Source organism: Lutra lutra, chromosome 15 (assembly GCF_902655055.1).
Source record: "Lutra lutra chromosome 15, mLutLut1.2, whole genome shotgun sequence".
Classification (NCBI taxonomy): Eukaryota; Metazoa; Chordata; class Mammalia; order Carnivora; family Mustelidae; genus Lutra; species Lutra lutra.
In genome coordinates, this window is record NC_062292.1 from 66,831,804 (window position 1) to 66,971,909 (window position 140,106).

General features: G+C 58.2%; 2 protein-coding genes across 3 annotated transcripts; one reads left to right on the plus strand and one right to left on the minus strand.

Moving 5' to 3' along the window:
• Nucleotides 1-7,085: 7,085 nt before the first annotated feature.
• SMIM42 (small integral membrane protein 42) lies at nucleotides 7,086-8,939 on the plus strand. Its single transcript, XM_047705097.1, has one exon. It carries the CDS (start codon nucleotides 8,094-8,096, stop codon nucleotides 8,304-8,306), a length of 213 nt encoding a protein of 70 aa, XP_047561053.1. The 5' UTR covers nucleotides 7,086-8,093; the 3' UTR covers nucleotides 8,307-8,939.
• A 22,176-nt stretch (nucleotides 8,940-31,115) lies between these two features.
• KIRREL1 (kirre like nephrin family adhesion molecule 1) lies at nucleotides 31,116-114,722 on the minus strand. 2 transcript variants are annotated; one of them, XM_047704582.1, is made up of 15 exons: nucleotides 114,431-114,722; nucleotides 47,014-47,163; nucleotides 45,187-45,336; nucleotides 40,680-40,837; nucleotides 38,830-38,980; nucleotides 37,815-37,920; nucleotides 37,543-37,691; nucleotides 37,241-37,368; nucleotides 36,493-36,619; nucleotides 36,311-36,411; nucleotides 34,796-34,994; nucleotides 33,564-33,671; nucleotides 33,295-33,434; nucleotides 32,647-32,724; nucleotides 31,116-32,522 (listed from the first exon to the last, which is right to left on the minus strand). In XM_047704582.1, the coding sequence occupies exons 1-15, from the start codon at nucleotides 114,480-114,482 to the stop codon at nucleotides 32,046-32,048; spliced, it is 2,274 nt and encodes a 757-aa protein (XP_047560538.1). In that variant the 5' UTR covers nucleotides 114,483-114,722; the 3' UTR covers nucleotides 31,116-32,045. The 2 variants fall into 2 exon arrangements, with proteins under 2 accessions (XP_047560538.1, XP_047560537.1); XM_047704581.1 differs by having other exon boundaries at nucleotides 36,493-36,667.
• Nucleotides 114,723-140,106: the final 25,384 nt, after the last annotated feature.

Sequence of the window (140,106 nt, forward strand, 5' to 3'; positions counted from 1 at the left end):
ACCAGAGGACCTCCTTCCCACTATGTGACTGCAGTGGAAGGGAAGCTCCAGTACTCCTGTCCTCCACAACAGCCTCTGGATGTGACATCCTTCCTTCCTTTGTCCAACAAGCCACTGTTAACTGACCTGGAAGGAGGGAGGGAGCTGTGATGCGGGTCTGGCTGGGGCCCTTCATGCCCATGAGGACAGCTGTCCTCATGATGGGTGGACAGCTTCCTGGAGCACGTATGCCTATGCTGAGACATCAGAGTTCTCAGGAGCTACAGCCTCCTTCCTCTGTCCTCTCCCTCTCTACACCCCCGATAGAGCAGAAAAGACAGGTTTGTCCCACAGGCCCACAGAAAAGTGATGCTTGGCTTTCAGAGCCTTAGGATAAAGTTGAATATTGTTCCCAGGAGGCAGTTCCAGACAAAAGACCCTCCATGTCTCTGGCCCTGAATTGTCTGTTCTCTCCTTTACAACGGGTGCAGCAGTTTTGTCTGAAGAGCCAAGTTCCTGGTTAACTAAAACTTGAGCTTACCCAGAGCATCACATTCTACTGTTCACTCAACAAATATATATGAGCATTATTTACATGCTAGTTTTCAGGGAAACTATGGCAAAGACAGTTCCTGCTCTCAAGTCACTGAGCACCAAGTACTTTGATGGGGCTATGCATGTATGGCTTGCAGGTGCAGGTCCGGGTCCCAGGGACAACAACTGTAGCCTTAAAGCAGGAGCTGAGTGCACAGAGAAGTCGAGGGAGAGACGCAGAGCGGCAGGCAGAAGTGCAGAGGCCAGGCGGTGGCAGAAGCAGATCGCCTTGCTGAGCGCCGAGCCTGCTGGAGGCCTCCCTGGGAACGGGGCAAGTATGGCTTTGTTTGATTGTTACAGCTCTTTGGGATCAGCACTGTGATGAACCCCATTTTACGGAGGCAGAAACAGAGGCAGGGAAGTCAAGAAAACACTTGAACATGATCACAGTTTGCACAGTAAGTGCTGAAGCCAGGACTCAAACCAGGAGTGTGAGTGCTGGCAGCAGCCATTCGCCCCTTGGCCACCTGGCTCTGGAGGCTGGTGAAAATGCTCTTTGGAGAAAGAGGATGAGATGCACTGGGAAGGGGGACAGGAGAGGAAACTAGGCAGGTAGGCTCGGCAGGATGTGAATGCAGTTTATACACCACGTGGGGCACTTGGATTTTATCTTAAGGTAACAGGGATGCAAATGACAGATTTTGAGGAGGAAAGTGGTCTGCGTTGTATGGCTAATACTCTGTTCACTCGAGGAGGGTGGGTGATCCCGGAATAAGGCTGCTGGAGAGGGGTATGAGGGCCAACCGGCCAACAGTGCAGGAGGAGCAAAGGACCGGGAGATGAACGTTTGAACAGAGGCAAAAGCAGAGGGGTAAGGAGGAGGGGTGGGTGTGGAGGGCACTTCAGAAGTGGGGTTGAGGGGGTATCGAAACTGAGTGAGGACAGGAGTCAGGGAGGACGCGCAGACCGGCTAGACTGCTGGGCTTCTTAGTTTGGAGTGAGGACAAGGGAGAGGCAGACGGGAAAGGGAGGACCTAGGATGGGGTGGAGGGGACGGCTTGTGGTGCTCATGGTGCCCTGCAGGGGTGAGCAGGACAGGACCATGCAGTTGGACCTGGAGCCTGGGGTAGGGGCTGCCATCTGGACGCAGGCACAGGACCACGGACTTGCAGGCTGACACCAAAACCAGGAGAATGGATGGGACAAGCAGAGGAGACTCCAGAAGACAAAGTCTGGAGCTGGGCCAGAGGGACCATGCAGCATGCAAAAGGGCAGTGGATGAGGGGGGAAGGAGGGGCACTGAGGGAGGAGCACAGTGTGCAGGGGTGCTGCTTCCAGAGCTACTGGGCACAGAGCAGCTCTGCAAAGGGGCTGGGCAGTCCTGACATGCCCAGATAAATGCGGAGGCTCATATACTTGGGAGGACGAGACGGTTGTTGGCTCTGGAGAACACGGGCTGTGGGTGGGCTTGGGCACCGGGTCAGAGTGGGTTTAGGAGCAGGGGTGCAGGGCAACAGATAAAGACAGCTCTTGTTACTAAACTGACTCTGATGGAAAGGAGAGAGAATACAGCATCCGGGAGGGTTTTCTGGTGGTTGTTTTGGTTTTTTTAAGGTAAGAGAGACTTGGCTTGATGTATTTGTTTCCCATGACTACGACACATTGCCACAAACCTGGGGACTTAAAATTAAACGAATTTCTTCTCTTGCGGCTCTGGAGATCATAGGTCTTAAACCGGGCTGGCAGGACTGCATCCTTTGGGAAGGTTCTAGGCGAGAATCTGTTTGTCTGTCTTTTCTAGCTTCCAGATGCAGCCTGGACTCTCCAGCCCATGGCCCCTTCCTCTGTCTCCAAAGCCAGCAACACAGTACCTTCCACTCCTTCCACTCTCTCTCTCCTCCATCCCTCTCCCTCTCTCTGTCTCTCTGCTTCTGTTGTCACATCACCTCTCTGTCTAACTCTTAAAAGGATTTTTGTAATTATATCCAGTCCACTCAAATAATCTGGGACAATTCCCTCGTTTCAAAACCTTCAACTTGGGGCGCCTGGGTGGCTCAGTGGGTTAAGCCTCTGCCTTTGGCTCAGGTCATGATCCCAGGTCCTGGGATCAAGCCCCGCATCGGGCTCTCTGCTCAACAGGGAACCTGCTCTCCCCCTCCTCTGCCTGCCTCTCTGCCTACTTGTGATCTCTGTCTGTCAAATAAATAAATAAAATCTTAAAAAAAAAAAAACCTTCAACTCAATCGTATCTGTAAAGTCCTTTTACTGTAGAAAGTAACACAGCCACATGTTCTGAGGATCAGGATGGGACATAAATTTGGGTAACCATCACACAGCCAACTACATACAGTATCTGCCTGGCACATAGTAGGTGCCCAGCAATATTACCACTGATGGTAATACGAATATTTCTGTGCTGTGACAAGAAAGAGCCATCGGAGAGACATTATGAATGAGCGTGAGAGACTCAGAGGGAGAAAGCAAGAACCTTCAGGCCAGAAGGGTGTGCCCACACTGGAGAAGGACCGTGGATGGCATCATCATGGCTTCAGCCTGGCAAGATGGTCGTGTGCGACATGCCAGCTTCCCCAGATCTCCCTTCTGATTTATTACGGTTTTCCCCAGCCCCAGCCCAGAGCTCCTGGCTCGGCCTCTTCTGCAGATCCGCATTTGATACGTCTTTGGGATGAATAAGTAAATGAATTGGTGGAAAGACAAATGTGCAAACTTAGCAGGCCGGGGGGCAAGGGGGGCTGTGGGTTTAGATGATGAGGAGCTTCTAGCCATGAAGGCTTCCTGCGGGAAGGCCCGTGTCCACTGGGTCAAGGGCAGAGAGCTGGAGGAGCAGGAAGGGACTGCTGCAGGTGGAGACAAGAGATGACACGTGGGAGTCAAGTGAGTGCTGGCCGGACCAAGGGAGCCGGGGGCGAGCAGAGGCCATCACCAGCCCCGTGAGTGAGCGTGCACTGATACCAGGTACATTAAGGACCACTCTGGGCTTCCAAGAGATGTAAGAACAGAACCACAGTACAAAGAGCATTGGAGTAAGAAAAGCCCCAGGTTGCATTTTTGTTTCTCTAAAGTTAAATGTCTGGTTCTGAGCTGATTCCTGTGTGACTCACTCCACGCTCTTGAGCCTCAGTGGCCCGAGAGGACTGAGCAGGTGCAGCCCTTTGCCCCGCAGCCGGGGTAAGGAAAGACAGAGGCGCAAAGGGATTGCTGCTGCCGTCTCTGAGTTATCGCTTTAAATAAAACGATGTCAAAACACTAAGGATGTGTCTTCATGGAGGCTCAGTGAATGTTCTTTGCTCTCTTCCCTTTCAGAAATTTAAAGGCTCTACACACCCAACAACAACAACAATGACAAAAACTTGGATGCTCTCGGTCAGCAGGGCATGGGGCAGGCCAGAAGCTGGGAGGTGAGAAGGCTCAGGGTGTTGTCAGGCTTTGCCGGAGAAGGAGAACGTGTAGGGGTGTGTGTGTGTTTGTGCATGGATTGTGGGAATTGCCTCCCGTGATCAAGGAGGCAGCAACGTCTCCTGATCTGCCCTCTGCAGCGGGAGACCCAGGAGAGCTGCTGCTGTCATTCAGTCCAAGTTCACAGGCCTGAGAACCGGCGTCGCGAATGCCCAAGGGCAGGAGATGATGGATGTCCCAGCTCCTGCAGACACCACAGAGATGTGAGGCAGGTGGAAGGAGTCACCTCTGTAGCAGATAAAGCTCCATGTGCAGCCACAATGGGCTTCCTAATGGGAAGAGCGGGATCAGACTGATTCACCAACCCATCCTGATGGTCGGTGGAGAACCACGGGCCTTGCCTTCACGGGGTGAGCTTCCATCAAAGTCACGAGAAGGAGCAGACCCAGTGGGTGCTCTCTGTACCGGGGAGAGGGAGTGAAAGCCGGGATGCCAAGAGCCTACGAGTATTGGGAACAGGGTTTCTGCTCCAAGAGAGAAGACCCCAGGAGTATGGAAAAAGTGTCCTCAGTACCATGTTCTAGGTCTTGTTTTCTCCTCCGGCATCCCAGGCCATCCAGAGATGCTGACTCAGCCAGTGGGAAACCCCATGTGTGCTGCATGTCAGCGACATTTCCCCTGGGAATGCTGGGGGGCCTTCACCACAACTCAGGGACTGAAGGACCATTTGGTCTGCACATCTCTGATGGTCGGCTTAGGGAGTGGTGAGTGGCTTGGCCATTTCCTGCAGGTCAGCTCCCAGCCAGGGAGGTGAGGGAAACCGGCAGGCCCAGCTCCATCAAAGCCTCTCAGTACCCGTCTAACCTGAGTTCGGGGCAGCCGGTTAAACCACAGTCCTGAGTGAAGCCACGGAATGGGAAATGAGAGAACAGTAAGAGAAGAAATAGACGGCGAAGCCTAGTCTGGCTGGGGAGCTGAGATGAGCCCAATGTGTCTGAAACAAGGAGGCAGAAAAGACAGATGAGAGTGCTGACAAGCATGGGCCTTCTTTGCGGGGGGGATGAAGATATCCTCATATTGGACTGTGATGACATTTGGACAATCCTGTGAATGTACATACAAACATTGAGCTGTGCACTAAATGGGTGACTTGTAGTGTGTCACACCTCGATGAGGATGTCTAAAAAAAAAAACAACACAACAGAGATGGTGTGCTTTAGTGGGTGGACAAGCGGAGGAGAGGCGGGGTCCCAGGCCTTCCCTTGTTGGCCCAGTGGGTGTGTGCCCTTGGTCACTCTCCTTTCTCGTGCCTCGGTTAGCTCCTCCGGTAGGTGAAGGACGTGCACAGATGGTCTGCAAGGTTCCTGTATCCGTTTCCAGAGTCACGAATGTGGTGACTGAAAACAACAAATTTATTTTGTCCCCGTCCTGGAGGTCAGACGCCTGAAATCAGGGGCTGTGGTCCCTCCAGACACTCAGGGGGCAAATCCCTTCCTGGTCTTTCCACACTCAGTGGCTGTGGTTGTTCCTTGGCCTGTGGCTGCCTCTTTCGCTCTGTCTTCCCATCTCCTTCTCATCTGTGTGTCTGTCTCTCCCACAACTCCCTCCTCCTCTCTCTTACAAGAGCACATGTGGTGTTTGGGACCCACTCGGATGACCTCAGCGGAGTGCCTCCTCTCGAGACACTCAGCACAGTCACAGCTTCTGTGCATAAGGTAACATCCGCACGTTCCAGGGAGCTGGCACAGATCTCCCGGGGCTGGGGATCCATTCACAGTGGCTGGGCAGAACCAACCTGCCCTGCGTTGTCCCTCTTCCCTTCCCTCCCATTCACCCTAGCTCTTATTTAAAAGAACCTTTTAACTGTAACATTGTGACATTTGTATACCGTTCCACAGCTTGGAAGGTTATTAGGCATTTATAAGCTCATTTCAGTCCCATGGAAACCTATAATCTTGCCTTATCACTATCATCGCATCTGTGAAGAGTAGATGGAGGCTCAGAGACATGACCTGACCGAGGTCACAAGCCCTGGAGAGCGAGGGCTGGGCTCCACCCTGAGTCCTCAAGCCAGGACTCATGTGGCTCCCACTGCCCTCACCTGTCTGAATCCTGATGGGGCGACAAGATGTTCTGAGGCCTAGAGGGAGGAGATGCGTCAGGAGCACGTTCAGCTCTTCCAGTTCTTCCCGTGAAGCACAAACCCTGGATGTTTTATATAAAAACAATGCAAGAAGTCTCCGGGAGGTGGGAAGGAGAAGGCAGACTGACTGGGGACCTTGGAACCCAAGGATGGATGCATGCAGTGAGTTCCCTGAGTTTGCTTTTTGACTCCTACGTGCTAGATTGGGTGTTGGAGGAACGACCCAGAAATGCCCATGGGCATAGACAAAATAAAGTCTTGGGAAAAGCCTGCTTATTTTTCTGTAGCCAAAAAACTAGGGGGAAGGCAATCCAACAAGACATAAAACTTTTAGACAATAGTTGCCAATATTTACTCTAGCCAAACACCATGGAAAAACTTGTGGCCTCACCCCTACTTCTAAGCAAAGCCCAAGAGGGATCCCAGGGTCCCACCCTGGCCCAGCTGGAATGAAATACCCTTCCCCATGCTCCACCCCAGGCTAGGGTAGTATCAGAGAAGACAGAGTGGGGATCCAGGACTTCCATTCCTGCCCAGAGACAATGAGCTCCCCGTCCAGAGATAGCAAAGTGTCCTTCCCTGTCTTTGCCAAAGTGTCAGAGGAGGCCACCTTGGGGGTCTGAGATACCATATCCACCCAGCAGTGAGGCTTTACCTCTCTAACCCTGGGTTCATAAAGGAGGCTAAGCAGAAAACCCAGACCTTCACCACTGCCTGGCCTTAGTGAGGTGACCCCTCCCCACAACGGGCATGATGTCAGAGGAATCCTGCTAAAATAGAAGATATAAATAAGATCCAGAGTCCCATAACACCTAAATGCCCAGCATACAATCAGTATCATCCATCACACCAAGAACCAGGGGAAAAAAAAAAAAAAAGATGCTAACACCAAGATGAGCAGATGTTAGAATTACCTGACAAGGATATTAAAGAATCATAAAAATGCTTCAACAAGCAATTATGAATACACTTGAAACAAATAAAAAGTAGAAAATCTCAGTGAGGAAATTGATGATATAGAGGAGAACCAAATGGAAATTTTAGAATTGCAAAATAGAATTACCAAAGTAAAACACTGGGGACAGAAGAAAAGAATCTGTGAACTCAAAGACATAATAAGTTGAACAACAGTAAGTGGGGTCAACGCAACAGACCTTCCTTCTCCTCTTGTGTTCTGTAAATCATGTCTCTTGAAGCAAAGAGCATAACACGGCTGGAGGTAAATTTCAACATATATAGAGGAAATATTTAATAAAATTGTACCGCAAGTGGAGAAGGGTGGAAGGAGCTTGATGAAGGTAGGTTTTCTGCAGCTGTCTCCAACTGGTAGGATGTGGACACCATTAGTCTTTGTAGTGACAGAGTAATTCTGTATCATGATTTCAGTGGTGGTTACAGGCAGCTGTGTGGACGATGAAAGACCACAGAACTACACGCACACGTTTGTTCCAATGTCTGTTCACTACTTTTAATTTTGTGCTATAGGTACACACGATTAGCCACTGGGATACAGGGGTTTTCTGTTATCTCTGCAACTTCCCATATGTCCACAATTATTTCAGAATGAATAGGTCATGATAAAAAGGGATTGAAGGGGCATCTTCACAAGCAACTGGGGAGCCCTTTCCAATCTAGAGGTCAGACACGAAGGGAAGTGGGGCTCAGAGGATGGAGGTCTCTGGACTAGAACCTTCAGTCCAGACCCTAGCCTCACCTTCAAGTGACATCACAAAGCCTCAGACGCCCCACCCCGCACTTGGAAGTCTTATCAATCAAGCCATCATCTGAGGACTGTATTTGTACTGGAAGCAGTTGTTCAACATCGCTGAGCAAACTTCGTTGCCCACTCAGTTGACATCCAAGGAAAATGGTGCCATGTGAGCAACAGGGTTGAATAGATGTACGACCATAGCTCCACACCCAGTTCGAGGATATAACAGAGAGCTGCCTGGTTCTCTTGGTGTGTAGCCATTGGGGCAGTCTGCGTAGACCACGTAACCCAGCTGTCTTCAAGAAACCTATGTCTTCCTCACAGCTCCCAACCTTCCTATGGGACAAGGGCACGCTCACCACCACCATATCTGATCCTGCTTACCTGGTAAAGGTTCTCTTCTTCTTTGCACTCCTGATGACGCTTGTCACTCTACTCATCCTGGTCTGGAAAGTAACCAAGGACAAAGGCAACACGTTCAGAGGGCCAGACCCAAGAAAGGAGGAAACTCTGCTGGCATGAACATGGACAGCCCCTGGTGAGGACTCCATTGAGGGGAAGACCTGGAGGCTCAGGAGGCAGGGCCATCCGGGAGCCTTCTCAGAACCGGAGCCTGAGGAAGAAGAGCTGCTCTGTCCCCCCAGGTCCCCCCACCCCATGCCAGAGCTTCCCCCCACCTTCCTCCTTCCTCCTCCACTTCAGCTGTAATTCATGCTCATCTTGCTGTTCTCTGGCTGGTCCCCGAGGCCAGGTTTGCACGTCTTCTCTCTGTGGATCTTCTCGACTGAAATTATAAATGGCTGTTGATTTCTGCATTAACAGAGGAAAGAAACAAACACGTGGAGGATGAAAAATTGATTACAAAGCCCAAGTTTTCGTTTCTGAATCGGGCATGTGTTGACTCTGGGATATAGAAATCACTGGGAGCTCACAGCATCTCCGACACAAAACGATGCTATACCAGCAGCTCAGTTCCAGAAGATCCTTGACATAGGACAGCTCACCTACCCCCAAGTTCTAGGTAAAATACTCCCTCCTTTTCACCTAATTCTGCAAATAAAAAAAGTATTGCCTCTCAAAAAGTGATCTGAAGCATCAAATACTTTTCTCTCCTATCTCCCATCCTCCAATTTTGTGAGTTGGCAAACTTTAAAAATATCATATTCTAAAATAATGATTTCATTTTAAATATCTTTTCTGAGATTGGAATGAATTAACTCCCTTTTCAAGTCAAATCCAAATTAAAGAGGCAGTATTTTGAGAATCCGTAGGCTCACTCAGGCTTGGGTTACCCTAAGGAGCATTTGACGGTTTGCTGGGAAAGAGTTAGGAATTTTTTGGAGAAACACATCTACGTCCAACCCCACTGTTAACCCTTCCTCCTAGAAGCACCCCGTCATGTGTCCCCTTGTCTCCCTCCACAGACGCTTGACTCCAGGCAGTCACAAGCCAAGAGCTCCTTCCTCAAAAGCTTTGTGCATTGCTTAGAATCATGGGACTGTGTTAGTTGGGACCGTGTTCAGTCTCCCGGGAATCTGGGCTGTGTATTCTGCATCTCAACCTCGGGCACCCATAGACTTCCACTGCAGCCGCAGAAGTTGAGGAGTTTGGTCATTTGGTGCTGAGGAGAGGCCAGAATTGCTGCGAGACCCATGGGGAGCCCCTCCCGGTCAGGGAGTGTTCCCACCTGCCTCCTCCGGTGTCTGATGGGGTGTGGTGTTTGTCTCGTGCTTGATCAACTCCAGCAGAGACCGATCACAGCTGGCCAGCAATGGGACTGAAAGCTTCATGGCCAAGGAAGATGTACCCCTCTCTCCTTGGCAGCGTGGGCCCCTTTCTCCAAGGCCAGCTGGCACGCCCCTCCATCTGGCGACACACCCCTTCTCCATCCGGCATGCCAGCTTGGGAGGGAGAGGACGGGGTGGGGGGTTGCCTCGAGTGTGCATGTTTTCCACACATTGCTCGCGGAGAAGGAGCTCAGAGTCGGCAGCGGGGTCCTCTGCACCCCAGCACCAGCAGATCTTCCTCTCCTATCCTGCAGACGCCTGAGTTCATCCATCAGATGTTTACTGAGCTCTTGCCACGAATCAGGCTCTGTCCTGGGTGCCGGGGTTACAAGAGGACGGGGCCCTGTCTTCTCTCTTCTGGACACTGTACAGCACAGTGAGAGAATGATGCCCATGAAGGGGTCACGTAGGTTAAGTGTAAACTGAGAGAGTGCTCTGGAAAAGAACTGGGCTTTATGGGGGCAGGTATGGAGGCAGGTTTGGAAGGAGCCTGGCCCGAGCTGCAGAAAGCACGCAGGGAGAACGTGGGCTGGCTGAGGCTGCAGGACAGGTGGATGGTCCGCATGGGACAGGTACAGGCAGGTGGCCCTGCATTCCAGAGGAAGACCAGCATGGGTAAAGACCTATAATGGGAGGAGTTTGTTGTGTCCATGAGATGGGAAGATAGAGAGACAGCAAGCACGAGAATATTGAAGAAAGAGAGCTGCAGACAGGTGGGAGTGGAATTCACAAAACCCTGGAGGGCTCTGAGCCCTCTGAGGTTCCTTTGGTCAAAACCCATGTGCGTGTGTTACAGGCCACTTCCTGGGGCCCTAAGTCACCGTCCTCCCCACTCTTCATGTTCCCCAAATCTGTTTTACTGACAAACCAGCTGGGCTGCATTGCAAGCTTACGGCCACCTGATGGCAGCAAAGGGCCAGCAAACCCAGTCCTCGGGCCCCACTGGGCCCAGGGACCCTCCCTACCCCACTCAGAGCAGCATAGACCCTAAGTGACTGTGACCATGTTCACCACCACGACGGGAATCTCTTTTCCTCAAGATCTCCTGGCTGGCGATTTCATCCTTTTTAAAACATGCTATATAGCAAGCATCACTTAGATGCTGGCTCTTAGCATACGGTGTATCTGTTCTGCCTAAATTCGCTGAGGTCAGGACTCTGCCCCGCATACAGACCAGAGGGTAAGGCGCTGAGCTCAGAGAGGCTGCTCCTGCCCAAAGTCTCACAGCAGGGCCGGATTACCGCCCGTCCCGTGCACTCATCAGGGAGTAAGACACTCCTGCCTGGAGGCAGCCCTTCTTCCTCTATCAGACGCTCCTGCTCTGAAATGTCACCAGCATGACAATGTGTGGTCCCTCGTGATGGGGGCAACTGTGTCTTCCTCGGCCTCTTCCACCTGCAGAGTGGTCTGTCTGCTGCCCCAGGCCCTCTGCCTGTAGGGACCAAACCTACAGATACCGCAAACCCCATAAAGCATTCAGAGGGTAATGGGGACCAGAGGGAGGCAGCCATGAACGGGTCTAGGATGCTGCTTCCTCCTCCAGGGAGCTGCCAGTCCCCATGTGGCTGAGGACCGCCCTCGGGACAGTAACGGTCTGGGCTGATTTCTGAGAAAGGCCAAGGATGGGTGCTAATGGGTTGCTCTTGGCATTCTGAAGCCTGAGGGACCCCTGTGGGCTGGATCAATCAGGGAGGGCTTCCTGAAGCAGGTGACATGTTAGGGTACCAGACAGGACTTAGAATCAGAAGGAAGCACGTGACATGCATGACAAGGGACAAGTAGGAGCCAGCTGCATGATACATGTAGGGACTCTGGGCAGTCAGGTCGAGAAGAAAGCTCCAGCGGTGTTAAAGGCCTTGAAGGCCAGACGAGGGTTTCCACGTTGGACCCCGAGGAGCCAGGGAAGATGGTCTACAAGGGGATGACAGCGCAGTTGCGGTGCAGTGACAGGAGCAGGAAGAGGCTGAGGAGAGGGTCCTTGAAATGCCCACTGAACACTGACTCTTCCGTTCCCGGCCTTCCCTCTTCCGTGACGTCGTGAATCCCACTCCTTCCACCTGAAATGCCCTTCTGGAGAGCACTCTGCTCAGCAGTGTGTGAGCGGGGAGGGAGGGGATCCCCAGCTTCACAGGGTCTGGGACCTCCGACCACAGCCTGGTCCCCAGCACCCCCACTCCCCTGTCCTGGCGGCCAGAGGCTGAGTCCACGGCTGAACCCAGTGACAGCACTGGTGGGGGTGGGCAGAGGTTCCTCTTTTCTAGAAAAAGTATAGAACCCAGAGCTCTCTTCCCAAGAGAAGGAGGGTCGCCATTCCAGCCTCGTGACAGCAGATACCGCGCACTCCCCGTGTGGCCAGCCCAGGAGCTGCCCCAAGCTGGGTGAGGGAGGGTCAGAGCCACAGGGCTCTGTGCCATGGAAAAGTCCACCCTCATCTTACAGAGGAGCCCCTGATGCCCGGAGGGGTGAGTGGGGGGCCGGGATGTGGGGCGGGGGCCACTGAGGCAAGCCCGGGTGCCTCCTAGCTCCACCACCTCAAACGGGCTGGGCAGCCACATGCACATGAGTTAAGCCAGTGACTCTCAGAGCTCCATCCGGGGTGCCTGGGGGGGTCCCCCAAGACCCTTTCAGGACATCCACAAGGTTGAAAATTACTTCCATACAAACATTACGATGTTATTTGCCTCTATATTTTTATATTTTTGTTTTTTTAAGTAAGCACTACGCCTGACGCAAGGCTAGAACCCACGACCCTGAGATGGAGAGTCTCGTGCTCATCCAACGGAGCCAGCCCGGTGCCCCGGGTCTCCTTTCTTACTCCCCTTCTTTCCTGGGCGCAGTGGTTTGTCCAACACGCCAAGTGTTACAGAGATTTACAAAAGCGATACTGTTCTTCTCTCAAAACGTTTCTCATGTTAACATGTAATAAGTTTAGTAATGTTATTTTTAAATGAATTAAGTCTTTTTGAAGTTTGTTGTTACTTTCTAATATGGCAGATATGGATACATACAACCCGGGAAACAAAATCCCCTCCCGGGTGTTTCATAATTTTTAAGAGTGTACGGGGATAACGACCACGAAGTCTAAGAACCGCAGATTTAAACTCTGTTTCCTTATCTGCAAAATGGACATCGCGCTTACCTCGTGGGATGGCGTGACCCCTCAGGTCAAGGGTAGAGGGCCTGCTCCCGCCCCCCCAGTTACAAACTAACCGGTGAGGACAGGTGTCGGGTTTCTTGAGCCAGCACTCCGCCCAGCGTCCCCTCAGGGCTGCCCGAGGCTGGCTGAGGTCGGGATGTAGCGTCCTGGGCTGGGAAGGTGCTGAGTGGCTAGAAGCTGAGGCCACAGGCACAACATCCCATCTGTGCCTGGGGCGGGTCCCTCAGGCAAGGTCACGTGCAATGAATGACGATCCTACAGACTGCCTGCTGGGACCGGTGAGAACCCAGACGGGTGTGCGCACCTGTCAGTCACCACGCTCACCACCTGAGGGCAGCATCCCCTCGAGGAGGACAGCGGAGAGGGCCCAGGACACAGAACGAGTTCTTGGGACTTCCCCCAAAGTCTGCTTTAGGAGCTGTGACATTTCCCAACCTAAGTAAGTAAAGGCGGCCGACTCAGCAGCAGGATGATAAACCAAGGATAAGGAAAACACCACCAAGGAGTTCCAGCGACCAGTTTTCCTTCACTTAAGAAGGATTTCGATGTTGCCTTACCTCCCCAGGCCCTTTGCATCACTGCACCCTTCGTGAGCCTGTCTTCATTGTAACGGAAGTGAGTTCCAGGAAGAGTCAGAAGGGGCACTCCTGGGCCCACGGGATCACTAATGTTCTGGGTGAACGAGCCTTAGTTTCCTTATCTGTGGCCATTTCAGAGCATTCTGAGACTTCAAGTAGGGAGATACGAAGGATATTTGTAAAGTCCAAGGTGCTGTGGGCCCTTTAAGAATTAAACATCTTTGTGAGGAAACACCAATTAGGTCCACCCCTTCATACGGGAGAGAGCTTCTCCAGGGTCTGCAGAACACTGCGTCTGCTGGTTTGGGTCTGAGAGGTGAGCGACGGAGGAGGGGCAGGTTCCGTGGACTCTGCGGGTCTCGTGGACTGAGAGCTCCGTCCAAATAAGTCGGCTGCTCAGGACAGCCACACACACGTGACCCAGGAAAACCTGTATTTTCCTGTTAAAAAGAACTAACAGCTGTATCCCACCTTAGTGCTTACAGAGGACCCCTGAGAACAGAGAGGAAGGAGCTCATTCTCAGGGCAGGAAAGAGGCTCGATGCAAGGAAGGAGCGCTCCAGGCCCCACAGCGAGTCAGGGGTGCAGGCAGACCCTGGGGTCCCTCTGTAGGGCCCTGAAGACGAGGGTGAGGGAGCCCCTCCACCTCAGCTCCCATTAGCCAGCCTGCGCATGGAGAGCCAACGGCTTCTGGCCCTCACTCCCTCCCCTCTTGTAAGTGCAGTGGCTTTTCCACATCCTGCTTGAAAGCAAGCCACCCTCTCTCTCTAACTTGAAGGAGCCGCCACCACTCCTCTGAGCCCAGTGCCCGCCTGCCATCAAGCCCAAGCCCTCGCGAGCAGAGCCGTGTGCATCCATGAGCCACGTGGAGCCACACAGAACCATGCAGGCAATGCAGACACGCGCACGTGCAGTGTGGAGGGATGGGGAGAGCTAGCCAGACAGAGGGGGCCGTGTTCTCCTCAAAGGAAGAGGGCGGAGGGCAGCATGGGGGGCACAATGAGGTGGAGATCGCCTGGAAGCAGGGCCAGAGGCACCCAGGAGCCGGAACACTGCTTCTGTTGCCCTTTCCTTCCGGTGCTCAGGCGGCTTGTTCAACCACCATAGTTCTTGGCTGCCGTCCTCATAAAGACACCCGCATGTTCCAGAAGGCCCTCGTGGGCAGACCCTCTCTGTCTCCATCTCTCCCTTAATTGCTCTTCTTAATGCACACGGATGTGGTTTTCAGCCAATTGCATCTCCTCTTAACCCGAGATGCCTGGGTAGGTTTTTGGGGGCGGTGGTCTGGGGACTTGGGTGATGGGACGTATTTTCACCAGCTCTGAATGAATCCAGGATTTCTCCACTGCAAGCCCTGTACTGCTAACAATACCTGGGGTTCTGTCACTAATAGACACCCAGGTACATTCATATTCTGCCTGTGGCTGCAGCCTCTACAAACGTCCTTCACCTCATCCCGTCTCGCAAATTACAGCAGTTATGAGATCTGCTGCTAGATCTGGTTATTGAATGGGTCGTCGAAGAGGGTGGTTGATTACTATGTCGTAAATTTGTTTGTTTTGATTCTTTCAGTAGTGGTTTTTCAGTAGAATTGGGTTCCTTTGCAATCCCACATACCTCAGTTCACGCATTTAGCAACATTATGATGTGGGAGTCGAGGGCAGGCTGCCCCAAGATGGCCGCTTTGGCATATGGACTGTTCTGAGCTGCAGGCAACTGGGACCCTGTGGGGTCAAGAGAAAGTTTCACCCCTCCCTTAACTACTCAGAAGAATCTAAACTGGGGGGTCTTTCCCAGAATAAGGGTTACCAGCAGAGATGAATTTTATCTGAGTGACCCTTCTGCACGGCAGGGCAAACCTCTAATTACTGTACATCTGCTCTTCTCCACACTGCCCTGTGAACTACCTTCCTTCCCTCTGAGGTCTCAGACCCCTGCCCCCTTTTCCTTAGTCTGGGATGACGTAGATACCTCATTTTGCCCCATGGTTTTTGGAATTTCCATGTCTGTGTGGATTCCCCATATACATGCTATTAAATTTGATTTTCTCCCATTAATCTGTCTCATGTCAGTTGGACTCTGAGTCTGGCTAGAAGGTCCTTGAAGGGGATGGGACAGTCTTGCTTCCCAACAGTGTGAAGGAGTCCGTAGACTTTAGCGGACTGCCAAAAGGGTCCTGGGCACAGAGAGGCTTGGCATCTGAGTCCAGCCAGAATCTGGCTCTGAGCCCCCTGTGCACAGAGGGACACGGCGAGGAGGCTAAAGGGGGAGGTGCTTCTCTTCTTGAGCTCCGACATGTCCCAAGACTTGCTTTCTCATTACACCCCCATGAGGATTTGGAGAGGAACGGACCATGCACACTTTAAAGAAGGAGGCACCAAAGCTCACCCAAGAAGTGACCACCCCCTGCCCCTCTGGGTCCTCTCGGCCTCCCCACAGAGCCCCGTCCCAGGACGTACAGAGCTGGGCTCTGGTGGGACACAACCAGCTGTGCCCTCCTCTCCACGGTGAGCAGAAACACCGATTCCACGGGCTGTCTCATGGGGACCGGGAAAGCACACATGTGCAGGGCCTCCCAGGGTCCTAGACCTGCTGGCTAGATCCTGGAAAGTGGCCCTCCTCGCTGTGGCAGACATGCACCCAGCGCCCAACATCTGGAGTTACATTTCCATCCATGTAGGGAGGCAAGTCCTAAGGCGTCCCCCCACCAGCAACCAGGAGCTCAGGCTGGAAGGAGGCAGTAGATGTCCGGCGGGGACGTCTGGCGGATGCAGGCAGGTGGGCCGTCCAGTGCTGGCCTGGCTGAGCACCTGGGGCGGAGGGTGAGATCGCAGCCCCGTGTCTGTGCGTGCAGGATTCATTTTCCTGCGTGGTGGGGGGTGGCTGAGGTCTCCCCGCTGTACCTGACAGATAATTACGCCAAGATAAATGTGTCTGCCTTACCCTCTCCCACTGTGTGTGCTGGGAGGGGTGCAGGCAGGGAGTTCAGGAGGGGGAGGCTGCCCTCCTCCAGGGTGACAGACAGGGACAGCCACTCCCACGCAGGCCCCAACCTGGTGGCTCTGTGGGAGGCCAGAAGCCAGCAACCCCCCCCCCAGGCTGTGGTGGCCAGACTCGAGGTTCTCTGCTGCACCCCTGAGCCTGGAGGAGCCCAGTGGTGCGTGGCCCAGCTCCAGGAGCTGGTGGGAATCCCAGTCCCTCCTGGGGCTTCTCCCAGGCTCTGCCCCATGCCCCCGCCTTGTACCTCTTTGCCTCTTTCCTACTCTTTCCGATTAAAACCTTTTCTATTGCGTGACAGGATTTTTTTAATGTTCCCAGGAGAAATATGGGAGGCAGTATATATAGGCTATGAACCTCCTACACTGTTTTTTTAAATTAAAATGGTAGTGGTTTTCACTGTAATCTTGAATTTATAATTATTTTATGTTGACCAGCATGGAAGCTAATAACAAGAAATCAAACCAATAAACATATTAAGCTGGTTTTTTTTTTCTTTTTTCTTTTTTTTTTTAAGAGAGAAACAGACTGTTCCGGCTGAGGGATGGTCCAGCCTCAGTTTTACATCCTCCTGGAGCTGGAGGAGAGCTCGATGCCCTCATCAGTACAGTGGGAAAGGACCACGCTCCCCAGAGGGTCTTCCCGGAGCCGGACATGCTGCTACCTCCAGGGGTTTGTCTGTGGGGCGTCCACAGGGCCCATGGCATGTCTGGCCCCAGACATGACCTGGTCTGGCCCGTATCGTCAGAGAGCCCAACAGGAAGGTGCTGCGGGCCCACCAAGGCAGGGGGCATCCCCGCCTCCACCGAGGGGCCTGGGGAGCTGTGGTGAGGGGCTTCTGGGGTCTGCAGCTCTGTCCTGGGCCAAGCTCTTCCTGGCCCCCCTCACAGCTTCTGTGTGGTGCACCTCAGCCTCCAGCGGGTTCTTCCCTCAGCGTCCTCTGACCCAGAGAGAGGAGCGGCTCCCCTCAGAGCCACCGTGAAAATACCTGCGGTGGGTGGTGTCCGCTCCCCTCCCTGGGCCGGCCTCACAGGGGCACCAAGCAGGTCCCCACCTACACTCAGGCCACTGGCCTCTGCTTTTCAGAGCCATCTCCGTGGGCTCCGTCATTCTCCAACCTGCCCTCCCCTTCCGCTCTCCTTCCCCATGGCTGGCTTCTGCTCACCCTCCTCTCTGCCTCTGCCTTTGGCCTTCTCCTTTGTTCTCTTTCCTGAGATCTGGAGCTGAGGAAAGGTTCCTCCTCCCTGTCAGGCCCATTCATCCTCCTGCCGCCTCCCGCCTGGCTGGCTCTATGGGTATCACTCACCTCCCCCGGGTTCCCTGCCTTCCCTTGGCTCCTACCTCTTTTCCGGAGCAGTGGCTGGGCCCTGACAGGTGCACCTAAGACCCCCTGGGCCTCAGCACCAACCCCAGTGCCCACCTTCGTAGCCTGGCCCCTGCGTGTCCCCACCATGATACAGACCTCTCGGGGCACACACACCCCACAAAGACTGCAGGGGCTCCAGCCTGTCCGCAAGGAGCTCCCTTCCCGTCCCGAGAAGAAGCAGGGCTGCCTTGACCATGGGCTCATGCGTTCTTGGGAGGAGGTGGCCCTATGTCACTGGGAATTTCCGCAAACCTCAGGAGACAGGGCTCTCCAATGTCGGAGGCTCAGAGGAGATGCAGGCAGGTCCAGGTCCCCACAACACACTGCCAGCTCATGTCCTTGGGGTCCCAGGCCACGGCCCCAGGTCAGGTCCTGGCCCAGGCACTTCTCTGGCTGTCCTCCCCCCCGCACTGGGCCCTTCTGGCTCCTCCCCTGCATCCCTCGCTCCCCAAGGACATTGCCTGAGGATTTCAGGACCCCCAACCCTTAACCATCCCACCCCACACTCTTGCGGCAGCTGCATTTGTCCCAGCCCCCGTCCGCCCTGCTGCTGTTGCGCACAGGACCCGAATCCCTCCCACTGCCTCCCGCTCTCCCTGGCTGCTCCTTGCTCCGTTCTGCTACTCACCGGCCACCCTGGATGGGGAGCCTTCCCGGATCCATGAGCACAGAGGACACGCCCCTGCCGGGGGCATTCTGGGATAGTGCCTACCCTCACATGGTAACGGGTGTAGGACCTCTGAGTCCACCCAGAGGAACCCCGTTACTTGACAGCGGGGAGAAGGAAGGCTCCAGTGGGGAGGACAGGCAATCCGAGCACACAGCTCACTTCCCGGAACAGAAGCAGCCTCAGCCCGCACTGCTACCCTCACACTGGGCTGTGCTGTGCGGACAGACACCTGGACGCAAGTGCCACAGCCTGGCCTGACGGTGCCGTTGGCACAGGGCAGGGCAGAGGGGACCCCTGGGGATGCATGTGCATGGGGACCGCAGGGACAAACGCTTGCCTATCAGTTTCCTCCTGACTGTGTGCAGAAACTCCCCCGCCCAGCCCCAGTCGTCACCCCAAGGCGCTCACCCCAGGAGACCCCCGCCTGGCAGGGTCTGGACTTCACCAGGGATGTGCCTCTGGTGAATGCAAAGGCTGTGGGCAAGCCCTCTGCTGAGGCAGGTGCCCACCTGGAAATGATGGCAGGATCCTGGGGGCATCTTCCCATGGGCATAGGGATGAAGTTTAGGGTCAGCGAAGAAACGGATCACGAGGGAGAAGGAGGGACAGAGATGGCCTAGGATGGGAAGGAGTGAGCCAGAGTCCCCAGAGGCTGAGCCCCTGCAGTGAGGGGATGGTTGCTGTCATCCCTACACCCCTCCCAGCCCACCCCGTCCCAGCACTAAAATGAGGGTGGTGGGAGAAGGCACCACTAGGCTCAGGAACAAGGGGCAGGAGGACAGAGCGCAGTGGGGGAAAGGAAGCCGCAAGAGAGGAAGGGTAAAGGCCACAGAGGCCCCGGCCCCCGCCGTGCAGCCCCAGCCCTCACGCCCGCCCTGCCTGCCGCCTCGCCACACTCCAGCACAAGCCATTACAGAGAACAAACTACCTTCTTGTCTCCGAGATGGGTCCCCGGGGCGGGAGGCAAATTGCCTGCCTCGTGCATAATAAACCAGGCGTGGAGAGGAGGCCGCAGCCCTGTGCCTAGAGTCCCTGCTGGAGCCTGGGTGCCCACGGGGGTGGGGGCAGGGAACACCTCTGCTAGCCCAGGACACCGGGCGGCCGGTCCCCGTCCCCACACCCAGTCCCCCCACCATAAGCTGGGGGACTGCAGTTTATTCCAGGGAAACCCCAGCAAGCGCTGGGAACCTGCCTGGAAAGCCTTCCTTCCCCAGGAAGAAGTGGGCAGAGCCTTACTCATCCTCCACGTCCCTGCTCAGAGGTTACCTTGTCCTCGCTTTGAACCCTCAACAGTTACGAGTAGCGGCTTTCTCTCCCTGCTAAAGCAGCACTGTGTTCAGAGTCCTAGGGTCTAGAGACCACCCCGCAGGTCCAAGAGTTTGCAGACGGGTACGTCTCTGCTCTTGGACGGCACATCCCCGAAGGACAGAAACCGTCATGTACCTGTCTCCACACCTCCAGAGACCTGGCACAGAGTCCCAGGCTGAAGGGCTGAGTGTTTAAACGACGAAACCGGATGCCTGGGTCGCTAGTCCGTCACACATCCTTCCCCGCCACTCACAGCCGACTTCCTCCTCTCCTGCTCTCCTGGAGCCGAGCAGCTACCTGGGGGGAGGGGCTACGCACAGGTGCTCTCCCTGGGGAGGGAGGTGGGCCACCCTCAGACACTATGCAGGAAGAGGACCTTGATGGGGAGAAGGAGGGTGTACCGAGCCCAATCCCTGCCCGCAATGGGCTTCCAGTCTCCTGACAGAGAGAGAAAGAGAAAGACAGACAGCAGCCAGCACGCCAAGTGCACAGAAAGAGAAAAGCAGGGAGCCCCAAGCTTTTCCTGCAATAAGGCAATGGCCACGAGAGTGCCTGGGACCCTGAGTGCGGAGACGGGAGCACAGGGAAGGATCACCTGGGCAGAGCCCATAATTGGAGCCGGTGGGGAGAACCTCTTCAGGGAGGAGGCAAAACCCAGTACGGGATTTTTACAATGAGGAGGAGTCAGCTAGGGAGAGATAAAGGGGGAGGGACACTGTTCTGAGGAGAGGACCACCTGTTCCAAGGAGGCAGGAAATGGTGCGTGCCTCATCCCAGGAGCAGAAAGCAGGCTCCCAGGTGATATCCTGAAACCCCAGAAAGGGACTCAGGAAGCCGTGAGACTGGACAGAGAGGGGTCAGGTCACGGAGGCCCTTTACCAAGTTGTTAAAGGGCTTAATGTTGTCCCGACCTCGACAGGGAGCTGTGGAATGACTTCAGGGACGAACGTATCACATCAGATTTGCATCTTGGAGGGATTATTCCCACAGAATGGTCAAGTATGGTTTAGACGGGGACAGGCTGCAGACGGGAAGATCGCGTCGGAGGCTGTCACGCTAATACAGGCAGGAGTGGAGAAAGCCAAAAACCCACGCAGAGTCAAGGAAGGGAGAGGGGAAGGTGGCTGGAGCGTGAGCAGGGAGGGCAGAGTCAACAGGTCCGGGTGGCGGATCCGGGAGGGTGAGGAAGGTCAGGGAGCCCGACACGGGGCTCGATCCCAGGACCCTGAGATCACAACCTGAGCCAAAGGCAGACGCTTCACCGACTGGGGCTCCCAGGAGCCCCGATATTCATTTCTCACAGATGAAAGAGGTGAAGGTATCCTTGGGGCACGTCAGCACTGCTGGCAGACCTCAGGTCCCGGACTCAGACCCCTGCAAGCAGCCCCTGGGCCTGAGCTCAAGCACGAGACTTTTCTCCTCTGTCGTCCAGAATGCCAGTGTTTCTACACACGCCTTCAGGTTCTTTCACGGGCAAGATTTTAAATCCGGGAGGCACCTGGGCCCCGGGGCCGGGGTCCGTGTCCTCCCGTGAGAACAGAGCCGTGCCTGAGCAATGAGGTCTCAGCCTCTTTCTCTAGCCTGGGGAAGGGCCGCCCTCTCAAAGGGGCATCTGGGATGCCAGCTACTTTTCGTGGCATGGAGCCAGGACCAAAGGGACAGGCATCAAAAAATGGTTTTAATAACTGAAGAGACTGTTAATAGCCTTTAGGTTATTAGAAGGAGAGCTGGAGCCCCAGGGGCTCTGAGGCCGGAGCTTCCGGGGCTCGTGTGCGAGGCTCATCGCTGGGCGTCCGCCGGGTGTTGCGTGGAGGTCGGGGTGTCCCCTTAAAGGTGTGGCTCCAGGGGCCCATTCCTCTGAACGCTGCACGCCATCACACGTATGAGATGCCTGGCATTTTACTCAATATACAGTAACTTCTTCCCCTCCTGAAGCATCCCCAGACCCTCGGAGGTGTCTCTGAAGGAAGGGGTCCAGCATTTCACTCGGAGACAGGACATGACTGAGAGCAAGGAGGTCAGTCGTGGGAAGTGACAAAGGCTGGCAAGAGGTAGATGGGCGGCCAAGGTGGGGCCCGGGGGACCCGAGGAGTGTGGACTGTATCCTGCACGTCGTGAAGCTGTGAGGTCCAAAGCAAGGGAGTGACGGGGGGTCATTTACACTTCGAGAGGCTTCCTTCAGTTGTGCAATTTTGGTGGGAGTCCAGTTTTCTGGCCTTGGTGGTAGAATGAAGATCAGGGGCTTTTTCAAGCGGTAACAACTCCTCAGAGAATGGGTGCTGTGGAGGACAGTTTCTGGGGCACAAAGTAGGGAAGCAGGGAAACCGCTTAGCCACTGCGGGGGTTGGGCAGCCCTGAGGAGCCGCTGGGCGAGGAAGGGCAGTGGAGACGGTGGTGGGATTTGGGACACATGCTCATTTAATACCCATCTGTGCTAGCTCTTCCTTCAGCTAAGGAAGGAGGTCGTTATCCCCCTTTCAGGGATAAGAACACTGAGTTTCAGGGCACCCGGGTGGCTCAGTTGGTGAAGCATCTGCCTTTGTCTCAGGTCATGATCTCAGGGTCCTGAGATGGAACCCCACATCTGGACTCTCTGCTCGGCAGGGAGCCTGCTTCCTCCTCGCTCTCTGCCTCTTCTCTCTGCTCTTTCTTTCTCTCAAATAAATAAATAAAATCTTGGAAGGAAGGAAGGAAGGAAGGTAGGAAGGAAGGAAGGGAGGGAGGGTGGGGGGGGAGGAAAAGAAAACTGAGACTCGAGAAGTTCAGTAACTTGTCCAAGATCACATGACTAGTCGGTGGAGGTTGCTCTAGAATCCTTGTTTCCTGAAGCTCAGAGCAGGGAGTACAGATGGGATCCTGGCAGCCAGGTCTGGGACCGTGTGATGCCAGCCACCCCATTAAAACGTTCCAAGGAGACCCACGGCCCAGAGCACTCCCGGTCTCGGGACAGCCCGGAGAACCGAGGCTGTGGTGCTGGGCTCAGCTGTAAACGCCCTCTTACTCCGCGTCCCAGGGGTTTCTGTCTGAGAATCTGGAACGTCCTCCCACTGCAGTGGACAGAGGCTCTCAGGGTGCTGGGGAGGGGAAGCGGCCCCCTTCCCTCCTGGGGAAGAGCTGGAAGACAGCGTATTCACTGAATGAGCAAGTGAAGGAACCAGAGAACCTTGGCGGGGTTGGGGGGCCTTCCTTGATTAGTGGGGTGCAACGGGAAACACTGCCTTCCTACGATTGTTCAGAACTCACTCTGCGGGCAGGGCGTGGGAGAGGAGGGGAGTCGGGGAACCCTGTCGCAAGAGAGAGGTTTGCAGAATCAGAAATATTGAACTCCGGGAAGAGGTGTCTCGGGAAGAGACATGACGTCATGGCAACAGCTACAGCTCCATATCAAACGGGCCGGTGGGGAAGGGGGCTGGGCCCCCAGACAGCAGTGCCCTGAAGGCTGGGCTGTAGCCACGGGTGCAAAGTGCAAGGAGGCGCATTCATGCTCCACAGAAAGAAGAAATGTCTTCCAATTAATTCTGCCAAAATAATAGAAAAGCCTGTTTTTTATAGTGGTGATAATAAATTAGCAATAGTTCACGTTTACATCTATTAGGCTGAACCGTATAAAATGCTGATGTTCAACCATTCCTGACCTAGAAAAACAGTAGTTTCATATGGCTTGACTTACTACATTTTCCCATCTCGGAATAATTCCCCAAGTCCTTTTTAATGGCCTGGAGGTCCTCCCAAGATGTGTTCCAGCTGCCTTTCCAACAGGATTTGCTACCACTCTCAGGACGACCACAGCAGGCTCCTGGCTGGGTCTTGAGCCCCCAAATCTCCTTTCTGCCCCCACAGCCTTTGCAAACGCTGTTCCCTCTGCGTAGCCTACTCTTCCCCCAAGCTTACCCTTCCTCTTCTCTCATTGGCCACCTCCCTCCTCCCAGCATCCCTGCCACCTACCCACGTACCTTTCTCTGCCTCCCTCTCCATCTGCCGCTGTCCATCACTGTCCTGTGAAGGCAGGCACCCTGTGCCCCACAGCACCCCCAGGGTCTGGAGTAATACCAGACATGTGGTAAATGTCCAATAAATATTTTTGGCATGAATGACGGAATGACTTCTTAACCAATGAACAAACCGAGGCCTGGAAGGGTCAAATGATCTTTCCCAAAGGCTCAGAGCCTGTGTCTGGAGAAGCCAGAGGGAAGTCTCAGCGTTTGGATCCCCAAGTCCAGACTCTGTAAAAAGTCAACCCGTTTTCCAGGCTCAATGGTCTTGATGCAGAGCCCTTCTCTGAGACCAAGTAGGGGCTCCTGCTTCAGGTCCCTAGTGGGACCAGGTGCCCCAGAGGTACCCTTGACTCCTGAGTGTGTGACCCCATGGGGCACATGCTTCAGAGAAGGCTCTGAGAAGGACAAAGTGTTGGTCATCTCCCGGAGTCGCACGGATGGGTTGCCGGACCAGGAGTGTGGGCACGATGCTGCCTGAAAAGAAGAAGTCCCGACCAGGGTCTCTTTCGGGAAGCTGGAGCATTTTTCTGAGCCTCCAAATATGAAATATTCCTCAGTTTGCAAATGAATGCAGGATGTGTTTACATAGCGACCACCAGGAGAGCAGTATTATGTGGAGAGGAACAAAAAGACAAAGCTGCCCGTTCAATTCTGGGAGCTGATGGCTCTGCTCTCCCCGGGAGGCCGCCTCTGTGCAGCTAATTACAGTGAGTGAGGAAATGGAAAAGTGAGGAAGTGATCTTTCTCTTCCCCCAGGTTCCGGCTTTGCAAAGAGCTGGTCTTTTGGTTTCAGAACCCTGGGGGGCCGGCCAGACAAGCTCTGTCCGGCACGTTCCCTGCCATCGGGACACTGCGAGAGATGTCAGTATCCAACACGCGTGTGGGGGCTGGGGGTCGTTGGTGGCGGCTAGGTGTGTAGCCGGATGTTCCTGAGCGGGGGTGGGGTGGGGGTGGGACCCCGCTGTGTCAAGACCAAGGTAATCGAGGTGAATAGTGGTCCACTGTATGCAGAGGGTGTTGTGTATCTCATTGCACTGACTGCTCACAACATTTTGCAAAGCAAAGGAGCTCAGAGAGTGTGCTGACCTGCAGGGGGACGGGGGCGGCACTGATGGGGGGAGTTGGGCAACTGGTGACTGCTCACGATGTCTCTAAGGAAAGGGGCACAGACAGCTACTGGGGCAGATGCCCACTGCTCCCCTTGCTCCAGGCTAACAAAAGCTACCGTTTGCTGAATAGTCACGTGCTAGGAACGCTGCTAGGCACTTTGTGGTGGATGGGAGCCGTTGTCTGTTCGTTTCACAGAGCAGAAGAGCGGGATGTAGGGACCTGAGGTCAGACAGGAGGAAGCAGAAAAGGTCTGCATTAATCAGGATGGGCCATGTCGTGTCTCGCTAACAAGCAGCTCCACACTTTCCTGATCTTAACACAATAAACATAACATACATTTCCCCTGCAAACTCCGCGTTCATCATGGCCTCGTGGAGTCACCCAGGGACCCAGGCGGAGAGGGACCCACTGTCACGAAGCTGCACCATCTGGAATAAATGAGCTCTTGTTGCCAGACAGGCAGAGGAAGAGCCGGAGGGTCTCACACTAGCAATTAAGTGCTTTGGTCTGGAAGTGACATGTCACTTCTGTTTGTAGTGCACTGGCCCGAACGAGTCAGGCTGGCCTTGTCCAGCAGCCGGGGGCTCGGAGAGACTCAAAGTCCGTAGGTGTTGGCAACGTACAGCCTTGGGCAAACTCACGTGAGAGCCCCTGCGTGGGGTCCCCATGCTCTCCTGCTTCATGAGACACTGCGTCCTCGAGGTACGGTCCCCACTCAGTGCCTGCATGCACGGGGCTGCTGGCTTTCCCTTCCTGCTCCCCATCCACGTCCCTCCAGCCAACAGGGAGCCACGGGGTGCCGGGCCCTCTGTCGGCCGCTGAGGGTACTGAAATAGAGCATACATGGTCCCTGTGTTCGAGCAGCTTTACTTGAAGAGGACAGTGCTAACGTGTCCCACACGTAACCCTGCCATCCGAGCAGACAGCTGCGAGTGAGTCAGCCCCATACAGCCCACCTGTCCCAGGACCTCCCAGACGGAGCGAAGGGGAATCAGTAATGAGTCAGGCAAGGCTTCCAGGAGGAGAGGGCCTTTGGGCTGGGTCCCCAAGATGAGTACGATCTGGAAGTGAGGAGGATAAAGGACAGGCTGGCGCATTCCAGGCAGGCAAGGAGACCAGGGGTCTCAGCGCAGAGGCGGGGGGAGCAGGGCACGTCCCCAGGGCAGCACTCTATCTAACGGCTAGAACACTGGGGGAGTCACAGGGAGAGCTGAGTGAGCCCATCCTCTGGGAAGATGTCTTGTAGATCGGTGGGGACCCTGAACTTGACACTTGGGTGAGGAGAGCAGACAGGAAGCTGTTTGTACCTCGGGCCAGAGCTCGCCAAGGCAGAGGACTTCCCAAGGAGGGGGCAGCTTTCCAAACTCAGCAGAGCTTGGCGATTACCACTTGTGCTCAAGCTAGGGGTGACTTCAGGGAGTGGTTGGGGTCCCCTGTCACAGGCAGAGGCCTCACACGTGAGACAAGCTCCTGTGGCCTTTCTGTGTCAGGAGCAGAGTGGTGCCCTCTACAGCTCACAGGCTAGTCCCCAGGAGCCTGTTGGCCCCGTGCTGGGCTCTGAGGATGCACAGAGGAAGCGGGTGTATGGACCCAGCCCACAGCAAGCAGCCACCGCACACGGCTCTACCCGGCAGACTCGCCTGCGTCTCCGTTTGCACACTTGCTGCTTCTCCTCTGCTTTTCTGCTTACTCTGCTCCGTTTGCTTCCGCCCTCACCCATCATGCCAGGTTTTACCTGCCACAGTTCAGCTTACCTGGCTCCAGCCGCCTGCCCCACCCGAACCTGAGTCTCCCATTCCCGCCCAGGAGGGACTCACCTCCAGTCACAGACGGGCTCAGGTCCTGGACACGGCGTCTCCCCATGGCTCCCTGGGCACCAGCCTCTCTGGCGGTGGGGCCTCTGACTGGGACCTCCCACCTTCTCGGAAACGGGTAGCATTACCTCTCAAGTATTTTCAGCTCCCCCATCCCTACCTGTCTCTGGCTGTGTCCTGTGTCCCTTGCACACAGAATGGCTCCCGTGGACCAGCTTCTGTTTGCTCGGTGGTCACATAGGTGATGCAAACAAGAAAACCTTGTATCTCTCTGATGATTTATAGCTTTCAAAAAAAACAGGACCTGAAAACAGCCATCCCCCCACTCCCCATCGCCGGTGATCCTCAAACGCTCCTGGGACATGACCAAAGAGAAATCCTTGAGGAGGCCACTACACTCCAGGACTCCCAGTTTCTCAGCGGGATGGCCCGTGCGGGCCTCCGCGGCACAGGCTCCCACCTCCTCCCTCAGAGCCAGAAGGCCATGGGCTTGGGAAATCTGCTGTTGACCCAAACCTCTACCTCTTAATAAATGGAACCCATCTGGCTCCCACCCTCTCCCAGTTCCTTCAGGATCTGGACCCGGGTTCAGTCGCCCCCTGACCTGCCCCATCATCGGTTTGGCCCCAGAGTTCCAGGAGCGCGTTCCCGTGGTGGGACCTCGCTCTGTTTGTCTGTCCTCTCCCAGGTGCCAGCTTCCCTGGCCTCAGGGTCCGGGACAGCCACAGATATAAGTAACTGCCCGAAGGACCACATAGATCCTCTCTGTAATCTCCACCCAAAAGCCCAGTTTTCTTCCCCAAATGTGACCATTTCACCATTTCACCCCAATCAGGCAATCTTTTAAGCAAGGAGAACTACTCATGCCTTCAATAACACAAAACATGGTACTTTTTAAAACATTTATATTTATATATATAAAAAAATTAAATATATATAATATATAGTGTGTTTGAGACTAAAAATATAGTACATAATATTTAAAAAAAAGGAAAATGAAAACAGGAAGAATAGGAAAAGGCGTGAGGACACACAGACACACATTGCTAAAAACCTACGATGGTCTGTTCTAACAAAAATAATATTTTTTTCTCTTAATTGTCATCATGGATCCATTTATTATTGGGGTTTGGGAGCAGAAAACTCAACCGCAGCCCAGAGTGGAGGCTGTGACCCCAAGGGTGGTCGGGGTGGAGAGCGTGACCACCGGGCCAGGAGCTGAGGGGTGTTCCCGGGGCAGCATCTGGTCTCCAGAAACAGGTAGAAGGCCCCGCGGACCCTCGAAAAGGCCCATGGTTGTGGCCCGAGAACAGCCAGGGGCAGGACAGGAGGCTGGCAGGAGCGGGACGGTTCTACGATTATTATTATTATTATTCCTGTTATTATTTGTAAGGGCAGGCTCGTACCAGAGCTGCCCGTATGGCCTGTGACTTCTGCGCAGCCTTCTCCAGGGACGGGAACTGGAGCTCCCTCACAGTGACGCAAGGAAACGGGAACCTCCCCCAGAGCCCCCGTTCCGGACTCTCCCCGGCCGCCCAGAGGCAGGAGGAGGCCAGGCGGATGGAGGCTGGCTGGCCTCCAGGAGAGGCAGATACTGGGGGACGGGGAAGGCAGGGACAAAGGAGGGGAGAATTTAAATGCTTGTTTCATAGCCTCTTCACAAAAACAGATGCCTTTCCAAATCACATCCCTCGGTCTGTGGAGGGTCTGGCGACCACCTCTTCACTGGTCCCTCCAGAGCCAGGGGCTTCACGAACGCCTTCCAGGTAACTCCCTAACACAAGGCACAGGGCAGCGACCCGCCAGGGACGCCCAGCACTGGAGTGGTAGGGAAGCCTGGGTTTCCAAGGTCGTGGCGGCCCAGGAGAGCAGCCATATGGACGGAAGGGCCCACACAGCCAAGTGAGGCCACGACTGAGCCGTTTTAGTCCAAGTGGGGTCTTGACTTTGATGTGCTTTTCCTCCGATCTGAATGGCCCAACACTGCTGCCCGCACGGGTCAGGTGCACTGAGGGACCATTCGGTTCCATTCTAAGGAGCCCAGGGCCTGTGGTGCTCCACAGAGCGTGGGAGGAAAAGGGGCTCCGGGGCAGGGCCCTCCCTCAGAGTGATGGGCTTGCAGGTGGGGGGTCACACTGACCCTGTCCACCCCGGGGCATGGCGTTCTGGGCAGCACCGCCGTCCCTGGTGGCCCCCCTTCCTGACCCCACAAGGACTCTGGGGCTGGGCTTCGAGGGATCCAGGAATCAGGACTCAGTCTGAGCCCCCATGAGCTCACACACAATCACCAGAGTCAATGTCAAACTGCTCTCCCCTCTTCCCTCGACCAGCTGCCTCACTTGCTTGCTCACGTCAGCCTTGCTCACGCCTCACTACCTGGCTCGAGACACCCTGGCCGGCAGGTTTGCCTCCTCAGCGAGAGGACAGGGCGGAAGGTGGCTGCCGCGACTCCCCCCCAACCCCCGCTCGAAGCTGCCCGGAACCAGGGCACCCTGGAGGACTCTCCCCGCCCCGCCTGGGCCACAGACGCCTTTGCCAAACCCGCAGAATTCTGAGAGGGCTCCAATCGAGAGCGACTACTCCCAATGGTCAGAGGACAAGCCCACACCAATCTCACGGAGGCCGAGGATGTGCTCTGTCGCCGTTCCGCATGCAGCAGACCCTACAGGAAACCCACTTGCAACACTTGTGACAAGAGGCCCACAGCGAAAGCTTTTCTCAAGAGAGGAGAACCTTCCACCACTCCACCCCTTCCCTGCTCACGTTCCACTCCCAGCTCCTCCCCAGGGGTGGCTGGGCCCCCGCCTCACCGAATGAATACAGCAAGAGCAGAATAATTCTAGGGCTGTGCAACCCTCCCCCTGTTTTAAGGCCAGAAAATCGGGGGTGGCAAACATGAAGAGGTTAGGCCAAGGTCACTCAGCCAATGGCAGCTTCGGGATGGGGCCCCTGATCTCCTGACCCCCTCATGCCTCGCTCTTCCCACTAAGATGAGTGTATCAAAGGTGCTCGGGGTCACCAAGACGACCACACCACACACTCGGGCACCATGCTGGAGGGGCCCAGCCTCCAACAGCAAAGCTCTCCTACGTTCAACGGTGCCTTCCCCTCCCCGGAAAAGCAATTCCATCTGGCCCAACCGGCAGGCCCCAGGTCTGGGTGTGATCAGACAAGCATTGTGCAAACTGCAGAGCGCAGAGAGGGCCTGGGGCGCTGGTATCTCTCTGTGCCTTGCCCTGCGCACGCTCCGTACTCAGGAGTGGCCGGTTACGGCGTCCGAGAGCAGAAAAGTAGCTCTGTTCACAGGCTTCTGAAAACTAACGGTCCCCGTAGTGTCAGCTGAGCTGGCTAGTGACCTCGGGCCCTCCTCTTCATCATCTCAACAGAATGGGCCCTGCACTAAAACAAAACAAAACAAAAGGAAACAGAATGTGGCCAAACCCCAAATACAAATGAATAATTTTTGGAATACTCTTGTTTAAAAAGCCATTGCCATCTTTAGACTTTAACTGTTCGAGTACCCATGGCTTCTGTTTCTGAGAAGAGAATCAAAATATGCATGAATTCATCTGCATGGGAACCTGCATCCTTATCAGACCTTCTCCCGGGGCTCACATAAAGGACTCGGTACGGAGGGTCAGCTCCCAGGGGCAGGGTAGAACGTAGCTGGAACCTGGATGATGTCCCCTCACCCCCAAGAGACACCCAGGATTTGCCCCTGATGCCGCAGAAGGGGATGTAGAGGCAGCCTGCCTGGCTGCAACGGAGCTGCCTGCTTCCTGGGCACTAGCTGGACCTTACCAGCGAAGATGGGGAGGAATGTCACCCCACAGAGCCATCTGCAGGGGTGGTGATGGCCCGTGGCTGATGAGCATGTAACTCATTAAAGCAAACACGACTAATGAGTGGTGACCAGGAGAGAGGGCAAAGCGCGTTCCGGGGACCACCCCAGAGACCCTGCCTGCCGGGAGAAGGGGGGCCGGGGCGGGGGCACAGTTCTCTTTGGTCAGAGGTGGCGGCTGAGAATGGCCATGTGGAATGTGTTGTGGGGACAGCATGGGCATGAGTGCCTGCAGTGTCCTCCCGTGCCACCTTCCTTCCTCTCCAGGCCCCTCACCCGCCGTCCCCAAAACTCTGCAACACCTAGCGGCGTGTCTGGGGCTCACGATACCAGTCCCCCGGGACCCCCCCCACAGAACCGGTCAACCAAAGCTGGACACTCAAGGCACTGAAAGTGGAAGGAATCTGATTGGTCCAAGAAAAAAAAGACACTTAACAAACCAAAACCTGTCTGCAGAGACTATCTCCCATGCCCCCGGAAGGGGGACCCCCGACCAGCTGGGGGGCAGGACAAGCAGTCTGAGAGCGAGGCTCCCTCCCTAAGCCTGTCAGAGCCCGTGGGGACAGGTCTTCCCACCTGAATGTTTAAAAATGGATTCAAAGTGCTTGGAAATTCAGAGTAATGGACGGTGCTAGGAATCTGGTGAACAGGTGTCCCGTTCCCTTCCCATTGGGACTTTGGGTGGGGGGTTCCCTACAGCTTTTTTTCCCTCCCCAAGTGAGGTGTTCATTGTTTTTTGTTGTCTTTGAAAAATAGCCTGAGGCATCCCACCCTCTCACCACCACTCCCCAGACAGGCTCAAGAGTTAAAGCCAGGATGCGGGACAGGCTGGGGAAGGAAGGGGCTCCTCTAGACGGGGTTCTGGAAACTGCTCTGTAGCGCACAGCCTTCCTGCTGGTGTGTCAGGGCAGGGTTCCCCCACCTTCTTTTTTCCATGGGGACCCTGATCTAACCTGCGGGCTCTGCACAGAGGACAGAGAATCTGGGTCCTCTGCCCACAGGTGTCCACAATGAGCAGCCAGGACAGCTGGCCCTCTGATCCCAGCTGAATGAGGGCTGGATCTGAACTCAGTGCCAGGGCTGTTCGGTGGACAGCTAAAATCAATCCGAGGTCCCTTCCGCAGTCCCGGAAGGAGAGATGCTGCGGGGGTAGGAATGCAAAGGACGGAGAGAGGCCCCGGGGAAAGGCGTCTCCGCATATCTGCGCCTGAGCCCCCCTCCCATCCCTGCCCGCACTGCGTGTCCCCCTAGGCCAACGCCTGCTCATTGTCACACACCCCTGTCCACTTAGGGGAGACCAGAGGGGTGGGGCAGAATGGGAATGCTAAAAAGTGTCCCCTCCGCTCTCCACAACCTTCGCTTCCCTGTCCGCGTGCTGGGGCCAGGAGAGAGCCCAGGTCGGAAGAGACACGTCCTCCCGAAGAAGAGGGAAGGGCAGGCCCAGGAGGCTGGGGCATGCACAGAGCACCATCCTCGGGACGGGGTGTTTCCGGGAGACCTGCTCCCCACCTGCCGCGCCGGCGGCGGAGGACGAAGGCTGGGCCGGGCCGGGAGCGACGCGCAACGCCCCTGAATATCAGGGAACGGCTGTGACAGCCTCGTCCTCTGCCCCGCAGAGGCGCCCGGCCGGCCCCGGGCCTACACGTGAGTCTGCATGCGCTGCTGGAACCGCTGCCCGTAGTCCGAGTGCTGCGAGGTGTAGGAGAAGCGGGTGGCCGTGGCGTACTTGCCGATCGGGTCGTACGCCTCGAACGGGGTCCGCTCCAGGCCCGACGGCGGCGCCTGCGGGTAGCCCAGCCGGTAGGTGGGGTAGCCCGCCGCCGCGGGGAAGGGGTGCGGGTTGAACTTGTCGTAGTTCTCGTAGGACAGCGTGCTGGCCGAGTCGGCGCCGGCCGGGGCGGCGGGCCCGGGGGCGGCGGGATCCGGGCCGAAGTCGGACGCGGGGGCGCGGCTGTAGGAGCTGAGCTGCGCGTAGCCGCTCGAGTGCGAGAGGCGGGAGGCCGGGCGCCCGTCGAAGCGCGCGGGCCCGGGGGCGCGGTAGTCGGCGTAGAGCACGGCCCGCGACGCCGGCCGGTCCTCGTGGGCGCGCACGTTGTAGTAGCCGTTGGTGGGGTCCTGGGGACGAGGGGCGAGGGGCGCGGTGGGGGCGCGGCCGGGTGCACCGGCCGGGTGCACCTGTCGGGGCCCGCGGGGAGCTCGCGCCCCTCCTCCCCAGCCCGCCCGCGCCCACCCCGCGCACCTTCATCTCGTACTCCTCCCGCGTGTCCATGGCCTCGCAGCGCAGGTCCTGCTTCAGGTCCACGTCGTCCTTGAAGGACTGCGGAGCCGCAGGGTGGGCGTCAGGGCCCGGCCGTTATCCCACGCCGGCCCCGCCCCAAGCCCAGGGCCGCCCAAGGGGTCTGGGGCCCCCCCGGGCACACTCAGGCTCTGAGTGTGAGCCCAGCCCAGGAGAGGCTCTGGGGCGCAGGGCACGGGAAGAGGTCGGAGATCCGACCTGGCAGCGGTTTTATGGCTGACACACAATGTGACCTTGGGTGTGTCACAGCCCCTCCCTGGGACTGTCTCCTCCTCCTCTGAGCTATGCGGCAGTTGGATCAGAAAACTTCTAGGGGTTTCCAAGTCTGACTCTGTGTGGGAAGGACCGAGCCAAGCCCCGGCCTACAGAATGTCCCACTTGCCTGTCCTTTGTGGCACGGAAATTAGCCTGGGGAGGACGTGTGCGTGCACACGTGTGTGTATGTGCACGAGCATGTGTGCGCCTGTGTGTGCACATGTGAGCACGTGGGAGTGTGTGTGTGGGTGTGGCAGGATCAGAGCCCATCATCAGAGGGAAGACAGAAGGTGGTTAGTAGAGCTGGGGGCAGGCCAGGAGGAGGGGGACCCTCACCGAGTAGATGGCCTTCATGACCCGAGTTGCAGTGGACACGCTGGCGGTGTCATCCTCCCGGTCTGAATGCATCGTGAGTGGCTCACGGTTCACAGTCTCCACCTTGATGTCCAGCTTCCTAAGGGTCACGTCCTTGCGACCTGCACAGGAAAGGGCAGCGTGGATGCTACCCTCTGCAGGCCAACCCTGGGGGCTGGGGGCGCCACCGGGCTTGTCTGCTCGGGCAGGGGAGGGTGAGAGCTGCATGCGGGTGGGAGGCCCGGACTCACTGCCTTTGCGGCGTCGATAGAGGAAGAACACCAAAGCGATGAAGAAGAAGGTGAGCAGAACGCCCGCGCCGATGGTGGCCCCGGCGATGATGCCCACGGGCAGCACCTCTTCAGAGAGAAGGGAAGGCTGGGGTGAGGCCGGTGGCTCACGGGGACCTGAAGACCAGGCATCAGAGCCCCACCAGCATCCATGGATGGGAACGGCATTTGCCTCAAGTCAGGGGGAGTTGGAGAGGAAGGTCTGCATTGGGTCTGGGGTTAGGCCTGAGCTTTAGCTTAATCCAAGTTGGGAGCATGGCCATGTCCCCTCCCTGCAGCTGTGACACAGCATGACCCTGGCCCTGGGTGTCCATCTACCCCTCTGCAGCCCACCTGCCTGCGAGGCTTGGCCTTGGCTTCTTGGGCTGGGATGCTCTGAGCTCAGCCGTCTCTACAAACTCAGACCTGCCACCCGTGTGCCCCCCATCTCTCCACCTCCCCACCTCCTCACCCTGGCCAGGGTGGTACCGGCACCTGCCCTCCCAGGGCTCAAACAGTTCTCCTTGGCTCCCCTGCTCCCCAGAGCTAAGCAGGACCCAGGGAACCTCCTCCAGCGAACTCTCCCTTCCTGGCAGTCCTGGATGGATCAGATCCATGGGACGTCCTTACCCTCCTCGCTGGGTCCTGCCATACTCCCTCCACTTCGTTCTTCCCCACCAACCCCTCACTGGCGCTCTCAGCTAAGACACACAGGACGGGAGCCCCCACTTTTCTCTCCCTCCTCAGAGCGTCCAACAAAGTCAAAGGCAATGCCTCCTTCCACATGCACTGTCTTAAGGGAGGAAGCGCGTGCCTCCTAGCAGATGAAGGGTTCTCAAAGAGGCGGGAACCACTAGCTGCAGGGCGCCCGCCATGTGCCTCCTCTCTCTGCACCCTCATGCCAACCCAGGGAGGTCACCCATCCACGAAGCATCTGATTTTTCCCCACCTGAAGTCCTTCGCTTCCCCACTCTGTTCTGACCCAACAGCCCCTCAAGGGCTGGGACGGCGTCTTGTGCACAGCTGTGCCCAGCGTGGCACAGACGCAGAGGGGCAGCTAGTGCACTTTGGGAAAAGGGGGTGGGTTTCCCCAGCTGAGCACAAGCGCAGGCTCTGGAGGGCAGGCCCCTGAGAGAGTCATCTCCCCATGAGGACTGCCAGGGAGAGAGGAGGGAGCAGAACTCCCAGCGGCCCCGCACCCCAGCCACAGTCACCTCGCTCCTCCAGCTGGATGATGGCCGTGCCGGGCCCGAAGCTGTTCCAGGCCGTGCAGTTGTAGTGTGTCTGAAAGTCTGCTTCCATGACGTTGTTGATGGTGAGCGTGGACAGCACACCGCTGCCCGAGTTGGTCCTCTCCACCGTGTAGCGCTCCAGGGTGCCCGCCTCCAAGAAGTTCTCCTTCCAGGCCCAGGCCTGGGTGGAGAGAGTGGGGGAGGGGGGAGGCACGGGGGCGTAAGGAAGGGGCTGGTGGCCGACACTCCAGGCGTTCTTGTCCCATGTGTCCTGTGCATCCCTCAGCCCAGCCCAGCACTCACCCTGCAAGAAACCCAAGTCACCCTCTTGCCTCAAACCTTGGCATGGGACCTCCAGTCTAAGGGAAACAGTGGCTCCCAGCGTGATGGAGATATGTGCCAGGAACGGGCCGATATGCCGAGGGACATTTTTTAAAACGCAGATTCTTGGAGCTTAAGTCTTAAATGTGCATCTCCAGGGGAGAGCTCCAAGATTCTCTATTTTTATAAGAATTCCACCGATGTAGATGTGGCTGGGCTGGTGAACCAGGGTTTGGTAGCCCCTGATGTCCCAGATGGGGAGTCAACACTGGGCCCTTAGCCTGGCTGTCCCTCGAGCCCCTGTGTGGCCTCCCTCCCCATCTCTGGGCCTCCAGGTCCTCATCTGTGAAAGTGGAGGACCAGGCTGGAGTTGGACGCCCACGGTTTGTCCCACTCATGACTCAGACTTCAGCCTCACCTTTAGCCAACCCGCAGGCAGCCCCACCTGAACCCACCTGGGGGGTTCTGGAGACCCATCCCCAGACTCTTAAAACAGGGAAGATCTCTCACAGAAAAGGGGTATCCCCATCCTTCTCCATCCCTGACCTCCCAGTCGGGACACCCCCTTCATGTCCCCTCCCTGAGTGGAGCCCGAGGGAGGGGAGTGGCTGAGCACTGGCTCCTTTCCAGGGATCAATCCTCCTAGCTCTGCATGGGAAGCCCCCTGGGAGCCAAGCCGCCTGCTGCCCAGGCGGCCGTGGTAATGAAGTGTCCCTGGGCAGCCCTGGAGTTAGCCAAATGGTCATTAAATGTGATGAGGGGTTTGACGGTTAATGGTCATGGGAGGAATTAATGGCGCATGGTGTGGGGAAGAGGAGAAAGGAGGGGGAAGGGGGAGCGGGTCGGAGGAGGGAGACAGAAGGGAGCAGAGGGCCAGGGAGCCCAGGGGCAGGGTGGAGGCCAGGGAGGGGTGGAGGGAGGCTGGGAGAGGGAAGGAGATGAGGCAGACAGAGCAGCCCCGGCCTCTCGCACCTGTCACGATGGCCGCCCCACAGCCACCCGACCAGGCAGGGACACTGACCCCATTTTGTGGATGACAAAACGGAGGTTTGAAACACTAAGTAATTGGTTCAGGGCCATGTGACAGGTGAGAGAGGAGGGGCTGTCCTGTGAGCAGGGATGGGGGCAGAGGGACGCAGCCCCCGGGGCCCGGGCCGGGGCGCAGGCAGCACTCACGATGCGGTCCGGGGGTGGTGTGCTCCCGATGAAACACTCCACCTTGCCCCCGTCGCCCCTGACAGCATACTGCACCGCTTCGCTGGAGATAATGGGGGGCCCTGTGAGCAAGAAGACGCAGTCAGGGCCGGCGGGGCGTGGCAGCACCTGCCCGCCCAGGCCCAGCCTCGCAGGCCGCTCACCGTTCACGTAAAGGGGAACCTCCCTCTCGGCCACGCCGATCCGAGGCACGATGGCCCGGCAAGTGTACGTGCCCGCGTCGGCCTGGGTCACCGACTTCAGCAGCAGCTGGTTGCTGTTACTCAGGACCTGGGCAGAGAGAGCAGCCTCGGGTGGGGAGCCAGGAGGCCTGGGCCCCTGGATCCAAGCGGGGCCCCACATCAGAGGCATTGGGAAGAAAGCAGGAAGGGCCACAAGTGAATTCCCGGAAGGGCAAAGGCCGCATCCCCTGACTCTAAAAAGGGTCTCACTGGGGCCCGCGGTCTCCACTAGGGTAGGCTGCGAAGGGCAGAGGCCAGCGAGGGCAGCGGGAGCTGCGGTGACTTCAAAGAACGCAGCCTCGTGGAGGGTCTGTTCTAGAACTTTCCCTGCCAAGCAAGACAGGGAGTCTCACCCTGACATCCCTCTTCCTGCAATTCCAGCCCAAACGATCTAATGCAGGGGTCTATAGAGCTGCAGAAACCCCTCCCTCCCTCCACACACACCTACGTCCCCGTGTCCCTCCCACGGCCACTGAGTCGGCCCGCTGTTCCACGGCAAGACGGGGGTTTGATCCCAAGCACTGGCCTCCTCCTTCAAATCCCAAGACCCTAGACACACTGTGGCTCTGACTGGAAAAGTCACGGTGCACCTGCCCCGCCCCACCCCCACTCTCCCACCTGGGACCGACTCCTTCCTCCCGGCACTGGAGACGGGCCGCAAGCGTCTTACCATGTTTGAGTCCTTTTTGGTCCAGGTGAGGGTGAGGGGGGGATTCCCCACCCAGACGCAGGTGAGGGTCACGTCAGAGCCAATGTCTGTGGTCGTGGGCTTGGGGTCAACTACGATCCGGGGGGCAACTGCATGGAAGAGAGCACTGGCTAGGGCCTCGGTCTCGCCGGGGCTCTGCGCCGGCCGACCTTCTCTTCCTTCCGCTGCCCTGCCACTTCCCCGGCCTGTCGCCTATCCTGAGCTTCACGGAGCCCCCGCCCCTACCCCGACCCTTCAGGGGTCCCTGCCCGGGCGGCACTCACAGTGGACGTTCACTAAGGTGCTGACGTTGGTGCTCCCCACTTTGTTGTGGACCTCACAGGACACAGGCTCCGTGAAGAAGGAATAGTCAACGTTCGTCTCATAGCGACTCTCATGGGCGTCTTCAATCAAGAAGCCGCCCTTGGCCCACCTGGGGTAAAGGCGGCGTGGGGGTGATCAGGCCCTGGACGACTCTCACCCACGGCCAGGGGCACGATGCCCCCGGCAGCCCCCACTCCAGGCCCAGGCTGTCCCCAGCCCCCACGCCTTGCACCTGTAGCCCAGAATCTCAGGGTTGGCTGTGGCCTGGCAGGTGAAGATGACGCGCTCCCCCTCCTGTACCGTCTGCGGCTCAATAGACAGGGTCACCGTGGGAGGGTCTGCAAGGCAGGGGACAGGAAGGGTCTTTTCTGTCCCTCAAGTGTCTTTCTCTTCCTAACCCACACACCCAGCCTTCTCCCTGTGCAGAGATCTGCGAATTGGAGTGAAGAGAGAACCAGGGCCAGTAAGAAGGCATCTTCCTCACTTTACCCAAAGGAGCCTCCAGCGGGCCGGGCTAGAGGGCCGTCTAGGGGGCTGGGACCCAGGCTGCTGCCTAAGGGACACTTAGGGGATGTAAAGTGCACAGTGGCTGCGAGGAGTCAGGGCAGCCTGGCGGGGCCCACTGAAAGGGGTGCAGGTGGGGCATCTCCAGCCCCTGCCCATTCCCTCCCTTTTCTGGGTGGAGGGGCTATACGGAGCACCCCCCAAACAGCAGTAGGCTCCATGCTGGCTGCTCTGACACTGTCTCGTCCAAGTGCTCCCCCAGCCCCGACAGACGGCAACGGGTCACCAGTCCCTTCTCTGAGCCCCAGGGGATTAGATGTATTTCAGAATTTGGAGTTTTCCCAATTTTAGAAAGGTGCTGGTGTGCACAGACCATTTGCTACGTAAGACCCCCAGCGGGGTCTGGGCAACACCTCATAGTGAGATACGGGTTAAGTAAGAGACCGTGGAGAACCTTAGTTCACGTTTTACCAGCAAATCGGATTTAGTTTGGAATTTCAGAGAAGACACCGTAGGCCCGTGTTTTATTTTCCTCACGTACACAGAGTTGGGAGCTGAGGCTCAGAGAGGTGAAATCACAGCCCAAGTCTCCTGCTGGGTCCGACCCAGGAGCTGCCTGACTCACAGCCCGTGCCTCCCCCAAGCCCCCGGAGGACCGGCATTCGGGGCTTCTCTGAGGTCGCCCCACACTCTCTCCCTTAGCCCAGTCCTCCCCCCAGCGCCGTGGCAGGACCCCTGCTCACGGTGCACGTCGAGCTCGATGGAAGTCTCCTTGCCGGTGGGGGTGGCCTCGTTCACGCTGCGGCAGGTGAAGACGCGCCCAATGTCCAGGTCTGTGGGGTTAATGAGCAGCCGGCTGATGGTGGTCTCCCTCTTCCCATCCTTCAGCAGTTCCTGGGGTGGGACAAGTGGGAGACCGGGTCAGGCTACAGCCCCCCACACTGCGATCAGGATGACCCCGCAGAGATGGGCTTGCGCTGGAGGGGCAGGAGGCCTTTAACCGGAACTGCAGCCCTCCCCACCCCTGCCCCAGCCCCAGCCTCTTAAAATAAATAGACTCTAAAATAAATAGACTTTATTTTTTAGAGAAGTTTTAAGTGTACGGAAAAACTGCACAGAAAATGCAGTGAGTTCCCATCTGCCCTCCAGGACCCACAGTTCCCGCTAGTGTGCACGACACACGAGGGCCGAGCACACGACTGATGGACCCGTGTCAGGCCACAGCTGCTAAGTGTCGTGCCGTTTCTGCCGGAGCCCACTCTGCATGGCCTGCCGTTCCCCGTGGTTCTGAGCCTCATTCCAGGGACTCAGTGCAGCACAAGTCCCTCCTCTTCTGCACCATCTCTGCGACCCTCCCGCCCCCAAGACCCTCCAGCTCAGTCTGTCCTGCTCTGGGCACAGCAGCTTTGCCCCAGGGGCCCTGTGCGTGAGCTGGGTGCTGGGGTTCTCCTGCCAGACTGCAAGCCCCTGGAGAGCGGGAAGGCTCACAGGCTGTCTCACCGGCTCAGTGGGGGCCGACCTGAGGCCCCCAAACGTGGTCACCCGAACCTGTGAGCTGTTTTGTGCAAGGCAAACCACAGTGCTGCTCTCCGGCAGCAACACGCAGGCCTCTGCTGGGCAGAGCAGGCCCGGCGCCGTGCAGGGCACAGGCTCCCCCCTCCCCCGGCTGCTCACCGGGGATCTGTGTCTTTAGAAAACTGGAGAAGGGACATGAACGACAAATGGCTGTTAACAAATCAGATCGTTTGGTTGCCAAAACATTTCAAAATATGTAGCCCTAAAGGAGAAAAATTACAGATATCTTGTGCTAAAAAGTTAAGCACCACTGAGGCCAGAGTGTCCTGACTCAAATGGGGAAACCAAGGCCAGAGAGCAGGGAGCTGTCCAAGGTCACCCAGCCTGTCAAGGGCAGAGCTAACCCCGTTCTGCCTGGCGCTGCTCTTGGGGGCACACAGGTGAGCAGGTCTCCCACGGCACCCAGCAAAGGGCTGGGCACACCCGTGTGTTTGCCCGCAGCCGGCAGAAGCACCACCTCAGACTGGAGATGTGGATGCTCATTCCAGCGCCGCCCAGAACATCACCTGGTGACTGCCACAGCCTACTCACTCAGTCGTGCCGACCAGAGGCTGAAGGAAGAAGGCCGAGGGGTCGGTGGAGTGCAGCCTGAGCCACGCACAGACCCCAGCTCCGCTGCACACCAGCCCTGTGACCTCGGGCAAGGCATCAACCTCTCTGACCATCAGTGTCCCTCTTTGGTGAGTTGGAGAGAACACCAGCCTTATGAAACTCCCTTGAGGATCCAGAGGGACTGTCCATTAGGAGCTTAGCATGCACTGTGCCCAGGACACAGTAGGTGTTTAATCAGTGTATCTGGCATTAGCATTATTCTTCATCTCTGCTAGCCACTGAATGCACCAGTGCACCATGAACTTAGGCGGGAGGGAACACCCCTCCTTTCCTCTGGATCCCAGCTACACAATGAGGGTTTTACCAGATGACGTACGAGCTCTCCCGTCACATCTGTGCCCCCCGAATCTGGGTCAGGCCCACCTGGGATGGGGCTGAGGAGTCTGGGGGAGCAGCAGGGTCTCACCGTGCTGGCCACAGCGCCCTCTTGCTGTGTCCCATCCCGGAACCAGATGATGGTGGCGGCCGGCTTGGCATTGAAGGCTCGGCACGTGAGGTTGTGGGGGGTACCGGCTTGCAGCAGTATCACAGGGCCGCCATCGATCCTGGTGTCCTCTGGGGGGACTGCGGGGTGATTAGAGCCATCAGTCAGGGTGCGACTAAGCCCCTGACCCTGCCCGGCGTCCCTCCCGCTGCACGTCCGCTCCGTGGACGGCCGCTGCCGCCTAAACTTGCAATCCCTACACCTGTTGCCACCAGCGCAGCCCCCCAGCCCCAGTAGGTTCTTTCCCAGCCCATCTGGTGGATGAGGGGTACTCATCCGCAAACTGGGGAAGAGCTAGGCTCGGGGTGCAGCTCACACCCCGGGGGCCTCACAGGGGCACCTCACCCTGGGCCAGCCCGGTGAGCCAGTCTATCACAACTACCTCCCGAACGGACTCCCTGCCTCCAGTGCCCCCGGCAGACACATCCATCACCACTGGCAGGTTATTTTCTCCAGCGCAGCTAAGACGGTGCCCCCTCCTTGCCCAGACACTTCGGAGGGCTATGAAGTGCCGTGGGCGTGCTCACTAGCGTGTCAGCCTGCCGCTCAGGGTTCCCCCAGCCAGCCCTGCACTTTCTCGCCTCTGCTGTCCCTTCCACAGCCTGCTGCACGGGCCCTCCCGCCACAGCCGGCCCAGCGGTGGCACCAGGCAGGGGCTCTGAGCTCCTAACCGACCTCATATTGGTGTCACTTAGGATGACTGTTCGGGCCCCCTTCCCAACCAAAGCTCTTGTCCCCTGCTCCCTGGTTTTCTACCAACTCCAGGCCTAGAGGTGGCCACCGTCAGATCCTGCTAACCGCTTGAGGGATTGAATGGGTCTGATTTCTGATGCCAAGAAATAGGCCTCTTCTTGTCCTATCCCCACAGGCTCCAAAAAGCTCAGACGGTGAGAGGACACGTTCCCTGAAGGCAGGGCTGCTTCTTTCTCTGAAAGCCTGAGGTTTAGCCGACCTTGGCTGACAGCAGGTCCACCGGGAGCGCAGCTGAACGAGTAAATAAGGGACTAAAGTGGCAAAGGCGGGATTTTGGGATTTCGGTGACCGTCCTTCTGGTGCCCCCGTTGTCGTCAGGCCAGCAGTGGGAAAGGGCTTGGTTTGCCTTCTGCTGGGAAGACCCAGGGAGCGCTCGGTGAGGAAACCCTTGAGAGCAGGTGCTGGAGGCCCACAGAGCCTCACGGCGGGCAGGGCTGCCCCGGGGTGTAGGAAAGGCCGGTCTTGCGCTGCAGTTTCTGCTAGAAAGGAACCATCTGCACCCGTCTCTCTTCCGCTCAACTCATGCACACAGAGGAGCAGAGTTTCCGAGCAAGCTGTCCTGATGTTACACCCCTGTGTACGGCTGGTCACCTGTCGTGTGATCTTGGGTGAGGCCCTCGGGGGAGAGTCTCTCTTCAGCAGGGATGTGGCACTGCCTAACCCGGGGGCCCTCATGAAGGTCAGCAGGGGCGCTGGGTATGGACTGCGGTGTGCAGGCCCGGGTGACTATTTGCCGCGTTTGCACTGCTGCTCGGACGAGAGCCAGCAGCACCCCTGGCTCTGGGCCAACAGATCAGTGGAGTCCCCGCCGCCTCCTCTTTGCTTAGGGCTCTGCCCAGTTCCCGTGTACACATGTGGAAGTGGGGTGCGAAGGAGAGACGTGGATGTAGAGCCCCCACTTGGGGTCTCCTGGTCTGCGTGGGCCCCTCCGAGGTCACACCTGCGGTCTCACCCAGGAAGGACATCCTGGATGGGCAGAGATCCTGTCCATCTGCGGGGGACAGTACTCCCTGGGTCATATGGAAGGCGTCGCCTCCCTTAGGCTCTCCCCTCCCTGGAACGCTGGCCCTTTCCCCTCCTTCAGGCAAGACCATCCATCTGTCGCTAACCCATCTTTCTCTCCATTTCTGGGGCAAAGGAGAATTGTCTGCTCTGCGGTCAGGGGGCGCGTGTCCGTGTGGCTGCTTGTTTACAAACACATTTTCATAATTTGTGGCAAATCTGTATGTGGGTCTGTGGCCTCAGTTTCCTCGTTTGTAAAGTTTTAAAAATAACATAGACTCCTCTTCCCCAGCAGCGATGCTGTGAAGTCGACTGGAGACCCCAGACGTGCAGCCGGTGAGCTGTGACGCGATCGAGTGTTTCCGCCGCTCGCGGGAAGCTGACCACAGGGCCCAGTTCCACGCGTATGTGACTGCATCCGACACTCCCGCAAAGCGTACTTCATTAATCCTTTCGTGGTAAATACCATGGGCCCCAAATGCCCGACGAGGTCCCTGAGGCTCAGAGAGGTTACGAAGTGTGCCCTGAGGCAGGAGAGGGAGTTAAGCAGCATGGCTGGTGGGGGCCAGGCCCACCGACCCTGGGACCCTGGAGCCCTGCCCCCATCCCCACAGGGCAGGGAGTGGGAGGGGGAGGCTGTAGGCCTGCATGTGGGCGCTGTGTCTGCAGGGGAGTGGGAGGCCGCTGCTTAGTCCTGCCGCAGGGAGAAGGAAAGGCTGCTGCTGCACGAGGAAGGCAGACGAGTGGGGTGGGCAAACAAGGGCTGTGGCTGCATATGGGGGGGTCTGCCGGCCACTGGACGCAGGCCACTCTCCACTCTGCTCAGTCTCCAGGACTGGTACCGTGAGCAACGGTGTACAGAACCGGGTGAACAGGGAGCGTGGGAGACGAGGCCTGTCTTCTTTGCCTGCACACGGCTGCAGGTGGCAGGGGGTCTGAGAGAGATAAGCAAGCACGAACCTCTCACTCTTTTTCTTCTTGGGGACTGTCCTTGCCCCCCAGACCCCCCAAGCCCCCAGATAGGCTGGGAAGTTCCACACACTGCACACAGACCATACCCTCCAAATGAGCCACCCAGCGGCCCCACCGTGGGCTCTCCCTCAGTGGCTTGCAGGCTCTTTAACAAGATACTCTTCCGTCTAGGGCCCTCATTCATATTCCCCCTCCAGGAGGCCTTTCTTGAACAAAACAAGCCACTGGATGCCATTATAAGCCCCATTCCTGCTATACCTAGGGGCTTAGCTGGCTTTGTCTCATGTTTGCTGCTCTGTCTCTGGGGGTCTGGGGCAGGAGAGGGGAGGGAGGACCAGGGGCTTCTTGTTGGGATGGGAGTCCCCTGGTGAGAAGGAGGACCTCCAGGATCCACAACAGAGGCAGTTAGGGAGGGAAAAGAAGACAGACGGACTGCCGAGAATCTCGTGGTTCCCTTTGATGGCCTGGCTGGCGTGGGCTCACACACACCCAGGAGGGATGGGAGGTGCTGTCGTGGTGCCCCATGCTCATCCCTGGCGGCCACCCGACTCTCTCCCTGATCTCAGGCTTGCACCTTGCTCACGAGAGAGGAAGTGCGAGCCCCCTCCCCCCAGGCTGGAGTCCTTGTTGCCCTGTCACCTCCCTGCCCAAGCCCTAGTGGTTCACAGCTGCCTGGGCAGAGCGGCTAAGAGAAGGCTGATGTCACCATGCTGCCTTACAGATGAGCAAACTGAGACCCAGGGTTTGTGACCCTTTAGGGTCCCAGTGCCAGAATGGGCCAGGGCTCCTGACCTCCAGCTCCTAGTTCAGCCCTTCCAGACACAAGGATGACCTCCTGCCCCCTTCTCACTCCCACTCTCCCGCCAGGTAAAACCTTCCTGTGTCCGAGCTCGCGGCCTCAGTTCTGCTCTCCCCCATCATTCCAGGGGCTTCTCCCACGTTGCTGGTTTCGGGCAATGAGATGGAAAAGAGGGAGCCCAACAGAGCACATGAAGGCAGCAGAAAGTGGCAGGACAGCATGGAGGACAAAAGGGAAGAGGGAGGCCCCGGGCAGAGGAAGCCCAGCAGAGGCAGAGGGAGAGCACCAGGCTGGAGGGAGCCAGAGGGGGTGTCCCAGCCTGCCTCCTGCAGGGGCCAGTCCCCACATTATGCAAATGGCCCGGGGGTTCTCACAGAGGGACATCTGCTCTGCTCCAGCAGGACCCAGCCCACCACCCCAGTTCTCAACCCTCCAGCTCATTCCTCTGGTCTTGCTCCCCGGCTCCCAGAAGGGCCTCCAGGGGACTCTCAGTGGCCAGAGAGGAAGAGTGGTGAAGGGGAGTATGGGCTGAGTGAGGATGAAAGAGAGCTGCTGGGGGCAGCTGCTGGGGCTGGAGGCAGCCGTGGGGAGGGCGGGAGAAGCTCTTCACCGACAAGCCTGGGCCAGGAGCAGGTGCATCTCCACCCCAACTCTTCTGCCCTGGGGGAGCCCTATGTCCAACAGATAGATCCCAACCCACTGGGCACAGAGGATGCCAGGCCTCATGTGCCCTCGGTCCCACCAGTGGGGGCCCACAGCCCGCTTTACCCTCTTCTGCTGGACTTGGCTTTGCACAAAGTTTAGAGAGGATGCGGGAGGGCAGTGGGGACAGACAAGTGGCCAGGAAGAAGGGAGGAGTCACGGGGATAGGAGAGAAAGAGCAGGAGGAGGGCAGAGCATTACTGAGCACGGTGAGCTTGGCCCGCCGCGAGCGCAGGGCGGCCTCTGTGGCCTGGCACTCGTAGGAGGCGTCGTCAGACAGCTCGGCGTCCGTGATCTCCAGGTTGTACTGCCCGGCATCCGCGGAGCCCACGACCCGGTACCGTGGCCAGGCTGCAGGGACACAAAGGGCGAATGAGGCGAGCCCTGCCCCAGCCTGGGACCCGGCCTACCAGGGGCCCCTCTCTCCCCATGGCTGCACTCCTCCCGCCATCCTGGCCTGGGACCCCATCCACAGAGCCCCAGGTGTCACATTCCCATGTCACAGCCTCCTACAGACAGGCTGGGGGCCCTAGAGCAGGAGCGATGGGGACACAGAAGGGGCAGATGAGCGGAATTTCTGGAGCTGTTTCCAGACCAGCGTCCCTTGTAATAACAGGAAAGGAGGAGAAAAAAAGCTGAGAGAAAGGGAGAGGGGGAGGGCATGTGGGCGCTGGAAATATAGGGCATCGCAGCACAGACGGGGCTCCCTGGGGCTGGAGGGCGGGCGAGCCGAGGCAGGCCAAGGCCATGCCTGCACTGGCCGTGCCGGGGATGGACGCGGCAGGGCCCTGCCCCTGAAGGAGCCCTGACCCACACAGGCCCTGGGGAAGCCACGGCTGCTGCGGCAGGTGGGCCTCGGAGCCGCTGGCCCCCTCCGGCTCTGCCCTCCCCTGCAGGCTCGAATGCCCTCCCCTGTCCCTCTCTCCTGGGCTCCCCACCGGCTCGCTCCCATTATCTCCTTCTGTCCAGGGCTTATCGATCCTTCTCACTCCATATCCATTGATCTCTCTCTCCCAGTTTCTCTTTCTTTCTATCGTCGATAGATCCACTAGCCCATCTCCCTCCTCTGCACGGACAGACTTCCCTCACCTGTGCTAATATGCAGACCCCACAGCAAATAATCTCAACCCCTGGACAACAAAAAGAATAAGGATGTGTAGCCCTTCCTGGGCTTCCGCATGATGCCGCTTCCCAGCGGTCTCTCATTTGGCTCAGAACTCACGAATGCCGCACGGGATCCCCTGAGTTCTACAGCTGTTTTACACGGTGGTAAACTGAGACCCAGAGAGGTGCAGGCTTTCCTAAGGTCGCCCAGCTCACCAGCAGCAGAGGCAGCCCCAGAACCCAGGGGCCATCCTCTCCGCCGCGGCCAGGAGGCCTTCCCCAAAGTGCCCTTCCTTGTTCTGGAATATAGGAGGTCATTGGTTCGTTCTGTCTCCCTGAATCGCCTCACAGCTTGGGCACAGGCTGCCCAACACCCGATAAAGGCTTCTCACACAAACACGGACATCGGCGCCCAGGCTGACGCTACCGTGACTTTTTGGCCTCAGAGCAGACGTGGCCTGGGCAGGGGCAGGAGGGAGTCTGGAGCAAAGCCAGCCTGGCAGGAGGGACCTGCGGGACAGAGGGTCCCCGCGCTCTCTCCCAGCTCTCACAGGACACTCTGCGGTCTCCTGCCCCTCCGGCCTTACCTCTTTCTGCCTGGAGCACCTCTCCTGGCGTCTGTCTCAAGCTCTCTTACGTAAAGGTCTCAAGCTCTCTTATGTAAAGGTCTCTCATTTCCCCTCAATCTCTCAGGTTCTTGTTGCCTTTCTTGAACCAGTCAGCAGCCGGAGAAAACGTAGAGCTTCAGGGTTGGGAGAGCAGGGGAGGCAGAGCTTAGGAGGGGAGGGCAAAGCTGGCCTCACAGAGATGGAGGAGGGGAGGCTGGAGCTCAGACAGGTAAGGGCCACGGGTCCAGAGGCCTATGCTGGGGAGGGGTACAAAGACAGGATGTCCGAGTGCCAGGCCGATAGGCCACCCACTCACCTTTGAGGCCCTGGCCCATGCCCAGCGCCAGCCCGTCCTTGGTCCATTGCACGATGCCAGAGTAGTTGAGCAGCACACAGGGGAGCACGGCCCGCTGTCCTGCCACCACCGTCTGGTCAGCTGGCTCCTGGCTGAAGCGGGTCTGGGTCCCTGGCAAAGCCAAGCCGGCACAGAGTAAGGACGTGCGGGAGGGAAGTGCTCCAGCAAGGGGCCGCCCTCCCTGGGCCCCATCCCTGCCCTCCTATCCCTGCCCCATCCAGCCCAGCCCCTTCCCGCCAAGATGCCATATGCTGGCCCTGGATTCCTTATCCTCACCCCGACCCTGCCCCAGAGGGACAGGTTTCAGGGAGGGGGCGCTCAGCAGGGCAGTGTTACAGAGGGCTTGAGATGAGGCTAGTCCCCTCCTCCCATGCCACAGACAGGACACTGAGGCCTGGGGATGGGGACAGGTGAGGGGGAGTGAGGGGCAGAGTGCGGAGTCAAACCTGAGCTTCGGCCCTCCAGGTCCTGGTCCTGTCCCGCCACCTGCCGCCTCACCCCCAGCCCTGTTCCCAGGTGCTGCACCCAGGAGCAGAGCCGCTGGCCCCGCACCACCCCTGCAATCCCAGAGTGTGACTACGGCACAGTACCCCTGCCCGCACATGTCCTGTCAGCCATCGCGGGTAGCACATGTGTGCTTCGGGGACGGCGCACCCAGTGGGCACACAAGGGTAGACTCTCCGGGCAGGCATCTCACATGGGTGAACACCAGCGTCCTGGGGTCGGAGCGTCCACAGCAAACCTCTGAGCCCACTTCTTGGCACTCCCACCCCGTCCCGCGCGTCTGCCCCTTGCCCCCGAGCTCCAGGGCACGCGTGCATACACGCGGACACACGGACCCGCACTGTGCCGCCTGCGTGGTGGGAGCCAGGCGCGCGTGTGACTTTGTTCCTCTCTCCCCACCCCGGGCTGTGGAGCCACACATGGCTGCCCGGCTGGCAGCCCGGCCCGGAGCGTTTGATTAGAGAGCTGCAGAGTAATTGCCTTTAATTGTGGGGCCTAAATGGAGCAGGGAATTGGATTGTGGTAGCTCCTCCTCCCTGAGCTCCCACCCCTGAGAGCCAGAGCTGGTCTGCTGCTGGGGCAGGCTGTGGGAAGGGGGAGATGGCAAAGGGAGAGGTCGGGGGCTTCCTAGCTTCATCCCCAATCTGTCACACTGCTGCAACCAAAATCAGCTTTGCCCCGGCTCAGGGGACTCCGCTCTCATGTTTCCCTCCCCAGCTCCCACGGCTCTGCGGAGACCACATTCCCCAAATCCAACCCTTTCCACAATTTCTCTGCACCTCCATCACTCCAGTGCGTAGGGGGAGGGAACTTGTCGCCATTCTGAGGGTCGCCCCCTTCTGAGACCTCCCTCTAAGCCACCAGCGACAGGACCGAGGTCTTTTTTTTTTTTTTTTAAGATTTTATTTATTTATTTGACACTCAGAGATCACAAGCAGGCAGAGAGGCAGGCAGAGAGAGAGAGGAGGAAGAAGGCTCCCTGCTGAGCAGAGAGCCCAATGTGGGGCTCGATCCCAGGACCCGGAGATCATGACCTGAGCTGAAGGCAGAGGCTTTAACCCACTGAGCCACTCAGGCGCCCCAGGACCCAGGTCTTATCCCCTCCCTTCTGTTTCCTCCTCCAGCTCCATATCTCCCCATCTTTCCAAATTGGTCCCACATTCCCTTCTTCCAGGAAGCCCTCCTGGATTGATCCCTTAGTTCCTTGGACAAACAGCTTGTCCCATCTCCCAGCCCTGCTGTCACAGCTCTATCCATGCATTTCCTGTCCCAGACTCTAAGAGCCTATGCCCATGTTTTCACCGTGAGGTAGAACGCAGCGGGTAGGCGAGCGTGTTTGTCCTCTTCATCTACCAGAAGAGGAACCTGTCCTCCAAAGCCAAGGCCCACATTCCTTCCTCTGAATCCCCCTGGAATCCCCCTGATATCCACATTGTCTGCTGTGCACAAAGGGGCCCGAGAGAGAGGGGCAGGGCTGGGAATGATGGCCAGCGTATGATTTAATACAACGAGGCAGCCTCTTTACTCTCGGTGAAGCGCACAAATCCAGTTCCTTGGGTCTGCAGGGGCCGGGAAGTTAGCAAGAGGGTCCCTCCCCCCACTCCATGGGCTGCTGACTCAGCCCACCGGACATCCTTCCGTGGCTCCTGAAGAGGCCAAGGATAAGGCTCGCCCACATCTCCAGGGATTCCGGGGCAGGTGTTGAGATCCTGGGGGAGGGGCGGGTCAGGTGAACAGGCAGCATTATTAATTCAGGCATTGCCCTCATTATTATTCAAATTTATTCATATCCTTGCGCATTTGCTAGTGCAGCTCCATGCTGCAAGGTCCCGAACGTTTCTCCTTCCCCTTCCCACAGCCCCAGAGCCCAAGTCAAGGTCTTGGGAGTGGGCTGGCCGGCAGTCCCCGGCTCAGAGATGAGACTCTGTTCAAGGCTTTGCTGCACGGGCCCGGACAACCTGGTCTCCTGGCGACATCTCCAGCAAATGCTGAGGAGCTGCTCTTTGTCCACAGGTCACAAGCAAGCAGGATGGAGGGGGAGCCCTTGTGGTCAGAGTCAGAGACCAGGGACAGGGAGCAGCCCGAGGGGGGAGCGTTATGGCTGGGGCGCATCACTCCCCCACCCCTCAACAACCCGGGCCTTGCTCACCTGCACCACCAGGAGTGTGGACAAGGACTGCAGGGGGACTTTTAGGAGCTCAGGTGTAGGAGACAGACTTCAGTTTGCATAATGCCTCTGCCTCTTCCTGACCATGACCTTGGCCAAGTCCCTCTCTGAGCCCTACCTCCAGGGCTCCCTGAAGGGTAATGCGATGAGGGGTAGGACAGGCCTGGGACAAACCCTTGCCTATGCTCACTCACTGGTAGCCATGCCCCGTATCTATCCCGGGCGGCTACATAGTCAGGCGCCCCCAGAAACCCTAGCAAGGACATGAGAGAGAAGGCAGTTTAGTCGGGAGACAGGGGTGGAAGCAAAGACTCTGAAGTATCCAGAGAGGAGGGGCACACCAAGAGGTCTCGGGGACTGTCCTCAGTGGCAAAGCCCCTGGATCCTGACCCTGCAAAACTCACAAGCGAGTTTGCCCCCAAACAGCCCCCACAGTCAAGATGGTGCCGAGACAGGCCCCACTCTGCAGGTTGGCTCTGGGGAGGGGAAGGCCCCACGCCGCTCTCTCCTCTGCACACCCCAGGCTCCTGTCACCCTTCCAAGGCCTTGCCCAGTCCATTCCAGGATCGGGGAGGGGGATCTGCTGCCCCCATTCCCTTGGGATTCCAAGAGTTACTTCCTCTGGGAAGTTTTCCTTGACTTCCCAATGCCCTGGGAGCCCCTTTTACTCACTTCTTACCTCTACGATCATACGTTCCCCACGGCACTGCCCGTCCCTGCCAAGAGCCCAGGGGACTCCAAGTCCAGGTTGGGTCCCTCAGAGCTCTGGCTCTTCACCCAGCACAGCCCGGCTGGCAGGCCCACGGGTGTTCTGAAGCAGCGAGCGGCCCTGCTCTGTGACCCACACCCCCACTGCCCCCCAGTGAGGGACAGGAGGCAGAGGGCTAGCCAGGCTCCCAGGCTCCGTCAGAGGCACGGGCAGGGCAGGGACATAGAGGGACAGGCTGGGTTCTCCATGCAAGGAGACAGGTACAGTGCTGGGGGCAGGGTGCACAGACAGTCCTGAGAGGTTCCCTGGAGGAGGGAGTGTGGACCAGAGCTGGGACGGGTGGGGGAGGCAGGATCCAAGGTTCTAATGCAATGACAGGATTGCTGAGGAAAAGCCTAGGAAGTAAGCAGTGAGGGGGAGACACTGGACAGGGCACCACAGCAGGGGCAGACGTGTCCTGGTGGCGTGACGACAAAGGAGGAGGTAGGGAGGGATGTCCCCGCATGTCACAGAGGCACCAAGAGCCCATCCTGGTGGCCTAGCAAGGACACACACACACACACACACACACACACACACACACACACATGCCCCCGAGGCCCTGGGGCCTCGGGCCTCCACCATCTGTGCCTGAGCGGAGCCCACACTGCAGGTGGGGGCCGGATGGCAGTCCCGCCCAGGGCCTGCACCCCGCTCGCAGAAATAAAGCCAGCAGCAAACAGAAACACACGAGCATGGCTCAAGGCAGCAGGAGGGAACTCGGGTGGGCCTGAGTGCAGGCAGCCCACGACCACGGTCCCGCCTCGCCCGCCCTGCTCGCCCTGACCGGCAGCCCTGGCCCGGGGACCGCACGAATCTGCAGGTGGGCTCTGGAATGAGTTCCTACGGGCTGTGATCCGTGGCCGCCCTGTCTCCACAGGCGTGAGGAAGCCTTAGCAGCCATCACGAAGACAGGTGGGGAAGGACATGTGGCCACAGGCACCAAGCCACACAGACCCACGGGAGGCTGGTGGGGTGGGGGGCAAAGCCAGACACCCACACAGAGGCTGGGGAGAGCCAGGGACAGTCCTGACACCGGAGGAGAAGCACCAGTGAAGGCAGATCTTGGTGAGAAGGAGGCCGGGAGAGGACAAGGCAGGCCCAAGGCAGTGATCCAGGGGGGAAGGCAGCAGGCAGGACCAGGTGACAAGAAGACCCTGAATGTCACAGGCCAAGGCAGAGCAGCAGGAAGGCTCAGGTCCTGAAAATGGAGGAAGAGAGGTGGAGAGCAGGGGCATGGGAGCCAGCCTGGCCACGGGACCAGGCACCCCTACATTCGGTGTACTTCTCTCCTTTAGACACGCACAGTGAGGCTGGGGTCTCAGACTCTTGGCGTTCCCCTCCCCCAGGGGCCCATGGGACAGGAAGCTCCCAGGAGGCTCAGCCAACAGGGTGGGGAGGGCAAGGGGAGCACAGAGGGACCCTGGGGAGAAATGAGGAGAGTGCCGGGTGGGGGAGCATCATGGGGGGTGGGGGGCTCTGTGCTTTTCACACAAGCTGAGGAGGGGTCAAAGCTGTAGAAACCCCCATTCCCACCTTCCCCACGCCCCTCCCCCCATCACTGCCAGCCCCACCCTGCCTGGCCCCCACCCCAACTCAAAGCTCCTGGGCCAGACTGGTCACAGCTCCCTCCCCCATTCTTCCCGCATTGTTTGGGCTTCTGGTTAGAGCACTTCTCCCAGCCTGCCTTGGATTAAAAGTTACTCATGTGTGCGATTCTGTCTCTCCCACTCTCCTGGGAGCCTCTGCAAAACAGAGACGCTTTGATTTACCTTTCTTGTCCCCTCAATCGGAGCAGCGCCCCTTAGTAAGGATAAGTCCCAATTATGCGAAGCCAGCTACGTGCCAGCACCAGGCAGATGCACTACAGACCTCACTCCCAGCATCTCAGTCCCTGCTCGGTGCGGCTGGTATGTCCGTTCCGCACAAATGGGAAACGAGGCTCCGGGCGCTTAAGCAGAGATGGGAACGGACGCGCGGCTTCTTGGCAGTAGGGCCACGAGCCACGCCCCGGGAGCGTCCAAGAAGCCCTCCCTGGAGGCACCGGCCTCAGGCCCCTACCCACTACTTCTGGTCCCCACTCGGAGACTCCCACTTCCAACTTCATCCTGCTGGCCTCTGGGGGGGTGGCCAGGACCCCGAGGCCACGAGGGAGCTGATCCGCAGGCTGCCACCAGCCGCAGGAGGAGCTTGATCCGAGCATCCTGACGCGGAGGGACAGTGGCTCCCAAGGCGGAGACGACGCCAGTGGCATCCAGAGAGGTCTCAGGGATTGGAGAAACCGTGAGTGCTAAAAGCCAGCGTCCACCTCGGGAGTTATAACAAACACCCCTGCTGACCCAGCCAGTCCCTGGCCCAGTGCCACCCTGAGGCTAGCTCACTTCCACAGCCCGTGAGGCACTGCCACTAGCCTCCCCAGTAAAGATCTGAGGCTCAGAGAAAAGCAACTTCCCTCCAGCCACACAGCTGGTGAGTAGCGGGCCAGTAAGCAAAGCAAGGGGCCAGGACACCTGGCTCTCATAATGCCACCACACCAGCCCAGCTCCTGCTGCCTCCCGGCTCTCACCAACCCCCAGGACCTCCTGGCCCAGACCGGCCACTGTGCAGACTGGACGCCTGGTGCCTTGCCAGCCCCCCTCGATGCCACCCCCTCTCTGTGGAGAACTTGTCCTCCTCCCCTCCTCAGCCCACATCTCCCTGGGGACACGGCCTTCCAGCTCTGCTCCCAAGAGTGAGGCCAGGAGAGGCTGCCTGCCCCCGGGGTCTTCCCCCGGTCCTGCTGGGCCTAGTGAGGACAGAGGTCAAGTCGCACTTCTGATTCTGACCTAGAAGTGATCTCCAGCTCTGTCCTAGAGGATGGAGATGCCTCACAGATTCTCAGACACACCGCACTTATGTCTTGTGGGCACGCACGTACAATAACATGTGAGCATCCACATCCCCCGGTGCAAACACGTGTGCACACACGTGTGCATACCCGCTCTCACACAACCGCATTCAAGTTCACGCTTCGGCGCTCACGTCCTGGCACCCCGTGCCCTGGTGGTCACATTCCCAGAGCCCTGCCCGCCAGGCCAGCCAGGAACCAGAGAGGGACTGGGGCCGAGTGCGGGAGGAAGCGGAGGAAGCCAGGCTGCAGGAGAAGGGTTGGTGGAGACCAGGCCTCGTCTCCCCGGATTTATCAAACGCCAGTAATGAGCCCCCCGGGCGGAGCGGTCCCCACGCTCTGCACTCCAGATTGCTGCTGGTTCAAAGGGAAGCCTTTGATTCGCACCGACAGCTTTCAGATGGAACTAAATCTCTCCACACTCCACCCCTCCTCCTGCCACACGGCCCCCCTCCCCGCTCTCACATCTTCACCGCCCCTTCATCCCCCCTCCCCAGACTTTCTCCCCCAGCCCAGCCATTCCCTTCCTGCTCTATGAAAAATACAACAGCCAGGGAGGGCCCCTCCCGTTGGCTTCTCTCATCTCACCGAGAAAAGAGGATTGCGATTCTCCAGGCTGGGCCAGCAGAGGGGAAAAGAGAGGAGAAAGGGAGATTTGCACTTTTGATAGAAGAGGAGAGAAGGCAGGAGAAGGCAGGGAGAGAGGGAGGGCAGGAGGGGCGCTGGCTGGGGCAGAAAGACAGAAGGCCAGGCAGCACACAGGGACACACAGATGCAGACAGGCGAGGCCTCGGGACCCTGGGACTGGAAGTTCCCCGCTGGCGCTGATGGGCTTGGGGACTGGGCTCTGCTGACCTGGGGCGCTCAGAGTCCAGCCCAGAATCAGACAATGTCGAAATGTAGTGTGGCTTTCGAGAAGCTCTGACAGGCGAGGAACCAGGGGTCAGGAAGCTCCCAGCGGGGACCTCAGGTGTAAGTAGACACCAGGTGGTACGGAGATCAGATGAAGCCCCAGGCAAGTTTGCGAACCTTCTGCCTATCACCACCCAACCCTGCTGCTGGCCAGGATTCATTTCACCACCTGAAGCAAAAACGTCCCTGGCCCTGGGCAGCAGGAGCCTCTGCCCTGATGACCTACCCACCAACTTTCCCCACCTTCCCACCTGGACGCCAAGCCACAGGCAGAACTGGTCTCTCCTCCCCCACCCCCCGCCTGCCTGGCCAAGCCAGCCGGACGCCCAGCTCCAAGGCTGGGGTATGGTGGGGACGGCCGAAGGGGAATCTTTCCAGGGACCAGATGGGATTTTACAAGTGGCCACAATCTGGCCCAGTTTCCTTGCATCTGAGCAGACCACAGAGGCTGGCTGTGGAGGCGGGTCCCGGGGCCTGGCCGGTACTCCCAGAGACGGGGAGCCTGAGTTTACTGGCCTGGGCCACCGGCTTAGTCACGGAGAAGCAGGAACAGAAATCCGAAAGAGGCAGGGGAACCGGCCCAGCACCACCTGCCGGGGAGGGCAGCCATGCTCTGGGCCGGAACTCAAGAGATGTGGGCTTATCTGGTCCTGCCTCTGCCCCCATCTGGCTGGTGACTCTGGGGAGGTCACGGTGCATCTCTGGTCTCGGTTTCCTGAAACTGTAAAGTGAGGTTGCTGAGCACTCGGCTCCTCAGGGCCTTCTGGTTCGGACGTTCTAGGACTCTACGGCATCGTGGGCCCTCCTGGGAACTCTGCCAGACATCGCCCACCCTCCCACTTCCCCCAGCAGGTGTGGAGGGAGGTCTGTGGGTTTGTGACACCAGGACAGTGGCTCAGAAGACCCAGATGGTGACCCAGCAGTGGGAAGGAAAGACATTCTTTGCTTCCCTGGCCAGGCGTTCCCCATCAGCGCTCCTGACCTCCCTCCGCAGGGTTCACAGTGGGGGGAAGGGAAGGTGAAGGGCAGGCAGGCCGTCCTGGTCTCTGAAGGGACCTGCCAGCCCAGGCCCACTCCCAAGGACTTGGAGCTCCCAGACTAACAAAGACTGGCAGGTGCAGCTGGAAACACGCCCCTCCCCCACTCCCATTTGGACCTCCAGCCCCCTCTGTCCTGCCAGCCGGGTGACACCTGGGCCAGACCTGATCTGACAACTCTATGCAAATGTGCCCTGGCAGGGGCCCCTGAGAATGTTTTATGGGAAGGACAAGGGCACGGAGAGCCCAAGTGGGGTTGGCTGGAGCAGGTATGACAGCGGGAGCAGGAAGGGGGGCAGTGGGGAGGGTGGACGGTTCTGCTGAAAAACCGAATTTCAATCTGGCTTCAGTGGGAAAGGGAAGGGCGGTGCGGGAGAGGAGGCAGGTGGCTGGCGAGGACTTAGCTCTGATAGGAGACAGAGGATAAGGGGAAGGCACACAGACAGAGAGGGGAGGAGAAGGACATCAGGCCTGGATGGTCACAGAGCCAGAGGCCGAGGAGATGGAGCCAGGCACCAGGAACTGGGGACAGGGCAGCAAAGCAAGCAGGTCCTCTGCCTCTGACCCCACCCCGTCTTGCACCCGCTGCTGCCCACCCCCCAACCCCAGCAGTCCCCAGGCCCATGGGGTGGGAGGAAAAGGAGCAGAGACACGGACAGTGACAGAGGACAGGATGGGAGGAGAGCCACAGACAGAAAGCAGAGAGCAAGGCAGATGACGTGGCAGTCGGAGGCAGGAACGGGGAGGAAGGACTGTTTCAAGGTGCGGTAAGGAAGGAGCTAAGGTGCCACTAGGGCACGAAAGAGAAGGGAACAAGACGGGAAAAGGAAATGAGAAAATCACATCAGAAAGAGAGTCTGGAGGTCAGAGTGGGACAGGGCCTTGATCACCAATCCCACACCTTTATTTGAAGAAATTGAGGGTCAGCCAAGACAGGTGCTTGGGCGGACCCGTCTCCAAGTCCCCGGTGGCTCGTGAGCCAGCCTCCCAGCTACCGAGGCCCATCTGCCGGCCGCCCAGACCCTGCTCATCCTGCATGGATGGCTGGCCGAGCAGGAGAGGGGCGACCAGCCCTTCCCTGGAAACCCTCCTTCACTAAGCCAAGGGAGGGAAAGGGGCAGCGAGAGGCAAGTTACAGAAAAGAAGGCTGGAAGACGGCTGGAGCCGGGGAGTGAGGGAGCAGGAGAAACAGTCCTGAGACATCTGGGAGAGGAAGGTGGCCTGGATGGCTGGCGAGGGGTGGGGTCTGAGCCCATCCTCTGGCCTCCTCTGGAGGCCTTAAGCATTCAGGTCAAGGGAAAGGAGGGAAATCCTTGAGAAAAGGAAGGGATTTCTGAAGGGATTAGCCGAGGAGGGGGAGGGCAAGAGAATGAGGTGACTCCGGGGTTGCTGAGGGCCAGGCCTGGTCTCTCCCCACAGAGCAGATGGTCCCAGTGACTGAAGCACCCGTCTCCCTCCTCAGGCCTCCTTGGGCACCTTCTCTGGGGGAGGGCTGGTGCACCAGGCCTCACCTCCCATGCGCCAGGCGTCACCTCCCACCATGCTGCCTGTCCTGGTGTCCAGCCCCATTCCCCGCCCGGGGACCTTCGGCACGCGGCCACAGGGCCTCCCCACAGACAAGAACAATGTCTACTTCTCTGCTGACTGGAACGTTCTGCTACCCTCTTATGAACGTGGCTCCTTCCAAGTACAGTCTGTGAGCAGCCAGAGTGGGACCCCCAGACCCCCCAGCAGGCTCACAGCCCAGGAAGACACACAGGCTGCTCCGGAGATGTCTCCTGGGCTTTCAGGAAAGGTGTCCAAAATAAACAGCATCAACTCAGAAACCCAGAAGACAGGGGCGGGCAGGGGCAAGGGGGGCATTCCCCCGTCACCCAGACATGGAGAGCCAGAGGGACACTCACTCTTCTCTCACCAGGGAGGGGCTCTTCGGTCAGGACACCTGTCTAGTTCTAAGCAGAACGAGCTTTATTGACCCCTGCCCCCCTCACACCCCTCCCCTCAAAATTAAAAAAGAAAGAGCCCAGCAGATCCCGGTGTTAGACTTTATCTCTAGCCAGAGCTGGGAACTCTTCCTCACAGATGACCTCACACATTCCTCCAGCAGCCCACGATGGACTGTCTGGCTCCAGGAGCCAGGCGGAAGGCACGGGGCGCAGACGGACACCCCCAACCCGGCCCCGGCTCCCCAAGAGCATCTCTGAGAAAGGCTGACTCGGCAGACACAGGGGTCTCCCGGGGCCCCCCTGCCCCAGGCCTTCATTACGAGCCCCCATGCCCAAGTTGAGGGACTGTGGCTCCCAAGAGAGGTTTGTATCCGCAGAGTTTGGCGACGGCACACGGCCGTGTGCTCCCCCGTCTGGAGGTATTCAGACAGGGTTGGGTGATGGCCTGTCAGCCACGTTCCGGAGGTGCTCTGGGTCGTGTGTAAGATCTCTTTCCAGTTCTGGTGCTTTAGGATTCTAGTCACACGTCTCACACATCCCCTCTTACTTAGACGCACACCTATCAAATGATCAATTCGTAACGGTTCAATCAAGGTAGACTGAAATGGCTTGCAGTACCGAAGTTTAGAGGAAGAAATTCTGCACAAAGCACGGGGACAGGGACAAGAACAGGTCCCTGAAAGGGTCTAGGAAGGAAAACTTCTGTCCCAGGGCAATTAATCGTGAAACTCAACAAGTCAGCGGTGGGGGCTGGACACGTCGTCGTGTTGATTTAGACCCATAGCCTAGTCTGCAGCAATACTGTATTTTATTCTGGTTCCTTTTCAACAAGTTGTCAACTCTCAGAGACAACAGATATAATCTTACATGCACATCCCTTCCAAAGAGACGAGTACAAAATGGCTTCGCACAGAGTAGGTGCTCCATAAATGCTTGTTGTTTATCTTAACCAACAATTAGTGGATAAAGCAACTAAGCCCAAAGTCAATGCAATTCAATTCAATATTTACCCATTCATTCCATAAATGTGTCCTTAGTGTCTACTGCAGAGCGAGCCCTGTCCTAGGCTCTGGGCTGGTCCTGTCCCCCGGAGCACAGTCCAGGAGACGCATCCAGCCATCCAGGCAACGCAACCTGTTGAGTGCCGGGATAGAGGAGAGGCAGGAGGGAAGCACCATAGAGCAGTGCAAACACTGCCTTTTTCACGTGTCTGACGTCCACACCCGCCTTCCCTTGGGACGACACCCACACCACGTTGGCCTTCGTGAGCTCTGGCCTCCTCCACTCATACAGGTTGGACATCGGACGCCTCGCTTGGCACACAGTGGCTATTCAATAAATACACACTTACTGCCTCCAAGTGCATTGAGCCCTGACGACAAGAAGGGTTTCAACAGCCAGGGAGCCGGGGGAGGGCACTCCAGACAAAGGGAGCAGCGGGAGCCAAGACGGGGAGACATAAAAGACCAGTGAGCAGTTGGAAGTGGCTGGAATTCAGGCACAGAAAGAAATCAGAACTAAGGTCGTATCGCTTTAAAAATTAAACAGCATCTCCTTCTGGGCATGTCTCTCTCCTCCAGAAAATTCGTTGTAGAGAGTGACTGGACATAGACAGAAGAGGTCTAGACAGAAGGACAAAAGCGGACACGGTGGCAGCGGGTCTGAGCGCTGCAGGGGGTCAGCCCCGTCAGGTGGGTCAGGAGGCGTGAGGTGGCTGTCTGGTGGGCGTGGGTGGGCGTGTGCATGTGTGCATGTGGGCTGGGGGGGCACGTGGGTCCTTGCGTGTGTCCACGTGTCCCGTGAGCTCGCTTCTGTGTGTCTTACACCAGTGTTGATATGCAGCCACCATGACATTTTAGGCTTTTCCAATTAATCTCCATTAAAAAGATTTCCCACAAAGTTGCTTCTGGAGCCCCAAGCTGGGGTCATCTGGATCAATCCTGCGTAAAGCAAAGCAGCTCCAACCGGCGGCTGAATCGATCTAACGTGGTTCATCCCCCACATGCAAGGGGCACGGAATGTTAATTTGCTGCAGCAAGCGAGGGAGTCCAGAGGCTCAGGCTCTGTAATTAACGGCTGCGGGCGCGGGCTCCCAATATGGCGGCTGTCAGTGGGCGGCAAACTCTGGGGTCTGTCTGCTCCCGATGGCTCCCGTCCTTCCCGCGTCAGTCTGCTTCTCAGCTGGGACACAAATGGCCACGGACAGCAGAAGCGGAGACCCAAGCCAGTCCTCTAAGCCCGCCGGAAGTTCATAGGACATTGGTGGGGAACGCAGTGGTGGTGGCCAACTGGGAGGCCACGACAGGGTCAGTCTGGCTATGCACACTGACTGCAGAAGCCAGAGCAGCTCTGAAGGAGGCGAGTACTTAACAGAAAGGGGGGGAGCAACCCACGTACATGCCAGTCATCCTATCATCACCTAGCACCCTTCATGTCCCCTCCTCCAGGCAGTCCTCCCGGAGGGGTTGTAAAGAAGTGTGGCCTTCCCCATCCCACCCCAGCCAAACCAGCCGCTCTGGTCTGGGTCCTCCTCAGCTTCCCACATGAGCCCTTCTCAACTCTTTGCTCACTTGTCTCTTCGGTCCGTGTTCTGTGTCTGCCTCAGGACCACCCCGACTCCGGGGGAGAAGCCAAGAGCATGTCCCCGTCGGAGCTACTCATAAAGCTTCACCGAGGACCACGGAAAGGAGGTTGGTGGGGTCTGCGGCGTGAGGTAAGGGTAAGACATGCAGGTGTAGGGAATGTTGGAGAAAGCAGCCTGCCTCCTCCTTCCCACCCTCTCTGCTTCTGATTCCCTTTCCCTTTTCGATCTCCCTGTGTCGCCCCCCCCCTCCAGGGGAATGTGGGATGGGGTCTTTCCTTCCTCCTCCTCCACTGTCCCTGCTCTCTGCATAACATAACGATCCCTCACTTTGCTGCCCAGCCCTCGATGGGGAGAAGTTCCCTTTGATTGCTTGTGACACCAATCTCACAACAAATTTAGCACCTCGTTTCCTGGATGAGCCAATATTCCCCCTCGATTATCTCCCAGTGAGGGGGACAGGGCGCCGTGCATGCCAACGAGCAGCTTAGGCCTCCCCTGGATATCGGAGCCAATCAAGCTAACCATCTCCCGAGGATGGATGGGGTGGGTGGGAGGAGGTTCTCACAGGAGGAGGGCTCCGAGAGTGAAAGAAAGATGGAGGGGGGTGAGGAGGGCAGGGAGGACAGTCGGGGAACAGAGAGGCCCCCGGAAAGCCAGCCCTCAGCGGGTCTGTATGCAGATTCTGTGAAGTGGAAGGTGGTAGTGGGAGCAGAGTCTGGCTTGTGTTTCTGTAATTCTAGACCTTTCTTCCCAAGCCTCTCCTGAGATCTTGGCACGTCATCGGCCCACCTCCTGACATCTTGGCATGAGGCTAATGGAGGAAGGGGAAGGATGACCTGGGGTGGGGAGGGGCTCACTGCTCCACCATGGACTGAATCAGTGAGGGGGAGACATGTCCCTACTCTGTGCCCCACTCCTGCAGTCCCTGACACCTCGTCTGCCATGGAAACAACTTCTAACAAAACTACTGGCTCCTAGCTGGGCAGCTGGGAGGGGCAGGTGTCCCACGAGGCATATGCCCCACAGGACTGATGAGGGGAGGTGAAAAGAAATTTCTCAAGGAAAAGGGAGGGAGGGGGCAGTCGGCTCTCTGAACTCAGGTAGCTGAGGAGGAGAGGCAGAGTTGCGGACCCTGGAGAATGGAACAAAGAGGAAGGGAGGGAGCGACGCAGACATGTCGCTCGGAACCCTGACAACTCCACGGAAGAGAGAGCGATTCCGAGCACAGAAGATGGGACAGAGCCCGGGGCAGGTGGGCAGGTGGTGCAGAGGAGGGGTTGGGGCTCATGGCTTACCTGTAGTGACCAGGACAGGGGGACGGAGAAGGCGGGGTAGGGGTCAGAGGCTCCAGAACTGAGCTGGGGGAGAGCAGGGAGTGGGAGTCAGGAATGCAGGGAAGGCGGAAGGAGGAGCTGGGGACAAGGAGCTGGGGCTGACACTGGGAGGGTTAGCAGATGTTTGCTGTCATTAAACGGATTCCAGTCCATCCAGGGGGCCTCGGGAGCCGGGGTGAGCTACGGTGGGGAGAGTCCAGGAGCAGAGCCCGGGAGGAAGGAGAAGGCTCACACCAGGCTGTGTTCGTTTCCACACCAGCCCCACACATGACCGCAGCACACCTCAACGCCCACACTAGTCCCAACCAGAATCTAGTCCCAGCAGCCACTCAACCCCAAACTCCAGCTAGAACCCAGCTTCTAGAAGGCCGACGGCTCAGGCTCCCTCCGCACCCGCCCCGCCCGGCAGAAGTGAAGTCATCAGCAGGGGTTATTGAATCCGTGAGGGCACAAGCCTAACGCAACAGTAGCCCTTAACGGTAACCCGCTCAGACCTGACCCCCTGCGACCCCAATGCCGCACTGAGCAGGGCTCAGCCCCAAGCCCCAGCTCCGGCCAGCGCCCACCTCAATCCCAAGGGCCGCCGTCCCTGGTGCAGCTTCATGTACCATCTGACCTCAGTTTGCTTCTGCCACACACCTCTGGTCAGGGGACACGGTGGGAACGTAGGCACCTGAATCCTCAGGCTAATTATGGATGCTTACGCTTGTCTGGAAGCCGGCTGCCCAGAGATCTCTGCCCTCGGAAGACGGGCTGAACAAGGCTGAGACACAGGACAAGAAGACCTGGATGCCAAGACCCCAGATGCCAAGTCCCCAGGAAGAGTGAGTTTGACCTTGAGAGGTGACTTAGCCGACAGGAATGCACGGATCATGAATGGACCGCGGTCAGGACGCAGACTCTGAACGGCTTCCCACGTGTTGCTGACCCCGCGTGTCTGGCCCAGACACAGGGCCTAGTGGCCCTTCCTGGGGTGCCCAGCGGAGGCCCTGCAGTGGGGAGGGTGCCCTGGAGGTTCTGAGTGGCCCGGAGACCCCGCCGTTGGCCCCCTGACTCGGGAGCGGGGCCTCTCCCCAGGCCCTGCCCCTCCGTGCTCCTCCCGGGACCCAGGGCTAAGGCTGGGACAGGAGCTGAGTGTTCTGTTCTCTTCTTGTAGCAGCCAAATCTGGTTACTGGCAGGGGTGATGGATGAGCCGGGTCTGGACCCCCAGCTCAGGCAGCGGGAGGATGGAGTTGCCCTGTCACTCCTCCACAGGATGAAGCGTCGGGTCCCAGACGTCATCTGCAGTGGGTACGCCTCAGAAGTGTCTCCAGAAGCAAGACGCCGCTCCAACCAGGTCTTGAGAGAACCCCGGGCACCCACACACCCCTAGCAGCCCCCCGAGTCCTGCCAGAGTGGGGTCAGGAACCCAGCAGCACGAGTCCCTGGGCCTGGGTGGGACACCCACCCCCTTGCCAGCTGCCACTTCTGCGGGGGACGCCCTTGGAGGGGGTGTGGAAGAGGCGGCCTCCGTCTGGCTGGGGGCCTCAGGGCATTTCTCAGTGACAGCCACGGGCCTCGCAAGCCTGGGGCAGGGCAGGGAGGGAGGAGGGAGAGAGACGGCGTGGAATAATAATGAAGGATTTTTAATAACTCGTCAGCTATGGTGTCAGCTGAACAGCAGCACAGGGCAACCCACTGGGAAAACTTTGTGAGGAATCGTCTTCCCAGGAAGCGAGAAGAGAGAGGAGTCAGGAAGGCAGAGGGTGGGCAAGCGCCTGCGGGCTCCCCGGCCCCGGCCCTTGTGGCGCTTCCACTCGGGGCCAGACCCACAGGCCACAGCTGCGCCCAGAGCAGGAGTCTTGGCGGAGGAGTCACAGAGCACAGGCAAGCCCTCCGCCCCCAGAAACACCGGCCCCCACTCGCTCGAAGGCATCCGTCAACTGGAAGGCAATGATGTGCTTATCAAAGGGCTTCTTCTCTTTCCCTAATAACTCACCAGGGGGTTGTTGGAAGTAGGAGTGTCGTCAAAGGGTAAAGCCCCTGCTGACCACCTTTCCGATGGCCTTGTTTGCAGACAAGGACACCGAGGTCCAAAGTGTGGCAAACACAGTGCTGGCAGAGCAGGGCCTCTGGAACCTAGAAATCGAGATCTCGTTTTATGGAACGAGAATTCCTGCGTACTTTCCCGGGCCGATGCCACAGAGAGGGCAGTACCCAACTCTCCAGCAGGCCAGGGCCGGGAGGGGCGGCAGAACGTGGGGCAACCCGTCATGACAGGACACGTCCTGTCTTTCCCTCTGATCATTCTTGGCGGGCTTCCTGGAAGCAGTGACTGTGGATGTGGGCTGGGAGATGGAGAGATTTTCCAAGCCTTTGGAGCAATAGGTGGGAAAGAGCTCAGGGACAAGGACAGAGGGGAATATTTTAGGTCTATGCGAAGCCCTGGGAAGCAGTGAAGAGATGAGGGTCCGTCCCTGCACATCTGTGAAAGCCACAGAGGCTGGAGTGGAGGGGCTGGAAGCTCCAGTTCTTGGGAGGTCAGGGACCTTGAAGGCCCAGGGGCTCCGAGCAGACCACCAAAGACAAGGCAGGGCGAACCTTCCAGGTCCAGAGAAGTGAGCTAGCTGGGCTCCCCCAGAAGCCCTGGCAGCCTACCCACACCCTTCACATAGAAGCAGAGGGAGGGTGTGGCTGGGGCACAGGCCCTTACCCCAGCCAAAACCCAGAGCCCCCCAAGTCAGTGTCAGCTCTGCCGACACCAGGAGCATGACGAGGTCTGGTGAGTGACAGCAGGAGTGCTGGGGGCTTTCTGGGAGAAGAACAACACAGGAGAGGTGCGTGTGGGACGGGGGCTGGGGGGCAGGGGAGGAACCTCCAGGCCCTGGCAGGAGGCCAAGTCCGAAGGCCTCCTTCCTGGTTCAGAAAGAGAAGCTGAGGTATCAGGGAGCAGACCCGTGCTCCTGAGAAGTCCTGCAGCGAAGCCAGCAGCCAGCCCCCCAGCCCAGCCAGCCGCTCGGCAAGATGTGAAGTGCCATCCAAACGTGATGCATTATTAACACTTCAGAAATCATATTTCACAGCCGCCTGCTGGAGCTGGGAAGGGAATCTTTCCTCCTGCTCCCAGGCCAGGAGTTATTGTTAGAGCCACGTGTGACAGCAGCGACATGTGACCGGGCCTGAGAGGGTGGTGGAGGGCGGAGGGTGGAGGCTGGGGGCACCCGGGGGCATCCGCACTCCCCTGCCCCCCGGGGCTGGCCTGACCAGGCAGGCAAGCGGACCCTCCCTCTCCCACCTTCTGGGAGACCCTGGCAGAGGGCAGGCTGAGCCTCCACCCGGCCCCTTAGCTCCAGGCCACCGGTCCTGCCCCATCCTGCTTGGTGCAGAGGAATTAGAGGGTGGAGGAGGCTCCAGCCTGACGGAGGAGGCAAGTCCCCAGGATGGACACAAGGGCAGAAGATCCAGAAGGTCACGACTGCGGGGGCTTCCCAGGAGAGGAGGGTCCAGGTCCGCTTGGGGAGGAGTAGACTGTGTGGTCCAGGGTGGGTAGGGGCTGAGAGGCCTCCCAGTGGTCCGCGCAGACAAGGGAATGGTGTTGACTGGCAGGGACTGGCTCTGCCCAGCTGGGCCAGGAGGGGTGTGCCTCGGGGCAAAGGGAAGAGGAAGCAGGCCAGGGAGCTGGGCCCTGCCCCCACTGCAGGACGCCAGCCATGGTACCAGGAGGAAGGAGGGTTGGAAGGGATGGCCCTGCCTGCCAAGGACAGTGCCGACTCTTGGGTAAGAAACAAGAAGGGCCCAGAGGTGGATGTGGGAGAGGGAGGCTGCCCGTCCTGGCCAGGCCCTCCCGCGACCCATCCCGCTCCCGCCCGCAGGCTCTGGGCTCCCATCCGGGTGCTGTGGGGCCAATGTGGGCAGCTTGTAATTAGGCAGAGGGAACAGACGAACCAATTTTCAATTAAAACCTTATCTACAGGGTGCATAGATAGAAAGGCGGGTGGGTTTGATTCTTTTCTAGGCCAGCCTTCAATATTTGCCGTGCCTGGAAGGAGACGCGGGGAGGGCGCCCAGCAGCCCTGGCGACATATAAATTCTGCTCATAATTACATGACTTTCAACACCACGAGATGCCAATAAAGTATTTGCAAGGCCCACAAATGAACAGCGGGCTGGCGTTCGAGCCGGTGCCTGGGCAGCCTGCGCACAGGGAGGGGCGGCCCCCGTCTGGGTGGGGAGGGGGCTTCTGCAGGGCGGGGGGTGGGGGACTTCTGCGGGGGGAGGGGGGAGCGCTGAGGCTGCGGACCAGCCTCCTCCTCCTCCTCCTCCTCCTCCTCCTCCTCGGCTTCTCAGCAGACACCAGCCTCAGGGCCGCAGGCTCCCTGCCCCGTCTCTTGAAACCCCAGCTCTGTTAGGCCCGCCAAAACACAGGATGTGAGCTCTGCTCTTCCAGGAGGTGGGGAAGCCTCCCTCCCCTTCCCGAGCCCGAGCCCGGGCCCTCTCCTGCTCCCACCTTCCCAACTGTGGACTGGGCAACCCCTTCCCACCCGCTGGCCCAGTGGCGAGTACCAGCCCCACCTTCCAGCGCTGTCTTCTCAGGGGAAACCCAGGGCAGTGGGTGGCAGGAGCGGGGGTGGGAGGCAGCAGGAGAGCCCCTCCTACACGCACACAGACGCCCTCTGCTAAAGGGAGGCCCCCGTGCGTCCCATCACACCCACCCCACCCACAGTGTGGGCGGTGAGCGGGTCAGGAACCTCGTCCTCCCGTCTGTCTAGGCCCAGCCGCCCCCACAGGGGCCTCTCGCAGGAGATACTTGGTACAATACACATCTGCTGAATCGGACAGAACGCTCACAATTCGGCGCGAGACAGACTTTCCTAGAGACGGCAGCAAAAACCACATGGGCTGGAAACCAGAACGGGGTTCGACTCCAGCTCTGCCCCTTCCTCCCTCCCTGTGCCCCCAGCCTCATCCGCGAAGTGCACGGCCAGGATGGGACACCGGTTTGGCACCATCCCCTCCCGAGATGGTGTGGCCTTCCAAGGACCCGTGGGGGCCCTGAGAGCCATTCGCAGAAAATGTCGTGTGCCACGGGCACGCCACTCTGCGCTCAGCATGTTTCTGCGATACTAAAAAACTCAGTAATAATGGTGCCTCCACCAACATCCATAGGCAACTGGTTGGCAAGAAATCTCGTAACTTATGCAGGAGGATTCCTGTCGTGCTGAGGACCCCAGGATCCGACCCATTCCCACCACGAACAGCTTTCTGCCTCTGGTTCCAGCCAAACCAGAGAGAACCTTGAACGCTAAACAATTCAGTTCAATTCTGTTCCACACGAAGCAGCAACAAGTCTTGGGGACCTACTGTGTGCCAGAGTTTCTACTACATACCGTGGAGATAAGGGGATTAGTAAGGCGCAGCTGAGCTCCTGGGGCATCTATAATAAGTAGCGTTAGTTAGAGATAAGGCTCAGGCCAGGCATCGGCTTTGGTGTTCAGGAGAGACATGATTAATTCCGGTGGTGGGAAGAGGGGAGAGGGACTCTGGGCAGAGACTGGGTAAGGGGCACGACAAAGCCCCCCCCAGCAGATACAGAGGTAAAGCGATTCCAGGCACAAAGAACACTGGGGACAAAGGCAGGGGAGTGTGTGGCGTGTGTGGGGAAGAGTCTGGGACGGCTGGAGCTCTGGGGACTTGTGCAAGGGTAGGTTGTCAGGATTAAAGTGATAATCCCCTTTATTGTACTTGCAAACAACATGTGCACGGCAATTACAAGGTACCACATTTTTATGGCTTATGGGACCTAAGACAGGGCAGGTGGACTGGGGTCAGGTTGTGGCAGGTGCTGCATTCATCCCCTCTGTACCTCCACACCTTTACCCTACCAGGCCTCAGCCACCGTGCTGGCAGCTAGAGGTCTGCAGTGGGATCCCACCGCTTCCTGCTCCCCAGAGAACTTACACGGGAGCACGACTGTCATGGGTGAATGCCACGGGGGGTTACAGGCACGGTGATAAAATACAGAAGGGACGTCGTGGGTGCACAGAGAGAAAAAGAGTCCATTTCACCCGGGGCGAGGTGAAGGAAGGCCTCGCAGAGAGGCCAGAGCACTGGGACTGGGGTTTGCAGAGTGGGAGGCGTCCCAGGGACAGAGGACGGGAGCCTCACCGCGGGGCTGGCGTTGTTTCCCCCAGGAAGACCATAAACAAGAGCAAGGGCTCTGAGGCAGGATGTCTGGGGGTCAGTGGCATCGGCATGTGGTTCTGACGAGAGACACAAGCAGGTTGGGCCGGGTCAGGGCTGCCCTGCCTGCCGAGTCACGGACGGGCTCCATCCTGTCGCAGCCGGAGGGGAGTGATAGAGCAGGAGGCGGACGTCCCGCCAGCGGCCAGGGGCTGGCACTGTGGGGAGCTGCAGCTCCTGGAGAGAAATTGTAAGGATGCAGGATGGAGAATATGAACTACACGGAGGACGTGGGATCCGCGGGACCTGGCGGCTGGGAGAACGTGGGAGCCGTGGGGATGGTCTTCAGCCGGGGTCACTGGGCAGTGTGAAAAGTCCAGACTCCTGGAGGGGGGCATGGTAGGGGCAGTCTGGCGGCCACCCAAGGCCATCCTGAGGAGCATCTCATCCCCTGGGCCATCGGCCACTGAAGGGGGGATCTGGTACCCATATCGGAGGAAGAGTAAGCAAGACGGGAGCCTGACTCAGGCTGCGGCCCTCAGAAGGGAGGGCACTGCTCCCATGCTGGTGCCCTTGGGGCCCTGGGGCGGCTGTCGGCCGTGTTCAGGTGTGAGCATGAAACCAGCTGCCCAGTCGCTGCTTCAGAGTAAGCTGCAGCCGTCCCTCCGCGGACGACAGCTCCGCACCTGTAGGCCGTTTGTTGTGTGACCCTTAATCAGGACGGCTTATCGTCCGTGACTGCGGGTGACAGGAGCTGGGGACAGGCACCAGGGGCTGGGCTGGGTGTGTCCCCTGCTTCAGGAGGGCCGCCCTTCCAGGCAGAGGGAACAGCATGAGCACAGGCTCAGCATGTGAGTGTGAGAGGACTGCCCGCGGGCCCCTTGCCCCAACAGGCCGGGCTTCCTGCTGTCACGTTGTCAGGAATCAAGAGAAGGGAAAAGCTTGGAAAAGAGAAGACAGCGAGAGCAGAGGTGGGCGAACTGGACAGCCGCCATCCGACCGCATCCCCACGTCCTGGAGGGTTACGGCTGGAGAAGACCACAGATGACGTCACCCAACCCTCTTATTTCACAGACAGAGAGCCTGAGGCCCAGAGAGGTGAGGCAGATCCTCCGAAGCCACAGAGCCGGACACCAGGAGCACAGCTCAGGGGCCGACTCTATCCCGCTGGTCACCACGAGAGTCCTGTGAGCACTGGACACTCTGTACTCTTGAGTGTGGAGTGGTCTCTCATGGTTAAGTGACTCCTGCTGTCATCAGTAATACTGTCCTGTTTCTGGTGGTCTCCGAGCCCTTTCTCTGATATCCCCGGGCCCTGCAGAACCTGGGACCGAGGGCCTTGGGATTCACCCTCTACTCTCGCCAGGAGACCGCACATGGGGCTGAGCTGCTGCCGGGGGATCCGAGCCCCTGGGAACCAGAAACTCCCGGACACGTGTCCTGGACGCTGTCTCCAGCTACGTGGCATACCTGTGCACACTCTCCGACACACAGCCCTCCCCTCCCCCCGACCCCTCCTGTGGACAACGGCCAAGGGCCCCCATGCAGGGCCTGCAGAGAGTGCTCCCCAGCACGTGGACCAGCTCAGTCCGTGGTCACAGGCAGACCGTGACTGCTGTGACCCGAGCACCTTCTGCCTGGTGTCCTGGTCCTTCTGCCCACTGGCCCTGCCACTTCTCCACCCACAGTCCAGGTGGGCGCTCACCACAGACCCCTCCTTGCTTACCTCGTGCCAGCTGGCACCAGAGACCCCTCTGAAGCAGCTCGGTCATCACGGCCATCCCTGCCCCCAACACCCCCTCGCCCTGCTGAAACCCCATCTTTGCGCCCCTGGCCTATGGCAACAACCCCTGATCAGTTCCCTGCCTCCAGCTTGCACCCATGAAATGCATTCGCCACACAGTGGCCTGAATCATCTTCCTAAGACACAAACCTACTATCACCACCACCATCAATGGCTCCCCAGTGACTTCAAACGAAGCTCAAATTAGCTGAGGTACTGGCCGACCTCACTGCCACTCTGGCATGGTCCTCCAGAAACTCTGGCCTCAGCCCTCCACCTTGCCCTCTCCGGCTCCCCCTCCTCCTCCTGGGCCAAGGCCCCACCTGAGCTCCCAGCCCTGTGACTGACAAGCCCTGAGGACAGAGGCTATAATCCGTCCTTACACTCGGACGGATCTCCAGCTCGCAGGAGACTCAAGCTGTGGACCAGAACTGAACCCCAAAGTTAACTTGTTCTTTGTTTTCCACCTCCCTGTCAAATATATTTTTATTCATTCTGTCTCCTCCTTTGCTAACCAAGTCTTCCTCTCCAGCGTACCCCCAATGCCCCCCTCTTCCCGGAAGCTTTTCCAGCATTTGGGCCACACCCCGTAGCATCTCGGCCTTACCTGACACTTCTCTCCCAAGAGTGAGCCCCGCTCCCCAGCTGGTCTGCTCGTTGCTTCTCAAGGCAGCCAGTGCCCTGGGTCGATGTCCTACGATTTCCTACCCCTGCCCTTCCCCCCCAGCTGCAGGGCGAGGACGGTGCCTCCGGCCAGTGGCGCCACCCCACATGCATATTTGCTGTGACAGGTGCGTGGCCACGTTGCTAAGGGCCCCGAACTGAACTGCTGACTTGTGCGTTTTATGTTATTTTTGTCTGCAAGCAAAGGTGAGTGTTCCCTTTCCCTTCGTAGGCGTTTCTCTGCACTCTCTGTGTCCCAATTTGGACGACAGCCCCGAGATCCCTTCCTGCTTTGAAGCCCGGCGAGTCTGCCTCTGTGCGTCTGTGCGCGCTGGGGGCAGCAGCTGCATCTATTTCTTCCCTCAAGGCTCAGCACACCAGAGGCTCGGAAAAGCCACGCCGAACAGAAGCCTTTCCTAGTCTGTTCCCCTCCCCGTTCCCTCTCGGGACAGGCAGGAGTCCGGGGGCTAACTTGGCTGACTTGGTAGCCAAATGTGCAGCCCGGGGCCACGTGCTTCCCGTCTCTGAACCTCAGTGTGCTCATCTGTTAAATGGGGATGGCGTCAGTGTTTCCTCACAGAGAGTGAGCCCCAGCGCGTCTTCGTTATCATTCTGATGATTCGTTGTCGCCCTGTCCTTCCACCTTCCTATTCAGTGTGCGCGTCTCACACTTTCTGATTTGGGGTCCCCACAGGTGTCGTGAGCACCAAGGAGCTCGAGGACCGGAGTGCTGGTGCAGGAAGCCCGAGGACGTGTGGTGGTAAGGCACCCTCAGGCTCCGAGCTCTCCTGGCAGTAACGGCCCTGAAGCAGGGTCGAGGGAAAGACAGCGTCAGGCCGTGGGGAGCCACACTGGGGAGGGGCCACGGGTGATGGATCATTCCACCGCAGACCCAAACCCCGGCCCCAGAGCACATGGGTGTGTGGGTGAGAGCGGGTTCTAACCGGTGTGGCCGAGCATGGGGCAGCCCTGGTAGGGTGTGCGCTTGGGACTGTGAGCGTGGTCATGGCCCCACCTCTGCCCCGGCTAGGCGACCTCGAGCCAGGCCTCCTGCTCTGGGCCTCAGTCAACCCACCGTACAACAGAGCGATCATGAGGTCATGCAGTCAAGGACAAAGTGCCCCCACCTCTGCCCTGGGTTTTATCACGGAGTTGTCTACCTGGCTCAGCCACCCAGAAAACAGCCTGACCTTCCCAGGTGACCCCGGCCCTGTCACCCTCCCGCTGCCAGCCAGAGAGGCCGCGTGTTCCGTGGGGCTAGAGCCGGCTGCCCAGGTTGGCATCATGCACACGGCGGGCACACGGCGGGCACACGGCGGGCGAACGGCCGGCACACAGCGGAGCTTTCTTCAGTGAGTCCACAAGCAGGTGCTGGCCCCTCTCACTCACTCCTGTCCGCACGGCTGCCCTCCTCTCTGTGGCTTCTAACCACCGGCCCCAGGTCCCCTCTCTGGAGTCACATGAAATGAATCTGCTTCTCCCGACAGAGCTCCCAGCCCGCAAGCAGAGCTTGGGCACGCCCCGCAGTCTCCTCTTCTCAGGACCACACAGCCCAGGACTCTCCACAGGCACCGAGGCCCCCGGCGGCAAACTCTCCGTGGGCCCAGCTCCCGCCCCGCCTCTCACAGCAAACCCTTGGAGAAGAGCTGCCTCTGGGGTCCCCTCCCACTCCCCAGAGAGTCGACACCCGGCTTCCCTGCTCAGTGTCACCCAGGACCTCTGGGGGCCACATACAACATCAACCCTCGCCTCCGTCCCCACCTCACTCGATGGGTCAGCAGCGTTGGGTACAGTGGACGCAGGCTCCCTGGGCTCGTGGGTCTGGCGCTCTCCTGGTCCTCCTCCCCCCGCCTCATCCCAGCGCCCTGCTGGCTGCCCACCCCTGTCCTGTCCCTGCCATCTTCCCCGCAGCGAGGTCGCTGGGTTCCCACACGCCTCCCCCGGCCGGCTCAAACCTCTCCCTCAAGCTGTGGCCAGAACCGCCAATCGGCTTTGTTCCCAGCGGCCCCTGGGTGTCCGATGGGCATCTCACACGTCTCTCCAAAATGGAGCTCGTGATCTTCGTCCCCTAAACCTGGTCCTCTCAGCAACCTCTATTCATAACACAGCGGCCCGAGTGACCCTGTCGAAACAGAAATTACATCACACTTCTCCACTCAGAACCTATCCCGCACTGCCCATCTCATTCAGCGAAAACGCAAGTCCTCCTGATTCCTTCAAGGTTCTTGTCCCACAATAACTTGTCTGGTCCTCTTCCTGGGCTCCTGGGACAGAGGCTGTAAACCCTGGGGACTTCCCCAATGAGAAGAGTGTCTCTGGGCTGCTGGACCACAGCTGGGTTCGTGCTAAGGAAGTGACTCTGGACAGGGGCTGGTCCTACAGGTAGACGAGCCATGGGACTGGAAGGCTGCGGCTCAGGGCCACAGGTACCAGCCCAACCTGCTGGCCTCAGGGGCAGGAGGAGGGCTTGGGGGGTTCCACCACAGGCCAGAGAGCCACTCACAAAACTCCAATAAACACTGGATGCTGAGGGGGGCCTCCTGGTTGGTGACCTCCTCCATGTGCCCAGAGGGAGAAAGCCTGACTCCCCAGGGAGCGAATGTGGAGCTCCTCTCCTTCTCTGCTTGGTCCCGACTTATCTCCTTCCCAGTGAGGTTCTGTGAGCTGCTCACAGAACCTGAGGGTGGCTGTAGTCAGAAGTGTGATGCCGGGGGACTCACACACTCATTGGGGCCATGCCCTCTGCCTGCGGACTGTGCGCCAACTCAGGACCACAGAGAAGAGTACGTGGGTCCTCGTGATTACACGCACACACGCCATGCGCACACGCACACACACACCTGCTCCTACTACTGTTCCCTGCTCACTCCACTACATCCGCACACGATTTTCCTCAAATGCAGCAGAAGCCCACGGATCTCAGGACCTTTGCATATGCTATTTTTTCGGCCTGGAACACCTCCCCTGGCTGCACCCACTCCCTCCTCTCCTGATTCAGACCTGGCTCTACCACCTTCTAGGGGAGTTCTTCTGGGACCACACCACTTCAGATCAGGCCACGCTCCCTGACATTCCAGGTTCCCTTTCTCTGGATTTATTATTCCTCGACACATACCAATCTCCAGCCTACCTTATGTCTTACTTCCTAATTTATTCCTGGTCTCCTTCCCTGATACGAGCCTTATAAGATCCATAAGGGTAGAAAGAGCCACACACAAACCCATCCCATCCTGCTGGTTGCTGTAAGCTCGGCACGGAGAGAGGGCCTGGCACTTCAAAAACACGGAACACCTAAGAACGAGTGTTGTGATTTCTAGAAGCTTTACCGCCGCCCTCGTCTAGGGAAGCCCACGTGGTCCACTTCGAATGACAGCGGGTGTCTCCTGAGGATGGATGCTGCCGGGCACGGCCTTCCAGGACAGGGCAGCGGGCCGCCCCACCCACGGAGGGTCTCCCGTGGGGCATGGGAGGCACACAGTGGGCTTCACCTCCCACCACGCTACCTTGGGTCCCGTCCGTCCCGCCCACTCATGTGCTCCCAGCCGGGGGCACGGTGCCTACACCAGGACGACGTCCTGTTCACACCTGCTGAATGCGTGAGTGTCAGATGTGGACTGTCCCACCGAGCCCTCCGCTCGCACCCTCACAAGGCATATCACCAGCCTCACTTCACTGATGGCAAGGTGGCGGGTGAGAGAGAGACCACGTCGTTCGCCTCACGTCAGAAGGCCTGACGTCCACTGCGCTGTGGCGGGAAAGCAGAGCTGAAGTCTAGGTCTTCTGGCGTCGAAGAGCAGGCCCCTGACCTCAGAGCCGCACTGCCCCCACGGCAACTAGGCGTGCCCCAGCAAGCCAGCCCTCTGCACCCCGTCTCTTCCTCCACAAGATGCACCTGCCAAGACCAGACCGGGACAGGGCAGCCGGTGCTCAGCCACCCTACAGGCTGTGTAAGTGGCCGCTGGTAGGAAAGCAACAGAGAGCTGCCCGAGCCTGCTGTCCTCCACACTGGGGCTCCATTCACCTGAAGCTACTGAGGACGGCACCCTCCTGCCCCGGGGAGGCGTCCACGGTGCTGACACAGAATCGCCACCAGCCAACAGGCACGGGCCGCCAGGAGCTCCCGCGCCCGTGGGTGCTGCACGGCTGGTCCTGGTGGGAGCTTGGGGAAGCAGGCCAGGAGGCCTCCCCTGGGTCCTGAGGCTCACAGCCCCCTCCCCAGCCTCCTCTGTGTGTCTCCAGGAGGCACTCATTCTACTCTGTGCCCTCCTCTCCCCAGGAGGACAGAAGCCTCCTCTGAGGCCCCTGGAACTTCACTGTGTTGAGGTGCCCGGGCTCCAGGAAGGTGGCAGAGGAAAGTGGCGGCTGGCGGAGAGAAATGGCGGGAGCCCTGTCCGACTTCCCAAAGTTGCCCCCTCGGGTCCCCTGAACTGTCAGTGTTCCCAGACGCGGAGGCCTTTATTCCCTGAAAGGGAGCAGCCAGGCAGAAAGACAAAGGCCATATCTGATCCCAGCTGGGGCGAGGCCGCAGGGTGGGGGCAGGGAGTGTAGAGGGGTCCAGCCCAGGCTAGAGGGAAACAGGAGTGGGACAGGGTTGCCTGGATCCCTGTGCCATCCTCCCCAGTGCGAGGACAGGCACTGGCTGGCATCCTGCGTGTGCCTCGTGCTTGTTTGTAAGGAGCCGTCCATGCACTCTCTCCCCCTGAGGATCTGCAGGCCTGCTCAGCACGCAGTTCCAGCCTCCCCACTGCCCCCTGCCCAAGGTGGGCGCGTGGCAGCCCACCAGGACGATATCAGTCCCTGACAGGACATGCACGCCAAGGAGTCCATGCACAGCCCGTCAGGAAGCGTGAGCGCACGGACCTGACCCCCGGTGGAGGTGAGGGTCTGATGAGGCTGTGTGCACAGGTCAAGCCAGGGCAGGGCCTGGCACTCAGGGAGCACTGACCTGTAAATACCGGCTGGTATGGACCCCGGCAGACTGCAGACTGCGGAGGGAGAGCCCAGACCCTGTCACACCTGGCAGCAGTGACCCCAGCCAGATCCCCGGCTGGACCATCATGCCTGGCCCGGGCAAGCCCAGCACCTTCCTGGGGGGTGGCCCTCAGAGGAACCGGATCCCTTCCTCCCCTCAATCTTTACCCCAAATTGACTGTCAGTTCCAACTCCGAAATACTTTCCGGAGCTCCCTGGCTCTAACGTGTCTTCTCGCTGCTGGACAGTTTCAACACCGGGACCACCGGCCGCACTGCCGTATTGTCGCTTCGAGCGATGGCCCTCTGTGCGGACGCGGGAGAGCCCTGTCCACGGCCTTTCGCCCACTGTCCCTCTTGGGCTCCCTCGGGCCGTGTGTCTCTCCAGAGCATGGACCGCCCCCACTGTGTTCTTGATATCCTGTCTCCCTCAGGGACCCTCCTTGACTCACCCTGGCAGACAGTCTGGCACAGAAGAGCTCTCCATAAACGTTTGTTGAATGACTGACAGCTGGTCATTCCGTTCCTCCCGCTGCTGTCCATCCCCCCCCTCACCTACTTCCTGGCTTCCGTGCTGCTCCCCAAGTTATTATCCCAAAACATAAAATCGATTCCATCACTTACTGCTTAAAAAACTCGATCATAGGGTTGCCTGGGTGGCTCAGTCTTCTGAGTGTCTGACTTTGACTCAGATGGTGATCCCAGGGTTGTGGGATGGGGTCCTGTTTTGGGCTCCCTGCTCAGCAGGGAGTCTGCTTCTCCCTCTTCCTCTCCCTCTGCTCCCTCCCCTGCTCTCTCTCTCTCTCTCTCTCTCAAATAAATAAAATCTTTAAAAAAAAATCCATTATGTCCTTGCTATTTACAGTAAACTTCAAAATCTTCAGCTGGAGCCCCAAGACCCTTCATGACCAGGTTCCCGCCCCATCCCCGCTTGCCTCCTACCACCCACCCCCAGCACGGGGGAGCCCTTGTCCGTCCTCTGAACAGGCCGGGCCTTCTGCTTAGGAGGACTGGGCTAAGGGAATGCCTGCTGGAAAGGCCGCGTGCTGGAGTGACCGTCCGTCCACCCCCACCTGGTCCTCGCTCACCACCTCCACTGTGAAGCCCTCCAGACAGAGAGCCGCTCCTGTTACATTCTCCCAGACGAGGGGAGGAGGGACTCCTAGTGACTGGGTGCTGACAACGCATTCTCTAGTCTAATTCCTACTCACTACAGAGTTAGAAGACAGACGTTTCCATTCCACTAACCAGGGGTCAAGGTGCTCCCAAAACTAGTAAGAGCGGGAGTCAGGATTTGAACCGCGTCTGTCTGACCCCAAAGTCCCTGGCCTTTGCCCTCTGCCTCACTGCATCTTCCTCTCTCAGGGGTCCTCCCTGCTGTTCCTTGCAGCTTGCACATGTCTGTCCCTTGGGCTCACAGGAGGTCCAGCTCCTGATAAAGACAGTCCATGGAACAAACACGAGGGGACAGACAGCTGTGCTGGGGTGACATCACTCCCTGCAGGAGCCGTGGTGCAGAGCGGTCTGGAGGGCACCCTCCTGGGACACCTGGCTTCACGCTGCGGGCGGGAGGGCCCCTGGTGCCCCGGCTGTCTTCTCTCCTCGGAGCTCTCGCTCCACACGCAGGAAAACGGCCCTCGAGGAGACAGCATGGTTGCCAAAAAACAAAGCGCCAAACACATCAAAACAAACCAAAAAACATAACAACAACGCCCACAGGTGACAAGCGCGGCTCCCTACGAAGAACGAGACAGACACCTCCCTTGCCTCCCGGGACCCCCCTCGGAGACCAGCGCTCCCCCACAGGTGGCAACACCGGGCCACTCGGAGAGAAGGGCCTGGAAATAGAAAATCTGTCCTCGGACAGACAGGGTTCACATCACAGGCCCGTTAGGAGACTCGGGGCGGGAGTCAAGGGGGAAATACGCTCAGGCCCAGCCCATCTTGAGCCCATGTTCAAGGGCCATCCACACGGTTGGAGGGAGACCCGCCCCATGAACTGGTGCGGGGCGCGGGCCAGCGGCGTGAGTGCATGCTCGTCCGGGCCCGGGACACCCCAGCCGCCCGGCCTCCTGCCCCACCCCACCCCAGCCCTTACGGCCCTCCTCCGGTCCGCATCTCCCAATGCCACTAATTGTTTCCTCCACTGGACAACTGGTGGGAACGAGGGGCGCCCAGCAACGTCACTGTTGGCGAGTTGATACAGAAAAATAAAACAGGGCAGAGCTGCAGGGCCAAGAAAGGGAAGCCTATTTCCAAGTGATTTTCCCTCCTAACGCTGGGCAGCCGGAGAGGCCCCTTCTTCACGGACAATCCTATTGCAAGCAAGACACAGACACCATCAGCAACATCCAGGCATTCGTGACGCAAGGCCGGGCAGGCTGGGCCGGGGGAGAGGAGCAGCAGAGCCTCAGTCCGGGAGGGGACAGTGAAGGCCACCTTGCCCCACCTCTCTCGTGATCAGAAGTCCCAGTCCAGTAGTCCCCGGTCCAGCGGGCCCAGCACATGGCCCTCCGGGCCCTTTCTTTCAAAATTTTATTTATTTGGACCGTCCTGGGCTGCGGCCTTGCTGCCTCATGAAGACAGGCCCTCTGGCCCACCTCAAGAAGCTTTACAGACCTTGGAGCTCTGCCCCTCCATCCCGTCCATACCCGTTCACCCCCACCAGACCCTCTGGAGGCGTCGGGACTTCCTGAGGACCTACTGCGTACCACTGTTCTCATTCCGAAGTTAGAGCAGCCAACGCCACCGTGCCCCGGGGGGACTTCTGCCTAGTGGGCCCGTCCCGTTTCCTCCATGGGCCATGGACGTGCCCTCCTCCCCCAACCCTGGGCGCCGTGTGTGCCTCAGCCCTCTGAGGGCTGAGGACGGTTTCTCCTACCGTACAGCAGGACACACGCCTCCAACGAGGGAGAGGATGCTGTAGGAGGACTGGAAGATGCTGCTTATTGGCAACATCACAGCCCTTACTCCTGCTTGGCCTCTATATTGTCCTCCTCCGACTGCCACCCCTACCAGCGAGCCCCGCCAGCGAGCCCCGCCAGCCAGAGCAGGGCGGCCTCCTCCCTCTCCCCACCACGATCAGCAGGGCCTAGAATAGTGCCTGGCACGGGGCACCGATGCGGACGTGTTGCCGAGTTCACAACCATGTGGATGGAGGCACGAGACTCAGCTTACACACGGCCTCTGCAGAGACCGTCCTTGGGCACCATCACCTGCCCAGGAAGAGAGCGCGGCCCCCACCGGCCAGGCAGACGGGCAGATGGGCGGCAGTCTGACGAGAGCCTCCCTTGGGGCTGCAGGCGCTGAGCCAGGCCACGACTTCACCGGAGCTTCTGAGCGGCTGTCATGCTGATCCTGCCTGGCGTCTAGCGGACATGGAGCCCGGACAGTTTCCTGGTGAGGAAACGGGATGAGTGGCAGCCGGGTCTGCCGCGGGCCCTGCAGGCGGGAATCTGCTCTGGACCCGGGGGACAGATGTGGGGAGGACAGGAGCAGGCCCTTGCTCTGGAGACTGTGTTTCTAGGACACTCGGGAAAACAAGCCAAAGCTACCTGGGAATCCAGAAAGACGCCAGGAGCCCAGGTTCAGCATATAGGGGTCCTGCGAGCTTAGTCAGAGAGTGCTTCCTGGAAGAGGGGGCTGCAAACAGGGGCTTGATGGCCAACACGCATGACCAAACACTTCAGTATCCTGGGCACTCTGCTAACCACTCATAGACAACGGGTCCGTTAATGCTCACAACCCCAGAGAAGGGGATATGCCCTTCGATAAGTGGAGAAGCAGAGCTCAGAGGTGACGTAACATGGCTAAGGTCCTACAACACAGGGACTTGATTGAACCCAGGTGTTGAGGACCCCAAATCTGAACTTGTTGCTGCTACAGTGTCAGGAGGCCCCCAGGTCCCCAGACATCAGCAGGTCCCCTGGCCTCTGGGACCTTGGCCTCAGCGGGCATCATGGCCATGGCAGGACGTTGGCCTCGGTGGGTCCCTTGGCCTCAGTGGCCCCCGGATGACATAGCGTCTTCTGGGTCTTCTGTCATAGGAAAGTCAGCTCCCAGGGCAGAGCTGAGACTGAATGCAGCCCCAACCCCATAGGAATGCGAAGCTCGGAGAGGTTCACTGCAGACCTGCTGGGGCTCGGAGAGATACCCACCCAGCCTGCTGGCCCTCAGAGCCATCCCCCCAGCATCCCCTTCCTGTCTGACTGCGCTCACAGGTCTGTTCCCACAGCCCCTCGGTGGCCGGCCGGCTCCCCGGCTTCAAGCCGAGGCTGGGATATACAAAACCATCACCCAGCCCAGCTGCCTCACTGGGCGTGGAGGACATCAGCCCCAGCGGCGGACCCAGGTGGCAACAGGTTCGGCCCCTGCCTGGGCTGCACTGCCCCGGGGAGAACCAGCCCCAGCGCCGCTCTGGGAACGCACCTGCAGCAAGGCCTGGGCCTTCTCCAACACTCTTGTTCTCTGGCCTTTACTGGGGCTGGTGTCCCCCAGAATCCGCCTGAAGCCCCTAACACCAGCGCCCCAGAATGGGACTGCACCGGGGCCCTTAGAGAAGTGATTCAGATAAATGAGGCCATGGGGGAGGGCACCGCCCGATCTGAAGGGGCCCATGGGAAGAGGGGGTGTCAGGGCGCACCCAGAGAGGAAAGACCCCGTGGGGACCCGGGGAGGGGGCAGCCCTCTGCAGCCGGTGGACACTCCAGCCCTGCGACCCCTTGACCTTGGACTTGCAGCTTCCCGAGCCCTGAGGAGGTGACTTTGTTTTCCAAGCCACCATGTCTGTGGTGCTGTGCGATGGCGGCCACGGGGGACGGACAGGGAACGGACACAGCCCAACACAGGGTCTGCTGCCCGGGCGTGACACGTGTGCCGTCCTACACGGGGTGGTTCCCAGGGCCCCCTCAGCCGCCCCCTCGGCCGCCCCCCGCCACTCCGACGCCGCCTGTGGAGGCGCAGGCCACGGCTCACGCTCACCTGGTGCTCATCCCAACGAGCCCAACAGAAAGTTCATCTGAACCAGGGATTCATCCATGAATGGACCAACGCACGTTCTGAACCCCCCATTCCAGCTCCGCGCTCCAGGGGGCGCCGTCTGCCCTGCCGTCCTGGCCACAGACGCCCCAGCTCCCCGAGTCCCCTCAGCTTCCCTCCCGTGAGAAAACCAGCGGACCAGAGCGCCTCTGGCGATCCCAGGACCCCTTGGCTTTGACTGCTGGGTTTCGGGAAGGCTCCGTCTGCACCCGGGTCTCTGCGGTCACGGGTCGGCGACGACAGGAGACTGTCTGCGCATCAATCCACCCCTGAAACCCATGGCTCCGTGGGGATCCATGGGGCTCTGTGGGGCTCCAGACCTCTGGGCTTTGGGTGGCAAAGTTTTCCCCAGAGGCAAAGGCATGTACCTCCCAAATCACTGTCCCAGTTGCCCCAGGAATACAGACCACGGCTCTGGCTCCGTGCAGGGGGGACGCGGCTGGCCTCCCTTGTCAGCGCGCTGCGCCGAGACCCCCGTGACCAGGACTTCAGGGTCAGACAGATGTGGGTTTGAACCCACCTCCACCGTCACCTTTCTGGGCCTTTAGACCTCCTCCAGAAAATAGGATTAGTAATTTTTATTTAACAGGGCTCCATGAGAATTCTATAAAATGGGTCAGCTGTAAGATTAGCTAGGCTGAGAGTGTCTAGTGCAGGGCAGGACTCACGACATGTTCATTCCCTGCCTCGGGGTCCCTCCATCTCCTGATCTGCCCTCCTAGCGTGAAGGGCCTCCTGTCCCCCTCCCGATGTCAGCGCCCCTCCTCCGCGGGCCCCACCACATGTAACCGTGAGCCCAGCACACAGCATCTGGACCTCCTTCTCTGTGACACTCCCTGCCCGGGACCCCATCCCCGGGGCGCCGCTCTAAACAGCTTTCCTTCCAAAAGAAAAAAGAAACCGACGGACGGTGAGTAACTGATCCCTTACAAGAGGCCAGGAGGGCAGCAGACCAGCAACTAGCCAGGAGGCAGGGAGCAAGGGTCCCACCAGGTCTGCGGCACACCCTGGAGGCCAAGATGTGCTCCCACCCTGAGAGGTGGAAGGAAAGGGCGCAAGGAACACAAACGGTGGCACGGACGCACACACAGACGCACAGGCACGTGCACTCACACACACACACAGCAGAGGGAACCTCAGTGTTCCCTTCCCCAGCGTGCCTCAGGTCCTTCCTGCACGTAGAGGGATGAGAAACAGATGCATGACCTGTGACCTGCAGTAGCGCTGGGCGGCCCCACGTGACCTGAGGGTCCATCTATACCAGCCGCCTCCCTGTGGCTCCTCCACCCCTCCCGCCCTCGTGAGGGACTAACGGAATCAGCGAGAACCAGTCCCCCAACATCTGACAAATGGCTTCATCGTTCACAAATCATTGTCGTATTTGCCTCAAGGTTAGGACTGTGACCCCTCGGCGCTGGGAGGGTGAAGCTCAGGGAGCTTCCGCGCGGGTGTGCGGCGGGACGGCCAGGATCGGCTGCCTGGGAGGCACGTACTGGGATGGAGATTGGCAGAGAGGAAGCTATGGGAAACGGAGGCACCCAAGACCAAAGAGGGGAAGAACGAGGTTCTGTCTTCGGAGCATTGGCTCCACGGTGCCCAGTGGACCCTGCCAAGGGCCAGACAGGAGAGTGCAGGCTGGTCCTGCGGCAGCGGGCTTCCACACGGGGCTCCGACAACTTCCCGGTGGGGACAAGCAGAGTGAGGGGAGAAGACGCTGTGCAGCAGTGACTCGCTCCACAGGCCCTCTACCTACAGACCCCTGAGGTATCGTGGGTGAGGGCAGGTGGCGGCTCACGGAACCTGGACTTGGTTCCTGCATGGGGAGCCACGGGGGCAGGGCAGGGGTCCTCCAAGAAGGGGACAGGGAGGCCCCACCCCTGGCTGGGGATGGTTGGTAGAGACACGGGCACCTAGTGGAGGGGTGCTTGGTGGGGGAAACTGTCTGGGGCTCAAGAAAGGGATAGCTAGAGATCCACTCCCCTTGCACAGGCCGGGAAGCTTTGAACAGACTTCCACCTCCATAATCTACCCCTGCATCCCGTTCCTCGGGAAAGTCTTCTAGCCTCTGACTCCTGCCAACCTCAGAGGCCACAGGGTGCGGCCCACCTCCCAGGCAGCCGATCCCAACAGGTCCAACCGTACACCCACTCAAGCACGCACCCTGTGCTGGGCCGCGGATGCTGGGGAGTCGGTCCTGCTTTTGGGGGTCCCGCAGACCTGTCCCAGCCTCCTCCCACCCTCAGCCCACCTCCAGGTGCACGAGCATGGCCACTCAGGTCTCCCCAGCCCCCCGGCCTCAGGTACCGCCATAGTCGAGCACCTCACAGCTACTCTGCCGTCTTGTTCTCATCCGCCCGTGCTCAACAGACTGCAGGCCGCGCTGTCCTCTCCCATCTCAAGCCCGAGGCCTCAGCTGGGACTCTGCCTGCCAGGCCCCCCGCTCTGCCCCTGGAGGGTGATCTGCATCAGGAACTCGCAGCCTGGCCATACAGTGCTTCCCGGGGTCGCCCAGCCATCGGGACAGATGCAACAGGTATCACTGAGTACCTAGTGCACACCCCCCCAGATGCTTAGGTATAATATACTGTCTTCTGGTCAGAGATGGGGGCGCCCACCCATGGTGACAGGCAGTGAGTTGACAGGGGAGGGTGAGTGGGAACTGAAGTCTCCCGACTGGGGTGGCCTCTCCATCTGCACCCCGTCCCAGCCTAAGGCCCTAACAACGGGGCAGCACCAGGCTGGAACTCCAGATCTGTGTGTGCGCGCGTGTGTGCTTGCGTGTACGGGTGTATGCATGTACGTGTGCGTGCACTCACGCGTGCACAGGCGTGAATGCACACATGTGTGAGTGTGCACGCGTGTGTGCATGTGCACACGTTTGCAGAAAGGGATAGAAAGGAGTGGGAAGGCAGAGGAGACAGAAGGACAGAGGTGTGTGCCGTCACAGAACCGGTGCGGAACTGAAGGGAACCTTCCTGTTTTTCTATATTAGGGTAGACATCCTACCGCCTGCTTCCCATTACCGCCTTCATTCCCTGCTCGTTCAGGGACCCGAAACGCAGAGCTGGCTTGTTGATTGGTTCGAGTTTAATTCATTTGTGTAATATCCCTGTTCAGAACGATGTCTAATTAACACTTTTGTTGGGGGGAATAAAACCTCCCATAATCATTAATGAGCGGGGGAGGGGAGGGGCCGCTTTCCCAGGCAGCCTCCCGACGACGGCACCAGACGGCTTGCCTCACGGTTCTTCTAATGAGACAGGTCTTCATAACGGAGCCACCACTCACTCTGGACCGGGACGAGCAAATGGAGCTGGGGCTTCACGACGGGACGCGTGATGCTGCGTGAGTCGGTGCTCACACCCCGGGACTCCGGGGCCTCGATTCTGGGTGTTGTATCCGAGAGGGTCACGAGGCCCGACAGCCTCCACCAGCGGGGCGGGTGCTCTCCCGGCCGCGGGAGGAGACTCCAAGTACGAACCGACTTTCTGGTGTCTTCACTTCCTCCAGGCCTTGGAGGGACTAGTCAGATCTTGCATTTGTTTGTGACTTAACAGTTTGCAAAATGACTTTATGAACATTAATTCACAACTGTTGGGGACAGAGAGTATGAACCCCTGTAATGGACAAGGAAGCCCAGAGGAATGGAGGGATTTGTCCAAGGTCATGAAGCTGAAACATGGTCTCCAGTAGAGACACCCAGGTGTTTTGACTCCAGAAGCCTGGGCTTCTCGGGGAGCAGGCCATGGCTCTCCAGAGAGGCCCCTCAGGGTTAAAGCCCCATCGAGGACATAGAGAAGGCCCTGGGACGGTTTAGGTGTCTAACGGTAGAGAAGCCACTTGAAATCCTGTGTGTGGGTCTGGACGACCTGGGGTGGTGGGGGGATCAGTAGCCCTCACGAGATTTGTGAGAGATTACGGCCCCCACATCACAGGACGCAGCAACGCGGGGTCCACCTCTGACCACGCCCTGCAGCAGACAGTGGGGACGGCAAGGCGGGCTTCCATTGGGACGACCTCAGGTAAGCCGCTCAGTCTCTGGGCTTCAGCGTCCATTCCAGAGAAACAGGGATGCTGGGCGCTGTCCCACCCCCCACGCAGCACTTCCGGGAGGCCCAAGACGCAGCTGGGGGACAAAACTGGGAGGGAGGCTTCACCATTTACCCTTCTGCATTTTTTAAATGTTGTGCCATGCATACTACATACTAAAAATATAAAATTAAAAATATAACAAAAACACATGACATCATCAGGTTACGGAGTACTTTGCGCACAGTCTCGCTGGGTTGTCTGCACGGCCCGTTGAGGCAGAGAGAACCCTCCCCACGGCACACAAGCGTGCAGGGCTCCACGGGCCCAGGGCAGTGGCCCGGTGTCACCACTGAGACTCAACGTGAGGTCGAGGATGAAAACCCTTTTCTCCCGGAAGTCAGAGCTGCTGTTTGGTGCCCTCGCCCCTACCTTATAGGTGCTCACAAAAGCTCAGCGTTAGGAGAGAAACTGGGTGGGTGTTGGAGGACACGAGTCTCCCCCCATCGTCACCTGAATATAGGATCCCCCTCACCGCCTGCCTCAGCACCCACCCTGCGGGCGCTGGCACTCACATGTGCACACACACGGGCTTCGTTACAGCAAGATGGGCAGGAATCGGGACGCTGCTGGAAACACACCCGCATGGCCGGGCGCCGGGGAGCTCCGCCGAGCTGGCCAGGCACCGGCTGCTCCTTCAGTCCCAGCCCCAAACGGCTCCTCCTCGCCGTGGTCTTGTCAACACTCCAGCCACGGGCGCATGTTCGGGCCCTCACGTTAGAGCCCCGTCCAGGCTCCTCAGCGTCCTGGCGCGGCGGAGTCGGCACCCCCAGAGGGCAGGGACAGCCAGGCGGACCTCGCGCACCACACCTGCACAGAGCCAGACACGAGCCTGTGCTCAATAAAGGTTTCCGCAGATGACCCCAAAGATAAAGGTCCATTATCCCACCTTGAATCGCAGCGAGCCCTCCGGGTAGTGTTTACCAGGCAGTGCCGCGCAGGGGAAGGAAGGCACGCTACTACCCGTGCCGGGGAAGCGCAGACGTGCACCCAGCTCTCCCCGGCTCCAGCCAGCTCCAGAGCAGGACAGCCCTCTCTCAGGGCCAGTCTGTCCACCTGGACGACGGGGACAACAGCCACTTCACGGGACTGCAGTGAAACCCAGAGAAGGGACCAAGATGGGCCCAGGGAATGGAGAAGAGCTGTAAATCCGCTGTTGTGGAGAAAGGGGGAGGAAGAAATAAACATGACAACAGAGCCAACCCCTCCGAGGCCCAAGTATCGGGAGTGCAGCGGGGAAGTCATGGGGTGCAGCTGGGAGGTCATGGGGTGCAGTGGCAGGTCACAGGGGTACGGTGGGCAGGTCACGGGGGTTCAGGGGGAGGTCACAGGGGTGCAGTGGGGAGGTCACATGGGTACTGTGGGCAGGTTATGGGGGTGCTGTGGGGAGGTCACATGGGGAGGTCATGGGGGTAAGGGGGGAGGTCACAGTGCTGGTCTCTGGATTATCATTCCTTCCCTGAGATGCCCCTGCTCTATGAACTCCTCCTAGCTCTCCCTGGCGGCCCAGGCACCCGGGTCAAGGTCATCTGTCCATGCTCAGAGCTTCCTGCCTCTGCCACACCACGGCAGTTCAGCATCTCCGGCCTTGCTCTGGAATGACACAAACACCAGAACCTACCATGTGCCCAGTGCTTTTGCTGGACCCACACCTCCCCGTGGCCTGTGCCCAGTGACATCATCCCCACTTCCCAGAGAGGCCTTGGAGCGAGGTTGTCGGCAGTAGGACCTCCAGACCAGACTACCGGACTCCAGCCCCAGGAGTTCTGTCCAGGCTGAGCTGGGAGACTCCGGACAAGCGACTCAACCTCTCTGGGCCTCGGATTTCTCTTCTGTCGGATGGGAGAGATACACATCTCCCACCACAATGCCAGTGGGAAGGCCAGTGATGTGCCACACGTAAAGGCATGAATGTCACTTAGGCAGGGCCTGGCACACAGCTGAAGCTCGGGAACTCGCCCAGGACTCCCTCATAAGCTGGGGTCAGAACCGAGTAGGTGTGACTTCTGTCCACCTCTCCAGGGTCTCCCTTCCTGGGATGTCTCTCCATACACTGTTCCCATCTATGGCAGTCCGTGCTGGGTTATCTAGTGCTGGCAGGACACTGGTGCTCTCCTGTCCACCCCCCATCCTCCAGGGCTCCTAGAGGCTGCGGGATCATGTGGACCAGTCAGTCCAGGGCCTGTGTGTACTAAACTCAACCACCAAGTCATCCTGCAGGATGGGAACAGGGAGACGCTGGGCCTGTCCCGGATTTGCCTCCTGTGACTTTGAGATGAGGAGGCAAAGCGTCACTACCAGTCAGTGACCTGGGCATGGGGAAAGGCCCCAAGGAGGTGCTGCAGAGAAGAAACCCCGGCTGGCAGCTCCTCCCTCTCCTTCCTCTTCCTCACAAGGCTCTTGGCTTCTCTAAGAGGCCAGCAGGGCCAGAGGGCCAAGCGGAGTAGGTGCGCCCATCCACGTCCCATGCCGCGGGTCTGGCTCTGTGCCTGCCACCAGTGCACAGGAGGCCTGCCAGTCTGGGCCGGTCCCCATTTGCTATCCTGCCAGCTCAGCACTTTCCCGCCCCTGTTGTCTCCACCCTCCCACCCACCCTCCCTCCACTGCGCTGCTGGCTGAGGGCATTTCTTCAGACCTCCTGACCTCCTCCTGCCCAGGAGGATGGAGGCATAATGAGCGGCTCCTAGGGAGGTGGGGGACAGGGCAGCGGATCTCCTGGGCCCCTGCTGCCTCTGCTGTCTCCTCCTGTCCCTTTGCCCCATCTCGCCCTGTTCCCCGTTTGCTTCTCTGGCCGGTCCCGTCCCGTCCGGGCCACGCCTCCCTCCTCATCATGCCATCATCAAGTTCCTGCCCTTCCCTTCCTTGCCCACCCCCAAGATCAGCTTCCTTTTTTTTTTTTTTAAAGATTTTATTTATTTATTTGACAGACGAGATCACAAGTAGGCAGAGAGGCAGGCAGAGAGAGAGGGGTAAGCAGGCTCCCCGCTGAGCAGACAGCCTGAGGCGGGGCTCGATCCCAGGACCCTGGGATCATGACCCGAGCCAAAAGCAGAGGCTTTAACCCACTGAGCCACCCACAGCTTCCTGAGGTCTCCCCATGTCTCTCCTTGTTTCCTGACCTCCTCCTTTGGGCCACCTGTCCCCCTTGCTCCTCCCAGCGGCTGTCGCTAGCCCCAGAGCCCTTATCCCCTTGTCTTACTTGCTCCGTGCTGTTCCTTCTGCTCTCCCTACCCTCCAGCTCCCCTATCTTGGCCGAGCCTCAAATTTCTCTCTCCCCTTCTCCTACCTGTTCCCTTCCCTGGTTCTCCTCCTCCTCCTTCCCCTCCCAACTGGTGCCTCCACCCAGGAAAAGACCTGTGTCCTCTGAGGGACTTGTGTGCGGTCAGTCCCTTTCTGGCTGGGAAGGGAGAATGGGTGACATGGGGAGGGTGGTGGCAAGTCTTCCTCTCCTCATGCCACATGGAGCTCATGACCACAGTGAGTCTCTGCTATGAAACCCAGGGGCCGGGAAGAGCCTGCAGGGTCGGGGCCAGGGACGAGGATGCCTTCCCCACACAGCAGGGGTGGGACCTCGGGGACAGGCCCTCTGCCAGCCACACCTGGGCTGCCCGCCGTGGAGGAAATCCAAGGCACGGCCTTTTTAAGTCTGGCTTCCTTAACTTAAGGCAAGCAGCTCCAACCTTTGAGGAATTCTGCCATGCCACCCTCCCCTTCTAAAAATGCAGCTGGCGGCCAGCGGCCAGCGGCCTTTAGCTCTGAGGTCAGGGTGGATCACTTGCCTGACAGAAAACACCCGATTCCCTCCGCCAGGTCGGTTTCCAGGTCCACGCTACAAATCGTGATGCCTTTTGGTGCTGTCTTCTACCATTGGGTCCAGAGGCCGCCGCATACTCGTCCTCTAGCTCTACTAATCCCTACACTGTGTGCTCATGGCGATCTGTTCAAAACCCTTTGTCTCTGTTTACTCCCTCCTGCCACTCACCCCTGCCCCTATTTCTCCCAGATGATGCTACGCACCGCAGGGATGCCTTTCCTAGCACCAGAACTTAAGGTCTCCCAACGCTGACATTGCACTTCCTCCAGGAAACCTTCCTGGATTGATTCTATCTTAAAGACGAAGAGAAACTGTTTAAGGTTTCTCTGCCCTGAGAGCCAGGGCAGTGCAGGGCACGGTCTGGTGCAAACAGAGTATGCAGGGCAACACTGGGAGAAGCTGCTCTCCCCGAACTCCTCCCCCTACACTCTTTCCCTCAAGGCAGAAGGGAAAACTGAAGGTCCAATCTGGTGGTCGGGGATTTCCAGAACTATGCCGCTCAGTCTGGATCCCCAAATACCTTTCCCTATAGTCACTCTCTTCCTAGGTCTGACACGGGCGTTGTTGTTCTCCAGTAAAAACTTACTTAACTGTGCACTCCTAGAAGTGGGTACCCCTCCCGCGTTCCCGGTCTCAGCACCCAGCAGCGGCTGGCCGTCCCTAGAAGCTCGCCGACCCAGACCTATGCACCTAACGGCAATGAGACCATTCTGTCGCCGGCCTAAAGCTGCAGGGCCCTTACTTTGGTTAGAAGGCCACGGGGTCTTTGGTAGCGGAGGGCTGCACAGCAGAAGTGCTCCCCTCCCTGCTTCAGCCCTCCCGCCATGCCCCGCCATGCCCCGCCATGCCCCGCCCCCCCCAGGGCACGACTTGAACCTCTTGCCCTTTCCGCTGTGGAGAGGGCAAGGCACAGGCTCCCAGGCTGGGGACTGCCAGCCTCAGTCCACTTCGTGGCTTTGGGCCAAGCCCGTGGAGAGGAGTGAGCAGGAGCCCCACGGGCTCCACGGAGAACTGTGGAAGGCACCCGAGGACCCCAGGCCCTCCTGGACCAAATCCTAGCTCGCACCCGCACAGAGTACATGCAGGTGAGAGTCCACAGAGGAGGAAGCAAGCTGGACACGTCCGCGGACTTTCGGGGAGGCACTGCTGCTGTCCGCACACAGGAATCCAGATGTGGACAGGCGAGGGACGAGCCCCCTGAGCGGTGCTTGCGTGAACACTTGGGCCTGCTCCCTTCCTCCTGCTGCAGCTGTTGTGAAATCGGCGCCCGTGTGGGGGTTAAGTCCCCGGGGCCAGGATTTGGGAGGCCGGCAGAGGATCTGGGGCAAGTCCTGACTTCTGACCGTGGCAGGGGTGGGGCGGGAGGCAGGCTGGGCAGCACCTCTGGAGTAGAGCTCCTGGGGTGCATGAAAAATCCCTCTATCCCCAGGGGAGGCCCTCAGGCACCAGGCGCAAATTTAGCAGGGAAACTGAGGTCCAGCAACGTGGGTGGTCCTTGGCGGGTCTGGGAGTCAGGAATCAGCCATGTGGCACAGGGCATGACCCGCGGGACAGACCCTTCCTGCCCCAGAACACAGGGAGTGTTTAGCACAAGTTAGATGACCGAGAAGAGGCATTGCCGAGATCCCCTTCCCTCTAGATATTGGCCATTTCCACGTGCTACGGTCTCATCTGGCTGATGAGGACCCCCCAGCCTCCCGCCTGCTCCGTGCTTGCGTCACCTGCAAACGCCCAGAAGTCCGCACGCAGCCTCCCAAACTGCATCATGGGGGCTGCTCGTCGTCAAGAACCCACAGCAGCTGCCCACCGGGAGCCCAGGTGCACAGAGCGCCCCGCCGCGCCCCTTCCCTCTGCTGCACACCCACACGCCAGGGGAGCTCTCTTCCTCCCCCTCACCACCCGCCCACCTTGCCCCCTCCTTCCGAGCCCTGCTCCAGACCCGCACCTCACGGAAGCCGGGCCGAACCGGAGTCATCGGTAACCACACCCCGCTTCATTTCCTGGCCGGTCCTACTTCGGGCCTCGGGTTGCGCTGCATTTACCCGCAGCGGCTTGGAGCCATACCCTAGTCAGTACAGGCATAATTTACCCCTGAAACCCTGCAAGGGAACAGAAGGGACCAGGGACAACCCCTTTCCTAAAGCCCACCGCAGCGGCCAGGCCCACAACCTCAGAGGCCTCCCTCTCCATCCCGCAGGTAAGGGAAGAAAACAGGGTAATCTTACATAGAAACACAAAGAGACACAGCTAAAACGAGCCTCTGCTTTTACCCATGCCTTCCTCATGCTAGGGGAGACCGAGGCCAGAGAGGCTAAGCGACCTGTTCCAAGCCGCAAGCTCACTGAGCAGTCAGGAAGGACACCCAGGGGAGGGCAATGCCTTGTGCACCCGATGCTTCTCCCAGCTGACGGAACGAGCCAAACCCAGGAGGCACCTGGCCCTCGGGGGGCCGGCCAAATTCTGCTACTGGGGCAGCACCTGCCCTGAAGTTCCGGAAGAGACCTACCCTGGTCTCCCAGAAGAGAGCTGTGGCCACAGGAGGGGACGCCTGGGTCTGAGGAAGAAGTGAAGGGATTCTGAAATGCGATCCCAAGAAAGTTTAACAGTCCCAGAACGAAACCCAGACACAGCATTTTGGGGTTTCGGTGGCAAAGTTTCCTGGAGGCCAGCCCTTCTGGGCCATTTTTAGGTATGTGCTGAGGGCGGACCCCCCCGCCCCCGCCAGTGCTCTGTGCACAACCTGGGCACTCAGTGTCTGAGCAGAAAGAATCCCACGGGCTTCCTCCTCCAGCCCAGGACACCCAACTGCCCTTTAGGGAGGCCCCGTCCTCAGTTATGGGAAAAACACGCCGGCCTCGGCCCCCTCCGTCCCTCTGAGGAAAAGCAGTGGTGTAGATAAAGCAGAAGTCATTTCTTCAGGCTTTAGGAAGCATGATAATGAATTTTTAGCAGCACCTAATTATGTCCTACCGAAGATAATATTAAAACGCTGTCTGCATTCTCTGAGCAGATACTAAGTGATAGTGCGAGAAGTGGCGAGCTGGGAGGAGAAGAACCAGCCTTGGAATTAAACCTCCACGCCAGAGAGGGCCGAGCGCATGAACCGCCCTGAGCTCACTGGGACGGCGGGTTTTACAAGCAGTGCGTGTGCGTGTGCATACGGTGTGTGCATGTGTGCAGGTGAGGACGTGCGTGAGTGTGCACACAGGTGTGAGTGCGTGGTGAGTGTGTGTGTGGTGTGCGTGTGAGGACGCATGTCCATGTAAGCATGTGCGCGCATGTGTGCTGTATGTGGTGTGTGTGTGTGAGTGTGTGTGGTCTGTGCGGGTACGTACATGTGTGAGTGTGCACACGTGTGTGAGCATTGTGTGTGTGGTGTGTGCACGCTGGTGTGGACTCACTGTGTGGCAGGCCTTGGTTCACGTGCGGTGCCGAGAGCAGAGGGAAGAGAGACCCGGTCCCCCCACCACGGGGATGTCCAGTCCGGCCCGAGAGGTCGTGGTAAACAACCCACTGTGATCAGGACAGAATGTAGGGGCCTCATTGAATTTTAGGCTGTTTCCTTAGGAAGCCCGAAGGAAAGAATCATTTATCTGGGGGGCGCAGAGGGCACAACCTTAAGAGAGAGGCATTGAAAGTACACTCAAGGCAAATGCAGGTTTCCGAGGAGGAAGGATGGGAAAAGGGGTCACTGGGGACCCCGTACTCTCTGACCTGAGGGAGCATGGTGGTGAGAAAAGGCAGGGCCGGTGCAGGGGACAGTGAGGGGACACGTGGACCCCCACTAGGTGGGGCCAGGATCTCTGGGGGGAGGTCTGCCCCATGTCCCCCTTAGAACAAAAGGAAAAACACAGCAAACCCCAGGACCCCTTCCCACGCACCCCGTGCTCAGCCACAGTTCAGGCTCTCGCTCGGGTCCTTCCACGGGTCATTCCTGGGAGCCTAACACAGCTCCGGGGAAATCCCTGCCCCAGCCCAGGCTGCCCATCTCTGACCCCAGACTCAGTCCACCAAGGGCCACCTTCTCCAGGACACCCAGACAGGGCCTTTCTTTACAGGGACTGATAGCCTTGGGGCCTCCCTTTCGGCCTTTCTCCCATGCTCCTGCTTTCCAACTGCAGGGAAGGAAGATGGAGAGGAGGCAGCCCTCTCTGCCTCTTTCCCTCACTCTGCTCTGCTCTGCGGTTACACTCGGCAATGATCCTACAGGCCTGGAATCCGAGGAATTTCCTGCCCCGTGCTCCCTGGAAGAGCTGAGAGAGACCCAGCAATTAGGCCTGGAGTTTCCACTCCTGCCTCCCTCCACCCCGCGGCCTGGGGCGTGTCTGGGGCCCCAGCAGTCCACACTGAAGGCTGCCCCTCAGCCACCCTGCCCTCACCCCCTGGTCAGCCACCGGGAGTCTCTGCCAAAATGGGCCACACCCTTTCCTCCGCCCTCTGGGATCCAGTAATAGTGCTGGACACACACCAGGTGGCTCCTTCCTCATCGGCATCCGTCTCGGGATAATTCAATCCTTTCTCTCTTTTTTCCTTTTTTTGCTTTCTTTTCCTTTCTTCCAACCCAGGAGCCACTACCACAGGGCGCCTCTCTTCCTTCCTCCCTACTCCAGCCTGTTTCTCCCTGCTACCCCCACCCCTGCCCAGTCTCTCTCTCCCTCCCTCCTCTTTCCCTCCCTCTCTTCCTCTGTTCTCCTATGCTTACATGTTCTTCATTATGTACTGACTTGATCTGTGCCCTTGTCCCAGGCCCCGCTCTCTGCAGGCTGAGAGTCCGACCTGCCCCCAGCATGTCTGTTGCTGGGACTTCCAGATCACAGGGGGGAAGATCTGGGCTCCTATTTTTTGGTTCAAGCCAGAGACATAGGGACCAGAATGGGAAAAGATGCTCCCAAGTCCTTTGAATGGCCCTTACATAACGTCTTTCTGCAGCAGCCAGAAGAGCGGAAGCAGATTTCTCTTCCTAATTCCATTTTGTTCAGGCGAATATTAAAATCCGCTCCTAGTCCCCCATTGCACATGGATCGAAGGCTGGATACCAGGTGCCAGGACACAGGCAGCCTGGGATTTAAACACTTGCCACAGATAGTTCTGGCACTGGCCGGCCTCCTGGGACTCCTGCGCCGGTGAGCGGTGGACTCCCATCGCCTCTTTACTTCCCTCTCAATTCCAGTATTCCTTCTGGTCCAGGCCTCTAGCTCTACGTTTTCTTCCCCATTCTAGACTCCCCTTCATGAACGCCCATGCCCCCCTAGGTTTTCATGCTTCCTCAGATCAGTGGATGTTTCTGAATCTTTTCTGCTCAAAGTCACAGGGAAGTTATGACCCAGTTGTTACCGGGTTTTCACACTTCCCATCTCAGTGCACGTAACACACTCCGTTCCCAGGAGGGCACCCCTCCCTCTGCCCACCCCGGTTCTGCAGCAACAGTGCCTCCACTGCCCACAGGCCTGGCCTAGGCTTCCAGCAGCCACGCTAGATCCTTGGCCTGCCACGGCCCTCCCACCGCACCTCTTGTTCCCTCTCTTGGAAAGCAGGGAGGCCAGGCCCAAGGGCGCATCTCTCCCTGGCTCAAGGTTTTGAGGCCTGGGTCTCCTTTGCAATCTTCCTTACTCTGACTCTTGGTAATTCTGACCCAGGATGAAGTTAATACAGGACCTCCTGCAGCTCCCCAATCTTAGCGTACTCCACAAGCCTCAGAAGGAGAAGGCTGTGGTGGAAAAGGAAATCAAAGCCATTTCAGTACCTCCATGGGAATGTGCGCTATCCCCTCTCTCCTCCAACTGTCAAGATATTTGCCTTTTGAGGTTGAGAGTTGCTACTTGCCAGTCCCCTCCCCCCCACCACATTCCCTTCAAACAAAGCTTTTCTGTCAGGTTTCTGACCCTGATGAAGATTTTTAACTGGAATCCTCCCCCCACCCCAATTCTGAAGGATCCTTTGTCTTTTGAGTACAAGAACTGAGGGATGGGAAAGGCTGCTCTCTCTCTCTCTTTCTTCCCCTGTAAGTAATTGGGGAAGAATTTTAAAAGGAAAAAAAAAAAAAAAACCTGAAGGATAAAAGACAGAAAAAAACAATATGGAGCTATTTTCTTTCTCAAAAATTTACTTTAATGGAAAACAAGAGAAAGACCTTGAGGAAAAGAGGAGAGGGGCTGGGAGAAATGTAGAAGCAGGGAGGGGGAAGGGGATATGTGACGGGGCACTTAGGACGACCATCGGGGGAGCACCGGGAAACCCATCACTGGGAGCACTCGGCACCCATCACCAAGAGGACTTGGGACACCCATCACCAGGAGCACTCAGGCGCCGTGCCCATCACTGGGAGCACTCAGGTGCCCATCAGCGGGGCTACATATCTACTGAACAGTTTCTCCCACTTAAAGAGAAGAGAAAGAACTGGAAACCCACACTGAGGCAGCAAAAAGAGCCCTCCTCTCCACACAGGCACACCACCTAACAGTGCCTCACATTCAGTAAGTGCTCAATAGTGAGTTCACTCAAAAGTGAACAAAACAGGCCGCCACGGGCTCCTGGTGCTGATTTTACTCTCCTCCGGGACCAAATGAAAGGTTGGCTGGGACCGAACAGACAAGGCACACGGAGCTCAGGCCCGTCTCACCCGACGCGCTTGCACAGGGCTCACAAACAGAGCTCACATCCTGCAAACCACTTCTCATCTTACTCTGTGGCCTTCCCTGGGCCCGGTTCCTGCTCTGTCTGGCTAGACACAACCGATCCCAAGAAAGGCTATCAGCTCTCAATTACCAGCCCATCGGTTTCTCACTTTAGAGATTATCCATGGAAAAGTCTTAATCCCAGGCAGGCTGCTTCCCTCTGCCACCCAGAACGTTTCGGTTGTCAGTCTTGGTGCGAGCAGGGAATTAGACCTCACGTACATAGCAGTCCGAGTCAGCACTAATGAGCGAGGCAAATCTGATTATTACCATCATGATCATCACCGTCAAGCATTCCAATGTTAAAAAAAAAAAATTTTAAAGCAGTGGCTGGGTGTTACCCACGGTAAGCCTTCCCCTCACTGCATCCACTAGGAGCGAACAACACTCACAGATTTAACCTGGGGGCTCCAACAGCTCCCCACAGTCCTGGGCCATCTTGACAGCACCTCGAAAGGAAGATTACCAACAATTTATGTATTTTGCTCACATTATAGTAGTTGCTCCCCTACTACTTGCCAGGCACTGTGCTGTATGTTTTATTTGTCTTAACTCAATTGACTTATTTGTTCCATAAAAGATTTGGGGCAACATACGTAGCCATTCAGTCAATGATATAAACCATAAATGTTGAGAAGAAAGTCGGCATTGGGGGAGTGGGGGTGAGTGGGCAAGAAGGGAAGGAGAGATCGAGGTCAAGTTCATATACGGGATGCTCCCCAGGGGCTCCGGAACGCCCACCAGAGACAAACCGGAAGGCTTGTCCTGAGCTTCCGAGCAGCCAGTGCAAAGAGGACGCGTTCAAAATCAGCGACACCAGTTACAGCAGCAGTAAAATAAAAACCAACCAACGGCTTAGGGTAAGTAGCGCCTCAGAACTTTCTCCACGGATTCTGAGGAGAGGACACGGGGAAGTGCTGAGCCACATCCCGGGCAACATCCCCACCACAAACACAGGCTTCGAGGGCTGCTTAGCACATTCTAGATGGGCTGGTGGCTCAGCTCAGTGAAAAAGTCTTGGAAGGGCTAGATCTGGTCAGTCTCGGCTGGCTACTCTCGCAGGGCCTGGCTCCGTGTGAGGATAAAATTTACAGTATCTGGAGGTGTGGACTGCATGTGGGTCATGACAGAGGCGGGGGTGGGGGAGGTGGTGTCGTGGCACAGAGGAGAAAGGGCTCTTCAGGTTCTCAGCTCAGAGCTGCTTCTCGAGGCGAGGAAGAAAAGAAGGCCACCTGCTCGGAGAGTCACCGTTTCTTGAGAAGCATCGGAAGGGAGGGAAGACGGAACTCGAGACTTGCCCGGTGGGAGGGGCGCGGGGGGCAAGGGCCAGCCAGTTATTGTGATATCTGGGGTCAGGGTGAGGTAACAGAGCAAAACTCCCTTAAAAAATACAAAAGTACTTTGGCATTTAAAAGAAATTTCAACAGAGTTCACTGAACCCCCAAACATTAGCTCCTGGACGCCCGAAGCCTCAGGAAGATGGCGTCCTGAAGGAGGGCCCCTGCGGGGCAGCCAGGTAAGCTCCCAGCGAGACAGTACCCAGACCCTGGAGGCAGAACCCGGGGACCGAGCATCTCAGACCTGGAGGGCGGCAGTCAGCTCAGAGGTTAACCTGCCGATGACCTCTGAACCCTTCACGCTGGAGATCGCTCCAGGGAAGAACGTCCACCCCTCAGGTACCCATCGGGGCATTCGGGGTCCAGAAGTCCTTCCACAGATCTGACCAGTCCTTCTTGCTGAGTGCCCTTTCCTCACAGTGCAGGGGACAAAGCCTGCCCAGCCACTGTCCTGGGGGCTGCCCTGGTGCGAAGGGCGGTCCTGCAGCAGAGGGAGAGAGGCCGGCGGGAGGGCTGGAGCTCCGGCTGATGCTCCGAGGGGCGAGCCCCTGGGCGAGTGAGGAGAACCCGGCTGGGGCTGACAATGGGCAGGAGTCTGGAACCTGCAGCCTGTTACTTAATTATCTCTGAATGGTTTTTGTTCCTGGCTTTAAACATTTACCCCTGTTGGGTTTTCACGGCTTCGCCAGGGCCTCTGTCTCCTTTTCTTTGCGGTTGCCATGGCAACGACTCCAGGCGTACAACTGCTCTCTGATTTTAAATAAAAGTTGAGGTTTCTCTCTCTCTTCCCTCCCCCTCCTCCCTCCCCTTTCTCTCTGGGATGGATGAGGTTTCGCTTGTCCCCGCCTGCCCCTTCACCTTCCCCTCCACCTTCCCCTCCGCCTGCACCCTCCACCCAGCTGCTTCCTCATCATCCCGTCTTCTCCCATTTCCTCCTTCCACCTGCCTCCTCTCTTAGCTCTCCCCAGACCTTGGGGCTCCAGGCTGCCCCTAATACCCAAGCTGTCAAGATGGAAGGGGCAGGCCCCCGAGGGGGCACTGGCAGGCCAAGGCTGGAGGACATGGCCCATCTGGGGAGCATCTGTGAGCAGTGGGCTCCTGCTCTCATCACCCCAGCGAGGACCTCCTGGTCTGTGCAGTGGGGGCAAGTGGAGTGAGAGGTGTGTGTTGGGGGCTGGGTGGGGGGCAGCAGGAATCGGGCTGCAGTGTCTGCTCAGGGCAGGGGTCACCTTCCCTCCGGAGCCCTGGGTCTCACCGCGAACTTGCAGGATGGGATTAAATCAGCGATTTTCAAACCCGAGAAGTCTCCGCAGTTATGGGGCAAGGGGCCGTGGGGTGCAAGGGCGACAGAGACCCTGCCCCAGGCTCTCCTGTACCCACCTAAGCCTCCGAGGCCAAGACGTGGCAGACCTTGCAGCAATCCTACCGCAGCAGACTCGGTGTTTCCAAGCCTGGAGCTCCTCCGCTCCCTGCTAGTGGGCTGTTGGGGTGACTCTCCCATCCCCTGTACCCCTTCCCCAGCTCCAGTCCTGGAGAGACAGGATGGCCATGGCTCAGGGGGACACCTAATCGTCTCTGAGACATCTCTCCAAGACAGAGGAGGTCCTGGTTCCCAAGGACTTTGTGTTAGCTTATACTCACAACTCCAAGCAGGAGGGGCCGACAGGCTTTATGAGCTCAGGACTACCGTTAGGGAAGCGGACTTGTGCGAGGTCACATGGAAAGTCAGGAAGGACAGGACGCTGGAATCTGAATGAGGTCTCCTGACTACAGACCCAGAATGTTAGGATTCGATTTAACAATAAGAGCTCACAAACACCGTGGGCTGAACGCGTCCCAGATACCTTGCCAAGCGTCCACACGGGCCAGGATGCGGTCGGTCCCACCCCCTCCCCACAAGGCAGATGCACTCGTCTAGAGATGCACTGACCCGACAGGGTGGAGCTGGTGGGAGGCAGCAGGTCCTGGGCTCGGATGGGGCTGTCTGAACCCCAGATGCTGAGAAGCCCGCGGGGGGTCTTGGACACCATCACACCCGCTCCCTGTCTTACAGCCAAATAAACCCCGAACAGCCACAGGACAGGCGCATGAAGAGTGACGTTAGAAACCCAGGACACCCGGCCCCCGTCTGAGATCAGCTCCGACGTACCCTCGAGCTCTCACTGTTTGCCATCTCACCGGGGACAGGGTGGGGATCCATACGGAAAAAATGTCCCAACCCCCAAGGGTCAAATTGGAGGGACAGAGGGAGAAACAGCTAGTGGTCAGGAGCCTGGAAAGAGCTACCTCCACATGCATGAAGAACTAGAGAACTCGGGCACCTGGCTGGCCGGTCAGTCTGGGGAGTGTGCAACACTTGACCAACGGTGTCATGAGTTCAAGCCCTACAGTGGGTGTGGAGCTTGCTTAAAATAAAAGAAGTCAGAATTGGGGGCCTGGGCTGGGGGTGCTCGGAAAGAAGAAAGAGGCTGAGCACCAGAGAGACCCAGACTAGGAGGAGGGGGCTCAGGGCATGGCTTAGAGAACGTCCTTCGCCGCCTCCTCCTCCTCCTCCTCCCAGGCTCACTTGGGCCCCACATCTCCCTGCCCTTAGGACCCACCCGGTCTCCCGGCCAGGGAAAGGGAAGAACTTGGTACCCCCTCCGGCACCCCCTCCAACACCCCAAGGTCCAGTGGCTTCCCCTGCTGCTGCTCCTGACAAGCAGCCCCCCTGTGGAGGAGGCGGCAAGCAAGACCCACGACCCAGGCCTCTCACGGGGCAGACCCTGACTCGGCCCAGGGCTCCTGCACCCAGCACGGAGCGGAGCAGGGAGCAGCACAAGGCGCTCTAGGCCTCCCCAGGCCTCTGGAGCTTCTCTCAGGCTCAGCCCGTCTCTTCAAATCGGTTCCCAGAGGAGGAAAACAGGCCCAGAAGCTTCTCCGGGGGCCCTGACCCTCACCACAGAGGAGGCCCAGGCACGACTTATGAAAGAGGTTGGGGTTTGTTATTTGTTATTTTTGTTTTGTTTTTAACAAAACATAATCCAGGGCCTTGGGGAACTTGCAATCTCGTGGAAAACTGAAAGGTCAGTGCTTTAAGTGGAGTCTGTGAAATGAGATAAAGGGGAGGTAAGTCAGGAAGGCCCCGGAGGAGTCGGTGCAGCGAAGCCTGGAATGTGGGGGTGTCGGGTGCGGGCCGGGGGCCGGGACATGGGGGAGGGAGAAGCCCAGGCCGGGGGGCTGCAGGCCCTGTGCTCTGGCTCCCAGTCCGGGTCCTGGTTTTCATTTCTCCCTTCCCCCACAGCCGGGCTCCCGTAGGGCTCTGAGATGATTAAAACCAAAAGAATTTTAAATGTCTGGAATTCACTTTTCACCGCTGATGCTATTTGCTTATTTTCCCTCTCTCTCCCTCCCTCCTTATAATTTCTCCTCCTGGGAGAGCTGTTTGCTTCACTCCTTTCCTCTGCCCGGTTTGCAGGGAGGGTTCCCAGTGCCCACCAGACCAGTCTGTTTTCACTGGGGGGGGTGAGGGGGGTTGAGTCAGGCAGAAAGGAGGGAGGAGGGAAGGGCGGAGAGGCCTTGATCTCGCTGGCGAAAGTTCCCAGAAAAAGAAAAGAGAAGAAATAGCTTTCAGGGAAAGAAATCTGTCAAATGTTTATGTTCCCACAAGACTCTGCAAAATCTTTTCATAGACCCAAGCCGAAGTTGAGGGTGAAGCCCGAGCATGTTTCTTCGGGGAGAAACTAACTCTTCCATGGGCCCAGGAGCCCAGGAGAACCCCAGCCCCGGTCCAGGGGCCCCTCACCCTCCCAGAGCAGCTGGACCATCCCCAGGACAATGGACACTGTGCATGGGTGTGGGGGGGTCCCACCCGTTTTCTTGCCTCAAGTCCAAACCATGTCCCACAATGTGGGAAATACATGCTCCCTGCCCCTCTGCCCAGCTCCACCCTGCCGTCCCGGGGTACCCCAGCTCTGGCCCCCTAAACCCAGCACCTCTGCCAACCAGATCGGAGACCCTGGGCCCGCCTCCCTCAAGAAGAACCAGCTCTGACCGTAAACTCCCACAGGTCGGCCAGGACTTGGAAAACCATGAAGCCAGAAAGAATCTTGGAGATCAACCTTCTCATTTTACGATAAGAAAACAGGCCCCGATCACTAGGTCACAAATAGGGCAAACATCCACAGCTGGACTCGGAAGCCAGTGCTCACTCCTCCCTGATACAGATGTTCCCATTGTGGTGCCCCGGATGCCCAAGGCTGGGTCGGAAGTTGGAGTCATGGGAGACACGCCACGCATAACCCTGGAGCCCATGGGCTCTGCTGCGGGCCGCGGGCTGTCTGAGGCCGGAGGTCTCCAAGGGGAGGACCAGCCCTGCCTGGGGCTGGACCCCAAGGTGAAGCAGCCCCAGCCCCAACACACGGTTGACACGTAGACAGAAAACCCGTGCGGGGCCAGAGTGGCCTGGGCTGTCAGGCTTCGCGCACACCCCAGAAGGAGCTGAGGACAGCGGGTGAAGGCAAGGACCCTCCCCTCTCACCAGCTTCCTAAATGTGCCACCGTATCTCCTGCAGCTTCCCTGGGCACAGGCTAGGTGCTCTCCCGCGCTGTGGTGATGACATTCCTAGCCACAGTGACAGAAAGGCCCGCACTTCCGAGCTCCTGTCCCATGCCAGGGTCGCCATCTCGCTTAGACTGCCTGTGAGCTCTTTAAGGTTCCCACTCCCCAGAGAAGCAGCCGTGGCTCAGACAGTTTACATGACAACCCCAAGGTCTCACACCTAGTTAATCACACACACACACACACACACACACACACACACACAAAAGGGAGAAGGATCCAATTTATTTCATTCTGAAAACAAGCACACTGTGCCCAGGTCGGGAATTCAACATGGAGAGGGCAAAAGGGATGCTTCCCTGCTCCATCACTGCCCACGGGACCAGAAGGAGTCCCAGCCAGACGCCCTCTGTGCTGGAGCCCAGCCCAGCCCCATGTGCCGCCCTTGTCGACTCCTCAGTGTCTGAGCCCCGCAAACCCACCTTCCAGACACGGCTCCTCTCTGCCTCTCGCTGGGGCGGAGCCCAGGGAAAGGCTGAGGCCTGCGGCGATGCCAGCACTGAGGCCGGGCGGCCTACCTCACCCCCACTGTCCCCCTGCAGAGGAAGGGCTCCTGGCAGGTGTGAACAGTTTGGGCCTTATGCTCATCCTTATCTGGTCATTCCCATGGGACAGAGCTAAGCCCCCGGTGCACATCCTAAGCTCCCTGAAACATAACCGTCCGGGGCCAAGCCCCGGGTCCCGCCTGGCTGGTGGCCCTGGCCTGCTCTCGCCCGTCACAGTAACAGGTTCCCAGCCCGCCGGGCCCTTGTCCCAGCACAGGCTGGAGGGACTGCACTTGTGACCACCTCCCGCTCCTCACCTAGCTTTCTGCCCAGCAACCTGCCTGTCTGTCTGCTCCCGGGCGGGCCAATGGCCCCAGCCACGCACAGCTCGGGAAGGCAGGTGGCAGGGAGCAGGCAGGCCTTCCTCAGGGAGCACGGCGGCCTCCCCACCCGGCCAGCGCCTCCTCAGGGCCCAGGGCCCGGCTCCCACGGCTCCAGGTGGTGCCCAAGGCTGCCCCAGATCCCATCCCCACCACTGCCCCCCTTCCTCAGCATCTCTCTCCCCTTCCCCCCCACCCCTGTGCTGCAGGCTTGGAGCAGGAGGTTATGAAAATGAGCTGCGTGCCCAGGAGACTGTAATTATCTGCTAAGTGTGAAAGCCAGAGTGATTAATTAAGAGATAATAAAAAGGAAAGGAGGGCGAGAGGGGGCCTCGCGGCTTTGCTTTGATGATAGAACCTGAGGTGAGCCCAGCAATTAGGGAATCTTTATCGAGAGTTAGCTATAATCCACAAATTATCAAGCACCAAATGCTTCAGGAACAGGGCACACTTCACTCCCGCCGAGTGACAGACCTGCAGACAGGGAAGGACAGCAGGAGGAAGGGGCCAGGAGCACCGGCTGGAGGGCCAGGAGGAGCCAGGGCCGGCTGCCACAGGCTGGCCGTGCACAGGGTCCCGTGCCAGGCCACGGGCAGACCTTCCAGGACAGCTAGCTTGGAAGAGGGCGGCTGCCCCCCAGCACCACGTCCTGACAGCCCGGCTCCTGGCCCCAGGTGGCTCCTCCCAGCGGGAGCACACGCGTGCCGTCCATCGTGCAGGGCATGGACCTACCGTGACCCCCACCCGTCCTGAGGCGCCGGTGCCTGTGCTGCGGGAGCCTGTCGGCCACTGGTGCGAGCACCTCAGGGTTCACACCTGACAAGGCGACTCCACAGCTCCGAGCCCCGCCAGCCCCGCTGCCACCCACGGGCCCATCTCCCTGCCTTCCTTCTCACGGGGTCCTGTCTCCCCGTCCCTTCCCACTGCCCTTCCAGGGAGCCTCCCTCACGGTCCCTCCAGCACCCCATCTCTTTCTGTCTCCTCCCGTGCACGTGCATGATGGGGTTCAAACCCCTGCTGATCTGAGATCCTTCCTTCTCTGCCCGCACGGAGGTCCCTCAGGATCCACACAGGCAAGGCCGGCCTGGGGACACCCCGTGTGATGCCGAGAGGAAAGTATTCATGCTCTGAAGCTGGAACAGGTCCTGCCTGGGGGGCCAGCCTCCCTTTGCCATCTCCTCCACCCCTCCCTCCACACCCATGCCCAGCCACCGTCTGGGCCATCCTCAGCCTGGCCCCCGTGGAGGGGGAGGGAGGGTCCCCCAGGCCACAGGCAGAGCCTGTGGGAAGGACGCCAGAGCCCTCCAGCCCCCTGATGCTCTGAGCTTCTGGGAGGGGGACTCTGGACAGGTCAGGGCACGGGGACTCTGGCCTTGAATGGGGTCACTGGGAGACCAGCCTTGGTGCTTTGCTGGAAAGCCAATCTGAGCCCTAAAGAGACAACCTGCTCTGACTCACGTGGGGCCTTAGAGGAGGTCTTGCCAATGGCCTCCCTGGGCTGGCTTCTCTCTTCCCCAGGAGCTCTGACTCCGAGCGAGAAGATGAACATCCTGGGGTAGACGCAACTGACCCGCACACGGAGAGCCCTGGACGTTGACTCAGCTGCAGCCCCTAATGAGACAGCCTTCCACGCGGGAGCAGGAAGGTTCAGGTCAGACGTGAAGAGGGACTTCCCACTCATGGGGCTTCCTTGCCATGAGCATAGTGAGCGGAGTGGATGTCCATTCTCCTCCCGAAAGGACACTGAGGTCCTGGTGAAGTCAAGTTAGCCCAGCCTGAAAAGCGGCATCTCGAGAGTCCCAAGACGTGTGGGCTCTTTACCCCCCAACCCCCATTTTCATTCCCGGTCCTCACTCCAGAAGGGTAGCCCCACCTCCTTCTCCATTTACCCCGAAAACCCCGGGTTCACGTGGGTGGTTTGTGGTGTCCCCATGCCCTCAGTGTGTGGCGTCCTCCGGGGGAGAGCGGAGGATGAACGAGAAACATGGGGAGCCCCTGCTTCTCCTGCTGGCTGGGGTTCCCGAGAAAGAAGGCCTGAGCGTCACCCAAGGCCTCAGCGGAACTGTGAGGGCAGACGTTCCCCCTTCTCCAGCCTGCGGACCCTTCTGCACACAGCCGGAGCCCTGCACACGCATCCAGACGCGCGGCCAAGAGCGTCTCAGCTCGCCCTGTTGGCCCAACAACCACCGGGTCTCCTGAGAAACTGACCTGCCCAGAGACGGTCCTCACTGCCCCCTAGACCACGCCCCCGCCGTAGCCCATGACCCGTCTTGCTTCCCAAATCACACCATTTGCTCACAACCCAATATTCAAGCCAAAGCCAACAGGGTCAATGTCCCCGTTAGATCTCTGTAAACTGTCTTCCCCAAAACTCCACCAGCCTAGAGCTGGATAACAGACTTTTTTCATAAACAAACAAACAAACAAAACGGAGTGGGAATGACCGACTGGCTCGAGCAGGGAGGGGGTCCCCACCAACGCCCTGGCTGGTTGCTTTTCTTTTCAAGATTTATTTATTTGACAGAGAGAGATCGCAAGCAGGCAGAGGGGCAGACAGAGAGAGGAGGAAGCAGGCTCCCCACCGAGCAGGGAGCCCGATGCGGGGCTCGATAACCAGGACCCTGAGATCATGACCTGAGCCGACTGCAGAGGCTTCACCCACTGAGCCCCCCAGGCGCCCCTGGCTGGCTGCTTTTCAATCCTGCACCTGGCAGCTGCCGCGCTGGTGAAGACCGGGTGGTGAGGCGGGAGGGCTGGCGCCTGGCAAAGTGCAGAACGGGGTCCAGGCGGGTCAGTCTCCACGACGCAGGGAGCACTGGCAGGCACTGCCCCCTCCTGCCCCACGACAAGTACATGGAGAAAGCTTTGGGACCAGGGACCCGCCCAGGCTCCGTTATACAACTGAGCAAGCCGACAAGTGACTTCGGTCACGTGGATTCTATTTTCTGGGGCCTCTCGCTAGAACGTGGAACGCCTGTCTCCCCAGGGGAAGGATGCTCTAACACGTGCAAGTGTGGTCCTGGACCCGGCAACACCCGCGGCAGCCCGGAGCCCAGTGCCAAGGCAGCATCTCACCTGCCCCAGACCTTCTCACTCAGAATCCACACTTCATGCAGACCCCGGGGGGCTCGGAAGCACGCGGAGTCTGAGAAGTGTGGCTACGGCGCCCGGAGGTAAAAGCTTCCAGAGAGGGTTAAGGCCGTCATGCTTCCTGCACCCTGGGCTGAGGGTGCTTTTCCAGGCCTACAGGAGGTCCGGCTCCACTCCGCAGGTGCGGAAACGGAGGTCTCGGACCCGAACCAGGGTGTTCTCCGCTAGGCTCCGCGGCCGCCTCAGAGCTCTCTCCACACTGTGCCCTGGAGACCACGGCCTCAGGAATTACCTGCAACGCGGTTCACCTCCTTGGCAGCGAACCCAGACTCTTGTCTGCATTCGGACGAGGACTTCTTTGCTCACCCGCACATCCGCCAGATTGGGAACTGCGAGAATCAGGCACTGGGCCATATTAATAATAACTATGATTTATTGACTATCTACTGTGTTCTGGATTCGGATCCTTGATACATATTCCCTCCCACTTAGGTAGCTACTACTGCCCCCATTTCACAGACCAGAAAACTGAGGCTCCCGCCAGGCGGTTTGGTCCCACAGACCTGCTGGTAAGGAAGCCCTAGGGCCCTCCAGAGGTCACCCAATTCCAGGGTTGTGTTGCAAGGGCCCAGTCTCTGTGACCTGGCCTTGGAGTAAGACCAAGGCTACATGCACACACTAAATCCTGTAGGTACAGGCGCTGCAGCCCCCGCGCTCCATTTTCTGCATAAATGGAGAGCGGCAGTGGTGCAGATAATCCTGAAGTCATTTCAACTTGACTTTGCAATGCATTAGTTGTTTTTTTTGCAAAGTCAGATTTTCCTTTCTAATTATATTTGGCTCAAACTGACATTAAAATGAGTTTGCATTCCCACTTCACCCACTGCCTGGCGAGAGGCGACCTCCCAGATGTGTGCGGGGTGATAGGCACACGAGGGCAGGATCCTAGTCTCCCAGAGCAGCTGACAGCAGCAGGGGCAGCAGCCCAGGCCACATGCGTGTGCTGGAAGAGCAGGCGGTGGGGGCAGGGGGCACCCCATCCCAGTGCGGGCAGCTGGCAGATTCCTGGGAGGTTGGGTCGCAGGCACAGAGCGGCAGGCCAATGGCTTGGGGCTTGGGATTAAAACCCAGGAGTCCTGATGAAAGTCCTTCTGGAGAATGAGGGCACCGACGTGGCGAAACCTCAACTTCTCTCAGGGTCTCCGCCTGCCAGGCGTCTACCCCTGGGTTTCTGCTCCTCTGAAAATGCCTTCGTCCCCTCTGAGGTCCCCCTCTCTGCCCCCATCTGCCCATCTCAGCTCCTTTCCTCGTAATAACCTCCCAGTTAAGTGAATCGACTGGGAAGAAGCCGTTCAAAGCTCCTCCTGGCTTGACAATGCTGGGTAATGGAGCGAGCAGGGCCCCAGGCTGTTCCTCGGAGAACTGGGGAAGGAGGGAGGAAAACTCCGCTAAGCTGATTACAAGGACAAAGTTAATTTAGAGATGAGCTCCGTTGGGTGGGGGTGGGGAGGAGGCTGCTGGACACAGGGGGTGAGGAGATTTGGGGCAAGTGGGCTTTAGAGAAACAGCCTTTGTTCCTGGAAATCATAATCCTTGGGAGGGACCTCCGCTCACTCCTTCGGATTCCTGGGCTCCTTCCGTCCGGAGCAGGGGGCACAATCGGGGATTGTCCAGAGCCGACTATCTTCACCAGCACAGCACTGCATTCCCAGGGCTCCCGCCGCAGCCCCTGAGCCGCACATCTGTGGACGTCCCCTCCCCCGGCCAGGCTCCCAGCCCCCCAGGCAGCCACTGTGAGACCTCAGCATTTTTCACATTCCTCCCTCACAACCTTGATCCTATAGGACTGTCACTGTGTTTGTCCAGGGACTGAGAGTGTGCCCCAGGGGCGGCCACCACACTCCACTTACCTTCCCATCCCGGGTGCCTGAAAGAGAGCCAGACCCAGCCCAGCCCCTCAAACAAGAACACCTGCTCAGGGGACACAGCCTGCCACCCCACTGGCAGGAGCCTTCTTCAAAGGTTTCCATTGGAGAAAGGGAGCTTCCGAGCACCCCCCCAACACACACACACACACACACACACACACACACACACACACACACGTATCGACGGCCAGCACAGCCCTGAAGTCACCCCACAGGGATTAAGTCCAGACTGGCCCTCAGATGCAATCAGAGGGTCACCCTAGACTCTGGGAAGCCCCCACCCAGGCTCCCGGGACCGGGCACAAGGGGCCTAGGATCAGGCCCCTGACACTGCTCTGCTCTGGGATCCCTCCATGGAGCTCGGCCCCCACACACCTTTGTGTCAAACCTGAGGACTCTGTTCATCATCTCAGGGGGTCCCCAACCCAGCTCACAGGTCTGAGACTCCCCAGGGAGAACTGGTATCTCTCTTGGGTTTCTTGCTCCGTCAAACCCTGACAATCTGTCTACCTCACCTTGTTGTTTAACTGAAGGGCTGCGAATCTCGCCGGCCGCCCCTGCCCACGAAGAGGGTAAGAGACGAGCACGTTTGGTGAGGAGGCAAGTAGGGATCAGACTTAAACAGCAGAATGCCCTGGGGCCACACTTCCAACAGGACAGTCTCTGGGCTGGCTTCTCAAGCCCTTCCAGGTCCAGTCCCCGTCTGCTCTGAGTCCCCTCGCCCGTTCCCCCCCACACACAATCTCCCCCTGCAGCCAGGCTCTGTGGACCCCTGCGTTCGGCAGCCACACCTTGGCTCCGGAAGTCCTGCGGGTCGGGTAAAGCTCTCCCTCTTCCTGCCACACGCACGTCCTGTCCATCCTCAGACCCACTTCCTCCCCGAAGCCCTTCCTGGCCTCTTCGGCCCACGCCAAGTCCCCTGGCCGGTCACTCCAGCTCTGCGCTGAACGCCGCACTCCCAGCACGGCAGCGTCCTGCCCAGCGGTACCAGGAATCCCGCCGTGCGCACATCTTAGCTTCTGGGAGGGGACAGACCCCCAGTGGCACGTCATTTTTAAAAACATTTTTGCACAACACCTATCAGGATGTGTTGGATATAGTAATACACATTTGCCGATCTGGGGAAAAAAGAAGTTAGTTCTCCCCATTTTCCATCTTCCCAGAGGAAGGAGGCCTCCTGAAGCTAAGTGACTGACATCTAAATCCTGAGTGAGACCCCGCAGGGCAGGGAGAGGGTTCTGCTGGTCTGCAACAGAGATGTCTGGCCCACAGGAGGCACAGGACGCAGGGCCAGAGTGCCCGCTCCTCCCACACGCCTTCCGGGGTGTGCGCTCTCCTCACACGGCTTCAGGAGGAGATGGGGGCAGAGAACAGCATCCCACAACCCGGTCCAGAAGGATCTACGTGCCTCACTTGGCCTGGGGGGAGAGGTGGGGGGGAACCAGCCCTGCAGACACAGAGCACCTGACGTGGGCTTCTGCTGTCCCTTCTCTGTCTCAAAATCCAGGCTGTGCTGCCTTCGGGGAGAGCCCAGCATTAGGTAGGGGAATTTTCTAGGGAGTGCTAGAGATTTCCACCCCTGGATTTAAGACCCTTCATTCTGAGAAGGGTGGTTGGCTGCAAGGCCCATTTATTTCAATAGGATCCCAATTTTGTTAAATGGGCTCAGGAAGGGCAGAAAGGAATGAGGCATCAGCCCCCAGAGACTACAGAGGTTAATAAAAGTTGCTGGAGAAATTAAATGTGGAGGGAGGGACTGGGAGCTCCAGGAGCCAATGGAGGGAGAGAGAGCAGGATGGGAGAAGAAACAAAACATGATGTCCCTGATGTCCCGGAGCCAGAGCAGCCTTCCTCCTGGGTGCGCCGGGGACCGAATCGGGGTGCAGGGTCTGTGAGCCAGGCAAAGCAGCCATAAGGGCTGGGGCTGCAGCAGGGAGTGCCCCGAGCCGCAGAAGGGGAGCCACCGGGTTCTGACTCCCTTAACCTTGCCGGCAGTGTGTGCATCTCTCACAGGCGATACGCGGGACAAGACAAGCAGTGGTGCCTCTGAAGACTCAGGACGGCGCCCTGGCTGGACGTGGCCAGCCACCCAGACACGCGGCAGCACGGCACACACGAGCTCTGCTGAACAGACGTGCCGGGGGAGACGTGGGTCCATGACAATGCACATGCGGGCGGGCGAGGTGAGTGTTTGTACGTGTTGGTGGGGACAGCATGCATGCGTGTGGGCAGACACACACTTGGAGTGCGGCGCCTGCGTCCACACGCTTCCATGCAGCAGCAGAAGAGGTGAGGTGCTGGCCCAGGGGGCTTTCTTTCGAGAGTCATCTCCAGCCCCCACCCCAACCGTGTCCCAGCCCTGCCTCTGGCACGGACTGGCTGCTTCCTCGCTGACAAGCTGCTTCTCTTCTTCGGGTCTTCCAACCATGCAATGAGGACACCAACTCCTGCCTGTCCCAGACGGCTGTCCATATTAAGTTAGTTACTAATACACACAAAACACCCAGTGGGTCCTCCACACACACGAACGACTGTGTCCCTCAACTGAAGTGAGCCCATTTTCTTTCCTGCCTTGCCCTGGCCTCACGTTTCAGGACCAAAGACATGGCTGGGTCTCTCCCCTCCCCTGTGGACCACCCAGCCCCATGCCCCCAGGCCCTTCCAGGCCAGAGCCTCCTCCAACAGACTGCCCAGTAAGACGGTAAGACCGGCTGGAGATACCGGGAAGAAACCATGCAGGGGCTGGGAGGTCAGGAAGGGGCGTGGCTGTCTCAGCTCCCGATGCAAGGAGAGGGAGTTCCCCACCCCGGCACCAAAGACCCCCAGAAATTGGAGACTAAGGAATTGGCCCCCAGCCCTCCCTCCAGCCCTGCCGCTACCCTTCACAAGTCATTTCAGTGCTTACAGCCTGTTGGCTCATCTCCTCAATGGAGAAACGGGCACTACCCTGCCTGTACTGTAGGTGGGCCGTCTGCCTCTGTTATATGAGATGGAACAGGTCAGAAGGCTGAAACTGCAAGGCCCCACACAAATATACAGACAGAGACTCTACGGGTAGGAAGAAATGGGGTTGACGCATCGCAAACCTCCTTCTGCTCATAGACGGGGATAGGAAGCTCCCACCCGCTCTGAGTAAAACAAGTGGGGCAGGGAGAGGGACACAGCCCGGGCACCAGGAGCAGCCTGCCCGCCACTGTGGGGAGGACAGGGAGGCCGCTTCTCCCTTCCAAGGCTGCCTCAGCTCCTCGGGAGGCCAGACACCCGTGCACGCGCCCATCCTGGAGGTGCCTGGCAGAGGGTAGGCTGTGCAGCCACACAAAGCGAGTCTTAATCTGGGATCTAACACCCCAGGTACAGCCTTGAACAAGTCAATTAAACTCAGCTTTGGGTTCCTTACCTATAAAATGAGGAGGAAGGATTTACTTCACGAGGCCATTAAAAGGGATGAGGGATGATATGAAAAGCACACAGTAGGAATTCAATATAAAGTAATCTGATGTTTGGGTGTGGAATCCACCTCCCACGAGCACTCCTCGCCCACGCTTGACCAGGCAGAGCATCTCTGGAACAGGCTGCCCGAGCTCCCAGCCTCTCTGTCTGCCAGGAAGGGCCTGGCTTGGAAGTGACCCACCGCCCGGTGCTCAAGTCTTGCCTCTGTCTGCTCTGGCTGCTCCAGAAGTCAGCCTTGCGTGCAGTTCCCAAATGTGCGGTTCAGGGACCCATAAGTCCGTGTTCAGTATTAGCCACGACGCAGGGTTGCAAACCGTTTCTATTTGCCAAGCACAGTCCTTTAAAGAAAAGCCACTTAGGAGCACCATCACACCATCCAAGAAAAACCATCCAATGCTAAAAAGAAATGTAGAAAGACAGAATTGTGGAATAAAGGATTGTTTTGAAAATGTGACTGAGGGGCGCCTGGGTGACTCCGTGGGTTAAAGCCTCTGCCTTCGGCTTGGGTCATAATCCCGGGGTCCTGGGATCCAGCCCCACATCAGGCTCTCTGCTCAGCGGGGAGCCTACTTCCTCCTCTCTCTCTGCCTGCCTCTCTGCCTACTTGTGATCTCTGTCAAATAAATAAATAAAATCTTTAAAAAAAAATGTGAATGAGTTTACCTTTACGGGATGCTGCTCACTCCCTTTTCTCCCTTGTTCCCATCCCACTCTGGACCAGGAAAGATCTGTCCCAGTCAGGCATCAGTCCCTGGGGGCATGTGGGGTCCCTGGACAGGGCAGGTGGGGGCGTGGGGTAAGGGGAGGGTGTGTGTGTGTGTGTGTGTGTGTGTGCAGCCTTTGAGGTCCGTTGGTTTCCACAACTACCAGAGAGATATTTAACCTGTCTAAAACTCAATTCCTCATCCATGAAAGGGGACAATTACAGAGCTGATCTCGGGGCCTGTCGCACAGATTAAACTAGCTAATGTGGTAAGAAGTAGTTAGCACTAGGGCTCCATAAATGATCTGTGTTATTTCCAGCCTCAGGAAGGCAGCCACCTCAGGCCAGTGTCCCCTCCTCACTGCCCGCAAGAGCCCCGGATCCTTCTCCCTGGAATGCCAGCCTCTTCCACTCTGCTTTCCTCCCAGCCCCAGAGCTCCTAAGCTCTCCAGCCCACAGGGGCTGCTCCGTTTCCCTCCTGGGTCTGCCAAGACCCCGTGCTCTCTAGGAGAGGTCCCCGAGGAGGTGCTGAAGACCAGGACGAGACGTGGAGCAGCCGGAGGCGAGGATGGAGCAGCAGCCTGCCACCCTCCACATGCAGCCCCAGGTCCTGAGGGCAAGCACGGCCGGGCCCCATCTCGTGCCGGACACCAGTCCATGCACTCAGCACACAGCACATTCCATTGCCATCACAACCCTGGGAGGTACGATTTCTATCCTCGCTGTCCAGGCGAGCAGAGTGAGGCCCAGAGAAGGCGCCTGCCTCGCTCACATGACATGTCTACCAAGTGACCGAGGAGGTGTCACCAGGGATGGACTAGCCTGGGGACTTTCCCACATTCTAGTGCCTACATCAAACTAATCAATTGATCAGAGTCAAGGGCACTCACCGAGCGCGTAGTGCTGGTGTCAGAGACTGAGGGGGTGGAGGAGAAACGAAGACCTGGTCCCCAATGGTACAGAGGCCAGAGGAGCCTCTGCCAGAGGTCCTGGCTCCGGGCTCTCAAGGCGAAGGGTGAGAGCCAGACAGTGCTGGCTTCCTGGTCCCCACCCCACCGGAGAACCCAAGGCAGAGCAAGACACCCCCAGGCCAGCAGCCTGATAACCAGCCTAAGGTGGGAGCAAAGGCCTCCAGGCCTCCTCCTTGGGATCCAAGATCCTCTGGGGTCTGAGAGTAATGCCCACGGAGCAGTGAGCTCAGGCTCCCTTCAGCTCTGAGGGGAAGCTGGAGCCCCGTCAAGGTCAGAGGGCGACCTGCCATCCTGATCTCTGCCATGTCTCCCCAGCCTCTTCCCCAGCCTCCAGGCCTGTTCTAGGCTGGGTGGGCACCGGTTGGGGTGGGGGGTCATCTGCAGCCCATGTGCAAGAGGGAGGAGAGAGCAGGTCCCCCACTACTGGTCCTTCCACATTCCTGTTCCCAGCCAGGACGGAGCTGTACTCAGGCAGCCGAATCCTGGGAATTTAGAGGTTCTTGACTCTTCCTTTGGCTCCTCACCCCAGCTAAGCTGTGGCAGGGGTAGCTAGGGACCTCTAGGGGCTGGAGGGACAGATTTTCCCCTACCCCCAGCTCCATCCCCCAGAGGCAGCTCCCGCCCTGAGCCAGCCTGTCATCCCACATTGCTCTGATTAGCTATAATCTTTCTTTTTCAATTTCTCCTCCCAGAGACTGGGGAGAGAGAAAATCTCCCAGAAAATGAATAAATATTTCAATTTTCGGCGCAATCAGTCTGAGGAGCCGGCGCATGATGGAAACGGGGGGAAGGATAATGGTTTTCATTTAGATAAGATACAGAAAATTATTTAGTGAAAAATGAAGATTGATGAAGCCCATTGAAATTCTTTAAAACGCGATTTGTATTTCTCTGCCTGGGCTGAATCTCTCTTTCCCCCTTCCCTCTGCCCCCCTCAATTTGACTGCCTTCTGCCACCTTCTCCCCTTCTCCCCACCAACAGCTCCCCCCCTGCTGCCACACCCCCTCCCCCTTTTCCTCTCCCACTACCCCAGTCCCACCTGAAACTCTCTCTTTCTAAGGATGGAGGCCAAGGAGAGGTCACCCACCCTGTGAGTCTCCCAGCCTCCCTCGGTCCCTGCTCCCTCCATCCCTGCCGGCTCCCCAGTCCCTCCCTGGAACCTTGGCTGGGACTTCCTCTTTCCTCCCCTCCCCGTCCATTTTCCCCCCTTCCTTTCCTTTGGCACCCCTCCCCCACCCAAATACTTCGCACACTCCTTCGGGTCTCTGGTCTTGCTCTCAGCCCCTTGGGAGGCAAGGAGGTGGAAGCCTGGCTGACCAACCCTCCCCCTTCCCAAAGGGAGGACGGCACACAGCACACTCCTCTCCTTCTGACCGTTTCTGCTCCAGATTCAATCCGCATGTCTCTCCTGTTTGCTAACTGCAGCTTTTGTTCCTTGAAGCTCATTTTGTTCCATATTGCTGACATGCCAGGCCTCCAGGAAAGGGACAGACCTAAGCTTGCCCCCAACACACGCTGATAATGACCCAGCGCCCCCCTCACCCCCCCCCAGCAGCCAGGCGAACAAAGTCAAAACTTGAGTCCTCTTCCCAACTTTCTGCCAAGCTGCTGCTTGGCCTGCCAACCCTAGGGCCAGGCCTCCTTCCCCAGCACCGCCTCCCACCCCACTCACAGGGGATGCACACCCTTCCCAGATCTTAAGCTTGTGTTAGGGGCTTGGGTGCCTTTCCAGGAAAGAAAGATCAAGACCAGCCCCCCACCAACTCAGCCAGGCTTTGCCTTGAGAGCTGGGGAGGAGCCTGGTAAGGAGAGGAGGGGTCCAGCACAACACCCCACCCCTAAACACACACACACACACACACACACACACACACACACACACACTCCCCAGCCCCGGAAGGGAAGGGAATTAAGAACAGGGCAATGTCTGAGGGTTTCTACCCAAGCAGACTTCCCTCCACCAGATTCCCCTCCACAGAAAAGGAGACCACCTCCTCCATGATGCAGTCTGTCCGCCTCCATAGGTGTCTGCCTATATGAACGTCTGCTCAAGTTTCTTTGTTTGCTGGAGGGTTGGTCTCCGTAGAAGGGTTTCACTGTGTGTGTGTGTGTGTGTGTGTCGCGTCCTTGTAAATGCCCGCCTGCATCCATGCCCTGTGTCTGGGTGAGTTTTGATGTGTTTGGGTGCAGGAACGTGCAAGCCGACGCGGGGGAGGAGTCTGTGTTCCTCGGGTGTCAGTGCCTTTGTGTGTATGTGTCTGTCTCCGTTTGGGGATGCTTGTGGGTCTATCTGTCTCAGTAGGTGAGTCGTCTGTCTCCGTGTCTATGACTGTTTTTTGGTGTTTGTGTGTCAGCTCCATTTTTGGAAGGGGGCGGCTAGCTCGGCAGGATTAACTCTTCCCTGGAGTGAGACCCAGGAGACCAGAATGCACACCCACGGAGCCTGGGCCCTCGGTCTCCCCAGCTCCCCACCCCCAACCCCCAGCCTCAGGAGACACTAACGTCCTCATCTCTCTCAACCTCTCCCTCATTTCCCAGCTTCTCCCCTGCCAGTTCCAAATACGCCCCGACATCCACACTTTCCCGCCCCCAAGCGGGATGTGAACCCCCCTCCAAGTGCCCCCCTGAATATCCAGCCGGCCCGAAGCTGCCTGTGGAAGTCCACTCCGCAGCCGGCGCCTCCGCGAGCAGCGGTCCAGCCAGAGACCCCCAGGCTCCTCGTTTCCAGAGGGGGCGGCCCAGGCGGGAGGGAGCGCCCCCCGCCCCCAGCAGGGCCCGGGCTGGAGCTGGGATTCCCTCCGCGGGATCTTCGGGACCGGGTCCCCAGCTTTCCGCGCACCTCCCACCCCGAACCTGAAATCCCACCCTCCTCCCAGCCCTCACCACCCTCGCGTCCCCCCTCCCGCAGGACCCGGGCGTGCGGACTCCAGGCCTCGGCGGGCAGCAGCGGGGAGGCTGCCAGAGGCTCCGGGGGGCGCCGTGGGCGCGTTCGGGTCCCGCGACGGCCCGACCCCCACGCTCGCGGCCGGGGACAACTTGGGCGCATCCGCGGGAAAGTCGGGCCCGCGCCCGGGGTGCGGGCTGCCTGCCCGGAGGGGCGGCGAGGACAGGCGGCCGGGCTTACCTTGGGAGAAAGTGTCGGAGAGAGTGAGGATCCAGACGAGGAGGCTCAGCATGCTGCCCGCCGCCCGCCGCGCCGGGGCCCCGAGTTGGCGACGGAGCGCGGGGCGCGGGCGGGAGGAGGGAGCGGGGCCGGAGCCCGCCCCCGGCCCTGCACACGCGCGTGCACACGCGCACACACACTCGCACGCGCGCACCCCCGCGCGCACAAACTCACTTCCCTGCCCTGCGCTCTCCTGCGCTCTCGGCCCCCAGCCGCGGCCCCCGCCCTCCGGGCCGCCCCGGCCCCCGCGGTCCCGCCCTCGCCCCGGCCCGGCCCTCTCCCGCCCGGTGCTGCCGCTCGCCCAGCTCGCGCTCTCCGGGGCTCTTCCGCTCTCCGCTCCTCCGGGCCCTCCCCTCCCCTCCCCTCCCTCCCCGCCCCTCCTGACGTCTCCTCCCCCAGCCCTCCCTCGGCCCTCCGGCCCCCGGCGCGCACGCACACCCCTCGCCGGACTGAGATGCCCGCGGCGCGGGACCCGGGGGGACCAAGGAGCGGCCACGCGCCCCGCCCGTCACACGCAGCTTGAGGCCCGCGCTGCCGAGGGGGCGGCGGGTTGTGGGGGCGGCGGGGCGAGGACCTGTCCCTGGGCCGGGACATGGCGGGGATGGGGAGGCAGCGTGAGAGCTCCTGTGTGTGTTTGCGGGGGCGGGGGGTGGCGGGGGCCGGGGGGGGGCGGGGGGGGCGCGGTGGGCAGGTGGTGGGTCTTGGAGTCAAAAAGCACAAAATCCCTGGTTTGGTTTTTTTGCGGTTTTTTGGGGTTTTTTTTTTTTTCTTGTTAATCCTACACCCAGAATCTGACCCCTAGATTCCCGAAATTGGGAATTCTCGGTGGATGACTGAACGTTGGGGCGGGGATGCGATGCGGGACTCTCCCCACCTACAAAATCCGGGGCTGGGCACTGCGAGAGGCTTCTGGGAGCCGCCTGGAGCCCCTGCCCGGGCCACACAGTGGGGCCAGGCCAGCTGTCGCAGCCCTCAGCCCGCCGCGAAGGGGAGCCCTGGCCTCCTGCCTTTGTTCATCCTGGGTGGTACCGTCCAGGAGGAGAAAGTAGCCAACTCCGCTGCTGGGAAGGGCCGAGGGGAGGGCGGCCACGGGAGGATCTCTAAGCGCGGAGGAGTTTGAGATCCTGCGGGGTTGAGAGATGTGGGCACTGGGACGGGAGGGAGTTCCTGGCGAGTGCAGCAAGGGCATGGCTGGGGTCTGCCCCTTCCTAAGAGCCCAGCTTGGCCACCGGGCCCCTCCCAAGGCGAACCAGATGCTTCTGCTCACGCTGTCGCTGGGGGTGCCTGGAGTCCCAGGGGATGAGCGGAGGAGAAATCACAGACTTGCACAACTTCGCAGGACTCCGTTGGTCTAGAGAGGTCTCTACTGCCACCAGCTCCTCGGTCTCCGGGGTCCCTGACACTCCCCGCCGAGAATTCTCGCGGTCGGTCCTCGCGGTCGGGCGCGCGGCTCTCCGGTGCCCCCTGCCGGTGAGAGGCTGTTTCTCCGCGGAATCTGACACGGGGCGGGGGCTGGGGGGATGGTCCAGACCCTGCGCGCAACCGGAGGACGCAGGTACGCGGGCTGAGACACACACGAGCTCCTGCTGGGAAGCATGCCGCGCACACACCCGGGGGTCCTTCACCCGTGCGAACACACGTGTGCACAGCCAAGCGCACGGCTTAAGAGGAGAGAGCCAGAGGCAGCCCGGAGACGGAGGAATATAATCACAAACACATTCGCACAGCCGCACACAGCACGGACACATAAGGGCTTTTCATTTACACGCTCATTAATCATGCATTCCACAGATATTTCTTTAGTGTCTGCTTGTGCTGCACTCGCAATTCTAGGCCTTGGAGATACAACAATGAAAAAAAATTTTTAAGAGGATAAGTCCCTCTTTCCTCCTGTTCCATTCTGGAGGGGAGGAAGAGGAGTTTTTACTGCCTCTTTCTATACAAATGTATATAAAATATACCACGTTGCAGTAGATGCTGTGAGAGACAAGAGGAATAAGGGAAAAGTGCTCTGCCAAAGCACCATTTGAGCAGGGACCTGAAGGAACTGAGGGATTCGGGTACCTGAGAGGGAAAAAGAGCAGGTAGGTGACAACAGCCAGTGCAAAGGCCCTGAGGTAGAGGTGTTCGTGGTGTATCAGTGAGACAGCCTTTTCTCCTTCTTACTCTGCTTAAAGGTGCATGGAAGTGAGGCCCATGGTGATAGTTATTTAGGATAATGTTAAGAAGAAAAAGCCCAGAAGTGAGGGAAGAGAATATTCTAAGCTTAGAGCTTCTTACCCACCTTCCTCCAGCTTCAGTTCAGGTTTTATGGTGATTCTTAGTGTTAGGGGGACTCGGTTATCAAAAGTTATCTCGTTATTACCTCGAAGCCCTAGCAGCAGAGGAACCCAATTTCTCCAGTGCCTCAACAGCTGAAGCACTCACCCCCCCCTGATCTCGCCCAGTCCCTTAACTTTCTTCCCACTTCTCTTTAATCTCAAGTCCTTACCAGCTCCATTCATACGTAGCAAACACACTTCTCCAGAATCCCCTCCACATGAGCCATTCGACATCCCTGATTCCAGAGCTGAAGACCCCAACTCCGGCCAGCGGTCCTCGACACAGCTGCAGATCATAGTCTCCTGAGAAACTTTTTCAAAACACCAGTGCCTTGGCCTCGCTTCCAAAGACTGCTTGTTCTAGGGCGAAGCCCCAAGCACTGGTATTTTTAAACATCTCCCCAGGCAATCCTAATGGGCAGCCAGGGCTGAGAACCACTGAGCTCCCCAGGCATCGCCCCCCCCCCCCCCGCAAGCCTGAGTGTACCCGCCCCCCCCCCAGCAGTGTTGCTGAGAGCCAGTCCTGCGACACCCCCCTCCTGCAACGCCCCTAACTTTGCTCCACTCTCCTCTCTCCTGCACAGGCATTCACAATTCTAATTAAATTAATGGAGCCTGGTAGAGTCTAATCACAGAACCCTCATCAAACTGGAAGCATTCTTGGGGCTGCGGCCCCAGTGTCAGGGGATGCTCCCAAAGGCAAAGCCTGTGTCTTCTCCGTCAGACCAGACATACTTCCCCAGGACAGAATATCTGCTTCCCCTATCAAACTTGGGGCCGCTTGGGGGCAAGTGCTGTTCACGCCCCTCTTGGTCTGCAACTTCCTGAGGGCAAGTTGGGGAGCCCCTCTCCCATCCGAGGGGCAGCAGAGAGGCTGAGAACCAAGCACATGGAACCTCATCCAGGTTCTGTCCTTTATTTTCTGCGGGACGTCCGCAGCTGACCTCCCTGTCCTTGGTTCCTTCATCTGAAAACAGGGACGGGAGCACTTGCTGTGGGGGGAGGTGTGAGGCTTAAGTGGGTCACTTCTGTCCAGCTCTTAGTGCTAGGCACAGAGTGAGCAGGAAATGCTAGCTGTGATTATTTTCTCTGTGGGAGCTCCCCGAAGCAGGGACATTCGAACCTTCCTCCTGCCGGCTTGGTCCACAGACACAGGGCCTTGCCCAGACAGAGGTATGTATGCGTGCCTGGAGGCGGAGGGAGTAATCCCCGAGGACACCTTCACCCAGAAAAGGGAGAGAAGCAGCCAAAGGTTATATATGGAGTTAAGAGAAATATTAATAATTTTTTGAGCACAAAAGCAGAAAGATCAAGAGGTCAGAGAGTGAGCAGGAAGGCAATTTATGACCATCGGCGGGAGAAGTCACCCTGAGAGACAGAAATGAATTTTTTGTCTCAATGAGGGCTAAGAACAGCAGAACAATTCTATAAATTGTCCTCTTTCCCCCAGAGGGGGCGGAGGACTGTGTTCCTGCTGCTTCCCAGAGACACACAAGAGAAAGGCCAAGATCCTGATTTTTAGCCTGGAAGATGGGCCTGCCCGTGGAGGAAACCTGGACTCCCCGGAGCCAGAAGTCATCCTGTCTGCACCCTGCCGTGGGAAGGGTAGCCCCGAGCATGAGCGGTGCTATCCTGCTCCCAGCTCCTCCCTGTTCTTTCCCCCTGTCCTGTCTGCTCACCCCAGGGGCTGCATAAACCCTTCCAGATATCAGGCCTGGGGCTTTCCTGCTGCTACATCAGCCCATTTTCTCTGGTTCTCAGTCTCCTTAGACACCCAGCTTTGGGGACATAGAGGAGGGCCAGGGGACGGCCTCACCAGCCATGGGGAGAGACTCTGATCTGTACCGTGAGGGGAGCCAGCGGGGGCAGAAGAGTGGCCTCAGGGGTCCCTTGGAAGAGCTGGACAAGGCAGGCTCTCGATGGGGCTGGGGTGTCAGTGGATGCCTGAGGGAGCGGTGCTGCCAGTGAAGGGGAAGGACTAGAGGCCAGACCCCTGGAGGGATGCCTACTGGGAAGCAGCAACCACAGTATTTACAGGGAGGTTTGGACGGGGCGGGGTGCGGGGGAGCTGCTTCCAGGCAGGGCTTAGGAAGGATGAGCTTGGCGGAGACAGGCTCCCGTGGTGTGTTTCCTGTGTGCCAGCCTCGAGTACAAGCAGTGCGCCCTACTCCCTACCCCATTCAGCCTCAGAATCTAGCTGCTACGCGCAGAGACAGTTTGCTCTAAATGGACCCGTTATCTCGTCTTTGATGTCATGAGGATTTCATGGTCTGAGTTCACAGGGATCAGAAGACCCCCGTCTTCAAATGAGCAGCCCAGCCAAGACCAGCTCAGAGAAAGAGAAGAGGGTGGGGGAGTGGTGTGGGCGCGAGGAAGGGAGACCAGGGAACAGACTCATTAGGAAAAAAAAAAAAACAAAAAAACCCAGAAACAGTAAAGTAAGCCCATGGCACCAACCCCCGGCCTCAGAACCAGAAGGGCCTCAGACCAGGGGAAGCCCAGCTCCCCTCTGAGATGGTGAGATGCTCCTTCAAGGCCGTAGAATAAGTTCCAGTGGGGCGGGGACCAGCGCCCAGCCCTCTTGCCTCTGAGGCCAGGGTCCGCCCATGTATCTGGCTAACTCCCACCTCTGCACCCCAGAACCATCCCAGATGCTTTGTCAGCAGAACCCCTGTGGTCCAGCCAGCTCTGATCTCCTGCGTGTAGTTCTGGTCTCCTGTCGGTACCCGAAAATGGGAAATAAGGAAGCAGAAGTGGGGGATCCCCAGGAGTAAGGGAGGGTCCTCTTCTCCCTTTGGTCCTTGGCTTTGGCTTCCTACTCCCAAGCCCACAGCTGCCAGAACTTCAGCATTCCCCAGGACTCCTTTGAAGACCTAAACCCCATGGTCAGATATGTTTGTACAGGAAGGGGACACAGGTGGCAGCTAATGTTTGCGCGGGAGCCAGGGAGCCGATTGCATCAGCAGCAAGCATTAGGCCCGGAGGCTGCATTAGGGTCACTGAACATCATAGTAGGTTTAAAGGTAAAGGTGAATCAAGTCCGCAGGAATGGAAATCTGAAGGTGAGGCTTACTTAACCCATACTACAGGAAGGGCCATGAACTTAAAGCAAGACCCTTACGCATGTCACAGCAGCCCTGGCTGAGGGTTTGGGTCCAGATGAGCTCATTCACCCGTTCGCCCATCTGCTCACCTCACGGGCACGTAGTGAAAGCTGACTCTGTGGCCAGGGACGAGGCGAAACCTTTGGAACGCAAAGAGGAGGGAGGCTCACCCTCTTGCTCTCCAGGAGCCAGTCTTGGAGGGAAAGACAGACAGATACTGAGAGCTGAATTGGGAGGTGCAGAGAGAGAGAGAAACGCCCATGTTTTTTTGAGGGCAGAACAGAAGAAGCCTGGAGTTTCCTGGAGTTGAGTGTTGAAAATTGGCATCTCCTGTCACAGTCTCACGTTTTTGTCTCTAGACCTCCGGTTCCTGCCAGATCTGCTGCCCCCTGCCCTGGTGGCCTGCAGCAGGGAGTCGGGGGCTCTTCCCTGCAGACGCCCACGGAGGCCTTCCCTCGGGCGTGCAGTGGGCTCTGCAAAAGATCCCTGTCTGAGCATGTCCCGTCCGGGCCCAGGATCAGGCCCAGCTGTGCCTGCCAGGCAGGGTCTGGCTGCCGGCCTTGGTGGCATTTCCGAAATGGACAGATGGAGAATGTTGATTTAATGTCCCTCCAGTGCCTCAGTTCCAGCCTCCAAGACACAGTCAGCTATGAGCCTCTGCCATCACGTCCGCCCCTTTAGACCACAGCAGGCCCCCCCTCCTTCTGCAGCTCTCCTCCCTGACCCTCACGTTCCTCCAGCTCCATTCCGAAGTCCTCCCCACATAAAGCAGGAGTCTAGGCTTCGGGTAGAGACCTGGGGAACGCAAATCCAGAGAAAAAAGTCACATTGCCCATGAAAAAGAACAAACAACAGAAAGCTGGCCACTCCTTCTTGGGCCCTCCTTCCCGGGCCTGTGACCAGGGAGGGGGAGTGGGCTGCCAGGGGACTGGGGAGGGGGGTGGGGAAGCCGTCGTCAAGAGGTAAAAGGTTGGAGATATGCAGGAGCGGTGGGGCCCAGAGATGCCGGCCCAGCGGCACCGCGCCGGGAGGCAACAGGGCGGTATTGCACACTTACACACTTGCTAAGAGTGCATGCTACATTACGTGTCCTCATCACAAAGGAAAATAATAATAAATAAAGGAGGTGGGAGGAGACTGTTGGAGGGGATGCATCTGTTTCTGGCATAGACTCTGGGGATGGTTTCCTGTGTGCACGCCCATCTCTAACGTCTCCAAGCTGTACACATGAAATACATACAGCTTCTTGTGGGTCAGTCCCGCCGTGGTGTGGTGAGAAGGGCAGCAGCCTCCGTCCCATTTAAACCCAGGAGCTGCTGGTCTGCACCTGACCACTCCTCCCTCCTCACCATCCCCACCTCCGTCCCCAGTTCCTGGAAGGCGGGATCGCTTCCTGCCACGTGCACAGTCACCCCCACTGTGGCCCGCAGGGTCTGCTCCACCCCCCCTCCACCCCCACGGAGCGGCCCTCTGCAGCCCCCATGCTCTTTCTCAAGCTCAAATCCGACCACTTGACTCCTCTACCTGAGCCTCCCCGATGGTTCCCACGGCCCTTAGGATCAGACCCAGAATCTTCCCTGGGCTCCCCGAGCGCTCCGGGACAGAGCTGCCTTGCCTCCCAGCCCTTGCTCCTTGCCAACACTCTGGGCCCTTACCTTCCAGCTCTCTCCGCATCTCAGCCTCCCTGCTTCTCCAGCGCCCTTAACTAGCCACAGGTCTCTGTTGCAGCTTCTCCGCTATTGCCTTGTCCACAGCGCTGATTTCCACCAGGCCTAACCCCATCTTGTATCTTGTCCCTAGGCCAAGTCTCCTCCTCCTTCAGACCTCCCACTGCCATGTCCCTTCTCCAGGCAAGCCTCTCTAATTCATACAACAGGGGAGGTCACCTTGCTATGGCCCTCCAGCACCCTGATTTCAACCGGTGACGTCAATCACACGTGGGATCAGGGGTTCAGTGTCTGTCTCCTGCTGACTGCGAAGCCATCCTGTGCGGGCCAAGACGGTGCTGGTAGCGTCCGAGGTGGCGATCGCAGTGCCTCCCGTGGAGTCGGCTCCCAGGACTGAGAAAAAGAGAGAGACGTCCCTTTTCTGAATTGTGCAAAGCTTCCATTTCACAGCGTCAGGAGCCACAGGGAGCAGGCAAGGAGGTTTGGGCATGTGGTGAGTTGTAGGAGATCACCTTTCCAGGGTGCTGGAAGAAGAGCAGAACTGGCAGAAAAGTTTATCTCCTCTTGTTCAATGTGAGTGTGCAGTGGGGAGAAACATATTACCTCGGATGTGCAAAAAAAAAAAATCCCAGGAATGGCCAGCAAAGCTATAAATATAGCCAAGCATCGGGTGACATCACCTGAGCACAGTGTGGCGATTCATGGCCCAGTCACAGGGCCCTAAATTGTATTTATAACGGCGTAACTCACTAGTACTTCCCCAGCCCGCCTGCCCTCCCTCGTTCTCCGGCTGGATCGTGGCCCCATTCCTCCTTCTTCCCATGAAACAGCTTGGCGGGGGCCCTGCTCTGGGGGGACGAGCAGGCTCTGGGGGATGGAGCTTCGCTCTGAAAAGGAGCGTCCAAAACCCGTCAGTGGTCCCCGTTTCCTAGTGAAACACAAACACGTAACCCGGGACCAAAGACGTGCAAAGCCACGCCTCTCTGGCCTCCACTTACCTTGCAGCCAGGGGCAGCGTAATTGATTTCCAGCCTTATTCCTATGCCGCGTGGCCCCTAATTCTAATTCTTCACTTTCCCCAAAGAGCATTTGGTTTCCACCCTGGTGCCCTTGCTCCTGTCTCCCTCCATGGGGCGTAATTTTCTGTCATAAATCTCCAGCCAGAACGTCTCCTCCAAAGCCCAACCCAGAGGCACCCTTTCACAGACCTGCCCCAGGATGACCTTTCCTGCCCCAGGATAACCTTTCCTGCCCCAGGATGACATGTCCCTTGCTCCTCTCTTTCCAGTGCCGCTGGCTTCCCACCCTCTGCTCCCTGGGGCCACCTGCTCACTCCTCCAGGCAGGCACATGGGTACGTCTCATCTCCCCCTCAAACTAGGAGCACCTTCTACACATCTGAGATCCTCTCTCGGGTTCTGCTCAGGACCTAGCATGGGGAGAAGCTCAGAGAAGGTTTCTTCAGTCAAATATCTGTCCCCTCTGTAAGCCTGGACCCGGCCAAGCATCTACGGTAGGTCCAGTGCTGTGCTAGAAGCCATCCCAGCATTCTGTTCAATCCTCACAGCAACAAGGAGGGCGTCACCTCCCCCACTTCTGGGTACAGGAACTGAGGCAGAGAGAGGTTCAGGGGCTTGCCCGAAGGCACACAGAAGGAAAGGTGACCGCAGGATTCACAACCAGCATGGCAGACCCCGCTGAGATTCCTCTCTTCCAGGAGCCCCGGGGCTGTGTGCTCTGCAGCCTGGTTTCTATCGGATACCCCAGGATGGGCATTCTTTCCGAAAAGACCCCACACACCCCCTGCCTCCTCTTCCCTGTTCACGGGTGCTTCCAGACGGGCTCGCTGAGGCGCTGGGTTGTCACAGGTCGCCACTGTGAAAGCAGCAGCCCCGGATTGAGCCCTCGCCGGTCTCAGAGCCCGTGGAGACACAGAGAGGAACTGTCACCCAGCGGCTACCCACCCGCCCTCACGACACTGACTCTCTTCTCCCTTCTCCCCTCTTCTGCTCCGGATCTTCTCCGGTAACCTCGCCACCACCCCTCAATGGAAGGAGAAGCGGAGTTGACCTGAGAGGCTCCCTGTTTGCACCAAACCACCAAATGCTCACCTCGGGGCAGGTGGGAGCTAGAAATCACCCCAGGTGGGTGAGGTAGGTATAGGCGATGCCACTCAGCTGGGCTGGGACCTGAGTCACGGTCTCCTGCAGACAGACATGCCCCAGAGGGAAGTGGGGCAGGGGGCAGGTCACAGTGGGAGCAGCAAGTTGGAGCCAAGCCGGAAAACTGTGCGTCTTTCCAGGGCGTCTGTAGCCAGTCGCCAGCACCGGGCTTGCTGCCGGGTGGAATCTAGAACACCTGCCGAGCAAAGTGATTCTGTTGAACAATCGCTGTGAACATTGTTAACATTTTGTATCTCTTCTATCATTGCTTAGGTTTGAAAATTGACTAAAAATGATGCCAGGATGCTGTCGGCTTTCTCCTCGACTCCACCTTCTCCCGTGGGCCACCGGCGTCCCCAGAACTGACGGCAGAATCAAGCACATTCATTCCCCACGCCACGTGTGAACTGAAGAAGTTTGCCTTCAGTGATCCGGTCTCTCTCTCTCTCGAGTCTTTCTATCACGATCCCGAGAGCTCTCCCTTCGCTCTAAACCTCCTCTGGTGAATGAGTTTATACTAAAACATGAAGGACTCCATATCCTGCCCCCCATCATGCCCAACCCCCAGCCCCAGGCGTATTTTCAAAAAGAGGTAGGGCTCAATCCAAAGGAGCACACTTCTGTAATTATGAGCAGCTTTATGCTTGATAGGGTGCCATGGAAGTCCAATAGACAGAGCTTCTAGAACCCCTAAAATAACGCTTAGCCAAGAGTCCACAGCCGGAGGTAGACTTACCATCAAGTTCACTGGGTTCGCTTGCTCAGGACCCTCTAAGGCTCTGGGCGGCCTCTGCCGGCGTGCTTATGTGGCTCTGCATAGAAGAGGCAAGAGTAGGTACCACAACCACGAGCGAGGACGTCTGCTGTCTCTTTCCACTAAGGACTTCCCCTCCAGCCCACCTTCCTTCGTGGCAGGAGTGGAAAAGCCAGGGGCATTTTGGTGGGGGGTCTGCTAAGTGGAAATTGAATTGAAAGTCCACTTAGGTTGGATTAAAGGCTTATGTGATGTGGCTCCCATCCCTTGCCTGTGTGATTAGAGCAGGGAGAGCTTTCAAGAGTGCCCCAAGGCCACCACGCTGACTGGCGCAGCATCGAGGCATGTGGATGCAGAGACCCAGGGGGCCATGGTGGCAAGAGCTTGTCCCCTAGCATGTGGATCTGGAAGCAGTGTCTGAAATGTATGGTATGAGAAGCTGGTCCATGGAAAACACTTCTACTCAGCAAACGTGTAACGCTGTAAGCGGTGGGTTTGTTTCTCACGGATGCTGTGTGGACATGGAAGTTCTGCCTGGGATGTGTCTGACAATGCCACATGGAAATTACACACCAGTGGAAAACGCTTCCCACCTTAGATGTGAAGAGGTGAATTGTAATGCAAAATGCAGATGATTCTCGAGGAGATACTATTTAAGTGGAAGAGTTAGATTTCTGATAATCCAATTAACGATGAAGAATAACCTGTATGATTACAGTGGGTAAAGTTTTACATTTCTTGGTGATTTGACAAAGAACGTAACACTCACGATAGGGCCGCCAAGACAGGGCGATCTGGCTAATAGCGACTGCTGTCCTTCACAACCAGTGTTTAAGGCTGGTGACAACATAAGAGAACTGGGACTGTCCTGAAATCTTACAGCTCAATTACAAAAAACAGTGTATAGTTCTCTTTTTCGGATTTGACAGCAATCCCAAGATTATATATGGTATTATCTGTATAGGACTTTTAAAATTAAAAGACATTTTTAAAGACTATCAGTCTTTAAATACATTTTGATCAGCCACACTGGAGGAAAACTGAACTATCCTGCTCTTTTGATAAAAAAAAAATTCTTAAATCATTATGAAGAACCAAAGGGTATGCAGCCAAAAAAGGAGAAAAAATACGACATGGTATCTCAGACAGTTACTAAAAATGATTCTGTTATTTTTCCGGGTTTTTAATGATTTTTTAATTTGCCAACTTTTAAAAATGCATAACTTGTTATGATTCCTTTTCTAATTTTTAAAGTACAATTTCACTTCTGTATCCACTTTTGCATTTATAATTTTGTATTCCTTTTCTTTAAGGGGTTTCTTCCCCAGCCCACCAAACAATGTAGGCTTCAGGTCCCATAAAAATGGATTCACTCTGTCTACAGGATCAGCATTTTATTAAGAAAATGATGAATAATGATGATGATAGTGATGGTGGTGATGGTGATGATGGTGATGATGGTGGTGATGGTGGTGGTGGTGGTGGTGGTGGTGGTGATGCCAATGGTGATGGTGGTGATAGTGGTGGTGATGGCGGTAATGATGGTGATGGTGATTATGGTAATGATGTTGGTGGTAATGATGGTAATGGTGGTGGTGGTGGTGATGATGGTCATGATGACAATGGTGATGGTGGTGATAGTGGTGGTGATGGCGGTAATGATGGTGATGGTGATTATGGTAATGATGTTGGTGGTAATGATGGTGGTGGTGGTGGTGGTGGTGATGGTGGTGCTGATGATGGTAATGGTGTTGGTGGTAATGATGGTGGTGGTGGTGGTGGTGGTGATGATGGTGGTGATGATGGTGGTGGTGGTGACAGTGATGGTAGCATTTTCCTGGAGTTTGCTCTGTGCCTACTTTATTCCAAGGCTTTGCTATAATTTATCTCATTTACTCCTCTAATAACATCTTGTTTCCTCCATTTTACAGATGAGGGAGAAAAGTCCCCCAGGATGTTAGGTAATCTGCACACTGTTGCTCAGCTGGGAGGCTGCCAAGTCTGGACACAACCCAGAGACTTGTTTCCTTTCTGTCCTGCTCTAAGTCCTGTTGCCCTCACCTTCCTGCTCTGGAGGGAAGCAGGGTCCCCAGACTCCTGAGCTCCTCTTACACTCAGAGAAGCTGACGACTTGCTGGGGGACACACAGTCGGCAAACGACAAGGGCAACATTAGGTTTTCCTTTCCATCCCCCACCCCCAACCAGCTGCCACCAGGTCCCTTCACTTGCACAGGTGGGCCACGATTGGCAGATGTGACCTGGGATGCTGGGGCTCAGGCTGCAGCCTCCGGACAAGATGCCTCTGGCAGCACAGCATCACCAGGGGCAGCAGAGGTGACTACGCCTCCCTCCGTTTCATTAACTGGAAAATAAACTGGAACCACAAAGGCCTGCGGCGGGGAGGGCACCAGCCCAGCTGCCGCAGGGCTGGGGTTGCGGGGAGGGCAGGAGATGGCTCCTGGGGCCCAGGGACTTCCCAATTCCCATCTGCCCAGCCCCTCCTCGCCCCCCACAACCTGTGTCCCCTTCCCAGGCTGCTCCCCCCTCCTGGCCTACACCCCCTCCTGGGCCTGCTGCCCACCCACCACCCCTTCCAAGGCCTGCTGTCCCCTCCCCGGGTGGAGGGGAGCAGGAGAAACTCCCCTCGGAGTGCCCCACCAGCCCTGTGGACACAATGGGCCGTCAGATGGTGGGGAGGGGCTGAGACTGCCTCGGAACAGAGGGACATTGAGAGAATGGCTCTGGGGAAGGCTGGCCCAGGGGAGATGGGAATTCAGGAGAGAAAGGAGAGACTTGCTGCCTTCAGCCCAGGCTATCGTCCCTTCCCCACGGGTTCCTCCGGCCCTCCTCTTCCCCTCTTCCCCACCTTGCCCGCCTTCCCTCCTGTGCTCACCTCTTCTTCGCAACGCTGACCTCCTTGTCCCCCAGTAGCCTATGCTGATTGGGCAGGGCGGCCATAGCCGAGCTCCCCAGACCAGTGGCCCTAGCGTTTCTCACAGTCCCAGAGGCTATAAGTCCCAGAGCCAAGAGTCAGCAAGATGGGTTTCTTCTGAGGCCACACTCCTTGGCTGGCCAACAGCCTTCTCCTCTGGGCCTGTGTCCTGAAGTCCTCTTAGAAACCCACCAGTCCTATCCATTCAGACCCACCCGAATGATGTGACCTTAACTTAATTACATCTTTAAGGGCCCTATTTCCGTACGCAGTCAGATTCTGAGGTACTGCGGTTGGGGCTTCCATATATGAATTTGGGGGACCTGGTCCAGCCCATAACACCTTCCACAAGAGACCAGTCTGTCCCACATCCCACAGGTAACAGGGCTGCCCTAGACCAGACACTGTGACCTCTCCAAACTCGGCTGCACAAGCACATCGTAGTATCTCCCTCATGTCCTGTGACCCCAAACTCAGGACCTCTCAAGTTGCCATCACACAGACCCCAGTCTCCTAGCAAATGTCACCTGCACACAGGATGTCACCCTCTTGGTCCATTAACCCCTTCTGGCCTCAGGCTTCTTTCTCTGTGGCTGGGAGGCCATCTGTTGCACACTTCTGGCTCACCACCTTCATCCCCCCTGCCCTTCCGTCGCCCCAGCCCTTATGGGGGACGATGAATTAGCTTCTGCTATACCTCCCCAGCTTCTGCAAGCCCGCACAAATGCAAGGGTTCTAATTCCTCCTTTCTTTTTTTTTTAATTAATTTTTTTTTATTTTCAGCGTAACAGTATTCATTGTTTTTGCACCACACCCAGTGCTTCACGCAATCCGTGCCCTCTCCAATACCCACCACCCAGTTCCCCCAACCTCCCACCCCCCTGCCCCTTCAAATCCCTCAGATCGTTTTTCAGAGTCCATAGTCTCTCATGGTTCACCTCCCCTTCCAATTTCCCTCAACTCCCTTCTCCTTTCTTATGCAAAAGGAGCATGCACTGTTTTCCCACTTTTCTCACTTACCTGTGTACCTAGGAGGTGTCCTGTCACAGCAGTCAGGAGGCTCCTCCTCTTGCTTCAGCAGCTGTGTGGTGGGTCATGACTTGACGACATGATGACATGACATCACGTGGCTACAACAGCGTTTATTTGGTCCCTCCCCCCAGAGGAGCCCTGGGTTGTTCCCCACACCTAGGCAAGAGGAGGCCGGAGGGCGGACAGCAAGGACGGACAGCTGACAGGAGCTGTGGTCTCCGGTCCCGGGAGGGTTTCCACCCTCTGGGAGCTGGGAGCGGCTCTGCTTCGGGAAGGCTTCTGCCTGGAGGGACCCACAGGAGCGCACACTAGACATGTGAGGCTGCTCTGCTGGTTCCAGGCTTCTCCCAGGAGGGACTCCCTGAGAGAGGGGCTGTAATTAACCCCCCCGTGATCCGTTCTTCCCGGCTCTGTATTCCTTATCTGTGGCCGTGTGACAGAGTGCCCGACGGCAGAGTTGTCCACAACCCAGGCTCACCCGCTCACACCATGCGGGTCAGAAGCCTGGGCAGAAAGTAAGGCAGGATGCCACTGGCTACGGTCATGGGGGTGGGCGGCCAGCCAGCAGCAGTGGGGCCCTGGAGCCCGGGCTGGGGGTCTGTGGGGCTACTGCGTGCAGGCTGGGGGCTCTCCGCTCCATTCCTTGCCGTGGTGGCTGAGGCCCTCGCTCCCGGAAGCAGCTCTCCAGAACATTCCCAGCAGGGGCGTTGGCTTGGAGGCCACCACGAGACTCCATGCTCCTTCAGTCTCTCCTTCTTCGAAGGCCCCGGCCCCTTCCTGGTACCTTCATCTGAGTGAGGGTCTCACTCAGGACAATCTCCTTTCGATGAACTCAAAACCAGCCGTCTTGGGACCTTAATTACATCTGGAAAATCCTCTTACGGAGTTTGCATCTGACCTGCCCTCGCGACTGCCTGACTGACTCTGACCCAGCTCAGCACCGGCTGAGCCTCTTCTCTGGACCCCGGCCAGGCACCCTGGTCCCCAGATTAACTGTATCAGAGGGCCACTACCTGGCCAACCCTCATCCCACTGACCCCTGTGGGATCAGGTCCGGCATGCCGTCTCCCTGACACGGGCCCTCTAGGCCCCCCCATCCCACCTCCTCATCAGGCCCTTGCAGGGACTCTGGACCCACTGACATGCTCACTGCTCTCCCACCCCGACCCCACCACCATATCCCAGTTCCCATGCCTTTATTTCTATTGGCTACGCTGCCTGGAACGCCTTTTCAGTCCTTCCCCTGAGTCTGCCCTCTTCCCTGTATGCATTTGCATTTAGCAGGTATATTTTGAGAGACTTCTGCGTGTACTGGGGTGCACAGAGAGACGGTGCTTTCCGGGACCTCAAGAAGTTTGCAGACCAGAGGGAGAGATGGGCAGGCAATCGCAGTGTGCACGGGAAGTGTGGCGCCAGAGGTAGAGGTCAGCATAGGGCACAGTGAGACAACAGAGGAGGAGCAGGAAACTTGGCCCAGGGGTGAGGGAAGACGTCCTTGAGGAGGTGGTTCTTGACCCCCATCTCGTAGGTGGACCAGAGTGAGATGGGGGGGTGGGGGGAAAGTACTCGCCGTGCGTCACCTGCAGAGGAGAGCAGGTGCACACCCAGACGTGTGAGCGCGGGGAACCTCCAGACATCGGCACCGCCAGAATGCAGGCTGATCTGAGCAGACCCTCGGCAGGACTGAGAGGCCACAGCCTGTCCCACCAAGGCCACTGGTGATGTTTGAAGGTGAGAATCAGGGGAGAGACCTGTACCATAACGAGGACATTGATCAGCAGACTGGAGGTACAGACACTTCACTGGCCGCAACCGTGAGAGGTCCGACTGCAGATGTGAAAAGTTAGGAGAAGATCCCAATATTTCAAGCTCCAGGTGAGGCCTGTCTCCTCCAGGAAGCCTTCCAGGAGTGCTCACGCTGGCCTTTCCCTTCCCAGAACGGTGATTGTGTCTACGAGCAAGAGATGAACCAGAAGTAACAGAAATGTAAAAGGTGCCACATCCATCCTTACCAACAACAGCCCGTCAAGCAGGCGGGAGAGGTCCTTGCGCCATTCTGCAGGTGAGGAGACCAAGTGTTCGGAAGAGGCAGCGATGGCCCTGAGCCCAACGGTGTGTTATCACGGCCACAGTAAGCGCATCTCGGCTCGCCTGTGTCCAACGCCTTTCCTGACTCTCAACCCGTTGAATATGTGTGCATGTGTCGTCTGCTTACTTGCGCACGGTGCGGGCTCAGTGCTGCTCTCGGGAAATGTGGGCTCCTGCAGATGTGGTCCTTGAGGGATTCTGTAATGTACCTTCTCCGATTCCAGTGACTGAAAGGATGGGGCACCCGCTCTGTCCTCCTCCCCTCTCCCGGTACCTAGCTCTGCGCAAGGCGAAAACCAGACATTCGACACCGACTTGTGCAATGTACCTGACTGTTGAGGAGTGGGAGAAGGCCGGGCTGTGTGTGGAGACCCCGGGAGGGAGGGGAGCTGCGATCCAGGGCGGGCCCGGGGAGACCGGCTTGTGGGACACGGAGCCACCAAACAGTGGCGCCCCAGCCCGGGCAGACCTGGCAGCCAAGTGGAGTCTAAGTAGCACTTTCCTGAAAAGTGCCCTGCAGGGATGTGTAATGTGTCTCTATTTAAAATTAATTTTTCAGAATTGGAAGCCCCACTCTGAAAGGCAGTGCTCCCTTGGTGGCATCTGGCAGGATTGGAAAGCCATAACTTTGGAGAGAAACACAATAAACCAGAAATTTCCTCCCAGGTGAGCAAGAAACCTCCTCTCTCCTCCTGAAGAGAGCATTTTCCAGAACTTTGCTCATCAAGTAGCTGGTTTTCCCACTGCTTCTATTTGTAAGTGAACGACATTCTGGCCCAGGGCTGCTCTCCGCTCTGATGGATGGTTCAGGGGCATTTACAGGAGAACACAGAAGTCATTTCTCCTTCCCTTTGGCTCCGGGTGGTTCCTGTATTTACATGTGAATGGAGCCGTCTGATGCTGGGAAGATCTGCTGGACTTGCTGTCAACAAGGAAACACCCCTGCAGAGGGGACTTGGAGCACTCGCTCACGTCAGCAAGTGCTTCCAAGGGTCTCGGAGCCCGGGTCACAGAGAGTCATTCATTCATTCAACCAATATTTAGGGAGCGCCTACTGTGTGCTCAGTATTGTACCAGGCATTAGAGAAACAGACACAGACAAGAAGAACCTACCTTTATGGAGGGGAAATGAGCAATATTATGAGTAAATCAATACTTGGTGCATTAGGTAACAATACATCCTAAAGAGAGAAAGTGGAAAGGGGGAGCAGGAAATGTGGGGGGGTTGTATTTGCCAGGGAAAGATGCGCCTCTGAGGAGGTGAGGTTTAATACAGACCTGAAGGAGGGGAGGGCGTCAGACATGCAGAGATCTGGGGACAGCATTCTACAGAGGGTCCAGCAGGTGCAGAGGCTGGAAGGCGGGAACATGTCCAAAGCATTTGAGGAGCGGCAAGGAGGAGAGTGTAGGAGGCAGAGGTCAGGCCCCTGGGCCTCGGGGATCACTGCAAAGGCTCAGAGCTTTTAATACCAACACGATGTGTTACCAATGGAGGGTTTGAGCTGAAGAATGATAATGATACGGCCTGACAGGTTTGAACAGGAACATTTGGCTGCCGTGGGAAACAGACAGAGCCAGGAGGCTAGAGGGGAGGTCGCCTAGCAATCAGGTAAGAGTGATTTGGGGAGGCAGAGCAGGGCACAAGCTGCGGAGGGACAGACCCCAGACTTGTTCTGAAGGTGGGACAGCTGGGTGTCGTTGCTGGGTTGGGTGTGAGGGTGACAGAGACCGCAGAACCAGGCCCGGCTGCAGCTTGAGGCGCTGTCATGGACAGAGGCAGAAGGAGCAGGCCTGCGTGCGCCCAAGTGGGGGGCCGCAAGGAAGGTCAGGAGCTTGGGCTCGGACATGACGCTCCGCTTGCGGTGTGTGCCGGACACCGAGGGGAGCGCCCATAAGGATTTGGATGATGGAATCTGGAATTCAGGAGAGACTATTCTGAGCAGGAGATGTAACTTGGGGAGTCATTAGCATATAGATGGTATTTAAAGCCACGAGACTGGATGAGGTCACCTAAGACGCGCATGAGTGTGGGTCAGAAAGGAGAGGAGACGCGAGGACCGGAGCTGGGACACTGCGGGGTTTGGAGGGTGGGGAACCCACAGAGGAGGCTCGAAGGACAGTCGAGAGAAACCTGGGGAGGCGGCGTCCTGGGAGCCAAGGAGGGAGAGTCCGGGCGGTGGGGGGAGAGGCGGTCAGCATGTCCAAGGCTGCACGAGGGGAGAACCGCACGAGGAGGTCACAGGTGACCTTGCCGGAGTGATGGGGACAGAGGCCAGAAGTGGGGTGAGAGGCCTGAGAATGTGGGTGAGGACTGACATTAAAAGCAGTGATGCATGGGGCACCTGGGGGACTCTGTCGTTAAGCCTCTGCCTTGGGCTCAGGTCATGATCTCAGGGTCCGGGGATGGAGCCCCGCATCGGGCTCTCTGCTTAGTGGGTAAACTGCTTCTCCCTCTCCCACTCTCTCTGCTTGTGTTCTCTCTCTTGCCGTCTCTCTTTCTGTCAAATAACTAAATTAAGAAAAAAAATCTTTGAAAACTAAATAAATTTTAAAAAAGCAGGGATGCAGAAGCTATGCTGTAAAGAGAGGCAAGAAACGACGGACAGCTGAGGCGAAGCGCGTCCTCCTCTCTCTCGGGTTGGACAAATACAGCCAGATGGTGCGGCCTGTCTTTAAGTTGCTGTAAATCCTGGAGGGGCGACAGACACCCAGGCAGAAGTACGAACATAGAGACGAGGACCGGGTGCCATACCCACTCGGTGAGAACAATTTAAACACGCTAACCTAACTCAGGGCGAAAAACACTTTGAAAATGTGTCTTAAACCAGGTCTGGAAAGACCAGTGAGGAAGAAAGAGGGGAATGGTGTCCTTTCTTCCTTTCTTCCTTTCTTTCTCTCTCTCTTTCTTTCTTCCTTTCTTCCTTCCTTCCTTCCTTCCTTTCTTTCTTTTTCTTTCTTAAAGGATTTTATTTACTTATTTGGGAGGGAATGAGTGAGAGACAGTGAACACGAGTGGGGAGGCAGAGGGAGAGGGAGAACATCCCCTCTACCCCAGCAGGGAGCCCGATGTGGGGCTGGATCCCAGGATCTCAAGATCATGACCCGATCATGACCAAGATCATGACCCGATGAAGGCAGATGCTTCACCGCCTGAGTCCCCCAGGTGCCCCAGGACTGGCATTTCCGATAGAAGCAAGGACATGAGTCAAATCATGGGAACCTGAAATAGCTTCTTGTGCTTGGGAATCCCAGGGAGCTCAGCATTTCTGTTCTAGAACGGCACTGCCCAGGTGTGACCTCCAGACTTGGCAGGATGCGTGACTGTGGGCAGACCACAGCAGAGCTCTGGGATCCGCTTCCTCCGAAAAATAGTGAGGTTGTCACCACACCGGTCTCTCCAGCCCACCATGAGGCTGAACCGATGCCCCGATGCCCCGTGTGCACGGTGCTTGTAGGTGTGGGGCCTGAAGCAGGCGCTCACTGAGCGCCATTCTGGCTCCTGGTGCAGGTGACGTGGCAGAGACCCACGCGCACTCTTCTGGCTCCTGGTGCAGCTGATGCGAGGAGATCAGTGGGTACAGGTGGGAGACACAGCCAGACATAGGGGACTGTGACTTGGGTCTGGCACTGGAGCCATCGAGGAGGCTTAGGCTGAGGAGCGACACGATTTGACTGGCGTCTCCTCAGCTTCGCTGTGGCGGCCGTGATGGGTGGCTGCAGGGGCTGCTGTGCAGTCCTGGGGGCAGGATTCAGACCTGAGGGATGCTCTGGCTCAGCTCCCGTCTGAGTGCCGGCTCCTAGCTTGAGCTCACTCCAGTGGTCTGGGAGGAAGGGTTCACAGCACACACCTAAGGGCTGCGGTGAGGTGGGCGTTAAGTGATGGGACCCCCACAAGATGCAGAGTAGACAGAGTTTTGTGCAGTCCAGTCACAGGAGAGGAGCACGGGGTCCCATCTGCTGCCTGGCTCTCCCTGGCCTCTGGGCACCTGCATGGTGTCGTTCCCTCCTGCATCGCTCTCCTGCCTCCAGAGCGCCTGCGTCCCCTTGTATGGTCCTCAGACCCAGCTTCCCCTAAAGTGTCTGCCATCCCCTAGGCCAGGACCATGTCCCCAAGGCAGGACAGCAGGCAAAGAAGCTTCTGACATCACACATTCCATTACCTGCCGCTCGCCGTCAGACCTCCAGTGCTTGCTCCGACCTGTGACCCACATCACTTCTTCTTGCTTTACATTTGCATTTCTCAAGACCTGCGTCTCCTGGCACCATGTCCCGGAGTCGTGGGCTGCGGGGTAGATGCCCCTGAGCTGGGGACAGCAGCTGGTGAGCAAGTGCGGAAGGAAGAGCTCAGGGCAGGTCCTACACCGCCGAGTGCCTGTCAGGCTGTGAAGACTTGTGAGCTGGTTTGGTCTGGAAAGGCAGGAAATCACGTCTTGTCTTTCGGAACGGAACACAAAGCCTCGCTCAGGTGGAGGACAGGCAGGGCCAGGACATGTGGCCCGAGTTGGGCCCTGGATCATGTAACATCAGTCTGCTCCTTATGCCCCACGGTCCGCAGGAACACGGCCGGGGAGGCAGGGAGCCTCGGTGGTCACCGACCGTTCAGGGCCCTCCTCCCAGTGATGGGTTTGGGCCTCTAAGAGCAGGCTTGAAGCATTCCCCAAAGACAACCAATTTACATAATTGTCCTGCTCCCACTCCCTGGGACACATTTTGTGCTGACGCGAGAGCTCCAGAAACAGATGTCTCTGGCCTCCGGGAAGGCAGAGGAAGCCCGGGTCCTGTCTGACGCACCTCCTCTTCGTCCCGAGCCACGGGGGGTCCAGGCCTGAGCCGCACAGGACCAGTGCAGGAGACGGCCCAGGTTGCTCGGGGCTGGCATGGTGGCGGTCGGAGAGGACATTCAAAGACCTGGGCCTGAAGGGGAGCGCAGGCATCCCGGCCCCGAGCGTGTCCTTGGGTGGTGCAGTTAGTCTGGTTTTGCTGTGAGGCAGTGCCTAAGGCCGAGAGTGGGAGTGTGACCGGACCTGGTGGACACGCAGTGTGTGTGCAGACAATGGAGGACAGGGGCTGATCCCCCCGCCCCCGTCACTGCCTGCTGCTGGCTAAGGTTGGTGTCTGCGCGGGGGCCAGTGGGTACTGGGAGGGTGCTGTCACCAGAGCACGCTCACTGAGCAAGGTCCGTGTGCATGTGTGCCTGTGCCTGTGTTCGTGGGCATGACCCAGTCCTCACTATCTCCCCTTCTGCTGCTGCTGCTGCCGCTGCCGGAAACTAGGGACGACAGCCAACCAAGCCACCGGGCACCTGCCGCATGCCAGGCACTGAGCGCAGAATGCGGATGATCCCACTGACCCCTCTAAGAAAGCATTGTCCTTAGGTTTGCCCCCATTCTATAGCTGAAGAAGCGGGAAGATAAGGAAGGTCAGGAGCCCTCTCCGGGCTGCACATCCGGTGAGTTCAGAGCCAGAGTCTGCTCTTGGGGTCAGATCAGGGCTGTCCGTACCTCTCTCTCCCCCCGTCTCTGCTGAGTTGGAGCGTCGCTGGAGGACCTGCTCCGGCCAGTGACGGGGGGTGCGTGTGTCACTCCGGCTGGCAGCTCTGGGCGCCAGGATGCACTTGGTGAAGCTCCAGGTGAAGCTGCACCGTCAGCCTGCGTCCCCCTGGGCAGGGCCGGGCCTCAGCCGACCTGCAGTGCGGGGCCGTCTTCCCAGCCGCACAGCTCAGCCTGCCTCAGCTGGGGGGGGAACCAGCCCCCCACCGCTGCACAGTGGAGACTCAGAACCCCCATGCTGGGCATGTTCCCCAGCTTCTTCGCTGACTAGAGCTCCCCCCGCCCCGTACCCTGTCATCGGACTGAGCTCCCAGGGTGCACATCTGACCTCCGGCTTCCCAGCATTTAGCACAGAGCCCGAGGCACAAGGGGTGCTAAGAGCCTGTTCACCGAGCAAAGACCTGCAGGAGAGGACCCTGGGCCCCGCACTTACCTCACAGGACACACCTCCAGGTGACCAAGGAAGCCGGTCCACCTCTGACCTCCATTCTTGGGAGGTGACGCGGCAAGGGAGGGTAAGCCACTCCAAGAACCGGGCACCTGGGGAGTCTACCCAGCTGGCAGGCAGGGTTTGTCCCACCCTCTCCAGACCTCAGCAGTAAATCAGCAGGTGGGAGGGATTTACCCCAGAGAGTGATCCAGCACTGGCATGAATGAGTAATTTACAAAGCCCATTAAGGTGGCACAGAATTACTTATTTATGGGAACTTTTTGACAGATCTGCGGCTTAATCATTTATCCCTCTGAACATTTAGCTAGGGTCATTGGTAAATAATTCACTTATTACACACTCCGGAGTGGTTTATGGCACTGTGACTTATGATCTCACATGAGTGCACAGCCGGGGAGCTGGGATGTGAAGGCCGAGGGGTGGGGGGCGGGCTGAGGGTCCTCACGGATCCAGGCCGCACCTTCCGGATGCAGCAGGCAGGTGCCCAGGCCCCAGCAAGAAGGAACTTCTGCTCTGAATCAGGTTGACATTGGGTACAGAAGGATGGCAGTCCCTGGTCTAACCTTTGCAGGGACAGTGTGCAGAGGGGAAGTAGGTGTACAAAGACAAGTTAAAAAATGGTAGGTCTTAACTCCAAAGTGGAGACAGAGCCCAGCCTCAGGCGCTTTCCACTCACCCTACCAGACATTCAAGACCCTCCCATGCTGTCCCCGTTCCTGCCTGGTCTTGGTCAGCACAGCCTCGGGCCCCAAGGAGGCATGACTTGCCCCTCCTTCATGCATTTGCTCACGGGCTCCTGCCTGCAAGGTTCTACCTTCTGCTTGCATTGCCCATCTGTACTCTTCGAACTGCTACTTTGTATTCAGTTTTCAACTCAAAGCCCATCTCCTGCAGGAAGCCCTCCCAGAGTAACTGAGCCCTGTTTGCCCCCTTGAAAACCTACCAAGCGGCAGGCACACACTGAGTACGTTCTACGTGCTGCTGATTAGTCTGTGTCCCCAGCTCAACGAGGTGTCTCCTGGGGGCCAGGACCCAGCCTAACTGAACGTGGCCCCCACTGTAGCTAGCTCTGAGCCTACCCCCCAGAGAGTTAAAGTGTGGGCCATTGATGCCAATGATAAAAATGAGGATGCGAACGTAGGTGGTCGTGATGTTGACATCCTTGTGTCCCCCACGGCTGTCCTTCGAACTGCGTGCCTTGCCTAGCCCCCAGAGACAGCGGAAGCATGTGGCTGTGTCTGTGAGCTGCTTTGGGCTTCTGAGCGGCTCCGTAAGTGGACACGGCGGCTCACACGGGGAGGGAGACGTGTGTCTGGGCAGATTCACTGGAAGGGAAGCAAGTGGAGGGTCCGAGAGCGTCTTCTGCAGCCACACCTACCCCATCTGGAGCCTTCCGGCGAGACGCTGGGATTCCCAGGGTGGGAACCCGTGTCCCGGCCTTGAGGGGTAGGTCTGCTTTCTGTGCCTGAGGCTGTCTCCAGCTCTCCTCCTTCCTCGTGTCAGTTCCGGTTCCTGCCCAGACGGGCAGCGAAGAAGGCTTGAGCGCGGCAGCCCCGCCTCGGTACGGGTCTCCAGCAGAAGAGAGTGAGAACACTTGCCCCTCCGACCTTCTGCCTGTTGGCTTTGCCCACTGCAGGTCCCCCCTAGAGCCCAGTCTCGGGCCGTCATGCTGGGATGTTCGGGAAGAAGGCCTGGAGTGTTGAGGGGCTCACCTTCCCGGGGAAGGAGCCCCCTGCCCTGGTCAGCTGGGAGGGGAGCAGATGCACCAGCATTCCTAAACATGGGGCTCCCTTTCTTCCCCAACACCCCTCTGGGCCTCAAGAAACTTGAACTCCTGTGGCCCAGGAGTGGACAGGCATGTGCTCTGTTATTAGACTCCCTTTTAGGCAATTCCCATAACCTCCCTATCAGAAGGCACTCTTGTTAGCTTCTGCTACAGACTGAGCTGTGCCCCCCCAAATCCATATGGTGGAACCCTAACCCCCAACGTCGCTGTGTTTGGAGACGGGGCCTTTGAGGAAGTAATTAAGGTTGAATGATTCGTAAGGGTGGGGTCCTAATTGGACCCCTTTTAAGGTGTCCTTTTAAGAAAGGAGGAGTCAGCAGAGCTCCCCCTCCCGCCCCTACCACCCCTGCACCTCACAGGTGAGGCCCTGTAAGGAGGGAGCTCTTGCCAGCCGTCCACCCCGACGGGCACCCTGACTGTGGACTTGCACGCCCGGAACCGCCAAAGCCGCCCCGGTCCGTGCCCTGTTGTGTGGCCACCGCCACCGCCACCTGGATTCTCCCAGCGTCCTCCCACAGAAGCGCCGGTGAGATGGCCGGCCCCAAGTCCGCCGGAACACGAGAGGCACAGAGTGAGGCCCTGAACTAGGACTGGGTCCCACTGCACCTGTCCTGGAGCCCAGGCCCTGCCCCTAGCAGTCTCCCTGGTGACCTTCCCTGCTGAGTTCCGGTCACAGCTTCTCCTCTGCACACCCTCCCCACACTCCCTGCTGCCCATCTCTCCTTCCCAAAGCTGCAGCCTTGGTGGTGGCCTCAGAGGCTCTCGGGGACTCCGTGGCGCAGCTCTGCCACCTGCCGGCTGGAGCGGCCCGGCGAGCCCACCGCCAAGGACCGCGTCCCCCCCCCCCCCCCCCGCCCCCGCTTTTTGCTTCTGTTGGGGAGGGACGCTTCGCACGAGGTCTGCCCACTAAGCACTCCGGACAATACCGTTAACTGTAGGTCCCGTGTTTTACGGCAGACGTCCAGAGCTCACTCATCTTCGTCACTGGAATTCACGGCTCTGTGCCTCTCTGACTCCTGCATCTCACCCCCTCCCCCTCCTAACTCCACCTGCAGACGCGCAGCTGATAGGACGGGTCTTTGGCCACAAGGGATAAAGGCCTCGAAGGATAGAGGCAGACACAGAAACGCGTCCTCCTGGGTCTGAGGGGAAAACTGACAGCACGTGGGGAAAGGTGACGGATCCCAAGTTGTGCAGAGCTCCACCGGGAGCCCTGGAGTCCTCCCCCTGCGTCCCGGGGAGGCGAGGGGGGCAGGTATGTCTGGGAAGCCTGCGGGAAGGAGCAGCGGGGCAGTGAGGACAGGCCTGTGGGCTGCTTTCTGGTGGGCACCACCCTCCCACGGCCACCTGTGTGGGAAGCAATCCTGCCCCTATTCGACACACGAGGGAACTGAGGTCAGAGAGGTTGTCAACCCACAAGCTAGAGTGGATGGACCAGACGCAACCGCCTATCAGTGCGGGTGTCGTTCAAGGGTATCTGAGAGCTCTGACCCGCTCGGCAAACGGTGTGAGTGTTAGTGTTGGTGCTTAGAAGGGGGCCCACTTTCTTTTCTCCAGGAAACCCCAGCCCGAGCCTCTTTCTGGGAGGTCACCTTGTGTGTATAAGAGGGACGCATTCCAGCTGGTGGATGCCCTCCTGAGCCACCAAGGCCCCAGGGAAGAGAAGCAGGAGGCTGCGTGGGAGCCAGAAGAGACACGAGAGCAGGAGGGCCGGGCCGGGCTGTGGGAGAGGCTGCTGGAAAGCCGACCCGCAGGAGAGCCTGGGTTGAGCTCTGTGGCCTGGAGCCTGCC

Bases quoted from the DNA above. Each gene is read 5' to 3' on its own strand.
- SMIM42 (XM_047705097.1), top strand. From the start codon at position 8,094: ATGTCTTCCTCACAGCTCCCAACCTTCCTATGGGACAAGGGCACGCTC.
- KIRREL1 (XM_047704581.1), bottom strand. From the start codon at position 114,482: ATGCTGAGCCTCCTCGTCTGGATCCTCACTCTCTCCGACACTTTCTCC. The intron at 47,164-114,430 runs GTAAGCCCGGCC...TGGCTTTGCCAG, and splicing joins CTCCGACACTTTCTCCCAAG to GGACCCAGACCCGCTTCAGC. The intron at 36,412-36,492 runs GTGAGCGGCCTG...TCTTGCTCACAG, and splicing joins GGTTCCCCTTTACGTGAACG to GGCCCCCCATTATCTCCAGC.